A 120,025-nucleotide genomic window follows, 5' to 3' on the forward strand; every position below is an offset into this window, starting at 1 on the left:
GACTAAATGAATAAATAAATAAAAAAATAAATAATGCATGTATTTTCACAATTATTATTTTAATTAAACATTCAGTAGGTAATAAATGATCAGGTGGCTAAGACATCTTCAATTTCATTAAAGGAGACATAAGGAGTCTCCGGTCAGCTCTGTCATGTTTTCAGTTTCCAGCTAGCTTCGCCTCTACCGTGAACATAGGCATAAATCATGCAAATGTGTGACATGGTGATGTAGTGTGATGTAAAAAAACAGATTTAGAGGCAGAACTACTGCTGAGGTGTTTCAGGCACTTCAGGAGCAGTGTTTTCTGTGGGAGAGAGATCCGACTTTGACATTTGTAACTTTCAAGAACTCAACGGTCAGACCTTAAAGGTCTTTCTGTGTGCATGAAGACAGGAGACTGAAGTTCTTTGTTAAACATACCATACGTGTTCAAAGATACAGTAGGTAGCTCACCTGGCGAGGCAGATGTTTGTGATTATGCAATCTCAAGAATCCATCTTGCCAGGCTTCAAGCTACAGTATGCACTAGTGGCTGAGCCATAGTAGTTCAGACTGATCAGCGTACTGAGAAAGCTCTGGCGGTGGTTTAGATATAACGACAGCAAGGGAAGCAACTTTTCATTTGAAAACAACAATGGCAATCATCTGCCAAGGATCTTTTGAAAGTGCTTAGCATTTTCCAAACAGTTTCCAGATGGTTTAAACCCCCCAAAACATACCTGTATTCACAAATATCCCAGATATCCCTTTAACATTTTGGAGGGCCCCATGTTAAACAAATGAGGCACAACTTTACTTCAGGCAGAGCACGGAATTCATGCTTGTTGGATGGCCCGCTTAATTGTACATCTACCTCGACCACATGATATACAAACACAAACAAGTCAAGGGAGACTGATAGGACGGAGAACTGATGAATGTCATGGAGGCTTACATAAAATCATTGGAGCAAACAGTTCAGTGCAGACTGTGCGTTAATGAAAAATATAGGAGCATTAAAAACATCTATGAAAATTCAAACTGATGTTTACTTTCCTCAAGTGTTTCATCACGCTCAAACCACAATCACATCTCTTAATTACTGATGTGAATCTGAACCAGTAGGATGAAGCCAGTCTGTATTCTCTAACTGTTTCTCATTAACACTGAGCTGGTGTAACAGTCTCATCTGCCTAATTGGCACCAGGCAGGTAGAAGCATAATGTGAGCTGCTGATGTTGCAACGTGTTGTTTGGGGACTAACTACATAACAACAGCGAGTACAGTGGTTATGTGTCTGTATGGGCCTGCAGAGATGTTATTTATACTAATGAGCAAGGGCTGTGCAGAGGTGTTAGGGTGTCAGAACAAAGAAGAGAAAGGTGGAGAGAGTCATACTGAGAGAGTGAGGGAGAAAGTTAATACTGCTGTGTACTAAGATGATATATACCGTTTGAGTTAAAGAATTATGGTTAAATATTTATTTTTTTTTATTTCACTTGTGTTTCTTAGCTACTTATCACATTCAGCCATGTCTATACGCTAAACACTTTTCAAATGCCATCTGGTAGGGATCAAAGAAAATCTTCATCAGATCAACCAGTCGTGAGCGAATCAGGGGTGGTCGATTTCTGTACAACCCCAACAATGGTGGAAACAATAATTTGAAAATGTATGCAAAAAACACACATAAGAAAGTGGTACACGATCTCATGCAGTGTATCATTTGCAGGGCCGGCCCAAGCCTTTTGGGGGCCCTAAGCAGAATTTGATTTGGGGCCCCCTTCCCACCACCGCAGAGTCACCTGTGCTTGACAATTATTGACACAAATGTCACACTATAATGTAACATTCTTAATTGTACTAATACAGTGACGGATTATTAACTACTGTCCTCCTGGGCACAGAAAATTCTGAAATTGGTAGATGTGATTTCCTGTATTCTGATGCATTTTTGGGATGCATCTTGATGCAGTATCTATGCGCGAATTGTCTATGCACACGAGGTGTCTAGTTTATGTGCATGACTCAAATGCTGGCAGACACAGCAGTTGTAGGCAGGTATATTGATCATGAAATCAGAATCATGTTGTCTTGAATTATTCATTCATTCATTTATGTCACTCGTTTAATTTATTGAAAATATTAAAACTAAAAATTTTGCAGCCGCTTATGCTTCGGGCTGAACTTGCTGAACTTGATGGAGATGAAAAAGGTTAATTTTGTCCTCCTCAACTGATCATTAATTGCTTGATTAACATTCTTGCTGTGTGAATTTGTTTTGTTAGCTAGACTGAATGTTGTTAGTGGGGCAGCCATGTTGTTTAGATGTGAATCACAGAATGTGATTTTGAATGTAAACATTTAGAAACAAAGGAAAAGAAGAAATGGAACTGTACAAATGAAAGCAAACAATCAAAGCCAAATGGAATGGAGCCTTCAATCATCAAGATTCCATAATGCAGGTGTATAAATAGGACAGCTGTTCTCCGGTCACATCGTTGCAATCGTTCAACCGTCTCAACAAGTTACACCACTGAGAAAAAGGTTCAACAGGCAGACCACTGATCCAGAAGACATCTGTTCATCAGACAACATCTATCGATCTGAAGACAACTGTCCATCAGAAGACATCTTTCCTTCCGAGTCAAACATTAAATCTACCAGCCAGCAAAAATGCGGTCTGTGAAGAACTCGAGAGTAATCAAGCGGACCTCTAGACAGCGGTTCAGAGACAGTTCTCGGGAGAGGCTGTCCAACAAGTGCCAAGCACTTAGTCAAGAAAATGCAGAGCTGACAAGCAAGTTGGATGAAGAGAAGAAAAACTTTTTCAGTCAGAAGAAACTGACAGTCCAACTTCGCCAAGAGTTGGCTGAGACAAGAGACCAGTTGGAAAGACAAAAAGCCCTGAAAGAAATGTTCATCAACAGGGGAAAAGAAACAAAGAGAGATCTGGAGAGGCTGCAAAAGTACAGTGATCCAGTTACTCTCAACAACACAAAGACTGCCACGCAGGTGAGAAATAATGCAAAGAGAAAGAAGAAGAAAGACCTTCAAGCAGATTATGAGGAACTCCAAGTGTCCCATATAATCAACGGAGGCAAGTTCACAGCTGAGCTCCAAGTGGACAAGTGTAGCAAGCTTCTCCAAGACGAACTGGAGAGGACCAGAGCTTCACACAACCAAATCATCCTAAGGTACGAAACCGATGTCATCAATGCCAGACAGCAGGTTGACAACCTTCTGCGTGAGCTTGAAAATGGAGTCCAGCAGCACAAACGCCTTCAAAAAGATTACGAGGAGCAGCGTGTTGCACACATGTTCAGCCAGGAGAATTTCACAGCTCAGCTTCATGCAGAGAGAGAAAAGAGCAGGCTTCTCCAAGAAGAACTTGAGAAGATCAGCTTTTCACGCCATGAGATCAGCCAAAGATATGAAACTGATGTCATCGCTGTCAGACAGCAGGTAGACACCCTTCAGCGTGAGCTTGAACAGGAAGTCAAGTCTCACGCAGACACAGTGTCGGAAGACTGCCGTCGGATCAGCAACTTGAGGGCTGAGCAAAACGCCCTTCGTGAAAAGATGGCAGAGGAGATCAATGTCTTGCAGCAAAACAACTCAGAGAGGGAGAGATCTTACGTGAGAGAGCTGGAGGAGCAGAAAATGCAGCTCAACGTTCAGTTGTCACTCAATCTTGAGCTCTCCACTAAGCTCGAGGCTGAGAGAGAGGACTATCGCCTTCCTCGCAAAAGAGCCAGGCGTGAGGAGAAGTGTGTGGATGAGCCGTGCCAGCAGCAAGAAATGCTCCCTGACATCGGACGCCTGACATTGGTTGAAGTCCCTGAGGAGACGCCATGCAAGTCCACCGATAATGTACTGGCCCCCAAACTCCTGGAGGAGGCTCAAGTCCTTGAGGAGAATCTCCCAGAAACAGCAGTAGTGACCCCTTCCATCTGGAAAAGAACCCGTCACTTTCTGGGATTGCGAAAACCAAAGAAGTAGAAGGAGTAGGCTTCAAACAGCTCCACCTCCAACAACGCATAGTGACAATCACAATACAATTGTTAATATGCATTGTTGGAAGGCATGGTGGTACAGGACACACTGTCACCTCACAAGAGGAACCTGCTAACTAGTTGGTATCTTTCTGTGTGGTGTGTGTGTGTGTGTACCTCCATGCCTGTGTGGGTTTTCCCCGGGTGCTCCGGTTTGCCCCACAATCTTAATAAGAAAAAAATTCAAAATAAAAAATCAACAGGTACAGGACACACTGTCACCTCACAAGAGGAACCTTCTAACTAGTTGGTATCCTTCTGTGTGGTGTGTGTGTGTACCTCCATGCCTGTGTGGGTTTTTCCCCGGGTGCTCCGGTTTGTCCCACAATTTTAATGAGAAAAAAGATAAAATATAAAACATTAAAAATCAATAAAAATTGAAAATAAAATTGAAAATAAAATGTCTGCATTAATAGCTGTATTTTGTAGAATGTAGTATTTTTACAGTCACATTTTTAAAAGGGTTGTCTTTCTTGAGATGGGGACACATTTTGTCCCTCAAGTGGCATTTCATTTTTTGCACATGGTCAACAGGTCTGTAGAATATCCTGACCAGCAGGGACATTAAATTCATTCACTAATGAAAACATATAGGTGACAAGTTCTGAGAGCCACGCCAGTGGCTCAGTGAAGCTGTACTCAACAGCTGTATATTAAAGTACATAGCCTTGTCAGCGCGCTAAGACGCTCTTAATAAGAAGGTGAATATGCTGAAGGTTTTCATCAGCAATCATTACTGACAAGCTAACATTACCTGAGCTGTAGAGACAAGACTGTAACACTGTCCCTTTTGAGAGGAATAGGGAGTGGATTTTGGTGTAATTGGACACGATACACTGATGGACTGGATGGATTTTACAGCTTGACTAAATATTAGTTCATAATTTTTGCTCAAAATAGATATACCATACCTTATATATCTATAAGGTAAGGTAAATATATATATCTATAACCATCATTCTTTAGCACAAACAGTATATGTGTCTTATGTTGGACAAAACAAAGAAACCCTAAAATCCTCCCATAAAAATCAATCAAAAGTATATAGTCAGTCTTTGCATAGGGAACATTGAGTGTCTGCAGAAGTGGTAAAACTACTCATGCTTAGGGGCCAGATAGCTGTGAAAGTGTTGTAAACACTTGCAAACAGGGATTTTGGGGAGATGATTCAGGATAACAATGATGTGTAAAACACTATGGCTTGCTGGCTCACGACACTGGCCATAGGTTGGATACAATGACAATGCTGGAGACGCATAGAGAAACACAAGTGAAAAAAAAAAACTGAATCTAACCAACACTCTTTAACTCAACGGTAAATTTAAAATGAGAAAATTACCAAGAGTATAAATCAAATCAAATTTTATTTGTATAGCCCAAATTCACAAATCAGTTTGCCTCAGAGGGCTTTACAATCTGTACAGAGACGACACCCTCTGTCCTTCGACCCTCGATTCGAGTGAGGAAAAACTTGCCCCAAAAAAAAGCCCTTTTAACAGGGAAAAAAAAATGCGGAAGAAACCTCAGGGAGAGCCACAGAGGAGGGATCCCTCTCCCAGGACGGACAGACGTGCAATAGATGTCGCATGTACAGAGCAGATCAACGAGATCACAATGTATACAATTATAATGGATGGTTGACAGGAATGAAAGCACATAAAGAGGCATCACAGCAACAACAATGAAATGCACATGGAAATGTGATTACTAGTGATAACAGTAGTAGTGGTTAACGGTACGGATAGTATGTAGTAATGCATTACAATAATAGTAGTGGAACGTATGTAACAGAGATATGACTAATATTAGCGACAGTAGTGGTGGGATTTTTTCAAATTTCATTCTGCTACTGCTTCAGCATACGTTCAGCTATAGAAACCGTTCAACTATCAAAATGTTCAGCTTTTTAAGCTCTTTCAGCCTTGTACTTTTCAGCTTTTTAGCTTTTCAAATATTCAGCTTTTTCAAAAACATTTAATATGGAAGCAAATGGGAAAATCTTCAAATCCTCTTCAAAACTCATCCACTTTCAACCTCTTCTGCTCCCTCATACCTTGAGCTAGAGACACCATTCCAACTTTAAACTATTCACAAGACCTTGAACTATTGAACTTGTCTTTCAACATTTTTAAATCTTTTACGGTTTTGAAATTATCACAGTTTTAGTTTGAAGGATTTTTAGCTCGTCTTCTGGTTTTATAATGGGTGTGTATTGCGTGAGCTAGAGTGGGTGACATCATCGCTAGAGTGGAGAGCAGCTGCTAAAACTTTAGAAAAACTTATTTTCAGCTTGATTTGGGTCCCACATCTTTTACGTCACATAAACAAAATATACATAGAAATGTAGGAAATCTTGTTGGCTTTCAGATGATGGTCTTATTTCAGATGTAGGACTTCAACTTTTGGCTGTAGAAGCCCTCGAGCGACAAGCACTCCAGCAACTTCCCCATAAGCCGCAGTGTTAACTTCGAGCCTAAATCTCTGGAGTGGAGCAGACGGTACCGTAGGGTTGGGCGGTAATACGGTAATAAGGTATAACGCGGGGTCTTAAAAATAGCAACGGTATCAGTTTCAATACCGTCATTAAAAAAAAATACAATGCACTTACATAGGAGATAAGGATTAAACATTAAATATAATTTATTTAGTGGCAGTATTTAGGTTCCGAGCTAACGAGACAATTAGTAAATTGTGCAATAAGGACATTTCCGAAACAACAACGCACACCCTTTTCACACAGAGACGCCGCATTATCGCTGCAGCGGCGGTTCTCCAATTCTCCACCGTTGGTTGTTCACACAGAGCCGAGCAGCTCCGGAGTAAAAGATGAACCAGAGTGTAATTCACACAGCAAGCCGGCGCTGCGACTCCAACAGTGGCGTGACGATACGCGTCATGGTGATGACGTGTGTTTTTTTCAACGTGTTTCCCCGGTGTCCACCTGTTAACCTAAACATGTACCGCTGACTGTTTATAATCATGTGATGCTGGTATAATGTGTTGTGATTGAGATCCTGACCCACCAAACATCCTGGAAAGTGACAAAGTTACGTTTTTCTCTAAATTACATAATTACATAATCACCATCAGTCAACTGGACGCTGTCTGACTCTGTCACTTGGGGAGGGAGGCTGTTTTCTGGGGGAAAGATCACTGAAAAATCACCGCGACAAACAGTTGGTGAGTTAAAGTTTTTTGCCGGGGACAGATGCTGTTTTTCGGGCAGAAATGTGACAAAGAGTCGGTAGGACCGACAGGCTGACAGACACTCCACGTATAACTGCGGAGTTTTTTTCCTGCTTTGTGGGACATTTCTCTTTATTTTGCTGAGTGATGGACATGTTTAGTTATCGGACAGTGAACACCATCAGACCGACACACCCCCGCTCCGTGCCGCCGGCTTATCCGTTCACACTGGTTCGGTTCGCCAATACTGCGCACCATCGGAGTGGGTTTTCAGCACCGCAGGTAAAGTGCCCTGTTAAAGCCGGAAAAAGTGCTGCTCTTTGTTATTAGAAGTTGTTCGGGCTGTGATTTAATTTAATTGATTTGTGTGCGTGAAAACTGTTCTGGATGTTTATGTTAATTTACTTCAATTTGACTGTTGTATTAGCACTTTTTTATAAGCTGCTATTTGTTGCTAATAAAAGTTGTTAATATTGTGCATGTTATGTTGTTATTGTTTCAGTAGGCTATTAGTGTTTGGTGACGCAGTCTGAGCCTTACGTCGTAATTTTTAATTAGTCACGTTAATACCGTATACCCTGGTAAAATAGGGAGGAGGTTTGACGGTATCAAAATTTGGATACCGCCCAACTCTACGGTACCGGTTTTGCCTCTCGTTCTGGCTCCCTCATTTTTCACTCTACAGAAATAAAAAACACATCACATGGTTCAGCAATGTCTCCTGTTACTGACTGTATACATATTTTGGCCATAACCATTACACTTTTTTCTAAACCTGCAGGTGTTTGGGAGGTGTTTTCCCATTCATTCTTATGGGGACATTTTCAGCTTTGGTTCTGCTACTGTTTGGCTGTCAAACTGTTCAGCTTTTTAAGCTATTTCAGCCTATTACTTTCAGCTTTTCAGCTTTTTCAGCTTTTTCAAATATTCAGCTTTATATTCAGCTATAGAAACCATTCAACTATCAAAATCTTCAGCTTTTTAAGCTCTTTCAACCTTGTACTTTTCAGCTTTTTAACCTTTCCATCCTTTTCAAATATTCAGCTTTCTGACTTTTCAGCTTTTTCAAGTATTCAGCTTTATGTTCAGCCATAGAAACTGTTCAGCTATCAAAATGTTCAGCTTTTTAAGCTCTTTCAGTTTATTACTTTTCAGCTTTTCTGCCTTTTCAGCCTTTTCAAATATTCATCTTTATGTTCAGCCATAGAAACTGTTCAGCTATCAAAATGTTCAGCTTTTTAAGCTCTTTCAGCCTATTACTTTTCAGCCTTTCTGCCTTTTCAGCTTTTGAAAAAATCAGCATTGCCTGCAAATTCTTGACCATTCATTCTCATAGTTTTATGCATTTTCTATGCATTAGGCAAGTGTTTTCCTGCACATTCAGCAGATTTCCGAAATCACTTCAGCCGTCAGCATTCACACTGTATTTTCGCAGGAAATGCAATTTTTCTAGTTTCTTTTTCTTCTCCTTCTCCTTCTTCTTCTTCTACTTCTCCTCAAGCCCGGATCCCGAACCGGGCCGTCTGGGCCGCGGCCCGGGGACCTCGAGCTTCGGGGGGCCTCCGTCACTTAGTGTTTTTTTTTTTTTTTTTTTCTTGTGAGTAGACCTCATTAAGTGTGTGATGAATTACAAAGTTATAGCCTACCCAATTTATTTGCAAATAAAAATATGACTGATTGTTTGTTTTGCTGTCTGTGTCCGGGTGATAACAGGGCGATAATGACGGGGACGTAGGCACCTCTTTTATACAGTCTGTGGGACGCTACGTACACACATATGTAGGCACGTATGCACGTACACTAGAGCATGACACGGGAGTGGATTTTCACTCCCGTCCCATCCCACTCCCAGAGAAAAAATCCCATCCCATCCCAATCCCGGGCCCAATTCCCAATTCCCGAAAAATGTCATGCTCTAACGTACACACATATGACAGATGACAGATAAAAAGAAAAAGGAAAAAAAGAGACAGATGACAGATGACAGATGACCGCGAAATTTGAATCTAGACACTTATTGCTGTTGAGATGATTGTTAGCTAGCTAGTCTAAAAGGAAAAACATGGGAAAAAAATTAAAACGGTGGGAGAGTGGGGCCTCTAAATTAAAAGCAAACAGGAGAGGGATAAAAGACAGTCTCAACTCCGGCAGAGCATTACGAACATCTCAAGTTTTTTCACCGCATCTAACTTTAAGTCTTGTGGGAGCTTAACCGTTAGTGGAGAGCCAGCAGTAGAGGATGAGAATGTTGACGGCATCAGCGACAGTGAAGAGCAGGACGGTCAGGACCGTTATCCGGCAGATGCCTCCACTTTACCAGCTCATCCACAGCGGGGTGCCTTGACTGAGACGGTGACAGTCACCTGTTCATCGGCGGCCCCACTCGCATCTTCGACCAGCCAGAAGGGCCCGCCTGACAGCCGTGGTGAGGCCAGTGATGCGGCGGATGATCCGGTGAGTGATCCCGCGGACAATGTTGCGGATGATGCCATGGGTGACAGCAGGGACCTGCCAGTGACAACGCCGCTGGGACCGGCGGCCCCCGAAGCTGAACCAGAAATGCAGGAGTGGTACGAGAAGACTACGGATCCGGCATTGTGGAAAGACACAAGCAGCGAGAGGATAAAGACCGTTCTTATTCAGAGAGGCGCAGCAGGATTTCATAATTGCAGGTCGACCTACCCAGCTTCTGCCAGGGACAGAAATATTGGAGGTAAAAATTGCCACTTTAACAATGATTTACGGTATTGCTGTTTGCCAAATGGACAGAAAGTAATGAGAGACTGGATGATGTACTCCCCCTCAAATGGAAATATTTACTGTTTTGCTTGTAAACTTTTCTTGAAGTGTCATCATCAGTTTGTGGAGGGATTTCGTGACTGGAAACATTCAGAACATATCGGGGACCATGAGAGGAGTGAGGAGCATAAGGCTTTCATGTTATCCTTACTCCACAGGGGCAAGGGCATCGGGACTGTTGATGTTTCTATGGCAACAGAAATGGAAGCAGCTAGGCAATACTGGAGAGAAGTCCTCCAAAGAGTTGTTGCTGTCATAAAGTTCCTCGGGGAGAGAGGGCTTCCATTTAGAGGAGATAGTGAATTACTGGGGTCATCTCATAATGGGAATTTCCTTGGTGTATTGGAACTGATAGCTCAGTTTGATCCATTTTTGTCTGGTCATATAAATTAGTATGGGCAGAAAGGCCGGGGAAGTGTGTCTTACTTGTCATCAACGATTTGTGAGGAATTTATTGATGTCATGGGAGACAAAACTAGACAGATTATTGCAGAGGAAATTAAGTACTTCTCTGTTGTTGTCGACTCCACCCCAGACCTTTCACATGTTGACCAACTTACTTTCATTTTCAGGTTTGTAAACACAGAAGGCAAAATTGTTGAACGTTTTCTAACTTTTGAGCCAATCGAAAGCCATACTGGTGAAAGTTTGGCTGAATGTGTTGTTGCTATGGTTGCCAGTTTAGGCTTAGAGCTGTCAAATTGCAGGGGACAGTCATACGACAACGCAAGTAACATGTCTGGGAAGTACAATGGACTCCAATCACATCTGAAGAAGAGAAATCCTTTAATCCATAATGTTCCATGCGCTGCTCACTCCCTAAATTTAGTTGGAGTCAACACCATTGAGGCCAGCAGCCCCGAGGCTGGACACTACTTTGACACTTTACAGTCTTTTTATAACTTTTGTTCCTCCTCTACAAGTAGATGGGGGAAAGTTTTTCGCAAAACAGGAATAAGTTTGACGTTGAAATCTCTCTCAACCACCAGATGGAGCAGTCAAGCAGAATCCAGCAAAGCTCAGTGGAAAAACTATTCACACATAAAAGATGCACTTGAAAAAATAGCAGGCTCAGATGATGAAAAAAGGATACTAGAAATGAAGCAGGGGCTCTCTGTGGTAAACTGGAGCAATTAGAAACAGCATTTATGGCTAATTTCTGGGATGCAATCCTTGACAGATTTCAAGCCACGAGCATAATGTTACAAAAAAGTGACATAAACATTTTGACAGCTGTAAATCTTCTTAAGTCCTTGCGTGCCTTTGTTTCCTCACAGCGTGACCAATTTGACATTTATAAAAAAGCAGCATTGAATGTAACAGGTGTTAGCAAAACCTACAAACGTGACCTACAACGAAGTAGAAAGCATAAAACCTTTGCAGACGAAGAGGGTGCAAATGATGTAAGTAACCTACACAGTGGAAGGGACAAATTCAAAACTGAGACTTTTTATGTCATCATAGACAAACTGGTGAGCTGCCTTGATCATCGCCTCTCTGCTTACAAACACTTAACAGAAATATTTGGGGTGTTATTTCTGGTTGAAAGCGCAAGCAGCTGTGAGATCACAGAACATGCTAAAACATAGTTCAGTGCTTATCCATCAGACTTAGACAGTGGCTTAGCCAACAAGCTCCTGCAGTTCCGCTCCTTCATGTTGGCTGAAACAGACAAGTCACCCTCAAACATGCTCAAAGCCATATTGAAATTTGGCCTGCAGTCAGTCTTCCCTAATGTTTATGTGGCTTTGAGGATGTTCCTCACGTTGCCAGTGACAAACTGTGAGGGGGAGCGCTCATTTTCTCATCTGGGAAGAATCAAAAATGAGCTCAGAACAAGCATGAAACAAAAATGCCTGAAGTCCTTATCATTACTGGCAATAGAGTCTGAACTTGTCAGAGACCTGGACTTTGGTGATGTTGTGGAGGAGTTTGCTAGGAGAAAGGCCAGGAAAAAGGTCATTGCATAAGGAGCTATATATGTGTGTGTGTATTCTTGCCTCCCAAGTGTTGTTAATGTGCATTGTTTTTTTATGACTTGGAAAACATTTGTTGTTGGGATGTTTGATATTGTGGAGATTCTAAAAAAGGTTGTTTATTCTTTGTGTTTCTGCATATCTGAGTGTAGACTGTTTTGATAATGCACACATATACTGTATGTGCTGAGAGTCTTGTGTTGAATTTATATACAGTTGTAGATTTTTGCTAGGAGTTTGCTAGGAGAAAGGCCAGGAAAAAGGTCATTGCATAAGGGAGCTACTCTAATGTGTGTGTGTATTCTTGCCTCCCAAGTGCTGTTAATGTGCATTGTTTTTTTATGACTCAGAAAACATTTGTTGTTGGGATGTTTGATATTGTGGAGATTCTAAAAACAGGTTGTTTGCTATTCCTTGAAGTGTTTCTGCATATCTGAGTGTAGACTGTTTTGATAATACACACGTACTGTACACTGCATGTGCTGAGAGTCTTGTGTTGAATTTATCAGTCAGTGTGAATCCTGTGCAAGTACAGGAGTTTCCAACAACTACTACATCCACACTTGTGCACTAGTAAACTAGTTGTCTGTTGTGTGTGTGTGTGTGTGTGTGTGTGTGTGTGTGCGCGCGCGCGCGCGCGCGCGTGAGGGCCTCTAAGAGTCTGGCCCAAGGGCGTCTGAATTCTTAATCCAGGCTTGCTTCTCCTTCGTCTCCTTCTTCTTCTCTAGTTTACTATTTTATAGACCTTTTCACACTAACGTGCTAAGATTTTTGGAAAAACTCTTCATACTTGAAATCTTCTAAGTCATCAGACATTTTTTAGGTTTTAAACTGAACCTATCAATATTTAATATACTCACACTGGGTAAAAATGAAAGGTGTCCCTCATACAGACAGACCAACACAGAGTAATCACCCGACTCGGCAGTTCCCATAAAAAATTTTTTTTAGTTTTTGCCCATTTTGGTTTGGATATCCAGCAGTAACAGAAAACTTGCACAAAAGAAAAGTCCCTATTGTGACCTTTCAGCAACAAGGGAGGTTTTTTTAAAAAACTTCTTGACTATACATCGCTTAGGTGGATACCTGCTGCTTTTGACAACCTACATTTTAGCAAATATCTGACTTGTTTCATGTTATAACATATACAAGGACATGGAGGTCTGATGAAGCAGGTGGAATGTGTATATATAACGTCAGTTGCTAGGGAACCAGGGCAAACTGATGTGAAATGGGCTACTGGAACGAAACACAGATGGATGAGGGCAGAAAATACCGAGTTGCTGGAATGCTACTATACAAGCAATCCCAGAGAGAGGGGATACATGCAGCGAATGTGGGACCATTGGATGCTTCGAAACCCACAATCAAGGCTAACAAAGAAACAGTTGTTAGCCCAGTGGTCCAACATCCGTAATCGAAATCTACTATCACAACTAGAGATTAATGAAATACAACAACGATGCTACGGCAAGGGGAAGCCAGGAGGACAGGTCAGTGGGGAGATGTCATCATCATCCCGACAACCAGAGATTGGGTACCAAGCCCAACAGATACCAACAGCCTCAACACAAGAGCTGAGTTGCCAAGTACCTTCAGAAGATCTACTAGTGGATGTGAACGCTGCTCTGAAGAGAATCCCCACAGGAACCATCACTGAGCCCAACAAGCTGATACACAGCACAGCAACAGTAATCATGGAGATGCTTGGGTATAAGGTGGGCTCGGGACATAACAAACAGTGCCCACCATGGAAGAGACGGTTAGAGGCCAAGATAAAGGCAACACGGAGAGAAGTTAGCCAGCTAGCAGAACTGCAGAAAGGGAACATGGTGAATAAAGGGGCACCCAGGAAGTACAACTCACTCTCCATACCAGAGGCACTCGAAACTGCCAAACAACGACTAACAGCTCTGGCCACCCGGTTGAAGAGATACACCAAGGAGGGAGAGGCCAGGAGAATAAACAAGCTGTTCTCCACTGAACCAGCCAAGGTGTACTCTCAGTGGCAGGGAAACAACAACCGGTCAGACCCACCAAGAGCTGAGGTGGAAAAATACTGGAAAGACATATGGGAAAGAGAGGCATCACACAACACCGATGCCCAATGGTTAGTGGACCTAAGAGCTGACCACAGCAACCTCCCAAAACAGGAACCAGTAACCATCTCAATGGCAGACATATCCAAGAAAGAGTGTCAAAGATGAAGAGCTGGACAGCACCAGGCCCCGATATGATCCATTGTACTGGCTGAAGAAGCTAACTGCACTCCATGAACGCCTAGCAGCACAGATGAACCAGCTGCTGAGGGATGGGACCCACCCAGAGTGGCTAACCCAGGGCAGGACAGTCCTAATCCTTAAGGACCCCCAGAGGGGACCCATCCCATCCAACTACCGGCCAATTACCTGTCTCTGCACAACATGGATGGCCCTGTCAGGCATCATTGCGGCAAAAATGAGTAAGCACGTGGCTCAATACATGAGTGAGGCACAGAAAGGAATTGGCAGTAACACCAGAGGAGCCAAGCACCAGCTACTGGTTGATAGAACAGTTGCCCGAGACTGTAAGAAGAGACAGACCAACCTGTGCACTGCCTGGATTGACTACAAGAAAGCCTACAATTCAATGCCGCACACATGGATACTGGAATGTCTGGAACTGTATAAGATCAACAGGAACCTAAGGGCCTTCATCCAGAACTCGATGGAAATGTGGAAGACAACCCTAGAGGCCAATACAAAGCCGGTTGCACAAGTCAACATCAAGTGCAGCATATACCAGGGAGATGCGCTATCACCACTGCTGTTCTGCATAGGCCTGAACCCCGTCAGTCAGATCATCACGAAGAGTGGCTACGGGTACCGATTCCGTAGTGGGGCAACAATCAGCCACCTGCTCTACATGGATGACATCAAGCTGTATGCCAGGAGCGAGCGAGAAATAGACTCACTGATCCACACCACCAGGATCTACAGCGATGACATAGGGATGTCATTTGGATTGGACAAGTGTGGCTGGATGGTCTCAAAGAGAGGCAAAATGATCAGGACTGAGGGGATTGACCTACCAGAGGGCAACATAGGTGATATCCAAGACAGCTACAAGTACCTTGGCATCCCACAGGCTAATGGAAACCATGAAGAGGCCACAAGGAAGTCAACCACAGCCAAATACCTCCAGGGAGTAAGGCAGGTCCTGAAAAGTCAGCTGAATGGTAAGAACAAGATCCGAGCCATCAACATGTACGCACTACCAGTCATCAGATACCCCGCTGGTATCATAAGCTGGCCAAAGGAGGAGATAGAAGCCACAGATTTCAAGACTAGAAAGCTCCTCACCATGCACGGAGGGTTCCACCCCAAGTCCAGCACCCTGAGGCTATACACTACACTCAGCTTTTTCAGCTTTAAAATCTCTTGAGTTGTTGCAGTCAGCCTTTGACACTGTTCAGTCCCGTTTGACTCAGCTCAAGTTAGTGCTGAATGCAGATAAATCAAAGACCATGCTATTTTCACCTTCCTAGCTTGTCAACTGTTCATGGGGTTGAAATTGAAATGGTCACATCTTATAAATACCTAGGCATTTTAATTGATGAGAACCTGTCCTTTAAACTGCACATTGATAAACTCGTTTCTAAACTGAAATTGAAATTACGTTTCTTTTTTAGGAATAAATCATGTTTTTCATTGTAAGTCAGAAAACGCTTGATCAGCACAACTTTTTTACCCTTGTTGGACTATGGAGACCTGCTTTTTATGAACGCTCCTAGTCAATTTTTAAAGAAATTGGATACTGTATACCACTGTGCGTTGCGTTTTATTACTGGTTGCCACTACCGTGTACATCACTGTTCCATATATGCCGTCGCACATTGTCCATCTTTGTATGTCCGTAGACTCTCTCATTGGCTGACTTTCATTTATAAATCTGTTCTTGGACTTTTGCCTACATATTTGTGTTTACACGTGTAGACACTACAGCCGATATGGCCTGCGTTCTCATGACATTATACAGATGCAGGTCCCGAAAGTGAGAACTGAACTGGGCAAAAAGACTTTTAAATTTTCTGCCCCGTCTACCTGGAACGATGTGCAGAAGGATATGAAACTGACACATCTTGTAACTCTGGGGGAATTCAAGTCAATTATAATAGACAGAGAATTGAGCTCAATCGGATCGTGTGATTGCATTGTTTAATCATGTTTTCCTGAAATGTGTGATTGTATTTTATTTATGTCTTGTGTGTTGTGCAACTGATCCACTTGTGTGCTGCCGTCTTGGCCAGGTCACTCTTGGAAAAGAGGTTTTAAATCTCAATGAGTTTTTTACCTGGTTAAATAAAGGATATTGATTGATTGATATTGAAGCAGAAAGAGGGAGGCCGAGGGCTAGTGAGTGTCAAGGCCACGGTCCAGGGTGAAACATTGAAAATTCGAGAATACATCGAAAAAATGGCCCCAAAGGATGAACTGCTAAGTGAATGTCTCAGGCAGCAGAACCCTGATGAGAGTGCAGAGGAGGAGGAGCAGACAACCTGGAGGGACAAGCCCCTACATTGCATGTACCACCATCAGATAGAGGAAGTGGCTGATATCAAGAAATCCTACCAGTGGCTGGAAAATGCAGGACTGACAGACAGCACAGAGGCACTAATCATGGCAGCACAAAAACAGGCCATAAGCACAAGAGCCATAGAGGCCAGGATCTACCAGAGTAGATCAGACCCAAGATGCAGACTGTGCAAAGAAGCCCCTGAGACAGTCCAGCACATAGTAGCAGGGTGTAAGATGCTAGCTGGATCAGCGTACATGGAGAGGCACAACCAAGTGGCTGGGATAGTACACAGGAACATCTGCAACCAGTATGGAATAGAAGTACCCAAATCCCAATGGGCCATACCACAGAAGGTGGCTGAGAACAACAGGGCCAAGGTTCTGTGGGACTTCAACTTCCAGACCGACAAACAGCTCCTGGCTAACCAACCGGACATAGTGGTGGTGGACAAAGAGCAGAAGATGGTGGTGATGATAGATGTGGCAATCCCAGCTGACACCAACATCAGGAAGAAGGAACACAAGAAACTTGAGAAGTACCAAGGGTTGAAAGAGCAGCTGGAACAGATGTGGAAGGTCAAGGCTAGCGTGGTCCCCATGGTAGTGGGGGCACTCGGGGCAGTAACCCCCAAACTGGGAGAGTGGCTCCAACAGATCCCAGGAACAACATCTGAATCCTCAGTCCAGAAGAGCGCAGTCCTAGGAACAGCCAAGATACTGCGCAGAACCCTCAAACTCCCAGGCCTCTGGTAGAGGACCCTAGCTTGAGGATGACACAGATACCACCCCACCAGGGTGAGGAGATTTTTTTTATAAATATACATACATATATATATATATGTATATGGACTGATCTCCAGCAGATTATCTAAATGGCTGCTTTTGTCTGTCTGGGCAGGAAATTGATCAGCCCCAGCACTGTTATTCTCTGTGCTGCCTGTGCTTTGGAGGCAAACACAAATTATCTGAATGACAACTCTCTCTGTGAGGGGAGATGGGAGGTCGGAGAGATTAGAGAAGGAGGCCGAATGAGTGATATAGATATCAAATCTTCATAAAATGAGTTTGTGTTACCAAAGTTTTTGCTACTGGCCTTACTTTGATCTGTTGAGTGTGTTGCAAGGGAACGAGACAGTGATGCAGTATACGATGTAAGTAGTGAATTATGACTCACCCACACAGGGTAATTACAGACTAAGGGACAAAACAGAGCAATAATCATTTGCAGCTTATGTCACAAAATGATAACATGCATGTAAACACAGTTTTACTTCATCACTCTGCCTCCAGAGTGGAGATTAATTCAAGAGAAAAAGCAACAGAGAGGCAGAAAAAGAGCAAGAAGTCATTCACAAACATGTAATTGGCCAAATGTTAGGATGAATCTACTCACCCTGCAGAGGAATCTCTTTTCAGCCACTCGTGTCTGTGAAATCGTAACCTAACTTAATATTTATTTTGTAGCTAAGTTCTTTCCTCACCACAGTAATTCTGTAAACTCCCGCATTTCTGTAACCAGTGCAGTCAGCCAGCAGTCAGACCTCCTCCGCTTTGGAAATTTGCTCCCAAATTAAACAAACAAAAGAAAAAGTCTCTCCATGATCCCTAGAGCTACACATGGAAGCACTCTCCAATCCCACGCCACTATCAGCAACATCATTTGTCTGTGCCTTCCAAAACTGTTTCAAAGATCGGTTTTACATCAATTCTAAGACGTAACAAAGCTGTGATTAAAGTTTGGTTAGGTAGGCACAAAAATGACTTGGATGGTTTTAGAAAACTTACAGTAATGGAAAGTAATCAAGTTACATTACTTTAATATTGTGATACTTGGATTACGTTACTGACTACATTTTTTAACAAGTAATTAGTAACTGTATTGGAGTACATTTTTAAAGCAGCCCTCCCAACCCTCTCCATTTGTAGGATGCATATCTAAACGTCCTCCTCAGATCTGAGCTTCTGAGCATACACAGGCTCGGTCTCTGTCTGGATACTTTGGAAGCGCTTTATACAGATCAAATGTTGCCATTGAACATCCTGGATCTCACAAAGGTGTCGTGATTATCCAATTTAAACAGGGCCTTATTTTTCAAAAGAAATGTTGCTTTTGAGTTCCTCAAAGTTTATTTATGCTGAGCACCACAAATCAAATTCCATTCATGCACTTTGTATTGGGGTGGTGTAAGAAATCTGAGAAGAGGCACTATCAGCATGGTTAGATACCACCAGGGGTGTGGAAAAAATACTTCTATGCTTCTATACTTCTATGGATGAAATGATCCTTCAAGCCACCTTTGAAGTGTTTGGCACTTAAAGGGATTATGGCTCGGGAATCCCTTTAATACTGTGAGTGTACAGATAATGAATAGATTGCAGCGGTGACGGCACCCCATACAACTGCACCCTCCAAGAACTCCTCAGGAAACACACCTTCCAATAAATAAAACCCCTGAGAACCCGAAATCCCCAAAACACAAGATAGACGTGTTGACTGCAGCAGCCTGACAATTTTCAGTATTTGAGGACCAATCTAATCCACCTCCTCAATCATGCCCCCAAGGAGTTTACTGACTACAGTGAGCACAGCTGACAAAATGGGCTGACCCTCCAAATCGCTCAGTTTCATTTCCTGAACAGTTTAGGAGTAACTAAAGGTTCTTCAGCCAACTGTATCCCCAGCTGAATTCAGTATTTCTCCAGCCTTAATGAGAACAGGCCTACCTTCACCTCCTCGATCACTCAATAGTTTTCATAGTTTAATTCAATGCAAAGTTTTAAGAGTGTGTTACTGTATACTTTTACCATCATCTCACACATACCTGTCAAACACAGGCATAGAGTGGATCTCAAGGTCAATAGCAACCTTTGAAACGTCTTTTATCACATCTGCCCTCCACATTTCTTGCCTTTTAATGCTCTGTGACATTTACAGCAAAAAGCTTACTTTTGATAAATTCAAGTGTCAAGGCTGCAGCTTGTTACGTAACTAATGTACAATGCTTCAAGTGAAGTGTCAACATAATATGAAATGTGGAACCAGTAAAGCAGCCCTCTGAGGTTTCCTGTTGTCAGATGGTGTCTACAATTGACAGCCATCTTATGAGTCACATGGGCTGGACATGTACACAAAATATATATGAAATTCAGGTTTAATAAGTGCATGAAACAGTTGTTTGTCATATACAGTGTGAGCACTGAAAGGAGTTGAAATGTCAGTAGTCACACATCTCTGAAATTGGTGGGTGCTGTTGCTCGGTTTCTTACAGCTAATGCACAGTAAAGTAATCTGGCTGTTTGGGGCAAATCATTTTAGTAAGACATTTTAACGTAGAAATGTTACATATTCTAAAAAATAATAACCAACACCAGTTTGATTGATATTCCCTGGAGTGCAAAAAAAGGCATGATTTAGAAAAATAAATCAAAATGGAGGCATCTGTTTTTGTAAAGGAACCAGGCAGCATGGTGGCGCAGTGGGTAGCACTCTTGCCTCACAGCACGAAGGTCCCGGATTTGAATCCAGAGCAGAGATTGCATGTTCTCCCTGTGCTCACGTGGGTTTCCTGGGTACTCTGGATCCCCCCCACCATCAAAACCTGCACAAATACTATAGGTTGATTCTCCAGTCAGTACCCTTGACCAAAGGCACCAGCTAAGATCTGGAGTTGGTCCCCAGGCGTGAGGATTAACCCGTCCCCACTGCTCCCTTTGGATGGGTTAAATGCAGATTACCAATTTCAAATATGTGATCAAATAAAGATTCTTCTTCTATATGTTGATGGCACCTGAGACTGCTAGAACATGCAAGTGAATTGTCAGTTGTGTGTTTTCCCTTATGAAACGCTGCAATTACTTTAAGGAGTGTGAAGACACCTAGTCCTGGGTGTAAGCGGTTTGTGTGTGTGTGTGTGTGTGTGTGTGTGTGTGTGTGTGTGTGCGTCCCAAGAGTCCCATAGCCAATCCAATGACACTACATGTTAGACACTCTTCAGAAGGGCATTCATCCAAAGAAGCACCATCTTTGGTCTCCATGGATACCAGCTGTGCACCTGATCACAGTGGAATTCATTCTTGGTGGAGAGTGAAAGAGACCCTGAGATGATATATGAGCAGGTATGTCAGCAGGTGTGAGTGTGTGTGTGTGTGTGTGTGTGTGTTTTGGTAGCTTTTTAAGTGAGTTTTACACGACTGTGTAACATTTCAGACATACAGTAGCGATGTTCAATAGAACATACTCCTATAGAATATACACACACGCACTCACACGCACACACACACCCACTCCTCTTGCACTTTCCTCCTCACAGTCCCCCTGTCTCCAGTGACTCAGTATAATTGCAGTCATTTTTCTCCCTCAGTAATCGAACTCTTTGCGTGGGCATCAACATGACATGACAGGAAAAGTACAGGGTCTCAGTTCTCATTCTCCGGTGCCAAGGGAGCTAATTGAATTCACAATGAACCTCTGTCAACGCACCTCAGTGTGTAATTCAGTTGTTTTGACACTCTCCACAATGAATTCCTTCTAACAGAATGTATGTGTGTATGTGCATTTGAGCTCTGGCAGTAGCTCTGTTTGTGTTAAGGGAGACATAAAATGAAAACATTAAGCGGCTAATGAAGAGAGATATCAGCTGAGGATTTGAACTGTTCGGGCCCTGCGGCCATCTGATGTGTGACAAGGGAGAGGGAAAGGATGTGCGTACAGATTCTGACAGCCACCAAAGAAGTAATTTGTTGGTTTGCCAGAGGTGGTTTGTCAGAGTAAATGATTTTTTCCTGACTGGTCCAAAGATCCTGAGGAGAAAGATTGACAAAAACAGAAAGGGAGAAGACAGTAATCCACGGTAAGGTCATTAAACAGCATACAGACTAAGTTTGTTTTTGACTATCAATAATTTGTTAAGTGTGGCTAACTTTCATTAAGACTTAATTGATCTAAATGTATCGATCTCTCATATTGAAAGACAGTCTCAAATGGTTAATTACTTGCAACTTCTGTCTGTCAAGCTGCATAAACACCCAGCGAACTGACAAGGCAGTCAACCAATCGTGACGTACAACAGAGCTCAGACCTTCTGTGCGATTCTCATTTAGCCCTCTGGAACTGTCCCACAATGAATTCATACCACCACTTTTTAGCCACAAATCTCAACAACTACTGGATAGATTGCCATAAAATTTAGGGTTAGGGTTTGGGCTCACTGCAGAACTTGAAGCACCGGCAACAGTGATCCGTTTTAATCTTTGCTCCTGTTCTAAGCTTTACTATTTGATCCTCATAAAATACGGAGTGCTCACAGTCATTCAGGGTAATCAGGGCAGTAAGTAATAGCAGAGACTGTTTCATAAGGTCTCCTTTAAATAGCTACGTGTCCTGTTAAAACGTCCCCGAGCGTTACAGTGACGCCTGCTAACTCGCTCTGTGTAAATTGCTTGCAATGAGAGTGTGAATGAAGTGAACGTTGAGGGGCTCACACTGAAGGTACACGTGTTGGAAAAAGTAAATGTTCCATCAAGAGAAATATCACTTTGATGCATTTTAATATTCTGTGAATGATTCAGAGTGGAGGCTGGAGGGACCTGGATTCTTTCTGCTTTCCTTCAGAAACAAATTAACACAGAGGCACAACTTTGCATAATGTGCAAATGCAGAGATGTGATTTCACGTGCACACACAGGTACACACACACCCACACACACACACACACACACACACACATAGTACACATACACTTTCTCATTCACTCACGCAAATGTGACCTATGAGTCATCCTGGCTGTACTTCCAGACGCCCCTCTCTCCTCTCCCCCTCCCTCTCTAACCCACTCTCTAACCATCCATGTCACAGATGGATGCTGCAGACAGCCGCAGTCTTAATGCTGCTTCCTGTCTCTCTCTGGGCACTTAGCAACCACTAGGCTCAGGCCCAGTTTAACCGGCAATTAAAGGGGCAATACGTCATAATTCACCATTGCGGAGAGAGAGAGAGAGAGAGGACAGGATTGGATAAACTAAAACAATAGCTTTGGAAAATTATCCCCACAAAATGTGAAAGTTGATTTCAGTCAGTCATATCTCCAGTCCTAATGTGTGAAATCAGCTGCAAAAGTGTTTGGCCGGTAATAAAACAGGCAGACTCTTGTTCCAAATGACTCATGGCTTTATGGGAATTTGAATTGGTCAGTCCTCCGTTTCCTGAATTGATTTTCTGCGGTCAGCCATTACTTTCGACAAGTTGAAAACAAAAAAGGGCACCTTACTGCATGCCTCTGGACGACAGTCACGTACAATATATCAGCTTGGTGTGATATTGAATATTCAAAATGCCTAAATACTGATATACACATCGTTATATGTATTTTCTTTTTGATGTATTAAATGTGTCATAATGAATGAAATTAAAAAAACAATTGTTAAAAAGACAATCATTTCAAATGTATTGCCATTTTGGCAATATTAGCTACCTTGCAGACATTTATTAGCATTAGCTTGTCCTCCTACACTAAAGCAGTAAGCATTGACTGGAAACTAATGCTAACTATCTGTCAACACCTCCTAAGTGTCTGTATTGGTATCCCTTTGGCCACCTAGCCCACAGGAAACTGTTTTAATGGGAAAGTCTGTTGTGGCAGCCATGAGACCAAGATTTAATAATGGAAATCTGGATACAGCGTTGGAGGTGGAGCCCCGTTCATTCCTATCAAAGCTGCTCAGTTGCACATGAAGCCAAAAAAGTTCCTGGGTGTACAATAACCTGGATCTTCTGCATAGCTTTTACATTGTGTAGCCCATAGAACATGCGCACTAGAGATTTCCGCAGGCCGAGCCAGCTAACCCCCAGTTTGGCCCATGTCATCAGACCGATCAGCTCAAATTTTGATGTGAAATGAAGTAAAATGGGTCATTTGACACTGGTTGTGAAGCTAAAAAAAATATATAATGCATTTTACAGCCATTTCAGCCATTCAGTCTTTTTGAGCATGTCTGCTTTGCTTTACAGCTGCGACAGGGCTGCCAGCCAAAAATGATGGAAAAACAACAAAATAAACACAATGTGTACAAGTCAACAATATCAGGCAGGCATGACACTCCGCTCCTAAAATGCTCCTGGTGGGATATGAAGCCACGTAGAGGACAGAATAGCACGGACACACCAGGTCACAGAGACAAGCCCAGTGGAATCAAGGTTTGGCAGCATGGTATTTAATTGGCTTCATATCCCAACGCTGTTTAGGGCTTGGTCATATGACTGATGATAAGATACTCATGATTCCACTGAAAACTGTTGACAGTTGAATGCTCTTTATTTTTGAATGGATAATGCATATCCATTTCACAAAAAAATGCTGCCTAAATATTGTACAAAATGTACAGTGAAATACAACTCATTCAGCTATTGAAGAAAAAAGGTAAATAATCACTTGTTTAACATGTTTTTTTTAACTATGACACAGACAATAAACCCGTAAAAAGGAGACATATATATATAAGTGTATTGTTTAGTTTTTATTGAGGAATTTTAGGAATCTTTCACAGTCCCAGAACAAGTCAAAATATTTTGAAAGTGCCTGAATTTATGTCAAACTGTGATATAAGCCAGGTGGGCCTGGCCCAACCAGAATCAAACTGGGGCATTGTGTTGTTTTAATGTTTAAGTATGCTGTGTAAAAACATCCACATGCATGAACATGCTAAAGGCCTGCCTAGGTCCTTCGCGTCAACTGAGTCAGACTGTATCTTAACAGTCTCTAAATAGCCTGAACATGACAACACTTAAAAAGTGTTAACTGTCAAGTTGATGTTATTCCCATATGACAGCAGTGTGGCGTTTCACACACTGAGTTCTAAACAGGAAGTGTCACGGCTGTGAATGTAATATGTAATGGCAGGTTTTTTGTCTTAGCCAAGTCTAGAGGGAGGACTGTAACACTGTTCTGAGGATAGAAGCTGCTGCAGACAGACCCTGCAAACATTCAGACTTTTATTAATGATGGCATTCAGTACCCATCTGAGTCCACCCCAGGGAGGGGGACAAAATATCCAGGGACATTTTCCATTCATCCACTTATTTTTTTGTGCGAGGCTGAAGCTGACATTGGCTGAAAGGCAGCGTACATCACTGGCAGGTCCCCAGTCTACCACAGAGCTCCAGGGTTAATTTACTGATATAATTGAGTGCATTGTGCATGTGTTTATGTTATTGTGACCACCCAAAATATATCTTTCTGATATCAGACCTTTGTTGAAGGAGGGGGGATTTTACGCCTTCATAAGAGATTATAGAATGAAATATGAAAGAAAATGAGGACTGAGAGAGATCCGAAGGTCCCTGGCTACTCAAAGTGAAAAAGTTAGGATTCACGGCCATGAGGACACCGTCAAAACATCCTAAGATCACTGATGGTATTGTTCACTGTCATTCTCTGAGAAAGAATGAAGAATGCAGCAAGCTTCACAGCAGTTTGTTGACCACTTCATGTACCTGCAGGGTACACAGGGCAGAAGAAGAGAAATAAGCAAAAGGCACCAGAGGAGGTGAAAATATTGACAAAAGATATTTGGATCTTGCGCTTGGGAAAAACACACCTGCCTGCCTGAGGTCTAAGCAGCAGTAGCTGCTCTTACTGGAAGTGGCATTTGACCTTAATGAAGTGAGTGCTGTTGTTGTGTGGTCCCTGAAGAGTGGTGCGGGGTTGTGGTGGGAGCAGGCTAAGCAAGGAAGTCCATACATCCCTCTCTTGTGCAACTTTTTCTAGCTCCTCCTGGGGATCGTAAGATGTTCCCAAGCCAGATGAGCAATATAATCTTACTTGTTGCACCCTGATCAGATGCCTGAAGCACATCAGCTGGCTCCTCATGAGCAGCACCTCGACTTTGAGCCCCCTCCAGATGTATGAGCTACTTACCCTATCCCTAAGAGCGAGCCAAGCCGCCCTCAGGACGAAACTAATTTCATCTGCAATATAATTCTTTCGATCACTACCCAAAGCTCATGACATAGATGAGGTTTGGAACGTACAGTAGATTACTGGTAGATCAAACGCTTTACCTGGCCTCACCTTTACCTAGCTCGGCTTTCTCTTCATTACAACAGCACAGTACAGTGCCCATAATACTACTAATGCTGCACTTATCTGTCTGTTGATCACTACCAAGATACTTGATCTCTGACTCTCTTCCCCAGCCATTCAGATTCAACTCTACCCAGACTGGGAGCTCAGAGCAGCTGGGGATTGTCGGTGTTGTTCACTTCGGATCACCTCTTGAGGTAAAAGGTGGCTAGGGGTTAGCTGGTTAGCATGCTTACTTCAATAGATATCTCTGTAACACAATACATAGATGTCTGAAATAATTTCTAATAACTGTTGTTTCTTCACTCTCTGTTGATAATTTTAGTTAAATTTTGAATGTTTTAAACTAAAATTCTTACATATTGCACCTTTAAAGGGGCCATTTGTAAGATATGGCCAACATTTTAATTTAATACATTCAAAAAATGAACTGACAATTTAGACAGAGTGTGAAGAAACAACAGTCTTAGAAGATTACTGCCATTAAAAAGTTACTTGTTACGTTACTGTGTTATCTTCTGAGAAGAGAAACGCATTAAAGTAATTTAGAGTTACCAAAAATTACAGTCAAACTCTTTGCGACTCGTTGCGCATGTCGGTTATATTGTCCAGTACCTTTGAATGTAATGACTCCGTCATTTTGTAGCCTTCTTTACGGCCCAAAGTCGGTAACACGGCAGCCTAATAATAGGAATGACAGATGCAGCTCTTTATTTTGCAAACAATCTGACAGTTAACTGGGCAGAGGCATACAGTATTAGTCACAGCTGTTGCAATGAAAACAATACAACACAGGCACTTATAGCCTAGTACATGATGCAGCTGACAAACACTTGTCCTCCAGGCACAACTTGCATTTCACTGTGATGTTGTTCTTGTCCTTTTTGTCCAGAAATTCAAAATAATTAGAATATTTCCATGAAGTTAATGCTGTCTTCTCTGCCATCTCACTACGTTGAATTAGCTAGTTACACATGCGCGCTGACACAAACGTAGATTTACAGTACCTTCCACAGGCACGCAGCCACCTGCTAAGCAGCAGGAGAGAAATAGAAACAGTGCAAGTGCTTCAGGGATTTTATTTTATTTTTGTGGCTACAAAAGGGAAGGAAAAGACTAAATAATGGATTACTTGAATTGCAGAACTAACATGTTACATTACTCATTACAACAAAAGAAATACTCAGAGTACTCTAACAGATTACTTTTACCTCCTACACTGATTGACTTCATGTATCGTCAGCTAATACAGCTAATTAGCTCCATGGCTTACTGAACTAATTGCTAACACCAGCTAGTGCAAAGTGTATACTGAGCAGCAGTTAGTGGTTATGCTTTCCCCCTATAGTTTTCGAACTACCCTGAGTTCTGGCCAGTCCTTACAAATTAAACCATTTAAGTTTAATATTCTAGGTTAAACATATCATGCCAACAGATCTCCTCATTTATGCCTTTAGGAGATAGCATTTGGAAAGTAAAAATCCAATATAGGATAGATAAATAACGATGAGGCACAGGGCCAGTGGCATTGCATTTATTAGAATTCCACAATGTGTCCACATATTTATTGCTACAAGGTTATCTGCACAACAGACAGTTGAGGCCAGGGACGAGGACCTGAATGGCTGACCTGAGAGAGGAAATCACTGATAATAAATGATTCAAGAGATCTGTGCAGTGGGGGCTCTGGGATGGAGAGGAGAATCAATAACCATAAGCAACAGACACCTGTTCTGAGGCAAATTTATAACATGGAATGAAAAAGCAAGGTTGTTAAAGCCGCAGGTCAAAAAGTGCAACGGCACTGAAATGGTAAGATTTAACAACAGAATTCGGCAGAGGTATAGCTGAAATTCAAGTCACGATTGTGGCTTCATGCTTCAACAGTCTTGGACACTTTGGACACTTTGGAGTCTGTCGTAGGAAGTGCTGCTGTTAGCTTTTTGATGTTATGTTGGCCAGTATGCTCTGCAGCAACATTAACCACATGTTGCCCAGTCCTCCCCCCAACATCTACTCCCATAAGCTCAGATGTTCTACCATGCTCGATGCACATTTTAATTTGTCCCTGTGCTCAAAAACAGATGGATCATAGACAGTGTGGAAGCTGGATATGGATCAGTTCCTTCTTTAAGATGTTCTTTTCTTTTTTGTAATGGAGGTTTCGATGGTTTCCAACATGAACACTTTGAATAAAGGAAATTATAAATCACAATTCATTCATTAAATGATTCATGTTTATGCAAAATGACATGCAATTCAATTATTGTTGAAATATTCAAGTCTGGGCCAAAGATTTCCTTTCCTATATATGAGCTCTTGCAAGGCTTTAGGAGGTCCCAGTACTCAGACAGTGAAATGCTAGGTTTTACATTACATTATCCTTTTGACACCTTGGACTATGGTATGGTGTCTATCTTAAGTCTCCAACAAATTTTCCTTGTTTTGCGTTGGGATGTAAAGTTAATTAAGGAAACCTTTTTAAGAAATGCATGAACAGCGCCTACATCGTCATAATGCCGCAATTACAGTTAAAAACAAGAGAAATCCACAAAGTCTAACACACAGTATACTCTGACACCTGTCAGAGTTGTGCTGAGAGCTGGAGGCGGCTGCCTATCTATGCAGACATAGCCTGCGTTGGTGCAAGAGATGAGAAGCATCAATGAAGAGAATCATTTGGAGCGTGGACATGAGCAGATAACATCATTTACATTACGTGGACTAAAGCAGAATCTTGCGGACATGTGAAAGTATGAATAGGGGTTAAGTATGAATTTGGCATAACTTCTCTAGTGGCACAATGCTTTTTATAGGTTCCCTTGTGTGTACATTAAGCTTTCGCCATATATTCCATGTTCCATGTCTGTGGACAGCTGCAGACTTGCACCAATAACTCGTGACAACTACCCGGATGTAACTGGGTCAACTTTCCTGTTTAAAGTGCTTATGTGCACAGTTTGTCTATGTTGAAAAGGAAAGAGTTAACAAGATGGTTCATAGATGTTGCTGGGGGACCTCTAAAAGCGACACTCGACACCCTGACCGCGTGGAAGGCGTTGTGTTTATTCCGTTCCCAAAACCAAAGACAAATGTTGTCCAATGTAAAGAGTTGATCACGCTGTGCAGTAGCCCTCACCCTTTGCTGAACATCAACACCATCACCAAAGATCCCTTGTTGGTTCAAAGGTAACATTACAATGTTAAGTCACATTAGATTAATGCCAATATCTTCACCAGCACATCACATTGTGTACAGTCACATCTTAGGTTAGCCAATGTTAGCAAAACTCTATCTAATATATAACGGTCGGCACCATGGTCTGTAGTCAGAATAAATACATAGAGTACTTTATTAATCCTACAAAGGGGTAGAGAGGACATTCCAGCCAGTGCAGGAGTGATGATGACTGACAATCTTGTCATCCTCGGCCTCTATGAAATGTATGTGTGGCTAATCTTGTTTAGTTTTGACTTGGCTTCAATGCACGTCATTTTGCCCTGTTCATTAAACCTAACATCTTAAATACATTCTTCCATCGTGTACTGTAGCCCTTGCTGACAACTTCTTGAAGCTATATTGCCTGACTCCAAGAAACACTGCAGTTGTCAAGCTTGTCCGACATAGCAACAGTAACTATGTGGGGGGGGGGGGTTGAACTTAGGATCAGTCAACTGAGGATCTGTGCAATCTGGTGTTCGACGCATGCCCACTTTATGATCCACGCTCCATTTCAGTCGGTGGTAGAGTCCCCAGACCATTGCAGACACTGGGGGATGACCACATTTAGGTAATGCAGACAGACCCTGGCAGACACTAGAATGCAGAAAGTATGAATTTCGCATAATTGTTATCGGCCCTGGAACTGAGGTAGAGGGCGAATTCCCTGCCAGTAGACCAAAAAGCCAGGGCTTTGGCTTTATCCCTGCAGATACACTAAACAGTCAACCATCAAATCATCTAAGACACCTGGGCTCACCCTCACCTCTCTGTCTCCTCTTTTTCTTCTCTATAAACGTTAAATAGTAATGCTTAAGGGTTCATTTCAGAAAAGCCCCTTTTTGCCCCCTGCGCCTTTACATGTATGCTCGCTGTTTTCTGATGCGTTGCAGCAGAAAGAGCCTGTTTCTCAGAGATGCCAGTGGGGTAGCAGAGGAAGGAGGGGCAGGTTTATTTCTGTCTTTCAAAAGGAGGTAAACAACAAATATTCCCTTACGTGCCAACAACACAACATTCTGCTCTGCGACTTTAAGATGGAGGACAGAAGCAGAGGCTTTATTCACCAACGGCAACATCAAAGCTCAAGACCATGAAAAGGCAACGTGAGGCTGTACTGTATTTCATAAGAACCCAAGTCTATGTTTTCTTTTCATATTCCTCAAACAGAAATCAGTGAACATAATGGTGTAACTTGGCAGAAATAATATGAGAATAGATGCTGATACTTTAGGATCCAGAGGACAATAAACCCAGGAAAGAAAGAAAATGTGCTCCCTTCTTAATAATCCCTTCAGACAACTCCCTTGTATCTGTTTTTTAATCATCTCTCTTTTTCTGGGTTTCATCAGCTGCCTTAGGCAAGAAAGATGGAGACAAAAGAGAAATGAATACAGCGGGGAAGTAAGATCATGCACCATCGTACCATTACTGTGGTAAAGCCATGTTGCTGTATGATGTGTTGTGACAACTGAAAAAGAGTGGCTCAGAATAGACACAAGTGAGTAGGTGGTTAACGAAGGGAACATTGTCTTATAGAAATCATAAGGCACTTTGTTCAGTAAAGGTTTACAGAAGTTAACTACACAGAAAGTAATCTCTAGTTATGACAGAACAACACTGATGTAACGTGACAATAAACACATTTTTTATGAATTATTTCATTATTTGAATTTTTTTCTTATATAATCCGTTTTACTGGAGTCCATTTTAATGTATTTCATAATGATATCTCTCCCAATAACACTTTTATTTAATTTAATGTCACTTTTTTATTATATTATTTCACTCTCTATGACGATGGAGTTGCCCCCGAGCCTCTCTTTAACACGAAAGCTCAACAACTGCTATAAAATGGAGGCAGTTAGCTCTAGTAAGCTAAAGCAACAATGTCAAAGTAATCAACCGAGGATTAATCTAATCTATCTAATCAAAGCTCGCAACCTAGCCTGCAGATGGCCGAGCTAGTTATCTGGCAAGGTAGGTAGCATGTGCAGCCTTGTTAAGCTAAACATTGGTGTGTTCTGTGTTTATTTACAGCTGGTTGATTTAGAATAAGTTTTGCTGTTGGTCTATAGTTCAGTGCTTCCTAACCTCTGGGTCAGGTCCCCCGAAGAAGCCAGTAACACAACACAATTAGACATTGTTTTGCTTTAAAGGGTAACAATGTAAAATGCATTAAGGAGAACTGGATACCATGTGTCAAGATGGTGCCCCATTCATTCCTATGAAAGCTGCTATAGGCATATACCATATAGGTATAAAGGAGAACACAGGCGTGAGCCACTGCTCAAGCAACCAGGAGTAAACTGAGTTGGGGACATGTGATTGGCTGGAACATGAGGTCACTGTTGACAACACCACCGTCATGGAAAGTGACATTATGAACTAAAGTGATGCTATAAAATAAGATATGACATTATTAAAAGGGAATGTTATGAAATAAAATGTGGGATGAAATAAAGGTGTTATCAGGGGAAATGCCCTTATTAAATAAAAAAAGACTTTTGAAATAAAAATATAATGAAAAAAAAGATACAAGGAGAAAAAAAATGTGTTTTCATGATACTGAGTTTTAGTGATTTCTTAACATTTTTTATAATTATTTATTTCATGATGTTTTTATTGATATAATTTTAAACACTTTGGGGTTCTGCTGTGCTATTTGCTGATGTATTGGAGCATTAAACATTGCTATTATCTGTGTAATGATACAGATCGTAGTTAGACCCTCAGACTACCCAGACACTCCCCCTCATACATCATGTGGTTCTTGTTTTAATTTTCCATACGTGCTAAAGGTCCTGCCAATTTCATTCAGATTTTCCAAAGCAGCCAAAGTGGTCTGATTGTTTCTGCTGTATTCTCCTCACAAAGCGTCAGTAAACCTAGTGACTCATGCACCCCTGGATACACAAATCATTTTTACCTGCAGCGGGTCTCTTTTGTTCATCACAACAAGAAACACAACATGAAAATGGATTGGAGCACAGTTACATAAATGGTGTTTTTGGATAAAGTACTTCAAAATTAGTACCCTGGGGTCTTGTAATGGTTGTCTTACAAAAACATTTTCTAAATGTCAGGCTCTGTGTTCTTCCTTTGCCCCCCTTCTCTCTCTAAGTAGTACACTCTGGGTCTCCTGTAGTCATACATAATCCTCACAGACAGATGTGAGCGCTGTAAGCATGCAGTTTTGGGAACTGAATGATTTCAGTGTTTTTATATTTCAGGGAAAGGTGACAAATGTGGTGGGGAACATTGTGTATATCTGCCCTCCCCTGTGCTATAACTGCCTTGGAGAGACTCCGCCACAATCGGGTGACACATCTCACATTTCAACAAAAGAGCAGAAATTGATGCATCACACCTATTCCCAGACACACACACACACACATACACACACATAATCGACCAGAGAAAAGAGGATGACGTCAAACCCTGTAGACCCATTCACAACCTCTCCCTCCGTCGCTCTCTCTACATTGCGCCTGCCAAGCTTCTGACAACCTGAGTTAAGGAGCAGAATTATTGGTTGTCAGGATGGGTGGTAATGAATGGGGAGCAGCCAGGCAGTCGCCAGGGGAGAAACACACAGAAAGAAAGGGTAAAGAGGGGAGATGATATGATGCCCACGACCAGGAGAGGTGAGTGTTTGTGTGTAAAGAGCACTTAAAGTTACAGTTTTACATGTGCTTCAATGAGGCTGGCAGCCTGGCAATCTAAATTAATTAAGGTAGACATATTATGCTTATTTTCAAGTTCATACCTTTATTTTAGGTTGCTACTAGACATGGTTTACATGCTTTAATGCTAAAAAAGAAAATGCATCAGTTTTCTCAGCACTGTATTCCCCCTCCTGTCTCTTTAAGGCCACCCCCCCACGAATACCCAGTCTGTCTGCTCTGATTGGTCAGCTCACACACGCCTGACCCACCACCATTAACATCAACAGAGCAGCTGTGCTTTGTCAGTTCTTACATGCCAAACTAGCTGCTAGGCATGAATTATGCAAATGTGTGACATGGTGAGGTAGTGTGATGTCACAAAGTCACAGAATAAAAGGAGAGACTTCTGGCGAGGGGTTTTCAAGAGCTTCTTTTGGTGCGGATTTTGATTTTTCAAATCTTTAACATGTACAAGAACCTATATAAAACGCTGAATGAAAGGGTATTAAAGAAAAAGTATAATGGGTTTAGTAAACTCTCAGTTTGTCCTGTGTTGTTGGTTGCGTATCAAAAGAATACAAGAATAACTCAGGTTGCCAATAATAATACCACTAACTTTGACTTTGATTGTTGCTTATTTTGTTGTTAAAACTTTTGTTGGAAAGAATTACTGAACAAAGAGGCAGACAAATCAACCCTTTGGTGCCAATATCCAGAGAATCATGTCTCTTGTCCATGATGGCACTGTGCACTGATTTACCGATGTAATAGATTTGGGCTATTGGACCATGTCATTACAGACTTGCACAAGAGGACGCACCCATCATGCCAGAAAATAACTCTATGTACTGTCACAGCTCGCACAAAGTTTTGGGGGTTTTTGTCCAACTTTCTTTGGAAAAGTATAACAAAGAAACTTCATACAAGGGTACCCCAACTCATGGTCCACTTTGTTTGTCCATTTGTTTTTTCAAATGCTTTCAGCTGGATCAAAAGGTCTTCATCGGTAGATGGAGTTTATGATACTGATACATATGTATTTTTTTTATTTCTTATATTTTTGTATGTATTATTACCACTGAAGACCATATAATATGGTCCAATGCCAAAAAGACAATAAGTGGACCTTGAGTTTGTATTATTTTGTCAAACTGACATTTCCAAAGTCAAGAATTAACTTTGATACTTAAAAAACTCAATGAGATGATGGTGAGTAGTTTCCATCTTCCATCTTACAGTAACTTCTGAGGTTTCTTTATCAGACATTGGTTTTTATTTTTCCAGTGCAGGCCTGACTCAAACCAATCTTGAAAAGGACTAAGAGCCAAAGAAGTGAAAGTAAATGCTGGAAAGGTTTCAGATCCACCATCTTACAAAAAGGGTGACCCCAAACAGTCACACCACGCTGCTGTGTGAAAAGGGGAAAACTACTAATTGCCTCTGAGAAACTTCTCATTCGACCTGAGGAAAACCTTATGTTTTATTTCCGTGGACAGACAAGTGGAAATGGGGGTGGAACCGAGCTGTAATTGGCTTCTGTTTACCAGTAATCATGCCACAGATACAACCACAAGCAATTAGCCAGACAGCTTGGGCTTTATCAGTGCAAAAGTGGCACTGTGTGTGTGTGTGTGTGTGTGTGTGTGTGTGTGTGTGTGTGTGTGTGTGTTAGTCATGAGGGAAAATGTAATTAGGCTGAGAGAGACATGAGATTACAATCAGCTCCTTTGTCCTGGTTTCTTTTGCTGAAACGTTGCGTATGACAATATTAGAAAGGTAGACGTTATTCTGACAAATGACTCTCACAGAAAAGATCTATACAAATACTGAATGGGAATAATTTACATCCATATCTACGAAGAAGTGAATGTGACAGGTCCGAGCCTTTAAAGTTCTTGAATGAGTTTGAAAGGCTGCCTGTGTGTGACTCAGCGCTGCAGACACAGTGCTGTTTAAAGCACCAGAAAAATGATTCTTTTGGTTTGTAGTATTTTAACAATCCCCTCTTCATTCAGAGTCAGTTCTGTTCGCATTTCAACAGTGACACAGTTTCTGAACAATTGTGGGTGGAATCACATCATGAATATGTTGCAGAACCTTCATTTTCGTGAACATGGACCAGTCTTTGTACTGCAACTGTGACAAAGCTGAAAACAAGATAGCTCCACTGAATATCACACAATCAGGTCAGTGGAGGGTTGTCTGAGCCCACATCAAACACAACATAGAGAGGGATTTATGAATGAAACTGCGCACGTAAACACACACACACACACACACACACACACACACACGCTGATCCATGCCAGACACGATTTGACAGGCAGCCAAAAATAGAGACCACAGTGACGACGAAAGTGCACTCTCTCTCTCTTTCACACACACACACACGCACGCACGCACACGCACGCACGCACGCACGCACACACTCCCCTCTGCAGTCCCTCTGTCACCCCGCCCGTCTCGGGCTCTGGCGGAGTCCGTGTGTGAGTCATCGGTGGTCTTTAACCGTCTCCGTCCCTCAGTGCCGCAGCAGAGACACAACAGCAGTCAGTGACGACAGCCGTTCAACAGTCAACACTATCACTGTATAACCTTCAGAGAAGAAACAAAAGGAAAAAATGAAAACATTCATTTATTAAGCGTTTATCAGCAGTTTAACAGCATTTACTTATCAATTAAGAGAAGAGAAAGGACATTGAAAGGCCAGTAAATGAGTTTAAGCAGCTCTGCCTCCACTTCTCTCACATGCTCACATTCTTCATAAACACGCTTATACATTCTGTCACGGTTCATGTCGCTGCACACAGCCGAGACAGGAAGAGTCCGTCTTTAGTCTTTAGTCAGTCAATGGTCCTAAATATAGACCCATTATGAATTTATTCATTTCAACAGAAGCTGCGACAAAAGCCGTTATGCAGCCAATGAGACGTGCTGGGTCACAACCAGCGTCAGTTCATATTCGGAGAGGGAAGCAGTTTTGTTTGGCTGACTCAAATTAACTGTGTGTGTGTGTGTGTGTGTGTGTGTGTGCGTGTGCGTCTGTGTGCATGCGTGCGTGTGCGCGTCGCATATCTCCTCGCTCTGTGACGCACGAGTCAGGTGGTCCCTCTAATAGCAGGAGGAGCTGTCCGCGGTGCTGAAACCAGACTCACACCAAGAGACGCGCAGAGAGATGCTCAGTTCACCCGCGAGCCTCCGGAGAAACTAACTACATACAGGTAAGACTGGGCTGTCACTGACTGCATGACCCTCATTACACTACCGAGATGTGTTTTCTGTCTGTCACGCGTTACGTGACGATAGAGTTTGTTTCGCAGTGAACTTAAGCCGGCTTCTGTTAACAGTAGCTCTTTTCCAACCTGATGCACCGCCACAGATGTTGAAGCGAGGAGGTTGCGTTGCGTTGCCCGCAGTTTCTTTGTTCTCACTTCGGCTCGGATTATTCAGAATTGCTTGTGCTCTGTTGCGCTTAAGTGCGTCTTTCTGTCACGGGTTAAAAAAAAAAAAGAACAAAAAAAAAACAGAAAAAAGTTCAGCGGATCAGATTGAGGCTGGAAAAATGAAGGAAAAGTAAAGGTCCAATCCAAAAGACGAAAGCATGCCGTTGCATCGTCGCTCGTGCTCTGTTGCGTGTTTTTCTTTTCTTCCTCGTGTTTTAGAAAAAGTTCCCGCCTCAAAAAAGGGGGATTAGGGGTTTAACATTAATTTAGCACGCATTTGCGTCAAAATGTCTCATTAAATAAATAAACACGTTTCGTGTGAATGTTTCAGAATTCAGACACCTGAGGGCAACTGGTTCCAACAGAACATCGTTCAATTAAACTTACAGCTTGAAAAACAGTGATAATTAGGTTTAGAGGTTCTCCGCGGTTAAAGGAGAGGTTCTGTGGGAACATCAGCCTTACCGGGTTACCTTGACAACGGGGCCGTGACTCACCGAGAGCAGCAATTTGACGATTAATGAGATTTGCACGAGAGCTGCATGCCGCTGCTATTACTGCCGCTGGCTGATCCTAAAATACCAGCAACAGGCAGGGGAAGATACAAACACACTGTTGACCCAGTAATATATCACACAATATTATCTCCATCATCATCATCATCATTATCATCATCATCATCATCATCATCATCATCATTATTATTATTATTATTATTATTAAAATGAAGATTGGCCACTGCTTGCTTCTGCATTCGATTTAGTTTCCATGAAAACTGTAAGAACGACGTATATGTGATATGTTTATTTTAAAAATGCAGTTAAAAATAACGTAAAAACATTTAAAATAGGTCTAAATAAAGTTACTATACTGCCTAACAAAATCAAAAATTATATATACATATATATATATATATATATATATATATATATATATATACCATTTGTTGACTGGATTTTGTTAGGCAGTACAGTATTGTCAAGATAAACTGAGGTGTTTGACCTGGTATACACCAAAGCAAAAGCCATAGCTCCAAACATAAATCTGATCTCCTGCCTTTACATCAATACAAATGTCGCATTGGTCTGTGATCTTATCATCAGACCAGACATTTAAAGTGATGATAAGAGCAAAAGACATTTAAGAAATGCCAGAGCGGCAACCGTTGCGAACCTGTTAGCTTAATGTGTAAAGGTCAGTGCTGACATGTGCCTCTTTATCTTTCCTCTGCAGGCGTCACCATGCCGTCGCTCCCCAAGACCTTCACAGCAGGCGAACCTTTCTTCGTCTGTTGTGCCAACCTCTTAATCCTCCTCCTCCTCAGTTCCCCCGGCGTGCACGGGGCTTCTCTTAGAGAGCACAGACTGCGAGGAAGCGAATCAGACTCCCAGAGAGGAAATGTCCACCAGGCTCCTAATGCTGACATGCTCAAAGCTTTGGAGTACATAGAGAGCCTCCGTCAAAGAACTGGCACGGACTCCCAGCAGCATGCTCCTCTCACTACAGGATACGATGCCAGCCACATGGATGATGCAGAGAAGCTGCGTGCCATGCTGAGACTGGCTTCTAACCCTATACAGAGCAAAGATGAGGATGAGGAAGAGGAGGAAACAGAGGAGGGAAGGGAGGATAAGAGTGAAGAGCTGCTCCAGGCTGTGCTCAGCACCCTCCAGCAGACGGAAAAGGCCTCCAAGCCAGCTTCACTTCACCCCAGTGTCGAAGGGGCGGGCCTAAAGGACGGCATGTTCCCCAGGGTGCAGCAGAAGCAACATGGCATCAGGCCTCACAAGAAGCTGCCACTAATGTTTGAGGATGAGGAAGAGGGTGAGGGGGATGAGGAAGAGGAAGAGGAGGGCCCAGATCTGGAGCATGAGAGCCCCTTCAAACGCACCAACGAGAACGTGGAAGAGAAGTACACGCCTCAGAACCTGGCAACTCTGCAGTCTGTGTTCGACGAACTGGACAAGCTGACGAGTGCGAAGATCATGCCCAAGCGCCAAGATGAGGAGGATGACATGGAGGAGGACGGTGAGGAAGAAGATGATGATGTGTTTAATGCAAGGAATGTGGCATACGATGGCGTAGGCGGGGATCTCGCAGACTGGGGCCCACTACAAGAACAGGAAGAGGAAGAGGAGGAGGAGGAGAGGGAGAACAAACATGAGGCTAATCGAGGGCTTGATTACCTCGATGACGACGATGAAGAAGCTGATGAGGATGATGAAGAGGAAGATGATGAAGGCTACCCAGTCAAGAGGTCAAATGATCAAGATGATGTTGCCAAGCTGGTGGACTATTACCTTCTGAAAGTGCTGGAGAAAACAGAAGAGGAAGAGCAGAAGCGGGAGATAGAGGAAGAGGAGAAGGAGAGGGCTGAGAGGAGAGTGGCTCAGTCACAGTATAGAGATAACGTAGATCCCCGTGCCATCTACCAGCTCATTCAGATATCACAGAAGTATCAGATCCCGCCTGAAGACCTGGTGGACATGCTAAAAAGTGGAGAAATGGCGAATCAAGACAAGTCACGAAAGAGCAACCAATTAGCCAGAGCAGAGAACAGGCTCTCTCAGATAGCCTCAAAGAAAACACACAAGTTCCCTCAAGTTCTATTCTACAACAGACGCTTTCCTGACAGACAAAAGACCGCAGAAGAGCTGAGGACAGAAGAGATACTAAACATCCTGGGGTTAGGGGGCGGGGAGGATCGTGCTCCTGTCAGGAAGCAGTACAAAAGCTCGCTGTCACGACTTCACACTCAGCCTCCGAGGCGTTCGGGGGAATCCGCACCCACGCAACGGCGCCTTCCCAGCACATTAAAGACCGACTACGATGACACCGTGGACGAGGATGAACTGGCAGCGTATTTAGCAGCTCAGATGCTGGCACGGTATCCAAAACCCGCGTACAGCAGGAACAACAAGGCAAGCCAAAAGCGGGACGAAGATGGACAGAGCGTGACGGGCTCTTTTGAACAGGCGATACAGGATTATTTTGATCAAATGGACTCAGATAAAAGCCTGAATGAAAAGAGACAGTCCGAGGATGACGAGAGGGGCAGCGACACACAGGTGCAAGGCTTTGATAATGTGGCGGTGATGAAATTGCTGAGTTACCTGAACCCAGAAACTGAAGAAAGTGATTCTGATGCCAAAACTGCCCATGGAATATAAATAAAGCTGTAGATACATATACATATAAATATATATATATATATTGTTTGGGTGGAGGGAGAGGGTGAAAATAAAGTATTTTGAAGAATAAAACATGCAGTCAACTTTAGTTATTCTGTAGGTATACACAAGTTCTTCTTTATTAGCAGGAAATAGTGTTCAGACATTCATTTGATGTTTTCTTTTTAAAAATATGAGTTAACACTTAACAACCAGAACACGTGACTCACCAGCCTTGCACACACAAACACACACATAACCAAAATCAGTGTTGGATTCCCTCGATTCACTTGTGTTTTTTGGTAACTCTTTCTTAAGTGTGGTCTTATGTGACATACCTGAGGTTAATAAAGCATTGACTATATTTTTTCCTTACCGTGTCGTGTTTCTTCATTTACTCACGTCACACAGTGCATCAGTATCAACATAAACTTTCCCTTGCTCTACATGAATCACTATAAAGTATACAAAAACATATTCAAACATGAAAAAAGTATTTAGATAAGCTGGGGACAACATACTTTTAAAAAACCCTGAGATTTAACAATACGAGGCACTGACAGATTAAAAAAACAATTACAATTCTTAAAACGTATGAAGAGATGAGAACGAATCCCCAGGTTTGTGCTTCTGTATCACCGCAGCATTAAGCCAAGTGAGTCATTATTAGTCACTAAATAGAAATGTTGCGGACTGATAAACCTTTTGCTTCAAGTCTTGAAATGTGAAACACCCTCGTCTTCTCTTGGCTCAGTAGGCGGGTTTACTCATGTATTCCTCCATCGTCTGTGATCAGAGCAGAGATTTTAAAAAACACATTTCATATGAGTCATAAGGAAAGCCCACGTCCACTAAACAGTGCCCTGAACTACCTCTTGGAGTGTGTCAGCCTCCTCAATAGATACTCCCACAGCTACTTTGGATGTTTCTTGAACTTCTCCTCCCATCAGAAATTCGTCCAGGATGAAGTAAGCCTTCTCAAAGTTGAAAATGATGTCAAGCTCACACACCTGAAACAGAATAACAGACCAGCCATTAGACCAGAGGTAAATTACACTTCATTGATGAATATCAACCATACCATGAGAGAAGATGACAAAGACTACCAGGCCCTTACTGAATATAATAAAGGATACAGAAACAGCAAGTTGATTAAAGAAAATAAAACAGGCAAGGTGTTTAAGATACTAATAAACAGCCTCTTTTTCCATGTCTCCCCCTTTTGTATCTATAATCACAATTTTCAGTTTCATTCTCTGAGTTTTAGTAAATTTGAAGGCGTGGCCTTGTTTTTAAATCAAACCAAGCTGGCTGGACCTCAAGTGATTCTGGAGCAGATGCACATTATGGACACCAGGGGGAGTCAGACTGGTAAAAAAAAAAAAAAAGTCAAGAGGAATAGGGTAGTTGTTGAACTCTTGCTAGTTTTACGAACACAGAAGTAATGTAAAGCCTTTGTGTACATTATTGTAATATATATTGATAATACTGAACCTCACGGTTTTCTGTCCCGTTCCTTTTTTACAGTGCCTTGTCTGGGGAAATCTTAAAGTCACACCAGCCATCAATTATATTTAAACACAATGTGCTTCTGTCTTTGAGGCAATAGTTTGGGTTAGGCTCTCCTCTGTTTCAACATCACATTGCCCCAGTGCACAAAACCAGCTCCATCAAGAAGTCATTGTCCTGGTTCGTGTGGATGAACTGCTGATGAACTATTTGCCTTTTTCCATCGCCATTTGCAATGATCTGGAACTCTGACTCTGACTCACACTTGATCACCGAGCACCTACATCAGACCTCACCGATGCTCTAAAGTCTGAATGTGAACAAATCCCTGCAGCCAAAATCCTGTGGAAAAGCTTTCACAGAGGTGGAGGCTGTTATAGCAGCATTTTAAAGGGTAACCAATTTTATACATTAAAGTGTGTTTACAGTTCCTCTTGGGGAGAACTACTACAATGTAAAATAATAATTATTAACTAATTATAATAATATAAAGCCTTTTGTGGCTTTGATAAATTTCCTCCAGTGATGTCACTCAGTGGCTAAATTACATTGTAATGTAGGCACCAGGTTTTGAAAAGGAAGAAGAATGTGTGAGGTATAGATTTTTAGTGTTAATGAATTTGTCAAGATATATAACATCCTCCTGTCCCCTCTAGAATAATTGAAAGCACCCAGTGTGGGGGCGCAGGGTTAACTCACAACACAGAGGACATTTAAACAGAGTCTCGGAACAACAAGTAAATTCTGCCTGAGCCATGACTTCAGGCTCTACTTACGTTTCCAAAGTATTTATCCAACAACTCGACATATCTGTGCAGCACTTCAAGGGCCAGCAGCTCATTATCCCGGTCATCCAGACCAGTACAAAAATACAAACTGGCATACCTGCATTAGAAGAGGACAAAGCTCGAGTGTTACAGCCATAGTTGCCACACTGTTAAGAAGAAACTAGGAAAAATTAAAGACTGCCTGTACAGCGGATTTTGGATTAAACTTGTGTTGGAAGTGTAAGAAAGAGGCTTTAAAAAGGACAAGCATATACTGTGAAAGTTTCAATGTAATTGTGCATGTTTTAAAGGTCCCATATTGGAGAAAGTGAGATTTCCATGTCCCTTTTGATTATAAAGCATTTGTAGGTGCTATATAAAACTGTAAGTATCAAAACTCTCAATCCATGGAGAAATGCAAACAAGGAAAATATTCCTTGAAACAAGCCTTCAGGACTTCCTGTGAGTTTGTGATGTCACAACTATACAGTCACCACCCTCAGCCACGCCCCAAGCATGGCCATGGTTGCATAACATCGGCAGAGCTGATGCAGAGACACAGTGGGCGGTGTCTGCTCCGGCCCGTCAGAGCTGACCAATCAGAGCTGACTGGGCTTTTTGGGATGGGAGTGAATAGAGGTGCTACAGCAATGGACTGTATGAGAAAAATAATGTGTTTTTTGAATATTAAAACATGTAAACAAAGACATAAAAACAAGTAAATGACAAACAAAAGCACAAATCATACAATAATAAAAAAAAGCAAAGAAAGACATTCAAAAATACTGGAAATTATATTAAAAACAAAATAAAAAAGGTAGAGAGCAATTCAGGAGAAAGCCACTCTAAGACAACGTGTCTTTAAAAGAGATTTAGAAGAAGAAACAGTTCTATCCTGCCTGATCTCCTCCGGCAGCACGTTGCTAAGTCAAGAAGCCCTGACTTTACACTTAATTTGGATCACATTATCCTGTGAGCTGTTCCTCTTAATTTGTCCACTCCCGGTAACTCTACTTTAATTACAAGACTGTGAAGGAGATGAGATGAGGAATAGCACTGTGTTGCACCATCACTGTAATGGTCCAATCGGCAATCTAGGTCAGGCTCTGTGAGTTTAACTGCCCCTTGACTCTGTCCAGGTCTTGTTAACTCATTGTTGATAATGGGTGTGTCTGTTATCAGCGGGTGTTTTGAAAGAGGTCACAAGTTAAGCATTAATCGTGAGCAGAGTCAAAGGTGGTTTCTGCTCAACAGACAAGCCTGTATCTGCCATGAAATTAAAATATCTTGTAATTATAACACAAATCAAAAGCACCTCTTGTAAACAATCTTGAGGTCCCTCCATTGGATGAAGTTGCAGGAACGTGGTTGACGGGCCAACACCAGCATCATCATGTCCCGGATCACCTTCTTCTTCTCCCGCTCTGTTATTGGTACGAACCATTTCTGCAGCCGCAGCTTCCCCTGCCGGCTGAACAGCAACAGAAAGTGCATCTGGAGAGGGCAGAAAGTGGGGAAACAAGAGAGGAAAACATTGACTTCTGAAAATTCAAGGGATTTTTGTCTTGCAGTGTTTATGGAGAACTGCAAAACAGGGTGTACCATGGCAAAACAGGAGGGTCGTGACGGTAAAAGACGTAACTGAAAGGTGATCAATGTGCAGCCTTTCAGCAAAGCAAACCAAACACACACACACTCATGAACACATGCATGTGCAAACACACATACGCTCACACACGCCCAAACCTCCACCTTCAACTGCAGTGAGTCAGAGCTGCCCACAACCACAAACAACCACCACACAGCAATTAGGTTTCGCAACTAGAAATGTGAATGAAGATCACCTGGGAAATATAACACGTCTACATCACCGTGAGTGCAATAACACAGTAAAAACAATCTGTGTGTTGTGCAAGGGCAATTAATAAGAGCTCTTTGCCCTGAGGTACAGCTGTACGCAGCACTGCTTCTGATAAAGCAGGACATGTGGAGTAAGGAAGGAGCAGGTGCAACTTGAACACGCCTGTGTGGTGGCTGGACAAATATGAAGAAGGATTTCAAATACATGAATGCTATATGATTATTTTGTGTGATATCGCCTTCATTCATATTGTTTAATACTTGTCTTCAAATTAAAAAAAGCACATTTAAACATATGCAAATGAAAGCAGCGTTTGGAGATTTGCATTAATTATCAGACATGGAATGGTTGTTACCTTGCAAAAACTTAATAAAAACTTAATAAAAACTTAAATAAACTTAATAAAATGGTGATGAACGCAAACTATCAGGGTGTTGAATAGAATAACGCCACCTGCAGTATCAAATAAACGACCTTTGATCAAGGAAGTACTAATGTGCAGAAACAAAGAAGTAGTGTAAAGAGACAGTAACTGACTTTGGCGTTTATTGCAGCGTGGCACCATTTATTGCCAACAGGTGCATGGATTTAAAAAAAAAAAATGGTGACACTCACCATTTTGAGGCAGCAGTCCAGAAGAGGTCACCCAAGTTCAAATCCTTCAGGCTTAAACCCGAACCCACAGTGCTACAGTCAGAGCCTACTGCATCTCGTGTGTTTTGAGATGCGGCGACATTGTAGATCTTCCCAGAAATCCGTGCGCTCACACCTTCTCCGGTCAGAGCCGCGCCCCGCTGCGCTCCAGCGGCGGATTGGCTGTGGGCTGGCCGCCGGGCAGAGCTGCGCACAGGCTGCAGCCAGCACGGACAGGTGAGGCGGCACAGTGCGGGGCAGGCAGTGAGGAGGACACATGTTTATGGACCACTGAGTTGTGTCCTACAATAAACAGAAAGAAATAGAAAGAGTTAGTTAAAAAAAAAAAAAAAAAAAAAAAAAAAAGTCGTCATACTGTGTCATAATCATGAGAATGTTGTGTTGCTAAATTAACTCCCCCCCCACCCCCACCCCTATTTTTTAATCTCCCTTCAGGCTAACAGTCTCCTATAGGAGCATTTTATTTTATTTTATTATATTTTACCATCCTTCAAGTGTGTCACTGTTTTTGAATACATTCTCGTCCTCTTCCATAATATTAACTCTGTCTTGACATATATTTCCACTTATGGAGTTATTATAAACCAAACACTACCAGCTGAGTTCCTATTCACAAAGCTACCCAGATCAGATGAGCGTAAAAGCTTGAGCTAACTGTCAGCTAGTTTATTTAGGTTATGTAGATTCGTTATCTGTATCTGTTAAGTGTGTTTTGCTGTTTATGGGTTTATAGTTTATATCGCATCTTACTGTAAAGACCTTTGTTTTATTGACTTGCGGGAGAGGAGCCATTTTATTGTCACGGGAGATGTCTCCTTACACAGCAGAATAAACTCCTAAGACAGCGCACATGCAGGAGGAACAGCGCATCCATCCTCGCCCCGTGCCGCTGGGTGGCCGCTGGAGCTGTCGCCCCGCTGATGTTAATTCGGTGGAGCCACACGTGGTTTGGGTTCCAGGGTAAAAGAGGAGGAGAGAGCTGAGAGCAGCGAGAGGCTTCCAGAGCGCCACCATGTCTCTGTACCGCAACTCCGCCTGGTTCCTGAAGGGAGTGACCGAGTTCACCAGGTAAGATGTCTTTATCTCTCCATATACAGCTGATGATACACAGCACTGCAGTGCCTGAGCAGCTGGAGTCAGTCTGTGACCTCCTGCTGTGTCCTGTGTGCAAACCCACATCAGGACACAGTTAGAACTCTGCTCGAAGGGAAACACATTATTAAGGTGTCGTTTTGTGGACTGTTTAATGCCTAAACTATTAAACTGAATGTCATTTTCTGCCTGATGATTTTATTGTATTTGTGATTCTTAAAATATCACAGGGCACTTTGACATTAAAATGTCACTATAGGCTCTTTCCATGCCAACTCAGCAAGAATTCAGCTTCATTTTCATGTTAAAGTGTCTATTAAATTCACATGGCCTTGCGAAATCCTATAGCTGTACTCCAAATACTTTTTAAGTGATGAGTTTTTTTTAAGTTTGACCCTAAAACTTAATTTCATCATTTTTGTTATTCCATGTATGTGTATGCTCTCTCTGTAGCCTCTCCAACTGCTTATTTTTCTCTGTTTGGGGTTGAAATTGTGTCCTGAACGTCCAAGAAACCCTGAGCATACTTGGCAACATGTATTCATTAAAGTAATTGTTGCAGAATTGCAAATTAATCACAATGCTTTAGTTTTAAAAAATGCATATCTCCACTAGTTTTCACTTTCTTGCAACCACATTTGTTGGGTCCTGTGTAGTATTAATATAGTTCATTATTTGCTCCTCCTCCCCCGAGTACCGCAGATCTTGCTAAATATAGTTTTGGAGCTGAAAACCCAACTTTTTAGATATTTTGACTTTTTTTTCCCAAGAGGGATTATTTTATTGTCCTAAAACTTGTATTAAATGTAAATATTTATTACACACACATCTATGACAAAATCCAGATGTTATATTAATTCTTCATCATTGAAAATAGCTAATTCTTTCTACCTTTCACTGGCTGTAATAATACATTTAGGGGTTTTATTTCATAGGTGCATATTAGCACTGTGTTGAATTCAAGCCTTCCTATCTGTGTGTTACCTAAACACACTGTTTTTCATTGGATTCAGGAAATGTGTAAGTTAAAGCTAGTAAAGGTTTGGTCTGTAGCATACTAGATGTCATCTTGCTCTCAGTGGACAAAATAATAATCTTATTAATTATATTAATATTATATGAATTTAATCTCACTCCATTAGCCTCGTTCACAGAGTAGGACAGAATGAATAGAAACAGGGAAACCAGAGCTCTCAGGCCTTTTCATTGAGATTGTCCTGGGAAATTGTGTTAAACATTATTTTCTATTATCTGATATATAACAGACCAAATTACCAATGCTTTCATCACTAAATGTTTCAACAGATCAATGTATAATGAAAATAATTGTTACTTGCAAATGTATAGTTTCCATAGGGTTGGGTTAGGTGAAAGGTTATTTAAGGGCTTGTAACTTCATACAGCTAATCTCCGCTTCTGCTGGTGGTTGGTGATCACTGACTTGAGGTTTTAGTTAACAGACCTTTTGATTTCCACTGCATCATTGAACAGAATGGAGCTGAGGCACATCTATGAATATCATTGATTTATGAATTGATCAGAGTTTTCAGTGACTCAGCAGGAGCCACGTAAGACCATAAGTCAGTTGTTCAACCACAACGAGGTTCTAGATGTATTATCGGTCCTATCTGATCCATCGCAGCCCTAAGGCGCCTTTCCTCATCAGTATACAGCTCACCGAGCTGTCTGAAGAGGTGTTTTGTGATTGTTTCCCATCTCCCCTTTGTTCTGTGTTATCTTTTCTCCCAGAGAGCAGCCCGGCAACCCGCTCTGACCCTGCACTAATAGCTCCCTGCATGACACCATCGAACAGAGCAGGCATTTAGCCTCAGTATTACCCCCTCCTTGTCCCCTTTATCCCCCCCTTCAGCCGCCCTCAACAATGGCATCCAGGACAATGGAGGGAATTGAAGTCCTCGGTGCCATACAAGCTCTAACACACACACACACACACACACACACACTCACACACACCAATCCTGTTGTCATCGCCGGTAGTCTGACCCTAAACCCCTTCTCATCAGAGATGATGCCAGGCACACTCTCGTCTTCATTGTATCTGTACAGTAAAGCTGTGAAGAGATGTACAGTAACCAGGCTGACCTCAAACACTGACCCTCTCTGACCTGAACACACACTCACACACACACACACACACTCACACACACACACACACACACACACACACACACACACACACACACACACACACACACACACAAACACACACAAACACACACATGCTGTACACATTAACAGACATTCACACACTCTGATCTCTCAAGGATCTGTATTTATTTCTTTACTATTGCTTTACTATTACACTGATTCTAATTTTGACCCCTTCAGTCTCATGGTATAAAGTCTTATCCTGACATCGATGAGCTGAGGCACAGTTATACAGCAGACTCATGGATACATTATATATAAACAGGTTGCTGACATGAGTATAATTCAGTAAATGTTGATGTCCTGCAGGAATGCCTACCTGTCAGCCTCCAAGAGGTTTGTGGAGAAGGACCTGGAGGTGTCCATGGCTGGACGTGCCTTCATGATAACAGGAGCCAACAGTGGCATCGGGAAAGCCACTGCCATGGCCATCGCTAAGAGAGGTACCAATCCTACTGCCTGTTTTTCAGCTCATACATGTGGAAGAGTAATTGCAGCACTTTCCTATTTTGGATCATACAAACCATCAGCTAGGACTATATTGCCCAGCCCTACAATCAGCTGGAACTGGAGTACTTACTTTAATCCAAGACCATGAATGAAACCCTAAAGAATGACACAATTAAAACATTTTTAATGTTTAGTTGGTACTTTCCTGGAAATGAAAGGAAAAGACTGACTTAATTGGTGCACAGCCTAAATATAAATGATTTTTGATTTCCCTGAATTCCAGAAATGTCTTCACAGCCCAGGCAGCTGTAGGTCTGTGTGTTCTCCGTTACTGTATCCTCTGCTCCCTTTCAAATACCATCACAAAGGACAGAAGGATTTCTCAGTGATGTGTGAATAGGTCTAACTCACTGTGACAAACATGTCCTGATTCATTTGGATATTCTGTGCGCTGTAATAAAAACATGTTTGAGTGTATAAACTTGAAAATAAATCGAATACTCTACTTACTTCTTTACTTACTTCTTTTCATCTTGAATATGTGTGTATTCATCAGCTGCTAAAGAATAATGTTTATTCCATGTCATGCTCGTCACAGGTGGAACGATCCACATGGTGTGCAGGAACAAAGACAAGGCCGAGGAGGCGAGGGCTGATATCATTAAGGAGACGGGAAATAAAGTACAGTATGACTCACTTCTTCAAAAAAAATACGGGGCCGACTGTTTCCCCAGACGTGAGATCATTCATTACTCTAAATGTCATTACAGGAGGTCTATGTCCACATCCTGGACCTGTCTGAGACCAAGAAGGTCTGGGAGTTTGCTGAGGCTTTCAAGAGAAAGTACAAGGCTCTCAATGTGCTGGTGAGTTACTGATTTTCATATTTTGAAATACATGCCAATCTATCAGTGTTGTCTTTAGGTTTTGTAGCACTTCACTTCTCTTCTCTTCTCTTATATATTTTTTATATGTTTTGGATCAATATAAGTGGGAAAATGATTGTCTCATGTGTTGTGCAGATCAATAATGCAGGCTCCATAATGAGTCAGAGGGATGTGAATGCTGAGGGGCTCGAGAAAAGCTTTGCTACCAACGTCCTTGGTGAGTCAAATGTCAGGATTGAGGTTAGAAGAAAACGTTAATGGGAAGGAAACATGGGGTTGGTTATGAAAAGTGTTTTTATCGTCCACTAGGGGTTTACATCCTCACTAAGAGTCTGATTCCCTTGCTGGAGAAGAGTGCAGATCCCAGAGTGGTGAGACACACAAGCTATGTTTATTTCACACTGTCACGATCTCCTGCTATCTGTCTGTCTTATCTCACAGTAGTTATAGACTCCAGGTGTTTTAAAAACTTTTATGAACACCTCATAGACTTTAGATTTTGCTGCACTGGTCAATGTAATCCATCATTTTAATGAGCATTTAATGGGTTTGGGCCATGGCTATTTGCTGGTTCATTGCTGGTCACACCAATGAGACATTTTCTCAGAAAGCATCCTGAAAAAAGGAGTAACAAAGAATAGGGGATTATTGCCTAATGACACAGGGCCACAGGCTGCAGAACAAACCCAATGGATTTATTTAAAATGATAAATGTATTATTGTGTATCATATTTTATCCTAGTTTTTCCATGGGATCATCGTTTTTTAAAATATTACTTAAAGGTATCTGTGTTTTATCTGCAATCAGGAGTCTTAGTGACTCTAGCTAATGGTAGGGCTCAATAACACCTTTGAATATAATACTTCAATAAATATACCACTATATACTGTGCACAGTAAAATGCAGTGTGCTGACCTGATTTTAAATATAATTTAATATCATGCCCATATTAAACCTAGCTCGCTCTTTTGCCCCTCACCCATGTTTCCATTGGTCCATGTTCAGATCACAGTGTCATCAGGGGGGATGTTGGTGCAGAAGCTCAGGACAGGAAACCTGCAGTCTGAGAGGGGCCGCTATGACGGCACCATGGTCTACGCCCAGCACAAAGTAAGAAGTCAGCTCGAAGCCTGCTAATGAATGTGATGGACTGTCTCGCTATTCTGTCCTTAAGTGCTCTGAGGTTATTAAGAAACAAGACATAGATGATCTATTTTCATGTCAAATGTATTATTGAAAGAAAAACCTAGAAGAGTGTGATTAGTCTATTGCAGTTTGCATATTGCAGCTGATATTGGCCTTTTGTTATTCATTGAGATAATTCATTGATCAGGTCCTGAAATATTTTGTTTACCTTTGACATGAATGATAGGGTGTAGGCTTTTTGATTATCTGGTGACTGTAGAGTTCACTAGCACTACAATGAACCTCAATTAAATTGTGTAATTGATGGTATGAAGACAAATATTGGCAAAGGCATTGTTTTGGTCCAGAAACAGTAACATCCTTTAACAGCCGATGTAAAATAAATCCTGTTTCGTGTGATGTCGTAGGTCACTGTGATTCATTATGACACCGAGCCTGGATATCTCAAATCTGAGCCCCTTGTCTTTTTCATGTGTTTTACCTCCTTGCAGTCCAACCCTTTAGATATCATCACTGCATAGACACACTTATTCGTGTGTGTGTGTGTGTGTGTGTGTGTGTGTGTGTGTGTGTGTGTGTGTGTGTGTGTGTGTGTGTGTGTTTCAGAGGCAGCAGGTGGTGATGACAGAGCAGCTGGCCAAGACTCACACTAACATCAACTTCTCCGTCATGCATCCTGGCTGGGTCGACACTCCAGGTATGGCCAGCTCACACAAACAGGCACAACAATGAGAATTAACAGCCAGGACAAAGTTCATTCTCTATAAAAAAAAGATGATCTCTACCTAAAACTTATTGTAGTTTGTTTCTCTCTCTGTCTCTCTCTCTCTCTCTTTTCCTGTGCATCCCAGCGGTGGCTAATGCCATGCCCGACTTCCACAGCTCTATGAAGGAGAGTCTGAGGACCCCGGAGCAGGGGGCCGACACTGTAGTCTGGCTGGCTATCTCTGAGGCTGCAATCACAAACCCCAGCGGACGTTTCTACCAGGGTATGCTGCAAAATGCATGCAATCTTTGTCATTTTCATTTACCTGCTTATCTATTAGGGATTAGTGTATTAAAAAGTGTGTCAAACCAGACAAAAATGTAATTTTGGTGACCCAAGATTACAAAAAGAAGAAGACCGTTGGCTGAATTATGCGTTTGTCAGTTGTGGGTCGGCATGGTGCGTGTGTGTGTGTGTGTGTGTGTGTCTGTGTGTGTTTGTGTGACGGTTTGGCCTGTGTCCATTGCAGCTGGAGTGGGTTGCTTTTGGTGCCAGATACTGCCAAGGAGTACAGTGCCTCTATGCGCAAACGCACACTCACAAATGCACTTTAGTAGGACGTACACACACACACGCACACACACAAAGACCCCAGTGGCCTTGTAGAGGGAGGCTATAGTCTCACAGACACAAACATGCTGCATTCATCTTGTTGTGTGATGTGATCCATATGATCCAGTTTTAATTGTAGGTAGGTTGGTCCACCTCGTTCTGTCAGTGAATTTATGTAATACCAATATGAAGTGACAGTGACAGGGAGAGGACATGTTTGAGTGACAGAAGACACTGGAACATGTTGCTTTATACCTGAGGTGTCAGGCAAGCTGTCTGCTTGGCTTTTTCTTCACTTACTCAGCCAAACGGCTGTAGGTGCCAAAATTGTAGCAGCTGTCAAGCTGTCAATATTTATTACTATCGTGGCAACACTTTTTTTTTTTTTGTCATTTGCATGAGCGTACAAGTCCTGGGATCCAATCTTGTACAAATCCAGATTCCAATTGGATCTTGATATGCACAAGCAACCAAGAAGCTCATTGTTTCATAAGTGTTGATCTTAGTAAAAACTTAAATAAGCAAATCATTTTTAATTGGTTAAAGCTGCTGTAAGCATTATTTTCTTGTATTCCAACAGTAATCACTGTCATAGAGTGTTTGGTCAGTAACCAACGTCTCCTCCTCCTTTCCTTGCTGTAAAAGAGAAAAGAACATTTCTGGTATCCCAGCCCACTTTACCCAATCAGGACAGAGAATTTCATAAAGAGGCGGTGCTGTCTGCAGGATTCTCCTGTTTTACCGGCAATGGCGGAACAGGGAAAGCAACCAATTAGACTCATTAGACTCATACTACCAAACAGGCCAAGCGATGAAAAACACTTGAAGAAAAGAAAGAGGCAAAGAGTATAGTAATAAATAGTTTGAGGCCACATCTTCCCTATTGGTTTTCCGTTATACTTTGGCCAGTGTGACTGTGAGAAAATTGCATTAAATTGCATTCAGTGTGGTAATAAAAAGGTCTAAAAAGTCTCAGATTGAACTTGGTGTATTTGCTGAAACCTTGGCATTTGAATCATGTGTCAGTGTCGGGAGAGAAGCCTGGATCTATGGAAATGTTGTGTCTGGTCTCTATTGCCTTTTAAACACAGGCCATATAAAAGCTGACCTTCTAACAACTTGTTGAAATCAATATTACATAAACATGGGGTTAGGTTCTACACAAAAGTCAATAGATAAACCTGGATGTTAACCTGTGTGTTTTTGCCCAGACCGGAAGATGGTGTCCACCCACCTGCCGCTGGCCTGGACCCACAGCTCTCCCCTGGAGGAGCAGAAGTTATTGTCTCTGCTGGAGGACTTGGCCAAGACGTTTCAGCCACATTGAGACAGCAGGAACTGGTCGCCGATACACCGCCAACACTAACACCTTCTGTTCATACTGACCGAGGCTGGACTCAGCGTTTCATCCCCATGATGATGTAACACACTCCAGCAGAGGGAGCAGATCTGGGTCCATTTTTTTTTCAAAGCATTTGCAGTTTTTAACACTACCTATGGTCTTAAAATTGAACTGAATGAAGAAATACTATGAAACCCAAGCCTTACAGTACCACATTATGCTCACCTATAACTGGGGATCTGTAATGCTCGCTAACTATTTATATGATGACACCTTTTCCTATTTGTGAGCTTTAAAAGGACTAAAATGTAACTTTAGCGGATTTGATAGTGATGCTGCTTTCAAAGGTTGTATCTTGCTGATGGAGAGAGCACCTTCATAAATCACACACACACACACACACACACACACAATCCAGTCTGTTACTTTGACTTTATGAAAGTTGTCAATCAGATGGGAATCTGATATGACCAAAGTCACACACACACACACTGCATTATTACTTCACAACACCAGCCATGGGTTCAATCTCATACTTGTTGTCTTGATGACTTACAAACGTTCCAAGTGATGTGTGTTTAACAGCCATGTCAACATGTCAATAACTTGTGTATTTGCTGTATTGTAGTGCAGCTTGTGCTCAGGCTGGAGATGAGGTGCTCTCTCCATTGGTCGAGTGCCTTGAATACACCACACGGCAGCATCATGTGAGATGTGCAATAAAACATGTATTTAAGACTCAGTAATATCTAACCAGCACTTTTAAAAAATACCATATACCGACTGTGACTTTGGCTTGAGTTTATCTTGTAAATGCTTGCTTGAATAAAGAAAATGGCTCAATGTTTTGTGTCTCATTGTACTGCTGAGTTATATTGAGATTGAGTTGATACAAAAACAAACGAAAACAGTCGAATAAACATATCAGAATATCTTTATTAAGCATCAGTTCTTTAGTCTCTCTGTGCCGTCAAACCAAGACAGAGAGACTTAAGTCAACAATTGTATTGTCAACAAAAGTATTTAAAAATACAATTATTTTGAGATATACATTAACAACATCATGTTGGAACAGCGAGTGTATTTTACAAGCATCTGAAGAGAAAAAGTCAACCAACAGAAATCAATTTACAGAGTTTGAGATTATTGGCCATGGTGTTTTGGAAAATGAATCATCTTTAACATGTTGATGTGGCCTCTTATCAACATGTAGGCCACCCATTCTGGTGTTTGATGAACTAAAGATGACACAATGACTCCTACAACTGCTCCATCTCAACCATTTATTACATGATGAAATCTATTCCTTCCTTCCTGCAACTGGCTAGCAATCTGAAGATAACAGCAAGGCCTGCCATCCGTCATACCTTTGACATCTTGTCCATCTGCTGGGCAGTTAAGGCTCCACATCCAGGGAGACTTTCATCCCCAAATTAAATCTGTTACAAGGACATGATGAGAGGTAATTCCTGGAAGAAGCTTCTATGTCTAATGAACAGAAAAAGTAAGGCGAGCTTTGACTCCTGATTGTACGGTAGCATCGTCAATAACCCTGTAGATCCAAGATGACGCTTTGTGACATGAGCTTTTTAATGATACTTAGGGTTGGACTGATGGATGTATGCCAATATCGGCAATTTAACTGAAAACTACTCTATTTCTAATATGACAGAAGATTAACTTTATAAAGTCTTGAAAGCATGTAAACAGCTGCGCTAACCAATATTTTAAATTAATGATGGAAAAAATTACAAAATCTAATGTGAAAGATGTCACTTTTAAACCAAAATTAGTGTGTATGTGCAGGTTTTTTAAACTTTTTCTTGTGTGTCACATTCTTCATCACGAACATGCTGGAGAAACAGGGAACAGTTGCTGGAGCTGATGTTGGGAAGTTGCTAAGGAGGAGTGTACACACTGACATTGAAGACAAAAGCCAGATGTTAGTGGCTGTTCATGAGCTTTTTTGTCCAGTGTGAAAGCATAGAGCTCCAAACTCTGGAGCTCTATGCAGGTCTAAACAGCTTTTTTGGGTTCTTTTAGCACATTGTTTTGATTTTGCAGCTCATAAATTCTGCTCTCATTCACGTATTTTCCAGCAGGCAGCTAGTTTGAGTAAAAAAAAGGTCTGATATAGCCATGGTAGGCTACCTGCCCAGCACCAAACAGCAGAGTTACTGTCTTAGTTAACATAGTGGAACATTTAACAGCTACAGAACCAGAATTCTTTGTCTGGAGGTGGTGGAGACCAAAACAGAGTTTAAAGGAGAGTGACTATTGGACATTCATCAAGTGACTAGAAACTCAACTCCAAATGAATGCTCATATTGCTCCTTGTCTGCTGGATGCGTAAATAGGGAGCTATTTGCTAGCATGTTTGCTACAACATATTTATGGGTCTTTGTGAATGCTGTGTTTACAGAATTGTTCCGCTGTTCAGCTACTTAGACCTGCACTAATCAATGTTTTTTTAATTAACTAGAGACCATCGAGCTGTGGAATCATGACAACAATGTGTACTCTGCAGTCTTCACTAGTGTGCTTGTGTATGTGTGTGTGTGTGTGTGTGTGGGGGGGGGGGGGGGGGGGGGGGGGCATCATGGCAAAATGTGGTCCTGGAGACACCTGTTGCAGCAAGAACTAACATAGGAGCAGTTTTGAAACGTGAAACATGCAGTCATGAAACTTTAAAGGTGTGCAGTTGAGATCAAAATGAAGGCCAAGTTCAAAGGTGGGTGTTGCCCCAGCAGGGGCGCTGGAAGTAGGAGGGTAGGGCAGAAAGGGGCTACTGGCCCCCCCACTTCACATCCCTGACCCACGTTTGTTTTGACGCAGTCACATGACGTTTCAGTTGTGTAGGTGGGATCAAAATGAAGGCTGAGTTCAAAGATGTCTGTGGTCCCACCCATGTGTACTGACTACTCATGTACGTAACTGACTACTTCTTTATAAGGGATATATCAGTGTTGTGTTTCAGGTTGTTTGGCTGAAAAATAAAAAAAATCAAGTAATGCAGCTTCAATTTAATAATATTTTTTGTAAATTCTTTCTTATAATTTTGCAGTTTTGTCCCAGAGCATCCACTTTGACCGAAGTGATGGAAGGACAGAAATGCTCAAATTTTGATATAATGAACATTTGAACTAAATATTGGCAACTGACTAACAGGATCAGTATCAGCTTTCAGTCTAACCCCAAGTATAACTGTAAAACATCTAAATATAATGGAGTAAAGTCTTGATGATGGGGAACAACAACAGTCATATGACAACCACTGCTGTCACTTGATTAACAAGTCAACCTTTGTCCACATTAGGATATTAAATAATGGAGTCATTCTCAACATTACCTAGTTTGCACGTGCTTCATTACAGAGTCCCGAACATGTTCTAGTTTGTTATTACGAGGAAATAAAGACTACTACATGGGCACAAAGAAAAGTAAACCACCATGTACAATGATAACAGATAAATACTTTACTACAAATATAAATATACACTACATGATCAAAAAACTGGAATGTGACTACATTTTGAGATCAGGAATTCCACATTATAATGCTCATTTTTTCACTTACAGTAAGGCAAGCGTTAGTCTAACATTAGAAGATTACGAGCCGCTATTTACAAGGACGCTACATCGAATCCAGCTCCCAGATCTGAACTTACAAAAATGTTCTGTTTAATTCAAAGACAAAAGACCACGAGTTGTGCAATACAGTGCAGTGGTATGCGTTAGCGTTATGAGACATCCTTGATGCACACGTGTGGGGAAAGTAGGAGAGCTCAGAACAGGATTTGTTAAAAACAGGATGAAAAGGAAGAGCAAACATCCAGAGCTTTCTAAAGAGGTGAGTGCATGAGTGAACGATGGTGAGTGAACAGTCGTAAGCACTGATAAACCACTAAAAAGGCTTTGTGAGCGTGTCCTTCTCTCTTTAAGGCTTTTGAAGGAACACATGCAGCCCTGATCTGACCTGTGATTCAGCTGGGGAAGATTCAACATGCCAGCACTGAGTGCTACAATAAGTTTGGAGTACCTGTCCAGTTCATAAGTGCCTCTCTGGTGGGAGGGAAATCCAATTTTGCATCATAAAGAATTTACAAATATTTATATTTTTGGAATTAAGAGATGAAAAGTAATTCTCATGAGGTATTAGAATATTGGGCTTCCACCATTAGTGCCATGTGGTATCTACCTACACAATTAAAAGTTCACAAGACAAAGAAAATTCAGTCATTATTTACTCCCACCCATGTCCATGCAAAGTGTTCTCTGCGGTGTTCTCCTGAATGACTGCAGTAGATGGAGACTTGTTTTAAAATGTAAAAAATAATCTAAAAAAGACATGAAATGGCTAAATACAGCTCGCCCAGCTCGCCCCAAGTCTCCAGAAGCCCTGAGATCTCAAACCGATTTGAAAAGACATCATTTACGCCCTCTCGTGCACCAGCTTCAGACAGGCTGCACGCTAATGCTTGTAGCTTAGCAGCTACAGTGAAGATTCTGGCTTTAAAAAGGGGTGAAAATAATGTCTATTCAAATCAATTTCAGATCTTGTGGCTTCTGGGGACTGGGACTACATCAGATGAGCTATAAGGAGCCTTTTAAACATGTCCCCATCTACTTCAGTTGTTTAGGATAATGCTGCAATGCTGTTTTGCTGTGAAGCTCCAGAAATGTTTTGTCACTACAAAACCTCACCCGATTTTCCCTCGGCACGGGGGTGAGTAGATAACGACAGAACTTTCATTTTTGGGCGCAGTTTTCCTTGAATATGTAGGAGGTGGTGATGCTGTGCTATTTTCTGAAAGTCACACCAATTAAATCTGGAGTTGTTTTAGGGCTGGTACACCTCAGGATGGCTGTGACAGGATGGTTGATGCTGCCTCTGTCAGTGCATGTCACAATGGCAACATATTAAATTTTCCCATGGGTCACCTGGCTGGGTGGGCGCTGTCATGCAGACATCTGACGAGTACATTAAATTTCTATGGCAGCATCTTTGTGTGTATCAAGAGATCTATTGAGGGAAGAGACCATTCATTTTTTTACCACCCTTCAGTGATAACACATCAATAATGGTTACGACTGACATGAAGAGCCCCCGCCCAGTGACAACCGACTGATGTAAAACCTCCTGAGAGTGATTTAAGGCCAACTAGTGAAAGAAAAAAATAGCGCAAACGAGGAAAAAAGCTGATCGCTTCGATCAGTGAGAGTTAATTCAAGCAACTATCTACTATACACATGATGCAGGGGTATATACAGATGTTCAGGGTTGTTTGTACATGTTTCAGTGACTGAGTAATATGCAGTTAGTGGGCCACAGTAATAATCAAGCTAGTGTATGTTTGTACAGGGATGGCAGGTCAGCGATATAGTGAAACCTATCTTTTCAGTGCGAGGCTAATTCAAAAATGACCTTTGTCAAAAGAAGCATTGGAAGTATTTATATCATGTAAACACTAATATCAATACCATTCCTCCCATAGGAGGAATCATTACGATACATGCACACATGTACACACACACCATTGTGCTTAGGGTTCTGTTTCGGATCAGAGCAAAAAGTCAAAAAGCAGTCACACACACCTTGATGGAGGACTGACAGTTGGTAAAATTAAAGATGAATTTGTTATGAGAGGCAAAGGAAATGTGGAGGTCTGCAATAACAACACACTCACACTCTCTCACACACACACACACACACACACATTCGGACACATTCACCAGGGGGCAGGCCTGGTTCTAGCTGAAGATCCCAGGCATGATGAAGAGATATACTGTACAGAGGGGTTTCCATGACACTGGAAGAGTGGGCGGAGCATGTAGTGGCCTAGGCCAATCAGCGGGAAGAGAAGCCTGTTGCTAAGCTACAGCCAACCACCTGCGTCATATCCCAGATCTGTGGAGACAAACAGCCAATAAGAATGACAGAAAGTGCAAAGCTGCATCATTACTGAAACAGTTTCTGTTACTGCCTCAATACTTACAGGATGCTGTCAAGACATCAATGTGCTCGATTCAAAGTATTTACTCTTAATTAACACCAGACTACACAATGGAATAGAATAAAAATGGAATAGAGATGTGAAATAAAGGCAGCAACGAAAATGTGATTTGAACACAAAAGTCTCTACTTCTGAAATTAAGAGTAAGATATCCCCAAAATCTCGTGTTTGAATCTATTAACCTAATAAATTAAAAAAGTTGCCATTTTTTGTTTGTAGTTTGCTTCTTTATGGAGAACACACTCTGTGGTCTACTTGAATTAACTGTAACAAATCCCAACGACGACACGTTTTCAAAAATGGCAGAAAAATTAAAAATGTCCTCTCAAACCATTTTGGCAGCATTATCCATCTTTCTGCATCGATCAGCCACAACATTAAAACCACTGATGTGACCACACGTGAAGTTCATAACTGTGATCATCTTGTTACAATGCATTGTTCAGTTGGGAAAACCTTGGGTCGTGGCATTCATGCCGATGCCACCTGACACGCACAACCCACCTAAACTTTGTCGCAAACCAAGTAGGCCCCCTCATGGTAACAGTACTCTCTGATGGCAGGGACCCTCCCCAGCAGGACAATGAGCCCTACCACTGCAAAAACTGCTCATGAATGACCCAAGGAATGTGACAAAAAGCTCAAGATGTCAACCCAGCCTCCAAATTCCCCAGATCTCAGCCGGATCAGGCATCTGTGGGACATCCTGGAACAAGTCCAACCGATGGAGGCCTCATGTTGCAACCCCCCAGGACTCAAAGGATCTGTCAGGAGTGCAAGTGGTTCCTGGCACCACAGGACACCCCCAGAAGTCCTGTGTCCATGACCCGATGGGTCAGAGCCAAGTCCTATGCACACCTTGTGCTCTTTGTCAAGTTCATCGAGCCATTCCTGAGCAGCTGTTGCAGTGTGGCAGAATTGTCCTGCTGTGAGGGTCACTGCCGTCGGGGGCGAGAACCGTTGCTAATGGGGGGCCTGTGCTTGGTCTGCAGCAGTGTTTGTGTGGGTGATGTTTGTCAGGTGGCGTTGACATGAATGCCAGGACCCAAGGTTTCCCATCCAAACAATGCGAGATGATCAAAGTTATTACCTTCACGTGTCAGTGGTTTTAATGTTGTGGCTGATTGGTGTATGTGCCAGGAACTTACACTTCCCTGCAGCTTTATAGACTTCTGGTGCCTGAGTAACATTAGTGTCACCTCACAGACGGACAGAGGAGGAGTAGATGATGCTGCAGCAGTGGTTTGAGTCTACAGGAAAGTTTTGCTACTTTGTTCACTCTTTGAACATTTGTCACGACTTGAGCACGATGTAACAAAATGAATTCAAGTTTTTTATCACAAATGACAAGAGGAGAACTGACAGTCCACCCAATCAGGTTCCTGCCAAGTGAAGCAAATCTACCAGCCCTGTGGTGGCTGGTTCTAATATTGTGCCTTGGGTTAAATACCATATATTACTTTTAAATCAACAGAATTAGTCATCATAAGACTTTGAGTTAAGATCATTTTTTAGGTTTTAGGACTGCCTGCATTCACGCTAATTTTAACCAGGAATCTGAGATAACAGAAGCAAAAAAATGATAGTGATTTAATTAGTTTTGTATTTGACAAAGCCTGAATACACGCATGAATTAGCTGGTTTCAAAGAACTGTTGTTTACCTTAACAATGCGGTCGCTTCCACAAGTGACCATCAGGCCTCTGGATGGGTCCATGTCCATGTGGGCAATGTTGTGTTTCCCCTCGTGGAACGTGGCCAGTGCTGTTCGACTGCAACACACACACACACACACACACACAAACAGCTTTTAATCAGATTTGCCCTCAGTACACTGAAAATCTGGGTAAAATGTGACCAATTGCATCAACATTTAGAGAAGCCTTTGACTCACTCTTCTTCTTTGATGGTATCAAAGCAGGCATCACAAACCCGCACAGGGAACTCAAAGCCCATGATCGGGTATGTGGAGCGTTTAGAACTACATTTTCCACAAACAGCCTGGCCACACTTCCTGCAGTGGTGCTGCACAAAGAAAAAACAAACAGTATATTAGCATGACTGATGGGCTGAGGGACTCGAACTGGGGAGGACACTATCCAGACTCTCCTACCTGTCTGAGGCCCAGGGTCTTCGTGTCCCACATCTGCTTGATGTTCCAAAAGAAAGGCTGCTCACACTTCTGACAGGAGTCGCTGTCTAACCACTGGGGCGCCTGCAGAGACACATGCAATTGGAGGCTACTGTTAAACACACAAAACACTTAATCAATTACAACTAGCTCCCTACACTAATATACTACACCTTCTACACCGTGCTGCTTCGACCATTATACTGAATGAGCAGTGAGCGCTCTGACTTATTGTCAATTAGCAATGAAGAATGACAAAAGCTGCATCATCACTAGAGTACAGAGATCAGTCCATTTAAATCTAATGAGACACCATTATTTGTTTTTCACACCCTCTGCTATGAGAAAAACGGGAACTCAAAACTAGATAACCATAAAATAGTCCAACCCCAAGTCTGCTTTTTACCAAAGTCTGAGATTAATGTTTGGTTATAACCTTTAGCAGGCAGTTATAAACATGATGCAAACCTCTTCTCTCTGTGCGTCCATGTTCCACACTGCAATGCCTCCGTCGGCTGAGCACGACAACAACTGCCTGGTCAGCTGGAGGTACCGCAAGGCCTGGACACGCTCGCTGAGGGAGACATCGGACACAATGAAAGGGAAGAATGATTTAAATCTTAGATTTGAGTGAAACCTAAGTAAAATCCTAATGCTAGGAGAAATGCTACATGCAATGATCAATTTTGAGATTTTGTCTTCGTTCAGATAAGAGGCAACAGTGTCCAAGATACTCACTGAGGTGCTCTTTAATTAGATGGACTCATTTGCACATTCAAACATAAAATAGCAGCAAACTTGTAGTACCAAAAATTATTGTCCTAATGCAAGTAATCACCACACCATTTTTTTGTCTAAAACTGCATGAAATGTATACATCTTTATAGGCCATTTTCTCGAAACAAGTTTTTTCTCATACTGGAGGGGGAGAGTAGTGATAAGGACACCAAAAATGCTTGAAAAGAGATGAAAACTTGTTCAGCATAGGATTAAGGACCTGTCCAAAATACAACAGCATTATAACTCTCACATAATGGGTGTCTGAGAGACAAACCTCTGTAAATCCTGCTAGGGTGTGACAGGATCCACAGAGGCTTGCTCCTGCACACATCAGTGGACCGAGGTTTTGTTGATGACTCCTGTCACGGGGGGAGGTGGACCAGGAGGTGGTGAAATATGTATGATAATCAAGAAGTGGAGATAAACACAGTGCCTGGGGACATCTGTTGCTGACCCCACCTCTTCATTGATTCCATTTTAAGCCCCCCAAACCCTGACAAACACAGAGGAGGTAATGCGAACACTGGCGGACTTACTGGTGTCCCTGCAACAGTAACGTTCGTCCTTTGCGGCCCCCGATGTCCCACATGATGACGCTGTGGTCAGAGGCCCCGGAGAAAAGCAGCCTCTGGACAGGATCCCACCACAGGGTCCCTATACTGCCTGGAGGGGACAGAGGGACGAGAGAAAAACAAGTTTAGGGACAGTGTTGTGGTCTGACCTGTTGGCACCATCTGCTGCCTGCTGGGAGAACTACAGGAAGTTGCGACCAAACACCTTAAACCTGGAAGCTGACTGCAGCTGGAGAATCACCTCTTTAAGGCATAAATCTACCCATTTTTGAAAGAGTCCTTTTTTTTTTCCATTGCTGTCCTCCATACTGATCGAGATCTCATCATTTGCTTCAGTATAGGGCTTCCCTAAGCCTTGCTTAGAGAGTTTGGCTTTCCTCTCTGCTACAACACTAGGACCTTAACATAGTTATTACATCCTAAAGGGGACCCATCATGCTCATTTTCAGGTTCATAATTTTGTTTTGGGTTACTACTAGAATGGGTTTGAATGATTTAATGCTTCATTAGAAAAGAGATTTCAGCGCCGTGCAATTGTTGTTGTTACCAACTTCTAATAATAGAAACTTTTATCATTAAACTAAATCCACAAAATAATCATAATTCTGTGTATTAGAATGAGCTGCTAGAAACTAGCCTGTAAAGCTAGCTAGAATAATTTTGACTTATCTGTGTATCTTATTTCTTATTTCTATTCTACATCTGTTGGTTTTTATTTCCCACTCGCTTTAGCAGTGTAAACATGTTTTCCATGCCAGTACAGTCAATTTGAATTGAATCGACGCAAACAAATAACTGAGAAATCTGTTGGTTATCTCCTTGCTCGTAAGCTTAGTTGCTGAATTGACGCAGCCATGCTCATTGTTACTGACACTCCTAACCAAGTGAACCAAACTGGCTATCTGTGACCGTCACTGGTAGAAAGTAACAAACTGGAGGTATTTGTACATTACCTATAATTATTTCTATTTCAGTGTGTGAAACATAGTACTTCCTCTTTCACTACGATCTTATCACTCTTTCACTACAAAAAACAGACAATTTTCTTCGTAGATAAAGATCATAATAAAGTGATGATCAACAGTGCGAGGGAAGTGAAAAATCAAACATTTGCATTCAGGAAAGAAGAAAAAACATAAATGTGTACTGGACTTGCATTTTAATGACAATCCGTTATATTCATATTTAAGCTCAATCCTGACACAAGTTGCAAGTTTAAGAAATAAGATACACAGATCAAAAGCTGCCGCCACTGGTCTGATATAGGGTGGCCACGGACAGATTCGACTAATAACCACACCAAACAGACCATCTGCTCGTTCTTGTCAGAGGGTAGAGCATGTTGCTCGGGAAACACCCACGGTTCTTCTGTGTGTGGCCACAAAAACAACACACAGCTGTTGTTACATTACAGTGCACACAGTGCCCATGACTTAAAATGCTTTAAGTGTACTTCTGATGTTCTTGGTGAATCACAGATTCTCCAGACAAGCCAACTTGCAAATACTTAAAGTTTTCCATGTTTACAGCGAAACCTTCGGCATTCTAAGCAAAATCAACTCTGGGAGAGACAATGAAGCTCTTGAAGTTGGACCAGTACATGATGATTAATGGCCTGTGGCAGGTGGTGGTGGTGGACTGACTAGGCTAACAGTAACTGTAGCTACATGACACACAGGGCACCCACACATAAACACACACACACACTCAGAATCGTGTCATCTGACCCACTTTTAAAGCTATCTTAAGAACTTCATTTTATACACGTAGTATTGTTATAAATTATATTCAACAGTAGGAAGAAGACCACACACTGGGTTCTGCATTCATGGCCACATTATTGACAATATTTAGAGCCAATGTGGGAAAAAAAAACAGTTAGTTTCCATCAGCTGACATGTGAGGAAAACACAAGACTCATATCTGAATGCAAAACAGTGTCATAAAAACCATTAATTTCTATGTTTAATGTTGTCATAAGATGAAAACTAAGGTGTAAATTTGGCAATACGTCACTGCACCAACCATACAACCACAATAGATACATTTTAGATACAGGAGGAGGTTATTTCCTGGAGCCAGTGAAGGACAATTTAACAAAGAATTTAGGCAATTTAGGAAAAATGCATTTTTCTAACAAGGGCAAGTATAAAAACCTTGATGTGAGACTAGTGAGGTCAGGTCTGACCTTTCCATTCTGTTTTGATCAAGCTTAATTTTCTATTAAATATTTGGGTGGAACTCCGGCACAGCTTGAGCCAACACCACACCCATTAACATGTATCAACATGTATTATCAGTCTAATCAATATTAATTATCATGGGCGGATGAAAGAGAGGTTTTCTGCAGGATGTAGGGATTTGTATTTTCTACATTTTAAAAGGTAAGGCACACTGACACGCCTCTCCTAACTGGCTTACCTGTAAATGACAGGTCTGTGGTAAAAATAGGATTTTTGAGTAGTAGAGAGCATCATCTGGTCAGAAGAGTCATCCATCACACTGTTCTCAACCAGCTCATGAGCACATGTGTGATAAGTGCCCGAATGAGAACACAGGGAAGTGTTTGCTTCACACAATGACGTGTCCTAGCAGCTCATTTTTGTCGTGGGATCCATTTTACACCAAAGTACACGAACCCTTGAATGCAACACCAATATGAGTAATCAATTCACCAGTCGATGATGCATCTGTATTCAGATGGGAGTTTCCGGAAAATCCCATCTAAAAGACTTCAACAATTGTGGGGCAGCTTAATGAGCATGGAAACAACACAGTAATCACATCTCAACTCAAACAAACAGACCTGGGAATTTCAAGAGAAGTACGAGAAACGGCAAAATCCATCATCTGTAAACCCACAGGATGGGTTTTCTTATGTAAACGTGGTCACACATCCACCAATAAGAGCAGAGTAAATGTCAGTCCCAGTAAAGACTGTGGCAGTGTGAGATGTTCTATCTGACAGAGTGTATATACTCTTCCTACTCAATCCATAAGCTGTCATAGGTAACGCTTTATATTAAGGCCCTTGTAGTCAGTGCTAGTTAATAGGTAAGAAGGCCCTTATAAGAATTAGTAAAGTATTTAGATTAGTATTAGAATTTAGCGCTTGCTGGTTTCTACAGTCTTACCAACCTCAGCTTTAAGCAGTCTATTAACTGTTAGCAAGTCTCTTGTAAGTGCTTATTAATCTCTTACAATCTAATAATAAACATTTATTATGCCATTATTAACACTAATATAGTCTTCTAAATGTCAATAAAGATATATAATATCTTTTATAATACCTTATAAAAGGACTTATTACCTATTAACTAACACTTATTACAAGGAACTTAATATAAACTGTAACCCTTTATAATGCAAAAATGCACTAAACTTTTTAAGGAAACACAATCATCATGTTGGATTCAATATTGGATTCAATTAGGGCGCACTCACACTTGGCCCAGTTGCTCCATACCGAGCTAAAGCATGATTGTCCCTCCTCCCCAGTCACCCCAACCGGGCCTGAGCACGGTTACCTCTTGTACATACGTGTTCACGCTGCGTACCTGTGCTTGTGCTCGTGCATTAGCAACCGTACCGTGCCGAAGCACACCTCTTCCAACCGTGCCAGGGTCAAGAAAGTGTGCTTGAGCATGGTACAGAGCGCTCACGCTGGTGTAACAAACTGGACTTTGGGGGTCAAACGTGCTTGGGCACCATACGGATTGCCGGGTGTGAGTGCACCCTTAGTCTCTTATTTTCTTGCATCATGATGACAGTTAGAGAAATCTGGGTCATCTATTTTTCTATGAACACATATGCATATCTGGCTTCAGCATCAGAAGACAAACTATTTGTGCAGAGACCTTGTGTGATCCACCTACATTGGGAGATAGCAATAGTGCTGTGTGGACGATTCTTTATGTGTATTTAGGTGTGTGTCTTTACCTTCATGACCCTTCAGAGTAGTGATGGTGGAATACGTCTGCCTCTCCAGTTTCAGCAGCGTGATCTGCCCTGAGTAATCGCCGATAAAGGCATGCTGCGTCTCGTGATCGTATCTGAGCAGGGAGTCAGGGCTTTAACACACTCTCTGCATGTTACTACTTAGCTGATGATTGTTCCTATACACTGTACACATAGTGAGTCAATGAAGGATACTGTAGGCAGGAGGCCCAGGCGGTGAAGTAGTGTCTCCCCAGCATGCTGCCACTCTGGGTGCACATCCAGCTCACACTCTTGTCGTGGCCGGTGCTCACCACCCACTCGCTCTCCAGGGAGAACACCATATCCGACACGCGGTTTTGGTGGGCTGCAAAACACAAACGCATCAAGTGTCATGTTAGATGAACGTCAAGCAAGATCTTATCTATTCCATTGGAGTTAATATCCGAGCCGTCATGGATGAGCACCATCTAAGACTAATTTGCCCTTTCCACGTGCTGATCCCATCTGCTTAGTGTCGCTGTAATCCGGACTAAGACAGGCGAATCCCTTCAAATAATTTGTATACCCATCAGTCTTAATGGTCCATCTGGGGGGGATCACTTTAACGGTGCACACTTTTGTTGTATACTTTATGTATTCAATGTCTCTTGTTTTACAGACAGCAGGGTGTTAACCCCTTTTGAAACTCCATATTGTGTAGACATCTGGCCAACAGCTTTATTGATGTAACATAAAATGTATTGCCGAAATCTGGCTGATAGTAACAGTATGTGCTGATCTGCTATTAATGTATACAATATATCTAAAACTGCAATCATAGATTTGAATGCCCTTGTTTTGGCATTAGTAAGAAATATTCAGCCACACTTCAGTTTAAAGCTCCATTAATTGATTTTCTGGGCACAACAAGCTGTGAACACAACACAGACTTACAGAATTATCATCTGATGAAGTTGATGCGGCTAAAAGTCTTGCATATACACAGCAACATTCACAAATTTGAGAGTTGTGCGTTCTGGCTACCCCATGAATAGAAATCCAACACTAAAGCTCTGTTTTGGTCTCCACAAACTTTGTTTTCACCAGCTAGATACTTGCTTTGTCTACATGTCGATCAGTGTCAGGCAAGTAGAATGAGATAATGAAAGTAGTGAGACTGAACCAGAACAGTTTAGTTGCGAGTAATAAAGAAACAAATCAATGAGCTTAAAGATGCTAAAATGTGCTGTAAAGTGGAGGAAAGTGCAGCTGTGGTTATTTCATCACAAAAGCATGCTGTTCAGTCAGTACAGCATTGTCAAATATCAAATGGGTTTCATGGATAAGCGGGGAAAACATTGTTCTCAAAAACCTTTTTTTATGACTTCAAAGCTGCTTAAAGGAAATAATTTACAGGGAAATAGACTAAACTCATTGCTGCACAGTGTAACAAATGCTACATGCTATCTGGACAGGCCTTTTGACTGTGTAGCACTTCACTGATAAGTGCGCGATTGGATAAATAAAGTTATGAGGGCTCATTGTACAACAAAGCATCTCTGATAAATGAAGCACAGAGGAATCATTTCTTTCTTCTTCAAGTGTACAAGACTGTTAGTGGCAAACTACACATACTTTCCATTTAACCCTGCACTATTTTTGATCAATGAGAAATTCTTCTCATATTTGTATTGCCTCATGACCAAACCATGACTGTCCATGGCTCTGAGCGGGGGCTGAAACTTTGATCTTCCCTGTCCTCTTTCCAATTAGTGATCTTTCTCCTCAAAGATTCTTTCTTCCCGGGATTCAATGAACAGGCATTTATGAGGCATTTCGACTATATTTATCTTACTGCTGTGTTTTCTGTAACTTGCAGCAGTTCTAGGCGTCTGATGGAGCAATAGCTTTTGTCCCTTGTGCAGTGTGTGCAACAAGCCACCATGGACATGTTCTTATAATAATGCGGTACAGATTTTGCGAAGTAATTAATCTGAACAACAGAGAGGAACACGTTTTCCAAATTTGTTCTTTCATATCATTTTCTGACCAGACTAAACATGTGTAAGCTGTCTTTCATCATCAGCAATGGGCTGCCGAAAATTAAAGTCAGTCTTGCCTTGTCTGCAGCTCTGAGGAAAGCAACACTGACTGCCAAAAGGCAAATGGTAATGTTAAGCCCCACCTGTCTTTGAAGTGTATATAGACATCCTAATGCCTGTTTGTTCTGACTGTGAGTCATGTTTGAGCTGTTCTGCCTCTGCTGCTCGATTTTGCTACAAGTGGTAGAAACCAGATGGAGCATTCCAGTGCTGACGTGGTGTTCAGCCATCTAAACAGACTGGAAGTTTTTCCCCCGAACTCGATTTTCCACTGATGAGGCTAAATATCTGCGGATACGGTCACAGAAACTGTGTTCTGTACATAACCTACCAATTATGAGCGTATGACAGGAGATGAACTCAAGATGTTGGGCTGCAACTAGCAATTATTTTTATTATCGCTTGTGAGAAATTTCTCCCACAGTCCAAAGTGGTGGGATCAAGATGTCATAGTTTGTTCCACTAACGGGACAAAGTATCTTTACATTACAATGATTATATATATTAGAAATATTTTAACAACTATTAGTAATTGGGGCTGCACCAAATAGCTCAAAGCTTCATTCATAACATAAAACCCAGTATTTCTGCACAGCTGCACCGGAATATTAGGCTACATTAATATTATTATTATTATTATTATACTATTTGTAAAATTAGATTCCAGTTGTGGCTACCTAGGTTTGTTTCTGACTTTTGTGATCCGAACATTTCCAAATACTTCAGAGCACTGTAAAGTCCAAAAGCCAAACTGTATTGAAAAAAGATCAATGTAATCATTACTAAAAATTCACAACATATGTTTTCTCACATAATATTCTGCTTTATCCATATTTTTTGGCGTTCAGCCTTTCAAAAACAACATTTTCACTGCGGTCAAAAAACTATGGCGCACTGTTGCTGCACACAAACAGAGGCACCCACCTGAATTAATTTGGCGGTCTAGCAGCACTCTAAAACTGACGTGTATATAACCACAACACCAAAAAAATATATTTTAGCTCTAAAACTATTATTCAGATGTTTTTCAATGCCATTTCTATGGTACTATAATTTTGTTATAAGCCTCAGTGCTTTGTTTGGTTACATTTTTATTACATTTTCCAAATGTTCTGTTGTGATGTTATTTGAGTCCACAAAACATCACAAATGAAAAGAGGCTCAATTGTGATGTTGCAGTTTGCAATCATATGAGAAACATTTTAGCCCGTCAGTCAAACATAAACAACACAACTCTGCCTAGTCTCTCAGCTTGTTGCTAAATTGGATTTGACAGTTTGTGTGTGCGTGTGTGTGTCCTCATCATGTTCTCACCTGGATACGTTTTGACGTGGTTCATCTTGTTGAAGTCTTCAGAGATGAGAAACTCCTGAAGGCAAGCAAACATACACACAAACACATTGAAAACAAGTTTCAAATCAAATAACTGTCCTGAGCCTACAGGCACTCAGAGGAGTCCAAATATTGAAATTGTGGCCTAGTCAAACCAGATATGCAGATTTTAAAGAAACTACACTGTTTGAACAACCAAACGAGTGAACCTGGAGCAAGAATATGAAGACGAGTTAGCTTCACTCACCACAACAGCTCCATTGTCCTGGCCTATGAAGATGCGTCTGCTGTCATGGTGGTACGACATGCAAGAGCATGGAGCTAAGAAGGAGGAAGAGGCAAACGGTAGCAATGAGCCGGGAAAATGAAACAAACAAGCATATAGGGACAGACACAGTCATGACTAATTTTCCAATTGAAGCAATGCATTCTTACTTACAGGACACTGTGTGGTAGATGCTTGGCCAGTACTGACCGCTGTCTCTTTTCAGCCAAACTCGGATGGTTCTGAAGGAAAATGTCAAAATATGCAATTCAAAGCACTCTCCTATGTCTCATTCTGTAGTCTAGTACATGTGAAAAAGGTGAATTTTTGATCTAATCTTTTACTTTCGGTTTGTCTTGACCTAACACACAGTTAGACAAGTACATACTTGATGTAAAAACGGAAATACTCAATGGAAATATCCACTGAAGGGAGCCCTCATTTAGGACTGGGCTTAATCCTCGTCTGGGAAACCAGCCACAATTCTCTTTAAACACAATGCTCGATTCTGTTCATGAAACAGCAGTGAAGGCGGCAGGATGACACATTTGTCAATGGCATATTGAAATTATTTCTGTTGGTGATAAATTATTCTTGGCAGGTCACCGTTTTAGTATTATCTAACTGACAGAGCAGTCGTTCACACAGGCTTGGTAAATGTTACTGTTGAGACCACAATACAGAAGTGATGATTCAAAACCGAACCACTTTCGATACTTATCTGATCATTTTTGTTTCACTTTAAGGCATGCATTTCCCTGTCATGTTGTGTTTTTGAAAACCACGTTCAACTTCAGTAAGCCTCGGTCGACCTTTTAAGGATTCAGGTTTAAGGGTTTTACTTTTATTCCAGTAAAATGTCTGCAAATAAGTAATAATATCAAACGCAGCACCTGTCCACTTCCCTTTTGAATATAAAGTAGGTTAGATGTGTGATGGACACTGCAACACACTTCTTCAAAGCAACCAAGTTCCTTTATTTAAAGAAGGATGTTGCTTCTTCGCACTTGTTCTCAGGCAGGACAGCTTTAATGTCACTCACAGCAGAGCAGTGAATGTGATGGGCTGGTATGAGCCCGCTTACATCTTCTCTACCGCGATTATCTGGTTACTGGGCTGCTGCCTTCACGTGTTGCTGAAAATATGTTACTGGCTTGATGTTGTTAATCACCAGTGGACGCTGCAACAAAAAGGATTTTCAGCTCTACTCAAGTTATCAAGATGTGACGTTCAGGGAGCAGAAAAACGCAAAGTATAAAATCCTGCGTAGCTTAGACGTCACATATAATAAAGCAATTTGTAACTAGATAAGATGAACAAACAACCTGTGAAACCCTGAGCAGCGTTCAGTAAATAACAGAACTTTTATTACAAGGTAGAGTTAAAAGCATTTCACTAACAGCACCTGCGATCAATAAAATCTTTACAGCATACGAGCAGCACTTAAAGGCAACAGCCGCTGGTTTGAGAAAGTAATGTTTACTATGAGCAATAGCTCGGTAGCTAACTAGCTAGTTAAGTCAATATAACCTAGAGTTAATACAATGTGACACTTGCGTATAGCAAGTCGTGGGTCGTAACACTCAATGTTGCAGAATAAAAACCAAATATTATATTCCCGTTTACTAATACAGTTGGTTGTTTGTTCGCGGATACTTTATGGATATGACTCATTCTTTCTGGATTTCTAGCTAACCCCGTACCCTCCCACGCGAGCCCAAACAAATCCCTCTCAGAGTGAAAAAAACATCTTTTGTGTTGTCCTTCTTGATCCAGTGCTCCAGGAATTATGAGCGCAATGACCAGCAAATAGACCGAGCCCGCTAGCTAGTGTTACTGCTGTTAGGCTAACCGTTAGCCTGCTCGGCAGAGCTCACCTGTCCTCGCTGACCGTGATCACTCCATCTTCTTTTGGTATTAAGACGGCTTTGTTGACAGCGTCTGAGTGGCCCTCGATCTTGTTCAAAAGAATCGGTCGAGCCGTCTGGGGCCTCGAATGAATCTCCGCAGCCATGGTTTTGACTAGCCAGCAGTGTTTTCCTTCAGCTGATTTTCCTCCTCACTCGCCAGTAGAGGAGGATCAGCTGACACCATGGACGTACCCGGAGCCGCTGTCAGGATTACCGTAATGACCGTAAATTCAGACGGGGCAAGACCGAAATGGGATATGAGCGAGAATTCAGATTCATCGGATGCCATATTACCGTACCAACAAGGCGAGTGGCTCAAACGTCCCAGGGGCCACAGCAGGGCCACAAAACCCTGCACAGCACCACAGCCTGAAACTAGCAATAAGTTAAAGTAGGCTCAATGCTAATAGTAAGACATTATTATAAACAGCTGCAGGTATGATGAATACAGCAGTGTGAGATAGCCACAACTTATTATCGTGTGCAATGACATTACAAAAAAATCTGCCAGCAGTCTTCACCTCTCCTCTTAGTTTTGTTGCTAGGCTATTTACAACTTGATTGTTCTTGAGCCTAACAAGACACATAACATCACTGAAAACACCTGTGGCTGTGAGGGTATGTGGGGCTTTTAATCAGTAATAATAGCACATCATATTTATTAAGTTGATGACCTGATTCATATTTAAAATCAAAGTAGGACCTACTGAGTGTTAGTGTTTTATTGTAATGTCCTTGATGTTAGCTAATAGCTGTTGAATAAATAATGTATGAAGTGAAAGGTACAATATTTTCCACTGAATTGTAGTGGAGTAGAAGTATAAAGTATCATAAATTGGGCCTTTCACACTGCATATCCTTCGCCCTGGGCTAAGAGTTGACCCTGGGATAATTCAACCCCTTTTCAAACAAAAGATTATTAACCTAGGGTTAACTTAAGCCCAGGGCTGTATGATTCTGCTGCATTTGTACCAGCCCTAGGCAGGCTTGGGAAGTAGAGGAATACATGTAATGAGATTATGTAATCAGGATACAAGGATTACTAACAGGATTATAATTTTTTTTAAACTAAAGAATGATATACTAGTATGTAACCATGCACACAGTTTCACACACAATCACTCTGGTCTTAAGAGAAACCAAATATACAAGATCAAATATTAAATATTAAATATTATATTATATTAAATCAAAGTAATCTTATTATATTTACTTTCTTTAGTCATTATTTGCATATGTTTGGTCTAGAGCTAATCTAAAAGTAACAGAAAGTAGTAGTAAGTTACTTTAATTTTAAATTGTGATACTTGGAGTAACTGTATCGAAATATATTTAAGTAAGCCTACCAACCCTGGTCCTAGCTTAAATGTACGTTGAATGCTGTGTTATACAGGGCCGGCTCAAGCCTTCTGGGGGCCCTAAGCAGAATTTGATTTGGGGCCCCCTTCCCACCACCGCAGAGTCACCTGTGCTTGACAATTATTGACACAAATGTCACACTATAATGTAACATTCTAAATTGTACTAATACAGTGACGGATTATGAACTACTGTCCGTAAAGACCCCGCCTACCTTATTTGTGTGAAAGTGGGTGCAAATGGGGGAAGGGGGTGTGCAAGCCCTCCCCCAGATAATTCTGAAATTGGTAGATGTGATTTCCTGTATTCTGATGCATTTTTGGGATGCAACCTGATGCAGTTCCCTATGCGCGCGAATTGTCTATGCACGCGAGGTGTCTAGTTTATGTGCATGACTCAAATGCTGGCAGACACAGCAGTTGTAGGCAGGTATATTGATCATGAAATCAGAATCATGTTGTCTTGAATTATTCATTCATTCATTCATTCATTTATGTCACTCATTTAATTATTTAAAATATTAAAATTTAAAATTCAAATTTTTTTTGCAGCCGCTTAGTTCGCTTATGCTTAGGGCCGGCCCTGATCATTTGATAATGTCACAAAATTTGAGGGAGAGATCGAAGCAAAAATTATAATTTTCCACCACGCAGCTGACCGCCATCGCCCGCTGTGTTACAAAACTCATGAGGCCCCCAACAAAGAAACTGTCTGGTTATACCTACACGATAACCATTATTATTTGATAGAAAACCAGACAGGGTTCTGGGGTGTTTCATACTTATGTCATTATTGTTATGAAACATATGAAACACCCCTGTACCATAATTGCAAACTCAGATGCAACATCATGAGAGAGAACATAAGGGAGCGGTTCAAACATTTGAGGAATAATATCAAACACAAGCGCAGACAGACATTAACATTTGAGGTATTAAACTTAATGTTTTTAATCCAGTCTTTGAACTGAGGATTTGAACTTGATGGAGATGAAAAAGGTTCATTTTGTCATCCTCAACTGATCATTAATTGCTTGATTAACATTCTTGCTGTGTGAATTTGTTTTGTTAGCTAGATTGAATGTTGTTAGTGGGGCAGCCATGTTGTTTAGATGTGAATCACAGAATGTGATTTTGAATGTAAACATTTAGAAACAAAGGAAAAGAAGAAATGGAACTGTACAAATGAAAGCAAACAATCAAAGCCAAATGGAATGGAGCCTTCAATCATCAAGATTCCATGATGCAGGTGTATAAATAGGACAGCTGTTCTCCGGTCACATCGTTGCAATCGTTCAACCGTCTCAACAAGTTACACCACTGAGAAAAAGGTTCAACAGGCAGACCACTGATCCAGAAGACATCTGTTCATCAGACAACATCTATCCATCAGAAGACAACTGTCCATCAGAAGACATCTTTCCTTCCGAGTCAAACATTAGCATTACTCTGAGACCAAATCTACCAGCCAGCGAAAATGCGGTCTGTGAAGAACTCGAGAGTAATCAAGCGGACCTCTAGACGGCGGTTCAGAGACAGTTCTCGGGAGAGGCTGTCCAACAAGTGCCAAGCACTTTGTCAAGAAAATGCAGAGCTGACAAGCAAGTTGGATGAAGAGAAGAAAAACTTTTTCAGTCAGAAGAATCTGACAGTCCAACTTCGCCAAGAGTTGGCTGAGACAAGAGACCAGTTGGAAAGACAAAAAACCCTGAAAGAAATGTTCATCAACAGGGGAAAAGAAACAAAGAGAGATCTGGAGAGGCTGCAAAAGTACAGTGATCCAGTTACTCTCAACAACACAAAGACTGCCACGCAGGTGAGAAACAATGCAAAGAGAAAGAAGAAGAAAGACCTTCAAGCAGATTATGAGGAACTCCAAGTGTCCCATATAATCAACGGAGGCAAGTTCACAGCTGAAATCCAAGTGGACAAGGACAGTAGCAAGCTTCTCCAAGACGAACTGGAGAGGACCAGAGCTTCACACAACCAGATCATCCTAAGGTACGAAACCGATGTCATCAATGCCAGACAGCAGGTTGACAACCTTCTGCGTGAGCTTGAAAATGGAGTCCAGCAGCACAAACGCCTTCAAAAAGATTACGAGGAGCAGCGTGTTGCACACATGTTCAGCCAGGAGAATTTCACAGCTCAGCTCCATGCAGAGAGAGAAAAGAGCAGGCTTCTCCAAGAAGAACTCGAGAAGATCAGCTTTTCACGCCATGAGATCAGCCAAAGATATGAAACTGATGTCATCGCTGTCAGACAGCAGGTAGACACCCTTCAGCGTGAGCTTGAACAGGAAGTCAAGTCTCACGCAGACACAGTGTCGGAAGACTGCCGTCTGATCAGCAACTTGAGGGCTGAGCAAAACGCCCTTCGTGAAAAGATGGCAGAGGAGATCAATGTCTTGCAGCAAAACACCTCAGAGAGGGAGAGATCTTACGTGAGAGAGCTGGAGGAGCAGAAAATGCAGCTCAACGTTCAGTTGTCACTCAATCTTGAGCTCTCCACTAAGCTCGAGGCTGAGAGAGAGGACTATCGCCTTCCTCGCAAAAGAGCCAGGCGTGAGGAGAAGTGTGTGGATGAGCCGTGCCAGCAGCAAGAAATGCTCCCTGACATCGGACGCCTGACATTGGTTGAAGTCCCTGAGGAGACGCCGTCCAAGTCCACCGATAATGTACTGGCCCCCAAACTCCTGGAGGAGGCTCAAGTCCTTGAGGAGAATCTCCCAGAAACAGCAGTAGTGACCCCTTCCATCTGGAAAAGAACCCGTCACTTTCTGGGATTGCGAAAACCAAAGAAGTAGAAGGAGTAGGCTTCAAACAGCTCCACCTCCAACAACGCATAGTGACAATCACAATACAATTGTTAATATGCATTGTTGAAAGGCATGGTGGTACAGGACACACTGTCACCTCACAAGAGGAACCTGCTAACTAGTTGGTATCCTTCTGTGTGGTGTGTGTGTGTACCTCCATGCCTGTGTGGGTTTTCCCCGGGTGCTCCGGTTTGCCCCACAATTTTAATGAGAAAAAAGATAAAATACAAAAAATTAAAAATCAATAAAAATTGAAAATAAAATTGAAAATAAAATGTCTGCATTAATAGCTGTATTTTGTAGGATGTAGTATTTTTACAGTCACATTTTTAAAAGGGTTGTCTTTCTTGAGATGGGGACACATTTTGTCCCTCAAGTGGCATTTCATTTTTTGCACATGGTCAACAGGTCTGTAGAATATCCTGACCAACAGGGACATTAAATTCATTCACTAATGAAAACATATAGGTGACAAGTTCTGAGAGCCACGCCTGAAGCTGTACTTAACAGCTGTATAGTATATACTGTATGTATTGGTATGTGACAGAATAATTAGTGCAGGTAAATGTATGTGCAGCAGTGTGGCAGGTTGAGGCAGAGACAGTTATATATGACCAATCCCATTGTCTTCACTGAGGACGGATTCCTGGAGCTCTGAGGCCTCTAGAAAAACAAAAACATTTAGTTTTTCTTTCTTTCTTTTTTTTTGTATATGAACGCAGAGGGCCTCGTGTGTGTATACTGTGTCAGGCCTGTAATTCACTGATAACTTCAGTTTGTGTAACTCAACCAGATCTTTCAACATCAACACTGTGATTATGTGTTTGTCTGTATGTGGTTCAGCCTTGTAAACAACTGGTGACCTCTCCAGAATATGGCCTCCCTCTTTCCTAATATGCTTAAAAAAACTCCTGCAACCCACAACCCTCAACGATTGAAGTGGTTTGGAAAGTACATTGATGTTTTAATAGTTGCTGAATAAATAAGCCATACATGTGAACAAACTGTTAAGAAGCAGTATCACTTAATTCTGTAGCTGAATAAGTTATACTCAAAAGACAAAAACAAAGCAATAGAACGTCACATGGAGACAAACATTGCCTTGTAAAAACACTTTTAAATACTGCTATGAAAATAAGGTAGACAAAATCCTTGATGTTATAAATATGTGTATTTATTTGCTCAAATATGAAGCAAGTATAATAACAGAAGACTTCCTCAGCGAGGGAAACAAGAAGCTGAATACATTGCGTTCAGGATGTGATTTACATCGCCATAACTTAGGAGTGAAACTTAGAACAGACTGGAGTGACATGACTTGAAATGGAGAATTTTCAAACTGAAACAGTAACACGATAAACAACTGATTATTATCCTAGTCCAGAGTTGAGAACATACACAACTGACATTCAAAGTCTTTTAAAAATGTAATAAATTCAAAAAAGTGTACAAAAAAATTAAAACAGCTGGAAAATTTAGTCTGTTATGCATTTCAGAAACAGGGTAACATAAAAAGCAATATTTAAAACAAATAACATATGTCCACACTGTACATAAGTCTACAGCAAAGTTTGTGTGAGTGAGTGTGTAGGTGTGTGTTCATGTGTGTGTGTTCATGCATGGCAGTGTAGAAGCATTTCCTGTGCTGGCCTGTGATGCTACCAGGGGCTGAGCAGTGATGGCTAGGCTCTAGGCTGGTTGATCTGGCCCATGAAGAGAATCGTACCTAGAGGCAGAGACAGAGACAGAGACAACTCATTATGCACAAGCACCACTTTCTTTGGGTCACCTGGTTTCACTAAGGCTGGGCTCAGACTACAGGGCTTTTAAAATCCTAACTGACTGTTGTATCCCTCTTATAAGAGGAATCCTCACAGATGTTCTTCTCTCCAATCTCAAACCTGCACACACTACAAGAAAAGAAAATAACGGTGCATCACACACTATAGGATGTCAATATGATTGAAGAATAATGCAGCAGGATCTGTAAAACCCCTCACATAACAGATAATCTGGGCCCACCCTCGGGATGACCAAGCTCTGTGCCCAGATTTCTCCTCTGACTGTTGGATGGGGCAAAACGGGGTTAAATCAGACAGATTCTCCTGTTGTCTGAGCCCGGCTCAAGCCTAATCGGTGATTAAAAGGTCCCACATGCCCAAAGTGAGCACCACTAGCGGTCACAGTTCAGCACCAGCAAGAGGGAGGGTGACGTCACTCTATGCTCTGGATGTCTTTACCCCGTTATGTCTTCACATGGCAAGTAGTTGTTCCCTGACATCTAGTGCAGCTGAATGTTGTTTATTGGACCTTTGACCATATTACCATTTATAAATGGTGCTATGTCTAGTTTATTTCTCATGTGGTTGTACAGATGTTAGATCTTCTATATACATTTATATTATATATACACCTTTAAATGTGATGGACATATTTGACTGTACCTGTTGGGTTATGTCTGATGAGGAAGAGGAAAGGTCTGTCCACTGTAACCCAGGGTGGAGAGGACCGAGCCAGCAAAATGGCAGCTAAACACAAAAGCAAGAACATTGTAAAGCCATGTCAGAAACTATAAGAGCAGAGATTACTGAATGTTATGAATGTACTAAAAAGTAAATGATTACTCCTTATATAGAACATTTTCATCAACTAAACATACAGCTTTGTGTTTGGCACAGTAAGTCCAAGATAAGGCTCACTGTACAAATACTTACTAGTGGCAGCTGCTGCTTTTGTTCCATCTTCGTTCACTATAATTTTGGCTTTCTGGAGTGCCTTGGATACATGCAGAGGCTCAGCACCTGAGAAAACAAGAACTGTTTATTCTCGCTTTAGAAACACATATACTTCATCTTTTTTATGAACAATTTTGATACTGACCAGCCAATGCTGTCCACATTCAACACAATGGGTGTGATAAAAACTACACCAACTCTTGATGGGAAATCCTTAAAGGATAAGTTCACCCAAAAATGAAAATTCAGTCATTATCTACATATTCCCAGATGGATGAAAAGTCAGGTCATGTTTCATAATCCACAAAACATTTCTGGAACTTTACAGCAAAACAGTGTTGCAGCATTTTCTTAAAAACAGGGACTTAATTGAAAACAAAAAAAAAAAACGCCGGACCAGCTGTATGGAGCCAATTATGTTTTCTTTTTTTTAAGGTTGTTTTTCAATGTTTTAAAACAAGACCCCAATCTACTTCAGTTGTTGAGGAGAATGCTACAATGCTGTTTGGGACTTTCCATTGGCATAGGGAAAAAGTAAATTATCACTGAATTCTTGTTTGGGGATGAACTTTTCCTTTAAGGGCCCTGTGTGACCATAGTTCACCCAAAGAGCATTTTTTACTCATCTAGACTCTGTGGAGAGTGTTTAATTGACATCACAGGGCGAGACTCATTTGCTTCCAGTTGCAAATGGGCCTGCCTGCTTCACTGTGCAGAGATCAATCTGATTCAACTTCGACACGTGAAGCCACATGGTTCTCCAGTGTCCAGCCAGCTGCTTTGAGAAAGGGGGTGGGACTGACCTCATATTTCAGGAAATATTGGTTGTTTTATAACTGCCAGTTAAATACAAGCAGCAGAGAAGAAGGGATGCTGTTGTCAACATTCTAGCAATGCTAGCTCCTCCAGCTTATATGTTACACCCTACCCACGGCATTTCAGTCCCCCCTGCTTTTGGTCACACCAGGCTTGTTAACTTTGCCAGACAGATTTTGGTCTGACAGTGCCACCACAGTGCTGTCACATCTGTTAAAGCAAGACAACTTAGATTTAGAGCTGCAATTTCAGGGATTTCCAAGGAAACAAATAAAATTCCCAGACTTCAGTTTCTTGAATATGAATATTTTCTGGTTTCTTCACTCCTCTAATTAAATTAACTGTCTTTGGGCTGTGGACAAAAGACATTTGAGGACATCATCTTGGGCTTTAAGAAACACAGATGGTCAATTTTCACCATTTTCTGACATTAATCAAGAAAATGGTTGACAGATTAATCAGCAATGAAATTAACCATTAGGTGAGTTTGGTGTGTCGTCCTCCACCACATGGGCTCTGCTTCTAGAACATCTCTGTTCAAGATTCTTGGTGCCTTAATGCCAACTAACAAACCAGCCCACATTTCCACCAGTTTTGAGCGGAACCGCTTTAATCAAAGATGTGTCATCAACAGAGGCTGTTGCACAATGCCCAACTTGGACCCACATGAGGAAATCAAATTATAGGGACTGACCGCAGGTCATGTAGCACTTCTTATGTGTTTGTTTATCTTCTGTGGCGTCACATAGAGCTCACAAAGACATAAGAGAGTGCAAGCATTATTAGGCGAGACTGCAACTAGGCCTCATATATCATAAATAATGACCAAAAAGGGAAAAAAGGAGGTGTATGGTACCATAATAATAGTACCAGGGAATGTTGCAGAGTGAACTAAATTTTTCAAAGATACAGACTAATGCAGCTTCTGATGAGCTCTACTTTTTAGTATTAGCCTGGTTGATTAATCATTTAGTCAAAGTATAAAAGCATTAACTGTCACATTGCACCACATGACGGCCATAGAGGAAAAATTCACACCTGTCAGACAGAACTTAGTTGATTTTTGTGCTCGAGTGATCCTATGAACTCCTTTGTTTATGCCACAAAGCCGCCACATGATGGCAGTAGAGTACTTCACTTAGAGCTCCTTTGATTCAGAGGGAAGATGAGGGAAGGAAAGAGAACAGGAGAGGTCCTGTTTTTCACACTGGACAGCTAGACACAGTTCATGCTACTTATTGGCTCTGGCAATAAAAAGCCAACAATGCTCGTATCCAAATAAACCTGTTGTACATACTCGTATGCACTGCGTCACATTTGGATTTGGACTGACTGTGCTTTCACTCACTGAGGTGTCTGAAGTCTGCCTTGTCCTCTCTGAACATGTCTGTTATTCCCAGTGCTGAAAGAGGGGCTTCCAAATCTACTTCGGCATCAGCAGTAAACCTACAGACATAAACACACACATGCACCCAGTGTTACTGTAACATTCGATCACAGAAGTCTTAAGAACTGACACATTGTATCGTGTGTTGGTCTTACCTGGGGATGAGCAGGCGGACTTTTCTCATGTGCATCAGTGTAGTCCAACTCTGGACCGTGGCTGTGCTGATGTGCGGGACAACACGGGACAGAGGCGTGTCCTCTTCAGAGGGCAGAACTATCAGCATGCTGATGGTGTTGCCGTGATAGGGCAGCTCAATCACCTTATACTTCAGTCCCTGTGGGGTGGTGGCCACACCTGGCAGAGAGGTGGAGGTTAAGGGTGAATAGTTTAAAAAGGTGGGGTCATGAATTATCTCTTTTCTTGTATCTGTTAAAAATGTTGAGTAGACAGATGACTGACTGGGAACCAAGATACTTCCTTTTCCTTTTTTGTACATCTGACTAAAGAATACAATTCTGCAGAAAAGTCTTCCTTTAATTTAAAGGTCTTTCTGTTCACACATGTGCAAAACCTAAACCACTTCTGTCACTGAAAGACTGCACAACATTATTTCCACTTCCTTGTGATGCAAGAATAATGGAATGAAATTAGAGGAGCACGATATATATCAGACTGATAAATTTAGCCCGACATTGAAAAATGCTGATAAATAGAGCTGATAATATGAAGCCTAATTCCCTTCATTAACTTCACAATTGCAGCATTTACAATCTCTGATGCAGTAGGTAGCGGTTTGCACCTTGAAAGTTGGTTTGTAATCCACCAGTACACAAAGATGGAGAAGAAGAAGAAAACAAGTGCAGTCTGTTTAGCTCATTATGTCAAACTGCTGTAGCCTGGTAGAGCCACACAGTGTAGACTAGAGAGCCAACCATGTCGTCCACAGTGTGGCCGTTTTTGTACAGTTTCAGAGGAAGACAACACGATTGTAACTTTAATGATCTGATAGGGTTGAGGAGGGAGAAAATTCATAACATAACAAATCTTATTAGAGCTGTGGAATATTAAAAAATCCATGTTTGCTCACTACATTTCCATAACTATAGGTTAGGAATAAATGTGAAATTATTGGTTATCTTGGTATTGGCTAAAAAAAAAAAAAAAAAACATATTGTGAAACCCCTAAATAAATTAACATTATTCCCTGTTAAACATCTGTAAAAGCTTTGTAATTTCATTCCTCTTTTTCCTTGCATGAGCTGATTTACTTAATATTAGTGCAATTCCACATTATTTGTGTTTTCATAAAGAAGTAAAAAGGTTTTTAATGCTATGCAACTATCCATTTTGCCAGGATTTTCTGTTAAAGAACTCTGTGTGAGTGAAACTGTTTTCTTTATGACTCTGATCTTGATTACTTCTTGATATTCTGAAATCTCCTTAAAAGCACTTCATAAATGCTTGGACTGGGTGACAAAATCAAATATCCGGATATTTTTGAAAATAATCACCAGTAATGTGGATACAGTGACTAAGTGGGTGAAGGCAAGTATAAGAACAAGTAGAACAGTCTGGTAAATTTAGAAAATGACATCACTTCACTGATGATATATATATATGACATATGCTTATCACAGCAACTGCGAAACTCACAACAAACAAATAATATTGTGTGATATAATTTAGCATGGGGGAGTAGCAAAATAGTGATGTTAAAATAACGATTATGACTTTTTATTCACACAGGGATACTGTGTTCGAGTATGCTGGACTGTATGGTTCCTATGACTTTTCAATTAACAAATTTTCATCTTCCACAGCAGGCACTTAATTGAAAAAAAAAAAAATAAAATTATGGTTTAACAACAGTACCAGAGTTATGTCACAAACATCCATTTCCATGCTTTATATGGCCATTTAACTAATCACAGTGAACTGTGTTGTGAAGTCATTCAGCCAAGTACGTGTAAGTCCCATTATATTCCTAAAACTAACTGTAGCAACCCATAGCCAAGAGTTTTCCAGCTGTTACAAACATGTGCTCTCTTTATGACCTCAGAGTGGTAATTTGTCTTGTTTGTCTGATTTGTCTGAATGAATCCAATTAACCAGGGAACACAGACTTTGTACACTAAAGTCAACACACTGCAGAATACTGAAGAAAAACACAGACATCTGTGCCTCACCGCTGAACATGGCCTTAGCTTGACTCTAGCACTGTATGAGAATCTATCCACAGCACTCACCATGCTAACTCAACTCTGACACTCGTCTAAAAATAGACAACTGACTGGTATATCATTTCATTTCACACAGGACTAAATAATGTCCTACGGATGTGGCAGGTCTCAGCCTGCATTTCCTCGGTACAAGCCCATGAATCATACAGTGGCATTGGCTGGAATTGCGGCCCCATTTGGCCCATTTGTTGCCATTTGTGCAAACTTGATTTGGTGACAGTTAAACCATATAGTGGTAACTCAAAGAAATGTATTCCAACTGAATGTTGAGTTAAAGGAAAAGTTCACCCAAAAATGAATATTCAGTTATTATCTATCCCGTTATCTAGGTTTCGCAGTTCACAAAACATTTCTGGAGCTTCACAGCAAAACAGTGCTGCAGCATTCTCCTAAACAACGGAAGTAGGTGGGTACTTGTTTTAAAATGTTTTAAAATGTTTATTATTTTTTTTTTTTTTTAAATGGCTCCATACAGCTCGTCCGGCATAATCCAATTCTCCAGATGCATTAACACCATCAACACACAGTCACGGTCAAGCTTGTGCACCCACTTTAGACGGGGTGCATGCTAACGCTTTTATCTTAACAGCTACAGTGAAGATTTTGACATAAAAAAGGCTGTAAATAACATGTTTTTACATCAATTTTGGATCTCGGGCCTTCTAGAGACTTGGATTACACTGGATGGAACCAATTTGTGGGTTTTTTAAATTTTATTTTCACATTCGGCACCCATCTACTTCAGAAATGTTTTCTTTTTTGCCTAACCAAACTCCAACTTAAAACTAAAACTTTTTTATAAAAAAAAAACAAAACAAACCTAAAAAGTAAGTAAACCTGTAAAATAAAGGGTCAATGTTGACTTTTGGTTTCACATAGGACACAATCCCCAGTCTCCTGAGTCCAAGTTCTGTGTTTGACCCATTCATCCACCACAACCTCCTCCCTGTGCTGACTTTGTAGCTTGTTATAGTGCCTAACCTGAGTTCCTAAAACCTTTGCTGAATCAAGTGCACATGCACAAGAGTTTCGCAAATCTAGGATTACAATCTAGCATAAACTTGAACGACTGACTGTACTTCATGAGCACCTAATAAACAAGCTGACAACAGATTCTTGCAAAAGTAGTAAAGAAACATAGCACGTAGCATTCAGAGCAATCTGAAACCTTTTTGGATTACTTTTACTTACCTTATTATTTGAAACTTTGACCTTGTTCAATATGAGCATCCAACATTGTAACATAATATTTAACATGACAGAAAAAAACACAATATGTCCCCTTTAAAAGGTACTGCCTTCCACTCATTCTATATTATTACATGGATAATGCACTAATCCGGTATCTAGCAAATCTGTATGACTAAACATACCTCAACAACCTACCCACAAAACCAGCATGTCTCCACTGACTCCCATCGCTGATAAAAATAATCACCTTCTTATCTGGCAAATTCACTTTAACCAGCCTGAATCCAATACTGCAACCATCTACAGCAGAGCCCTCTAGTTATGGCTTTAAACCTCTTTAAATCTCATTTGGTTGTAAAATGTAACAAAGAAAACTTTGTAAGCAAGTCTGTGATATCAAAGCAAAAGCATTAACACTGTTAAGCTGTTATAAATCATAAAAAATCAAACAGTTAGTCTCACACAGCAGGCCATCAGTGGAAACGTGCCACACATCACTGCTCACCGATGTTGAAGACAGATAGTTGGGACATCATTGGAACTTTGTATACATTTCCATTGCCTGCATTGAAAGGCCTCATCTTGGTGTTCTCGGGCTGGAAGCGAGACTTCCATAAGCCTTTGAAGTAGATCGCGTTGACTGCAACCAGACGGGTCAGAGCCGGGTCCAGCATGTCTGCTTTGATCAAGCTGGGGATATGACCTGGATTAATATGCAACACAGGAGCATTATTCAGTCAGAAAGGTTCGATAAAAACCATCATCTCTTTTCATATTCACTTCAGCATTGATGAGGAAGTAATAATGCAGCATGATATAAGGACACGCCAACCTACGTGGTAGAAATTTGGCCACAATACAAAGTCGAGGCTTTTTAATTGAGCTGCAACCATTAGTCAATCAATCGATTAGTCGATGGAAAAACTCAACAACTCAACTTTTTTGATACATACTGTATGATGATTTTGGTGGAGTGAGGTGAGAGAGTGCCATGGGTTATATGATTGTTCTAAGCCTGCCTGAGGGGAGGGTGGTGAACAGTGATTGTCCAGGGTGTGTGGGGTCTGTCATGATTTTTTGGGAGTGGGGAGTCGACAATCCCCTGAGCTGTTTTGGTGAGCTGGAGCAACCAGGACTGGGCTTTCTATAGTGCAGCAGTGGAAGTTAGCCAACAGTTCTGGGGGGAGTGTTGTGCCTCAGGGTCCTCAGAAAAAAGAGGTGCTGTTGACCAGGTGAGGGTTGTTCTGGCTGCAGGTTAGGTCCTCAGATACATGGACACCTAGGAACTTGAAGCCAGAAACCCCCTCCGTCTCCTCCCATACACAGACATGTCAATAAGTATTTATTTTGAGTTTTTGTTTTGTGTTTAGGGTCAGCTCGTTTCCCTTACACCATACAGCCAGTGTCTGGACCTTCTCTCTGTAGGCTGTTTCACTGTTGTTGGATATCAGGCACGGTACGGTTTTGTCATCAGCAAATATGATTATAGTGTTGGAGTTTTGGGTGGTACTAAAGTCATAGATGTAAAGGTAAACTTCTCTCCATTTTTCATGCACTCAGAGCCCACCACTCTTTCGCCGGCAAATATCTGCCATGTCAAAACGACTCATGTAAGCACTCATCCATGGACACAAAGAGTATAGTCGGAATGAGAGAGAGAGCCCCCGCTCTGTATTATGTTATTGTTTGTTACCAGCTGGCCGCCTCACTGTTTTCCGTTTCAAATTGAACGAGTCAAAACAAGCACATACATGCCCACAGCTGTTGCTCACACCTGCCTTTGCAAGGGCTCTTGGAGATTTTTTTAATGTTGTGTATACAGCTGCTACAGTACGACACCTACCTTTGGTCTTATTGCTGACCCATTCATTGATTTCATCTGCTGCCACATTTGGGTGGCTGAAGTCCATGCTCCTGCTCTCAGATTGGAAGTTGGCCTTGTTGGTGGCTACAAAAGCCTCCTCCATGGGGAAGTCCTTCTGGCTGAACATGGCATTGGCAATTAGCACAAGGTCCTGGTTGGACTTAGCCGTCAAGGTCTTGTGCAGCTTCCTCAACATCTTGTATGGGCCTGTGTAGATCAAGTAAACTTTGAATTATTTTTTTTCAATTATTGCTTATGGTTTAAATGTGAAACAACATGCAGTGAGTTTGGTTCATGAGGAGAACTAATTTACCAAATTCGAACAAACACTGAGACTTCGGTCCTCTACAGGCAGAGGGGTTCCTTACCATTTTTCTTGTAACGGAGACCACTGAGGATCTGCTTCCGAGTCTCTCCATGGGCTCCTGGTAGCAACATCCCAAGGATGGAAGCTACCCCATGGGGTGACAGCACCACATTTTCAAGAGGCTTGGCACGGACTACTTGCTGAAATACCTGTATGCCGAGATCAGAACCCCGTTCACCGTAGGAGGGAGCCTGGGACAGCACACCCTCAACGCCATACAAGGTCACCAGCGCCAACAGGCACAATAATGACAGGTGCCTCATTTTATGCTCACACCTTGTAAGAAGCAAAGAACAAAACATTAGAGGCATTTTGTGAGAACCATGGCAGTCCATCTGTTGAATTGTTCTCCAACAGACAGTGATTATTGGTATCACCTACTGTGTACCTCAACTATATTTCATCTTTATAAGAGCTACCATCTGACTAGCAACAGATTTATGAAAACATCAATCTACAACCATAGGCATTCCTTAAAAACTCTCGTCCATATGACTCATCACAGCTAACCACAATCATCACATGCACCTTAGGCAACAGTTTATAGTTTACCCATGCTGCATGGTTTGACTAACTCTTGCTGCTTAAATACTACAGTCCAACCCTGGTCAGCCTACTGAAACTGGGCTGTTTCTTTCATTTCAATTTTAGATCGAATGAAATCTTTTGGACCACTTTAGGAAAATGATTCAGCCTGCACCCCACTCACTGAAGCAGTATAAACGTAGCCAGCCAGGATTCCTGCTGGCTTGCTTACTTCTTAGAGGGGCATATTACATCAGTGTTATCATCTGTGTAGTCATCCAGCTTCAGGCTATTTCCACAGTTTCAGAGTGAAATGTGGATTTCGGTAAGAGCCTTGGGTTTATTTGCTGATTGGATTTGCAGTTAAATGTCTGACATTGTTCTCACGAACTTCAAAACGCAGTGAAACCGCCTTACACGCAGTTGGTCAACCGAAATCCACACACACAATTTATCTTTATGAGCTTTTATAACCTTCTTTTGTTGGCAAAGTTCCAGGAAATCCGTCAAAATGTCTAAAAATACTGGTTAAGTATGAGTTTAGTGGATGCTAATGTGATTTTGGGGGCTCTTTATCAAACTGAGCAGTCACACGGATGACAAGAAGCCATCTCTGACCACCATGATTCACATTAAAACTGCACCCGGAGGAAAAACAGCTCAACACTGAATGTGAAGCGCACTTTTCTCTGGGACTATTGTAATGTCAGTCACGTTAACCTACATTTCACTTTTCCGTGGCACGTTGACGCTAATTATTTGTAGCTAACGTAAGGTGTCAATCAAAACCCACCTGGGTAAAAGTCTCTGAAGTCTTTTATATCAACTACACACATTGGTATTTAAAAAAGGAAGCAGCAGGACGTTTGGCTGGAGTGCTTAATACAAGCTACACGTTGTTAAGCTAGGTATAACTTTTAGACTTATTTGAAACAGTTGTTTAATCTTCTGTAAAAGTAAAAAAAAACGCCAGTCCTTACCTATCACGAGGTGACGAGAGTCTGATGTGTCCCGCAGGTGAAACTGTGACCTTGTTAGTCCGCTTTGCACTGTGGTCCCGACAAAAAGCGAAGGTTCGTCCACAGTGTAAATGAAAAAGTAAACTTCTATATTCCAGTGAAAGTGCGAACTAATACTGACTCCCGTGTTGTTTCACAGAGGACTTTATTGGACTGAACTCCGCCTTCTAACAGACAGTCGAGCATGAAGAGAAGCTCCGTTAGTCTCAGCTTCAGAGAGACAAGGTATGAGCTTCCGGTTGACTTTCAAAATAAAACCACATTACGACGTCCGTTTACACCGAAAAATAGTTTTACACCCTCTAAAACTAAAACGACTTTATTTTAACATTGTTAAACAGTGTTGTTGTGGTATTTAACGAAGTTACCTCTCATAGTTTCCTGGGAGGCAAATAAAAAAAAAGTTTCGTGTTTTCGTCTATGTAGTTACTTCCGGCACTGTTTGGCCCACTTCGGCTAACTTGACGCAGCTAAAAACTAATAAGGTGTTTACAACAGGAAGTGACTGATGGGAATGTTTGGAAACATTCAGGAGCAGTCATCTCTGTAATGTTTTGTAATCTCTGGAAAATTACTGCGAGGCTCCACTTGTCCTTGATGCATTCATGAACCAGCGCGAAGTACCAGTACAAAGCATTAACACCAGCAACATGCTCAGATGAGAAAGTAAGATAGTCTTGTTTTCTTTTAATATTACAGTTTGCTGCACAGAGCATTGATTAACAAAAAAAAAAGTAAATGTTTGTAAATAAACAGGTCTCTTGTACCATTTTATTGGGAAGTTTGGTCTTATCCAACTTTGATGTGATTTTATATTTACATCACCTCCAAGTGATCAAAAAGTAGATTAAGTAGGCAAATTTTGGCATAACTTGCCCACAACTGAGGCACATTCACGAAGGAGAACCTGATGCTTTTCCATCTGATCAGGTGATACGGTTGGGTGGAGACGCACAAACACACCTGGAAAAAAAAAAAAAGGCTGAGGCTCAATTACATCCCTGCTGCAGCCAAAGAGAGGATTATGAGTAGGTGCATGGGGGGTTCAATTACAGGGGATTAAATGAGAGTGTATGGGCAATTATGACTAAATACATCTTAAATGTTTACCTTAACAAAGAAAGGATTGTGGGTAGTGATGATAATATATTTTCCACGTTTATTTTGGGGACTCAACCTCAGCTTTAATAGATTGGTTTCACACAGCCTCTGACTGAATATCCGGGTGGAGGCTTTAAGCACTCACTGCCACAGCATGGGACAGCTGTAGTGGGGCTGGATTCAGAGCAGGAACTTGGTCTGCAGTCTTTGTGGGTGTGTGGTTTGTGCTGGGAGTGGGGGTCTTATATGTCCAGCTGAGATGGGACTGTTGTGAAAACAAACACTGTTAGGCAAAGTGGGGTCATTGTGTCTGTGTTTTGAGGAGGTAGTCAATGTACACACAGCTGCGTACTTTATTCATGCCTTCAGGACCACTTCAATTTTCCTAAACTAAATCCATTGAGTGGGAACATTGCGATGTGTTGCACAAATTACACAATTTCCAGAAGTTTTTGGTGTGCCCAAGACACCATCTCTGGATCCTGCTCGAGATATCATTACGCTCCTATTGAGGAGCCAAGACAACATTTAGTTCTTATCACCAAACAAGACTAAGCTTGTGCTGAGCAACACCAGATGTGTGCATGTTTGTGCAACATGTATCCAATGCAATTACATGAACTGGGGCCATTTCTTGGCATTTCTCTGGTTAAAAGTTGTATATCTTTGTTTTACTGATGCCTGTTTAAACACGATTTTCAGTGTGTTATCAAACCATGAAATGCAACAGTGAAATGAAAAGCGCACAGTCATTGCTGATATACTGACTGATAACTTTTGTTTTGAAAGCACTGGAACTTTCCAAAGGTTGCTGGGGAAGACAAAGTTTCTCAATATGAAATGTATTTGTCAAGCACCGACCACACACAGATAAGATCGTTATATTTACCGGCAAATGTGATGAAATTCTCAATTCTTTTGTAAAACAAGAAGTTATGGAGGGTGTTGCTCTTGTTAACAAGTAGTTCTGGATGATGCTATGTATTTGTCTTCAATCAAATAGTTCAAATAATCAATAATGAGTGCATCCACAGACATAATTCTTTTACGGTTAAACCTGCCTCCTTGAAAATGTAATTTGACTATCTGGGACTATTCTAAAGCATGTCTGAGAAAGCAAACTCAACTACTGCTCCTAGTTTATTGTATACACTGCCCAGAAACCAGCCAAGTGGCTCTAATTCTTCATTATAGCCTATTCACCTTTGCAATATCAAGACAAGAAATAGTGTCTACAGTCATAAAAACATATTTATTCAGCATATTTAGCGCAAAATTGTCTCTCATTTAAAATACCTGAAAATTGTACCTTCTTATGCTTGTGTAAAGTGCAATTTCAAGCAGTCATACAAGTGGCAGTAAAATAAGCAGTCTCACTCCAGTGTCAGTGATCTGGACAAAACAGTAATCAGTTTGCTCTGCAAAGCTATTGATTGGCATATTCTGCGATCAGTCATTGCTTCAACCACTGCTGGAGCAGTAAGAAGACGTGGTCACGGGCCAGAGCGAGCTGGGGGAGATCCTCGGTCCTGGCAGGGTACATGTTGGCACAGTGGGCTGTTCCTGGATCAGAGAAAAAATAGAAATATAAAGGATGTGGCAGCGAAAAACAGTAAAACTGAGATTTTCTGAGTTACAAGAACAATTATCCACCTAATAAAGCTAGTGCTGAACAAGTAAGTCATTGTTCTACTCGGAAACTGTTGTTTGGCTTCTGTAGTGTAGAGCAACCACGAGTGAAAGTCAGTCTACAGTTAAAGCAGTTTAATGGAACTTTCAGTATTTGTTTATTATGGTGCCCCCTGTGGACAAAGGTGGTATGGAGTAAACATTTTGATGTAGCTGTCATGTGCATTTGTTTTTAATATCTTTCTTAAACACAGCTTTTTGCAGGATTTATAGCAATGAGGTTATTATCTATTTGTAGCTATGTAAGATTAATAACTGTAATATAACAATATGAACCAAAGTAACTTTCTTTTAGTGCTGATTATTCACCTAAGTTATGTGTAATCCTTCAGCTAATAGATTTGGTTGCTAATAGATTCAGCTGCTAATAAAATAGCATTTTTTTTTGGCTCAAGTTGTCAGAATTTACTCGTAATGTTATGTCTTCATAAAAATAAGCCACAGCAAGATATAGCTGGGGTGTGTTCTGACCCGGTGACGGGCATTAAGAATAACTATATCGAAAAATGTTCACTAAAACGGACTTGTTTTCCTATGGAGGTCTAATTGAGGCATCAGTATTAAATTGAGACCGATAAAAAGTTCCTTGTAGTACGTTTAACTTGTGTACTTCAACAGAGTTTGGATTTGGAAATACACTAGTTCAAAAAGTTCCTTAAAGGCTTAATGATGAACTCTGGTCAAAGGAGAGGTGGACCTTCAAAGCACCAGTTATAATTACTATACATATGCATTGGCTTATTTTAATCAGATATTTTGGCTTAAATTTTGTACTGCATGTTACTTTATATGTTTTAAAATCATACTGTACAGATACAACTAAGTAAATGGAAAAATGTAGGCGATCCTTCACGTTAGTGCCAACTAACAAGCCACCCATCAGCCTTGCTAGCTAGTTGTTGTGAGCTGGAATTGCTTTTTAAGCTAGCAAGCTGAATAGCAGGTAAAATGGTAAAATTACTGAATAAAATTGTTACTAAATGTTTTAAAATCTTGTATCGAGACAACAGTATAACATCAACTTTCTTTGGAGCTGTAAAAACAAAGTACACCTATTCTTTCTTACCTTTGATGAAAACAGCCGGGAGGTCAGCTACGATGTCCTGCGTGATCCCCAAAGCGTGCCAGGGGTCAATGGACCCATTGGGAAAAACTATTCTGGTGGAGCGGATGTCATAGCCACCATAATACTCATTTGTCTGGGCCACGGCCTCTGCCAGCTGCTCAGCACTGACATTGTAGTAGAGTGCACATTGTTTCACTTGATACCTAAATGAGAAAACACAGATTAACAATGCCACGCGTAATGAAGCTGGAAACAGAGGAAGAAAATATCCAGTGTAAGATGTGGAAATAGCAATAGGCGCAGGGATAAAAACATAATTATGAGTAGGCAGAGAGGCAATGTTTAGTGCACTCACTCAAGAGGGAAGCCGGTGAATGGTTGGTTGGGCGAATCAGTGCTCTGGTAGAAGCCGAATTCAGTGCAGGTCTGGTAGACCCACTGTCTCCCTGACACAGGGCAGGTAAAGCTAACAGTTAGTTTTTTAATGGCTTTTTCTCCTAAAAAGTACTTACTTTTAGTTATTCAGCCCCAATTAAGAGAGGAAAGAGTCCAGCTGAAACCCACATGACAAGCTGGTGGTTGGTTGGGTTAAACACATCCCTGTGGCTTTTTAAGAGACCACTTCCTGTTCCAGTGATCCCCCTCCAGCCCTCCCACTCATGAAACTGAAGCTGTGAACTGGAACCACATCCCAGGGCAAAGGTACAACATCGACCACAGAAAACCCATTTTTGGTTAAACATGCAAAGTTGTTACTCGATACTGAGAGCCTCAACAAGAGACAACGCAGTAAAAACAAAAAGTGGTCTTAAAATAGCATTTCTCACTAAAATCTGGATGTTTTAAAACCTGATACCCAAAGAAGATAAAAACTGTATTGTTTTCCATGACTTATTCAGTATTTAAGTGATGTAACTGTCTACTTTTTTTTTTTTTTAACTTTTCCTAAAAAAGCCCTTTGACAACACCCAAAATGGGTTTGCAACATTACGACTGTGACCACATCCCACATTCAACACATAACTGTCATGTGGCTGCGTTATATTCTGGCCTCCTAAGGCTGCTATAGTTGGAGTATGACAGTGGAAAATGTCAATGTGACGTTACAATGTCTATGCCTGTTAATACTTGACATAAGAACAAATACACACCATCGGACAACCAACCAATGAAATGGACCCAAAAATACATCAAAATAGATGTTTTTCAACAGTTATTATGGTGACATTTTAAAATAGAACGGACTAGAACAACCATGTTTACACATGCAAAAATACCACTTCCCAGTTCATTTTTATACCCACCTCCCCCTGCAGCTGACCCTTCCCAGGATGTATTAGTCATGTCTCTGAGGTTGGTACTGAAGCTGACATCCAGGCATCTCCTAAAGAAGGTGTCCATCATAAGGCGGGCCACAGCAGCATAGCGGGCATAAGGCTCCCCCAGTGAGGTGTCACCCATCATACTGCACAGCACCTTGATGGTGATGTTGGTGCCTACCATACCCTAAGTTGACAGAACACAGCCACACCAGAGAAGAAAAACAGCAGATTACTTAAAATCATTAAAATCCATTATCACCTTAATATATCATATTTTATGGTGACTAAGTACTCACAGTAAGATGAAGAATGGCAATTTATGAGTAGTTTTCTGTGGGTGAATGTATTACTAAAGGCTTTATTGTAACAGGAGGTGTAAATGTGTACAATTTATCAAATTAATAAATTAATTTTTGGTTTCATTGTTCTGCAGATCTCCCTAACATGTTGATTTGACAAAAATATCAAGGGGCAACATGTAAGAATTTTAGTTTAAGACATTTGAAAATTACCTAAAATGATTAACAGAATATGATGAAACCATTTTTTACATCATGCTAAAGAGTCATAGTCCTGGATGGAGCCGCTGTAAATCACCTCGGTACTGTTCAGTCCCTGTCCGGCTATGTTTAGTGAGAGGCAGTCGGGTCCGTCCAGCCTGAAAACCTCTTCCTCCAGACGGTCTAAAGCTCCTAACTGAGCTAACAGCAGCTATGGTTAGCAGCAAGTAACGTTATTCTGGTGATATGCTGCCCCCTATTTGTTTGGAGTATGAATTGAACAGGTGACAAATCCTTACATATTACACCTTTAAATAAGTTCAGAAATCACTATATACTGGAAGTAGAAAGCTGTTAAGACTCAGTTTCAGTGTCCTACTAACTAAATCTCAACCTCCCCTCTGCACTGCTCTGATCATCGGACAGAATATGACAATCAACTGCTCTTAAAAAAATGTTAAAAAGGGAAAATGTTTTGTCACCAATGGATATTGGAGACACCTAATGACAAGAGCAAAAGTTCCTCCTCATGTTTCCTGAAAATTTGGAAAATACTGGTGTTGCTGCAATTTGCCCTCCCCAAGTTCTGCCAATGATGTCATTTTTGTCTGTACTGGTTAGCCACACAAAAGCAGCAACCTCAGGGGCTAAAAGATGAAGCCAACGTAATGTGCCAAAGAAAACAGTTCCTCTAATGGCCACTTAAGCCCTGCTCCTGAAGCAAGGCAATCCCACTAAGACGAAAGTTAAGAACTGTAAATAAGATTGATGATGACTCTTTCTTTTATGAATTTTTGATCCATGGAGGTTTAATATTTGGTAAACTTTCCTCAAGCTGAGAAAAGCGATTTAAAATCGATGACGTCATCACAATGTATAGCCTATGGGCCGAGCAGGAACTCATGGGCGGGGCCAGCGGAGGAAACTCTACTGCGCATATTCAACGGGCTGCATAATGAGGAAGTAAACACAGAAGCCAGAAAACTTTTTGGGCGTATGCGCTACTCAAGCAATTCTTATCGGGCGCCATCTTTGCATCTGCAATCTAATTCTTATCTAAATCTATGAATTAAAGGCGTGCCACTTTGAGTGACAGCTAGCTGCTAGCTGTCTAGCTAGCTGTCAACAACCAGGCTTGCCTCAGCTCCACCCACGCTCCACCTCTTTGCCCATTTTTGGAATTAGCCAGGAGTAAGCTTTACAATGGCTCTTCAGAAACCTATAGGTGACGTCGAGGAGACTACGTCTATGTTTTATAGTCTATAGCCACACAGTAGCGACCACAACCATGCATTCTATGGTTGTGGTCTATACGTTTTTTTGTTCTCTGCCACCCAATGGACTGCTGTAGCCAAACAGTTGACGCATCGGTTCACCCAAATCAGGGGAGGTTCGAGAGGCCATTACATTAAAACATGAACTATCTGCATGGTGAGACACAAAAGGAGATAAGTGAGATTTTTTTGTCAGGGCTTGGAAACAGCAGCTGAATAAACAATCTCATCTCAAGGTTCATATAGTCAGGGTTGTTGATGTTTTCCACAGACTGTGGAATGGCATAACATTAAAATCTTTGTTTAGCAGGAAACCTCCACTGAAATTATAAAAAAATGTGTCCCCTGGCCATGGTATGCAGCAAAACAAACAAAACAAGCAAACAAACAACTGGTGATAGACTCCACTAAATGCATACCATATGATATATCCATATACAGATAATATACACTTGGGCACAGTGGAGCTTTGAGCTAAATGCTAAAATGCTCATAATGACAATCGTAGCATCGTGATGTTTACAGCATGTTCATCATTTTTATTTGCTAATATATGCTAGTCGGCATAAAACAAATACACAAATACATACAAATATCAACTCCATGGTGGTGCTAGAGGAAAAGTCACAGGATCACCAAAGTCAGAAGACAAACATGAATGTTTGTACAAAATGTCATGACAATTCATGCTGTAGTATAGACATTGCAGTCGGGATGCAAGTGGTGGACACACCAACTTAACAAACCTCGTTGGAAATAAAGAGATTTGTTTTATACCCCATCCAAGATTTGCAGCATCAGAACAACGATAAATGACCAACTGGTGACAAAATGCACAAAATGTATCCAATACCATGAAAATATTGTGTAGTAAAATTAAAAACCTATGGTCTGTGTGAGGAGATGGCAGCATCACAGGTTAGCGCTGGAGTGTATAAAGGCACATGTGAGGTGAGGAGCTCAGAGGGCTGTGCTACAGGGCTTTCCCTCCATAATCACAAGACAAGTGAATGCATCAAAGGTGCTTCACAGTGCATTTCAACCTTGGGGATCAGTTGTTTGAGTATACTGATGGCTCAAGGTCTGTATAGGTAAAAACTATCACCCATTGGTTTGAAGCCATAAGTTTGGCATAACAGTTGTCGCCATCTTGGCTTTTTGGAACCAGACGTGACCTTATTTGGATGAGAGTGTAGCTGGCAAGGATACGTAGTGCTGTGCCTCTGTCCTCTACCCCTGACAACCTGTCAAACACAAGGTAGCCACGCTCTACAGCATACCCTGTTTTATTCTCTATTTTACTGTAAATGGGACCATAATTTACAAACATCATGCTGTATTGAAGAAGACTTAAAACTAGTGATTGAGACCAGAAAGTTGTCAGGAAACTGTTTACTGAGGTATTAAATCAAGTGAGAAGTGGAGTAATTTTTTTCATAAGCTTACATACAATCTGACTACCTTTTCCAACCAGTGGAGTCGCCCCAGGACTGGCCTTAGAAAGAATATAGGTTTAAGGCATTTGCGCATAGGTTTCACTTTGAAATGCAGCCTTGGAATGAGGATTGAAGGAGTGAACAGTCTGTAGTAGTTACATTTGTTCTTAAGTGTGAAATGAAAGCCTTGTTAACTATAAATGACCCTATGATTCCTGTCCTATTTGCATCTCTCTGCATCTTCCGAGTAAAAAGAGGAACTGTTAGTTCTTGTTCTCCAGGCTGTGCTGTTACATAATGTCCTTCCGTATTTTATAAAGCACCCCTTTGATAACCCCTCAACTGTGAAGCCACTGCTCTGACTCTTCTGATAGAGTTACACCTCGGCCCTGGTTCTTACCAAAATTCCTCAGTGGTACCTAAAACCTGGTAGCTCGCCCTATACCCAGCCCTTTGTGTCAGAGAGGCAGCTGTTGCCTGAGTTTGTCCGCTGGTGCTGTGGACTCTCTGGCCCACCGCTCCTCTCGGTTCTTTTATAAGCGTCTCTTTAGCTTGGGGCGACAGGAAACCAGAGAGACCACAGAGTCTTTTGTTACTTTTTCACATCAGCTTATTGGTAACCGGACTCACGTCTCCTCAAGGCACCAGGGGGGACAGAGAGGGGATGGGATGAAGAAAGGGGAGGGGAAAAATGGGGTAACTTGTAAAAAAAAACAAAAGGGCACCAAGAGGGAAAAGGCAAGCAGACAGTAACAGTACAGTGACAGATAATAATAGAAAACATGTTGTGAGACGTAGTGTGGACTACATCCGGCCACAGGGGGAAAGCTGGAAGATTTTTTTCACAATTTCAGTACAAAGGCTGGGCAATTTAATTTCTATGTATATAACTGTAGTATGGAAATTTCTTTACAATGTGACATGTGATACAGAGTTTTCATTTTGTTGCCTTTATTGTCTTCTGAAAGATGGTCTTGGATTACAGCACAGAAAACAGGTATGTCATTAAAAGACACATAACCTACAACTGAACAGACAATAGATTGAACTGACTGGCCCCCTATCCTTTTTCTGTCCTCCACTAGTTGCCCATTAATAAGTTGAAAGGGAGTAGTTTTGAGGAGTACGACTGAAAATGTGTAAAAAGTTGTGTAAAGCCTTTTGTATCTCCAGAAATAGCTGTCTCATACATTGCCTCAAGTGACTGAGTCAGAGTCAGTTTGGCCCTGAGCACTACCAGTTTGAAAATGAATACAATCTGGGGGTGTGGACCTCTGTAGGCTACACCTCACCTCTGCTGGTGGCAAGCAGCTCGAGGCTACATTAGCTGCTATTTGCAAAACACACTCGCATCTCCAACCCTTGGGGGTCAAGTTGCATTGTGAGTAATGTTAGGGTGCCAGGTATTTGGCAAGAAAGCCAGGTTTTTGGCAAGGAAGGATAAATGCGTTGAAAAAGAAATATGATATCTCTTGGTCTGCTGCAACAGTTTTGTACTCCAAAAGTTTTCTTCTGCTGCCCAAGACGGGTTCCCTTGATGCTGAATGCAGAAGCCCTGCAGGGGTACTTACAAACAGCCAGTGTGCAGTTGGTATGAGACTGATGCCACAGTGTTCACTTAATAAGGAGACCTAAATAAACTGCAGAAGTAGGCACAGTGACATCAGGTCACAGACAGACCTGCTTCAGCTGAACTTTACTCTTCTAGTATTTGGTTTGACTTGACAGGTCATGATGGATTTATCAGAGAGGAGATCATTTTGCCAGAGTTTGGGGCGATGATGCAAATTTAAGGGTTTTTAAAGACTTGACCAAACATTGACCTAACTGAAGTACTGTTTGGTGTTCAGGCCCGTTGTTTGCTAAGCTAACAGCATGGCTCTAGTAATGTATATGTTAGCTTTGGTCCAGACTGAAATATCTCAACAAATTTTGAATGGATTGCTATGAAATCCCAGACATTCATGGTCCACAGAGGATAACTTACTTTGATGGTGTCGTGACCTATCCCTTTCGTGCATCCATCTCGTCAAAGTTTCAATTGGTTCAGTACAGTGCTATCAGCCTTACACTTTGTTTTGTGGTATTTTTCCATATATTAGCTAACACGATAAACTGAAATGGTGAACATACTGTAATACCTGTTTAACCAGCATCTTAGCATTTTCACTATGAGTCTGTTAGCATGACCACATTAGCATTTAGGTAAAAGCACTGCTGTGTCTAAGTAGAGCTTCAGAGGTCCTGTCGTGGCTGAAGACTTGTGTTTGTGTATATATGTTGCTAAAAGGAAGCCACCTCTCATACAGCTATACTAACAAAGTGAGCAAGCAAGCGGCCCCGGGAGCAATCTTGGAGACTTCTTACAAGGCAGCATCTTTGGGCCCCTCACTCGTACACCTCATAACTGCCTTCCACTCAACCAAGACCGAATAATGGGTCGACCCTTGACCTACAAAGGCTCCACACAAACTCTCCCTTTCTTCTGTCTCAGTTCTACATGCATAAGTGATGTGTCATATGTGATAAATTGTTTCTATATCAGATATCAGGAGATTTCGTAAGCTATACTGGAATACTGTCTGAGGTCAGTCTTTAAAGATTGCAAACGGCCTTGAAGCTCAGCTCCAGTTATTCAGTTATTTTCAACGTGGAATTTGTCAGTTTATTTATTTATATTCATTTAGAGCCTTTGAAGTGCTTGTAGTGGATTTTTGAATAGAATAGGAAAGGACACACAGTAAAATAATTATAATATTAGCTAGGAAGTGGTTGAATGCTAACATAAGCTAATGGGTTCAAATAAAACACGGTGCTAGACTTTGAAATACGGCCTCATGTTCACTCTACTTTTCACTATCCATTGTCTTTTCAGTTGCTGATCAATCAGGAAGCGGTGATATGATAATTTGTCAGATGACCTACGTTTATATGACTTGCGTGGCAGAACAACATTTAACCTTCCCACCATGAGCGTGACGTCAGAGGAAAATGGTCGCAGTGTGAATATGGTCTATAATTAGTGTGATACGCAATAAAGAGCTTCAGTACCTCACGATGGTCTACACACTCTTTGTGAGCAATGGATACTGATCTTGGTATGAAACAACTAAATTCAAAAATAGTAACTGTTCAGTATCTGCCTCCAAAATCCATGTTTTAAGATGTTTTAGTGATGTTGTTTGGCATGTGTCTACTATCTCTCACCTCAAACGCCCTGTTGTCTTCATTGTACTGGACCACATCCATAAAGTTGCCAGCAAGCATTTCTAGGAAGTAGGCCGAGTCCATCTCTGACTGGATCTGCAGTTTGGAACACAAGCTGGAGGTGGAGAGGAGGAAGAGAGGAAGCAAAGGAATAGGGAGGAAGATGATGAAGAAGTGGAGAAGGAGGGGGAATTGGGAGGTGGAGGAAGTGAGGCAAGGTGGGGGAGATGAAGAATAAAATAAGACGAAAGTTAGACCAGAGTGTGTTGTGACATTTATACACTGCATCTTACAATATTTTGTCTTTGAACCAGGTTCTTCTGTATGATAACTAGCGACAGAGCATGGATGTGTTGAACCATGATTGTGGATGGATTGTGTTGACCACTATTCAGAAAGTTTCAACTAATCTCTCCAACTTCAGAATAAAATCTGTATTAGCCACACTGGCTGGCGTGGCTGGGATAGCTCCAGGGACAGACAACAAATACTAGCATTCATTTTCGTACAGACATTCCTTAGTTCCCAAAACATGCATCCTACTGTCATTGGTGGCCCCCTAACTTGTCCTGTAGCACCAGCACAAGGTTGATATTCTAGATTTTTTTGTGAAATGTCTCTACAACTACAAATAGGATTGCCATGAATATGTGTCGGATATTCAAAATGTACAGAAGATAAGAGGGAAATGTGCTCAGTGTTGTAGAAAGTACCCAAAAGTCATACTTGAGTAAAAGTAAAGATATTGTGTTAAAATATTACTTTGGTAAAAATTAAAGTTACCCATACAAATAGTACTTGAGTAATAGTCTAAAAGTATCTGATATCAAATGTACTTAAGTATCAAAAGTACAGGTAAAAGTAAATTACACATATATTTACATGTATGTAAATATTGTTTACTATGGGTTGACCAATCAGATCAGACACTCAGCATTTTTCTGATTATCTGAATCTGTGTATTTTATTGATTTTTAAAAATCTGATTGTTGATAAAATAAGTTAATTTAAAAATGCACTCATGGCCCTGATGCAGCATGCAATCAGAAAAGTCACAGGTAACTGAAGTTATCAAATTAATATAATAAGTATAAAGTACGATATTTGCCTCCAGTATGTAGTGGAGTGGAAGTATAAAGTAGTAAAGTACCTCAAAATTGTACTTAAGTACAGTCCTTGCGTAAATGTACTTAGTTAGACTACATCACTGCAAATGTTATCATGCAGGCAGACACAATACACATTACACATGCTAATGATAAACATAAGCATTAGCACTGGCATTTTAAGCTTGTTGCCATGCTGATTTTAACATTGAGCTTTCCCTGCGTACAGCCTCACACAGAGCTGGTGACATGGCTGCAGAGTCTGAGTCTTGTTTAGTCTGAACAGTTGATTTCACGTCTTAGTAGAACAGTGATTCATTCAGTTAATACACATATGGTGATAAGGTTCATTTGTCAAATGGACAGTAATTAAGGTGCGGTGTCAAACAAAAATGAAAGTGTTTGTTATACTTTCTCGGCTATCAGTCAGACCTTTTCTTTGGTAAAGTGATGTTGTGACATGTTGATTTTAGCAACAATTCATCTGTGAGTGTGTGTATGAGTCGGTGTGCAGTGAACCATATTTCCTTCATGATGAAATCATGACGCATGTACTGTATTCTCTGAGGCGTTGTGGTTTGGCAGCTGGACAAGCCTCCAAACCACCTTACTGGCCTTTGTGTGTTTGTGCCTGCATGAGGACATGTCTGAATCTACAGTCTGCATGATGTGCAAGAAGCTAAAATAAAAGATGTCCACTGTGGTCAGGGCAGCACAGACACACTGCTTCAGTGTGTCTCCATGGCATTATTACTTCTGTGGGACTAACCACACAATTATAAAAGCCTTTTAAGCCTGTTTATTCATCATGGTGACTGACCTTACAGTCACTCTAATGACCTAAAATACAGAAACATAAAATATCACCACAGACAGCCCTAATGACTGCTGACTGTGTGTGCCACATGATTGAAATGTTTACTTTGGTTTACAAGCTTTTTCATAGACAACCAGTGCAGTGCTGATGGGTCTACAATAAACAGATGTAGATAAACTGGATCACATTCATCCGAGGGGGGTGACACTGGCTGGTCTGACATTCCTGAGTCCCAGGCTCAGTCCAAAAAGGCTTGAGGGACACTCATGAAGCTATAACAGGACCTGACTCGAACCAGGAACCAAGACAACCCTCACTGCTCTTTGAACTCCTAACAGAGCAGAGGTATCACATTAGTCCACTTATTCCTACACTGACGCTAACAGTTTAGATCTAACAGTGCTGTTTCCCATGCTGCCCTGCTCACTGTCTGAAAATTAGCTGATTTAAAGCATCATTATGTAGAAACTGGCATTTTGTGCGATTTGGCACCCCCCAGAGGGTTAGGTTTAGTGTGAGAGTGCAACACCACTGTCAATTTCCAGGACTTTGTCATCATTTGTCAGATGTAATGTAGTTTACTAACTACAAACAAAACTCATTACATGTATGTAACACTGTGATCCTCCCCTTTCACTGAAGCTACATAGTGCAGAAACAAGTGATAGTGAGGCAGAGTGGCTGAGACAGAGACACCATTCACCCTATTACAAGACGCTGTACCATCAACATGATTCTGAAGCTTATTTCTAAGGTCAAAAGTTACATAATGTTGCTTAATAACCATTTTCTTTCTAGCTGAGAGTTAGATAAAACTACTGATATCATTTTCATGTCTGTTCGATGAACGCCGGTTAGCTCAGCTTGGCATAAAGACTGGAAACCGCTAACCTGGCTCCGAGGATTTGTACAAAAATGTATGGAATTCAACCCGTTGTAAATAAAACACAAGGAAATGCAAGAAAATGTATGAAGTAGAAGGCATGCTAAAACAATAATAGAGAATGAAGTGTACCAGAGTCTGGGATTAATTAACTAAAAATGTATCATACACTGAAAGCAAAAAATAATAACTTTGCATTAAGGATGTGTTTCCTCATCAGTTACACAGGTATCATGATGTATCCCAGAAGACTGTCTTATCATATCGTAAAATAATTTGTTCCAGATAGTCATCAAAAATCATTTTACATGGCTAGTTAGTTGCTTGACAGTACATTTATGGAGTTACTTGAAAGAAAGTTTGAATACCATTCCAACTCCCAGAACTGTAGGATGACGTACATCATCCAGGGCCTGGCTCAGTTGAAATGTAGCCATCTGTTTGTAAATTACAGGAAAGAGACAGTATGGTCTACAGAGAGTTTAGACACCGTACTTGAAGTCTTTGGTGATGTTGTCATAGGTCTTGGGGTCCTTCAGGCGCTCCACAAGGGTATCTGAAGCCTTTTTTACCAGTAGGGGGCACTCTGCATTCTCTGAGGCCAGCGAACGCTGCACAACCTCCAAGTACTCTGGCAAAACATGAAAACACAGGGAGGGGTGGACACTTAAACCTGGGCTGCTATAAAAAGACCGCAATAATACACGAGAGCCTCAGTTAAACATACAGGACTATTTTAAGGTGCTGCAAAAGCACCAATTCATCTTCAAAATGATGACCCAGTTCTAGTCGAGTGCTGGAGAAAGTATTTGTTTCAAAGGGTTTCGGTGAGGTTAGAAGTGAAATGATGAGTCAAAACCAAAGTAAATTTCACAGTTTATGAAACTCTAATAGCAGGCTCTCAAGGGAAAAACTCCACATTACAAAATCCTGGAATATTTCCACCTGGAGTGAAAGCCAGCCTCTTACTGCTGACTAACTGCAGTGCTGTCTGGGGAAATAATAACTTTGTGGTGCCATGGACTGGGGAGCAAAAAGACATCTGACGTCAGTGCACCATGTACACTCTTCTCTGTGTGTTTTGTCTTGGATATATTCCTTTTGTCAAAGAGAATGTGTGTGATTATGTCTTCCAGATAGCATGAGTGTGTGGGTGGAACAGTACAGATCCATGTTCAAAGCTAATCTGACCTTGATTCCAGCCTGCAGCCTTCCGGAGAAAAACAACGGGCTCAGCCAAACACAACACAGACGCAGAAAGAAAGTGAACCCTTGCTCATCTTTGATCTGTCTGGGACTCTTATTTCCAAGACACTGAACAAAACTGGAAAATTGCAGTGAATTACAATTAAATGCTTGATGTAGTCGACAAAGATCCTCATATGGGAGCCCTCTGCAGGGATTACAGACCAAATTAAATTTCGATGAAGATCTTTTCTTTAATTAAGGGTTGTTTGGTGCACCATGTAAAGCTGAATTTGACATACAATTAAACAGTCTCAGGTCATTCTTTATGTAGCATCTATAATTCATTTCCCCATAGCAGATCTAACATACATTTCCTGTTTCTTTAAAATAGAGTTTAAAACTGTAAATATCCAAAAAGGAATGCCATTATTTTCATAAGATGAAATTGAAGACCAATATTAGTGTGTGTGACTGTGACGTGTGTGTGTGGTCATGTCATACAGTCTCTCTTCATACCTGGGAAGTTAACAGTGGCATGAACAGGTGCACTTGTGGCCACAGAGGCATGGACCAGGTGTGGATACTTGAGCCTGAACCAAGCAGCGAGAGAACCTGGGTATGACCCACCAAACGCCACCCACTTCCTGTTGGCCAGCCCTCGGGTCTCTCCCACAACGGTGCGGAAGTGTGCCAGGTCAGCCAATGCCTGGCGACTGCTGAGGTAACGCAGGTTGTCTGTGCTGAGGTCACTAAATGAAGAGGAGAGGGAATTTAAATAGTAGTTTGAGTGAGCAGTACATCCATCATTCAGGACTGTCCTTGAAATGCACCGCTGCCATCTAGTGGTAAACAGCTGCACCAGCATCGTTTCCTGTTCACACTGAACACATGAAGCTTGTTGCCCAGCAGATTTTGTCCTTTTGTTGATCCCACAGTATTGTGCAACCAGAGTTGCAGGAAGAGCTCAAACCGCAGAGAACTCTTGGTCAGAATGATGGTAATGGCTGTCCTTTGGCACAGCTCATACTGTAAAGTGATACTTTCGCAATCCCAACTGGGAAACTATTTGTTTATTTTACAGTGGGTGACGACACTACTCTGTGACAAAGAGAAGAAAGACCTGAACCAATCTGTTGTCTGAAAAGCAACATTTCTGAAAGTACTGAATGAGAATTCACAACCAAGATTCATCAAGTTCCATAAATGACATACATACATACATACACATACAAATAACAATTAACTTCATTATCAATTAATCTTCCAGTTATTTTCTTGATTAATCGATTAATCGTTTGGTTTATAAAATGCCAAAATATTGTGAAAAATACTCATCACAATTTCCCAGAGCCCAAAGTGACGCCTTCAAATTGCTTCTTTTGTCCAACAAACAATCCAAAGCCCAAAGACTTTTCATTTACTGTCATGAATGACAAAGACAGCAAATCCTCACATTTAAGAAGCTGGATCCAGAAAACATTTTACCATTCTGCTTTGAAAGTGACTGAGACAATTAATTGATTATCAAAATAGTTGCTGATTAATTTTCAACCAATTGAGTCGTCGACAGACTAGACTAATTGTTGCACCACTTTTATGTGTCTGAATTTTCTTAATGCTCCATCAAGATGTCTTCAAGGTCAGGGATTAAATCATAAAGATCAAACGTACACAGTTGGGCGACTCTTTCCATAGAAGCGATGTTCCAGCATCAAGCAAAGTGCTCCCATTTTCTCTGCGTAGGTGAGCCAGGTGCCCTCCAGCATCCAAGCTGAATTGGCCGGGCCCTCTCCACCTATCATCAGAAACACTGGACCACCCGGCCTGTAGAAGTCTTCATTCACAAAGAACCTCTGATGGGAAAGAAAGGGAGAGTCAGTCAGAGTGGAAAAAACCTACAGACAGAGGGGACGTCAGTGGTCAGGTTTACATCAGTATGCATGTAGTTTTTAGAATAAGCCAAGAAGGTTAAGTTTTTGACAGATGCACTGGATGCACTAAATGTACTGGATGGGATCATTTTCAACACAAATGCAATATGCTTAACTTACTGAAGGTCATGACGAGCTAAATCTGATCCCTTTGGTAATCTCAAAATATGTTTCAACCATTATAAGGATGCACATAACACATCAACAGACTTACCTGCTTCCACTCTCTGGTATCTGCACCATTGAAGTGATCCAGCTTCTGGGGGAACCACTGCTCCTCAAACACAGCTCCACGGCTGCTATCCTGCACCTGAATAAACTTCCTGAAGCCCTTAAACTGTCCCTCTGCCACAACAAAGAGAGAAACCACGAAAAGTAGGGTTACTTTACACAGAAACAACCGACACGTTTGAAAAGCCATGTTGATATAAACAGGGAAGCAGTCAGGGGCATGTGATTTATTTCCATACGGTCACATGACACGCTCCTCTGCTACTTAAAATTACTTCCAAAAACATGGGAGATTTGAACTCGTACGCATCTTCTCATACCAATGTAACACTTGTGACATGCTCACCATCTACATATGAATAATTCAAGTGAAAATGGTCTATAAGTTATATTATTAATATGTATTTGTCGAAAATGCTTAAAAACGATCGAAATAACTTGTATTGAATGAGTGTAAGTCACAATACAGCGTGTTACATGGCTTCAAATATGTCACTCAAAATGCGGATGCTTGTAAATACTACTAAATAGCAATAAAAATCATAGTTTTTCAACGGGGCGTTTGGCTGCTTTTGTTTCCTGTTCACCGTAAAGTTGTCACTCGAAGTTCCCCTGTATTTCCGGGACCTGAAGTACCCCTAAACAAGCATATGACCTGTCCACCAGCAGGGGCGGTAAAGAGAAATCACAACACACCGTCTGTGCCGAAGAAGAAGCACTCCCTCTCAGTTCCGTTTGCTAGCCGACAGTTCACAGAGCCGCAGCTATGGAGGAGGCAAAAAACAAAGAGAAAAAGCAGCCCGAAAAGACCGATGAGAAGGACAAGGACAAGGAAAAGGGGCAGCAGCCCTCGGGGAAGGATAAGGATAAGAAAGAGGAGCAAGAATTGGTACGTTTTGGTATTTTCCTCATTCAAATGTGTGGCAACCAGCGTTACAGGAGCCAGACGTGTTATTTTGCCTTAGTCACTGCCGCTTTGACAACATGGTTGAGCAGGCCGAAGTCGATGCCACTCAAGTTAGATGACTGACAGGCTCCCCGTTACCATAAACCCATTTCTCAAATAAAGCACACTCGCTTTAAGTTGTTGGAATTTCGTGATTCTTAGAAATTGTACAGCTGAAGTGACCCAGTTAGCTTTTAACTTTAGCCTAGCCTAGCGCAGCCGGTAGGCTAATGTTAGCTTCCCAGTCGTTGTGTTGCTTCCCTGTCTGTAGTGTCATCGCTGTTAGCTTCTCTCACTGAAGTGCTAGCACATTCAGCTAGCCGGTTTACCCTGTGGCAACGTACCGTATGACACAGCAGCTAACTTGAAGACAAATGAAGTCTCACACCACATAATAATACTTATTCTGCATCTCACTTACTGTTACAACAGACTGGCGTTGTAGTTTAGCTTGTAGTAGTCTGTAGCCAACGCTGGCCAGATTGTTTTGTTCCATTTAGTTAGTGGCTAGCCATGTGAAATTCAGTGCAAACAAGGAAATGTATAGCTATCTTGTTTATGCCTCGTGTAACACATCAACATTCATTGTCGTTTAACATGTCATTATCACAATGCATCCTAATGGAGGTAAACATAGCCGTGTAAACTCGTATCAAATGTTGAAATTCAATTAAAGTGCTTTTAGGGCATGACTTATATAAACAATATACCATAGGTATGGTCTAAATGCACCAAACAGATATGCACTGTTAAAAATGTATATAACAGGACTTTTTCATGGTTTCGCGTCAAAGTTGCTAGTAAACTTGAAAGATGCATCACTGTCAAAGTTTAGTGTCATGTAAGTGGTGGCTAGTGCTAACCCTTCATCCTTAGTGTGTATGCCAATTCACAAACGGCACTTATGTCAGGCATCTACAAGATCATTAATCAATATTCTGTATCTGTCACTATGGGTACCTGATTTACAGCAAGTATACAAAGCAACATTATAATGTACTATACTGTTAGGCAGCAGCTGCAGCATTAATCAGGTTGTTGGCAGTTTAAGGTTTTGGTTAGTTTTGAGATGAAAGCATTAGTAAACAAATGTTACAGCCATCATCACATATCGACATAAAACTGCAATCTTCTCTCTCCTCTTTAAGACCATATGCAGTAGTGACAAATAAACCCCTGTTTTTTTTTTTGTTTGTTTGTTTTTTAACATTTGCAAGATTTTGTTGTCAATAACAGATTATTTTATTCTCTTCTTTCACTACGTCTCAGTCAGAGGAAGACAAGCAGTTACAGGAGGACCTGGAGATGATGGTGGAGAGATTGGGTGTAAGTATAAGAGCTATTTTTTTTTTTAAACAACAGGTCCTGTGTGTCGGGGAGTAAAAGTCCCCACCAAGCTAAAAACCTCACGTGTTTCTACACCTCTGCAGGAGAAGAACACAGAGTTGTACCGTCCTGCGTTGGAAGAGCTACGCAGACTAATCCGCTCCTCAACCACCTCCATGACCTCCGTACCCAAACCCCTCAAATTCCTGCGTCCACACTATGGCAAGCTCAAAGAGATCTATGACGGCATGGCTCCTGGGGAAAACAAGGTGAGATTCTGCTGTGCTGCCACAAAATGAGGAAATTTATATACAGGCACATTTTTTGCCCAACTTTCAGTAGAATCACCAGATGAAATATGGTGCATATTTCCTTGAAACACAAAGAAATGCACACTGATGTGTATGGCAATCCTGACTCCCAATTATTAAAGAAAAAAAATAAAGGGTTTTAAAGGCGGATGCAGATAAGTAGAGTAGAAGCTTTACATTGCAGCCATTTTTTCTTCCAATCCATACCCGGAATATTTTCTGCGTCTAACAGTCACCTGTACTGTGTTTTCCTCGGGATTAAACAAACTGATTTTCATGCATGCTGTTAGAATGGTGTTTGTAGTATTCACATCATATTGTCATAAATTTACTGACTAATATCTGACTTTTTAAACATTTTATTTTATTCATTTTTATTTAAAACTGTTACTTTTTTTCTCCAAAACACTGATGTAAAAACCAATGCAGATATTTATGAACTACAGCTGCAGCTATCAATTATTTTCAGTATCAATTAGTCCACCACTTATTTTCTTGACTTTCTAAACAATTAATTGTTTGTTCTGTAAAAACGACAATGTCAGAATTTAACATCGTCATTTGTGAGAGGCCAAAGTGAGGTCTTTTTTTGTCCACCAGTTCAAAACAATAAGATATTTAGTATATTTTAATGTAAGTCTGGGAAAAGCTGTAAATCCTCATATTTAGGCTCCAGTACCAACAAATGTTCAGCATTCTTGTTTGAAAAGAGCCAAAGTTCAAACATGTATGGTGTTTTTAATTGCAGCATTTCTGTGCTGACGTGGTGTCAGTCCTGGCCATGACCATGAGCGGTGAGAGAGAGTGTCTGAAGTACCGTCTGCTGGGCTCTCAGGAAGAGCTGGCCTCCTGGGGACATGAATATGTCAGGTAAGACACGACTCTGCATCATCAGCTGATACATTCAATTTGTCACTGTTGGAGAAGCGGCATTGTAAACAGACAAAATGCAGAGATTATTTGCTGGTATTTTTGTATGTGGTGTGTGTCACATTAGCATTAAAAACGTCCTACTCAAGGATTAGCTGTCAATTGCTATCACATTTTGTCCTCGAGTTTTATTAAAAATTAAGCTGTTCCAATATTATGAGCCCTTACAGTAGTTGATGTCCATTAAGCATGGACCATTATGTTTCAGCTTTTCATAAAGACAAGTGGAAGAAGCCTCTGAGAAATGTCACTGAGAAATGAAAACTATCCAGACAGAAGCGGAGGTTGTCATGGCAAATTAATTGTATTGGAAATGGAGACTGATGCCGTTCCCTCCACTGACTATTGGTGTACAATGTCACCATAAGGCCTATTGTTAGTGTAAAGTATGGGCTCACTCAAAGGTTACCCCATGAATAAGAAAAATGATGAAGTACATGACTGAATTGGCAGAGAAAGCGTTTATACAGACACTGGGCAGATGATGGGATTAAAAACAGGAAATCTGAATATCCAGTACCTTTCTTTCTGACGTCTTCCAGGCACCTGGCCGGTGAGGTGGCCAAAGAGTGGCAGGAGGTGGAGGAGAATGACAAGACACAGCAGGAGACTCTGCTAAAACTAGTGAAAGAGATTGTGCCCTACAACATGGCCCACAATGCCGAGCATGAGGCCTGCGACCTGCTGATGGAGATCGAGAGACTGGAAATGCTGGAGGACTACATTGATGAAAACGCCTACGGCAAAGTCTGCCTGTACCTCACTAGGTATGTTCAGGATGAATATTTTGCAAATAAGACACCAACACTATTATTTAGAATGTTGTACACATGTAGATACTTGAAATATGTCCTTTTCATTTCTTAACCTTCTGCTTCTGTCCTCCAGCTGCGTGAGTTACGTTCCTGAGCCAGAAAACTCTGCACTGCTGAGATGTGCCCTGAAAATCTTCAGAAAGTTCAACCGTTACCCAGAGGCCCTGCGCCTGGCCCTGATGCTCAACGATGTGGAGCTAGTGGAAAACATCTTCACATCCTGTAAAGACATGTAAGGACTAAATAAACAGTACTTCTAGAACAGACAAGAAGGCCAAGGTAATGGTGGCCAGATCCCTTTGTAATGTACTTCTGATACAATTAAAGGGGACAAAATTTGCAGTGATTTTGGTGCAAAAAATCATTTCAAACTTAAACTGAAGAGCGTTAGAAGCTTCAGCAGTCAGTTAGTCAAATCAAGTGAGTAGCTTTCAAGATAACAGTCTTCAAAGTATGAACATGTATCTCTCCTCCACAGCTCAGCAAAGAAACATTGTCCAAGGAAATAAAAAGAAGGAATTTTGTTTCAAAGCAACTGCAACTTTGGAACGGGATTTAAATAATCCTGAAGGCTCAAATTGGCTTCAGCTAAAGTTTGGAATGTATTTTAGCACAGAGCGAGTACTGTAGATTTTATCCCCATCTCTTCCATCGAAAGTGATGTTGGGTAATGGAGGGCCTGCTGTCTCATCGTGGTTGATGTATGAAGAAACAAACTCTTGTTGCTTTGCAGAGTTATCCAGAAGCAGATGGCCTTCATGCTGGGTCGTCATGGCATGTTCCTGGAGCTCAATGAGGACGTAGAGGACTACGAGGACTTGACAGAGATCATGTCCAACGTGCAGCTCAACAGCAACTTCTTGGCCCTGGCCAGAGAGGTAAGAGACATGTAGGACATCTGAGACAAAAAAACTTTTTACTTTTAAGGCATGTTGGGAATTTTCTGCATTTAAAAGTTATTTACCACCCTATAAAGTGGTACATTTCTATGTTTTTGAAATGTCATGGATATTTATTCAGACACACTCAAAGCTGGATTCATGTTTGTCAAGCTTGGCTGCTGATAAGAAACTTCTCGGGCTGTGTATCACAAAGGTCTCAGATAATGGATCGCGACAGCATCAAAAAGCAGAATTAAAAGAAAAAATTAATTTTGGACTTCTGTCAAGCAATCCAGTGGGTAACTTAACAATCAACAGCTTGAAGGCTTGGACTGTGAAGCAGCTGCAGACACGTGATACGTACAGTTTATCAGAGTTTTTTTGTGCCATAGAATATAGATATGCAAATTATTTTTGTTACTATCTAGGCCCTACTCTGTGTATTCTGAATGGTCAATTAAATGTGTAACCCATTGTTAACCATAACAATGTGTGTTGTATGATTTGTGAACGCAAAATAGTTTGACCAGTGCGCAGAGCTTCAGATCAAATGTAAGCCTAGAAATCCACTGGTTGCATGTGCGTTGTGGAACGGCTCCACTACAGTTTTGCTCTGTGCTCCCTCATCTATCAACACCGTTTTGAGCGAGCACTGCCAGACAGCTGGAGTGGTGAGACGAGGAGTTCCCACAATAATAACAGAATCACGCGCAATTATACATATATGTGGTATAAAGACAACAACAAACAGACAAAAGGTTAGTGTTTCCAACCAAAGGAGTAGAGGAAGGTTGGACTTGCTTGGATTTGTCGCTTTTTTTTATAGATTTGATAGACGTGAGTCTATGAGTGTTTTATTCTGAAAAATTACCGGATGTTGTGATGTTGTTCCGGTGTCTGACTTCCTGTCTGCTTTGGGCTGAATTCGGCTGAATTCATGTGCCGTGCGCCGGCATTCAGCATAACTAGAAGCCTTGCGTATCTGCTAGGGAAGGGTCCGGACTGCCGGAGCTGCAGAGGAAGTACACACATGGACTAGAGTGAAACCCATCAGCTCCGCTGCTGTGGCAGATCGGAGGCGGACTGAACACGCTTCTGCTGGAATTTAGGGATAAGACTGAAAAGATTTCCAGTGGAGGAGGTGGCACGTGAATGGAGGCGGCATGAATTAAAGCTGATGGCACAGCATGATTTTTATCACTAGGAACTGAGAGGGAGAGGTGGCACTGCAAAAAAAATAATGGTGTAATGTTCATGGAAAGAGATTTAATTTCACCTTTTGTTAATAACACACACGTCTTGTCCTCCTCAGTTGGACATCATGGAACCCAAAGTGCCTGATGACATCTACAAAACACACCTGGAAAACAACAGTGAGTCCATATCCACAGTTAGTGTATGTCCAGACAGGTATTGGTCTGTGACAGACATAACTCTGTTTAAATCAGTCTACATAAAGACAATATGTACTGTAAATTAAGGAGGGCTGTTGTGTTTTGTGATTTAAAAGCGGAAGTGACTGAAAATACATTTTGTGTATTGATTGTTCATTGGTTTTGCATGACCTCTGTGCTGTATGTGATAGGGTTTGGAGGCAGTGGCTCCCAGGTGGACTCAGCTCGCATGAACTTGGCCTCTTCCTTCGTGAATGGCTTTGTCAACGCAGCTTTTGGACAGGACAAGCTGCTCACAGACGACGGCAACAAATGGTTGTACAAGAACAAGGACCATGGTAAAATAAAACACGCATACACACACACTCACGTACAGTAGTAGCTGTAGTATTCAACTTTTCTTTACATTAGTCTTGTCTAATCTGATATATCGACACCCTCGTACTCACAATGATTTCTGATTGTGATTGTTCAGTGACTAAAGATGATGTTTATGTCCTCAGGTATGTTGAGTGCAGCAGCCTCCCTGGGTATGATCCTGCTGTGGGATGTCGATGGTGGTCTGACCCAGATCGACAAATATCTATATTCCTCCGAGGACTACATCAAGGTAAACATCAGGCTAGGAAGTAGAGGAAACTTTCCCATAATATAGCTCATATATTACCATCACATAATATCACAAGCTTTTTAAGGTGAGCCATCAAAATTAAAATCTTCAGTTCAAGAAGGTCAGAACACATTTGCTTAAAGTTAGCGTAATTATTTGTATTGACTTGAGTGCAACTCTGTTAGGATTGCTTCTTTATGGGGTGTTGAGTTTGGCTAAACAGCCATTATCTATTTTATGGTCATTCCTATGGTTATTACCCAGTAGGGAAAACTGTTTCTTTGTTTATCTTCTTGTTTTTCTTACACCTGCGTCATGTCTCTCTGTCTCTGTGCAGTCTGGTGCCCTCCTGGCCTGTGGCATTGTCAACTCAGGTGTGAGGAACGAGTGTGACCCAGCCCTCGCCTTGCTGTCCGACTACGTCCTTCACAACAGCAACATCATGAGGATAGGAGCTATCTTTGGGTAAGGAGAATGTTCACATGAATAAAGTTAAACATTTGAGCATATGTACAGGGACATTTTTTAAATTGCACAAAGACGGGCTATTTAATACTTGAATATCTCATATCTCACCTGGTTATCAATAAAGTGTTCATAATCCTTGTGGTCCTGATTTCAGATTGGGCCTGGCCTACGCTGGCTCCAACAGAGAAGATGTCCTTTCTCTGCTTCTCCCTGTCATGGGAGACTCCAAATCCAGCATGGAGGTATGGATGAGTGTTTTGTTTTGAGCGTAGTCTCACTCTACATATGTCTGGTTTAGCAACCTTTGAGTGTTTGTTTTCAATCTCCAGGTGGTTGGAGTGACAGCATTGGCATGCGGTATGATCGCAGTAGGATCTTGTAACGGAGACGTGACCTCCACCATCGTCCAGACCATCATGGAGAAGAACGAACAGGAGCTGAAGGACTCGTATGCCCGCTGGTTGCCTTTAGGCTTGGGACTCAACCATCTGGGTAAACATGGGCATTCACAGGCCTCAGTGACTAACTATGATAATAACTAGATATTCTTTAAAATGGTGAAAAACAAAGTAGCATGTGGTGTCTGACAGCTTTTTCTAAACCTCAAGATGTATTTTAGAGGTCAGATCCATTACCACTGCATAATTTCTGTCCTTCTCTTGTGATGTAGCTGCTGTAACCGTTCTGTTGGTTATTCTCTGTCTATAGGGAAAGGAGAGGCGATTGAGACGACCCTGGCAGCTCTACAGGTCGTACCTGAACCTTTCCGCAGCTTTGCCAACACACTAGTGGATATCTGTGCATACGCAGGTCAGTCTCATAATAACACCTTCCAGCCATTGCAAAATTATTTTGTTTTCTACTTGTGCAGAGAGCCGTTACATGATCTCTGCATGGACTCTGGGGTGTCTACATATCCTTTTAAAAAGTCTTAAATTCAGTTTTATAAATATTGGGCCCTTAAAGGCCACCTCTTGAATTCATACTTAAAAAAAATACGTAGCAGTATGTCACCAAGGTAACTGCCAATATATATAAACCTAATATTGTCTTCTCACTATACTTGCACTTACCTGTTTGTAAAATGTAGATTAACCTAACTCACTCAAATAACCATATTCCTACATAAAACCTCCGTCTGCACAGGATTAATAACACCTACCTTTATACTTACCTTTATGGTTAAATAAGAAATAGAAGAGTCTTAAATTTGGTTAGAAAATCATTTTGAAAAGATCTTAAAAAATCAATGTAAGTGCCTGTAGACACCCTGGTATCAATATAACTCAACCAAACACCAATCTGCCTTTAGTGCAACGTTGGCTGATTTAAATCTTCACATCTCCAAAACGGTCTTAACTCACTGGAACAATTCGCCTCATCTCCATTTCAGGTTCTGGAAATGTGCTGAAGGTGCAGCAGCTTCTCCATATCTGCAGTGAGCACTACGAAGCCAAGGAGAAGGAAAAGGAGGAGGACAAGGACAAGAAGGATAAGAAGGACAAGGATAAGAAGGAGACTGCTGCTGACATGGGCTCCCACCAGGTAAGGACTAAATAATTACCACTAATAACTTTTCCTTTTTCAGCTATTTTATAGATGCTTGTGTAGTTTTTGTGTTGTGGAGAAAAAAGAAGAAATGGTTGTCTGTTATGTTTTCCTCTCAGGGTGTAGCTGTTCTTGGTATTGCCCTTATTGCCATGGGGGAGGAGATTGGTTCTGAAATGGCACTGCGAACATTTGGACACCTGGTTAGTAGCACTGCTTACTGTCAGCTTTCTCTTCTTGTTTGATCTTTGTTTACTTTCACTGAATATGTTATTGTTGTCCACCTCTCATTTCTGATTCTTTTGATCTACATCACATTTTTTTATTCCAATGTCTGTTCAAAAAGACTCTGAAAGTGAGAGCAACAGTGCTTTCATATTTTCAGACCTCAGCTTCGGTCCATTGTTTGTGTCTGTTTCTTCTGATGCACATTACTTCATCTCCGCTTTTGATCCTACTCCATATATTGCTCTTCTGTCTTTACTTTTATAATCTGGCATTAGTTGCTCTGTTCGTACTTAAACTAAGATCATGGCACAACAAGTTACTTCTTGTCAGTTATATACTGGGATGTGACAGCTATATAGGCGATTAGAATAATGGGAGCCAGATTGTTATTCCTCTCTTGGTCTTTGTGTGTATTTACATGTCTTAACCTCCCTTATTTTCTCTGTAATTTCATCATCAGCTGCGTTATGGCGAGCCCACCCTGAGGCGAGCGGTGCCACTTGCCCTGGCTCTCATTTCTGTGTCCAACCCTCGTTTGAACATCTTGGACACCCTCAGCAAGTTTTCTCACGATGCTGACCCCGAGGTGTCCCACAACTCCATCTTTGCCATGGGCATGGTGGGCAGTGGTAAGTCTGGTTATAAGCATCACATTTAACAATGTTAACTGTGGATTAATGGCCGCAACATTAAAATCATGTGGTTGTTTCAGAGTTCTTGACTTGGGTGCTTTAATGCACAGTAGCCTGTTTTAAACTGTAAATAAATCGCTAATTAGATGTAATAGTTACCAATAATGACTTATCTTGGCTTTATGTATTTTTTCCCTGGTTTTTATATAAATTTGCAAAATACATTAATTTTGATGCAACATTGGAAAATAAAAACATTTAAACAAATAAAGCCTTATCTGTTTCATGTTAAGTTAATACCTACTAGTTTTTCGTATTTTGAGTACAAACAGATACGTTGCTCAGAGCGTCTCAGAGTTATGCCATTATAACCATAAACCAATATAATACATTATCTGCTATAACTTCTGGCCGTGTTAGAAATACTGTGAATATTACCGTTTCATAATGGTTATTGATTTTACGTAGAGGTTCGGTGTGCTGAAAGTTTGAAACTCATGTCAAATGTGTCAGTCCTCATCAAAATGCATCCGTGTCTTTATAAATAAAAGCTGACCCCACTAAAATAGCATTGAGCTACTTGAAGGTGTAAGTTGTGTATCATTTTCAATGATGCACAAGGCCGCCGCCTTGTCTGGGAGTGCGTCCAATGTTAACTTCCTCAACATATTTAACATCCTCTTCGTTTTTTCCATTTCCTCAGGCACAAATAACGCCCGCCTGGCTGCAATGCTACGGCAGCTGGCCCAGTATCACGCCAAAGACCCTAACAATCTCTTCATGGTCCGACTGGCTCAGGTAGGTGGCCACACAAAAGGCACTGTGTACCAGACACCAGTGGACTTTTGGGTAAGTGTATGAGCTACTATTGACTCTGTGCTGTTTGTGCTTCCACAGGGTCTGACTCACCTGGGCAAAGGCACACTGACACTCTGTCCCTACCATAGCGACAGGCAGCTGATGAGTCAGGTCGCCGTGGCTGGACTGCTCACAGTGCTTGTTTCCTTCCTTGACGTCAAGAACAGTAAGTTAATTGTTAATTTTAGCCTCAGCTCTCAGCTTCCACAAACGCTTCAACTTGTCAGTTTCTGCTTTGATATTTGAAGGTTTTATTCTGTCAGTGATTTCTCTGTGTTCATATTCTCCCTGTGCTCACTGTGTGCGTTACAGTAATCCTGGGGAAATCTCACTACATTCTCTACGGCCTGGTAGCAGCCATGCAGCCACGTATGCTGGTCACCTTCGATGAGGAGCTACGGCCACTGCCTGTGTCTGTCAGAGTTGGACAGGTGAAGCCTAGAATCATTATTAGCAGAATTAGTCCAGCAGGCACATCTGTAGAAATTCTGCTTTGTCCAATTATTATATATTGCCAGGTATTTGAGTCAAAGGAAATAGCTCTACTAGACTTACAAATGTTAAGGGAATATTTTAGTTAAATTTTACAGATTAAAAAGTTTTAAGCTTTAAACAGAACGTTAGATATTTAAACTTAGAGTTGTCAAAGTGGGTACTTTAAGTAAGTTTTTTTTGGTTTCCCAAACTATTTTTTAAGTTTTTATTCTTTCTTCAATTTAGACGACTGCAATCATGTGAAATCTTGTAACTTAAATGTAATCATGAGTTTGCTTGTTAATGCAACAATATTTCTAATCCAGGCACTCCAAATCTAAGAAAATATGTCAAACAAGGAGGGAAATATAAAAAAGTCTTTATTATAGTTGGTTGTCTGGAGCCCTGATGATGACGTGTTGGCTTTTTTAATGATTTGCCTTTTTTATGACCGTCGCTATAATAAAGGCTTTTTAAAATATTTTAATGTTTACATGTGCTCATTAGGAGTGCCTCGATTGCCTTCTAGTTTTTAAAGAACTCATTTTCCAATTTTTTTCAAGTGCACCAGACACAGTGTGTAATCTACATTTTACTACATAGAGCAACCAGTCATCTAATTTTCTTGAACTTGCTTAACTCTAAAGGAATAGTTTAACATTTTGGGACCTTTGCTTTCTGACTGAGAATAAGATGAGAAAATTGATACCACCTTCATGTCTGAAATGTGTTGCAAGTTAGCTTAGCAAAGACTGGGAAACACTTAGCCTTGATCTTTCTGAAGGTAACAACGCCTACCTAAAAGGACCTCTAATGCTCACTGATCCATGCTCAGTAATTCCCCTCAGAATAAATAAAGTGCTATCTCATCTCATCCTGACACGTTATATCTTGTCGTCACTATTATGTTGCTAGGCAACTAACAGACTACAGGAAGACACAGGTTACCAGCTCAAGAAACAGTTGGGCACATAACCCTGTAAAGCCACAACTTGTAGTTATTTTTTCATAGTTTTTGTTTGGCTTAAACAAACATTTTGACTGGACAGAGCCCGACTAGCTGTTTCCCCCTGCCTCCAGTCCCCAAGCTAATTGTCTCCTAGCTGTAGCTTCACATTTAACAGGAAATAATTAAGTGTTATCAGTTCTCCAAATGAGCGGATTTCCCTAAATGTATTTTTAATTGTTTGAGGACGTTGATGTGTAGACAAACATCCAACACGTGTTTTCATGCAAAAATAAATACGTTGTTGAGAAATTAGAGAATTTGATGAGCAACCAAAATCCAAGAATTTTGCCCTGACTGTTTTCTTCATCTGTCTACAGGCTGTGGATGTCGTGGGCCAGGCGGGTAAACCAAAGGCCATCACAGGTTTCCAGACCCACACCACACCGGTTTTGCTGGCTCATGGAGAGAGGGCCGAGCTGGCCACAGAGGAGTACCTCCCCGTCACCCCCATCCTGGAAGGCTTTGTTATCCTCCGCAAGAATCCCAACTATGAAACCTAGACTGCCCCCCTGCAAAAAATAACCCATTCTCATCGGCATTTGCCTCTTGCTCTGTGTAAAAGGATAGCCCTCCATGGCTCTTGGCAGTTGTTATATTAAGTAGTTTATTGTGTGGCTGAAAAGAGCAAGGCAGGCCTATCCTTCCTCTCTGAGTCTTCTCACCGTCACCATTTGTGGCCCAGCTCCAGCAGTCATTAAAAATGGATGGTTTGGGTCTGGTTAATTGGATTGAGATGACACAGGGAGGGTCAAACTGGGACCTCATTCTCTCTACATACATGGTTTCCTCATGTGATAATTTTAATCCATCAATCCCACATGCGCTGAACAAGCTGTTAAACTGACCCGGGGCCCGTTCAAAAGTGGGAACTGTTCACTTCTGTATATTTCATCAGTAAATGAATAACAACTGTTCAGTCCACATCAGTTTTCAAATGTGTTTTTCCCCACAACTTACATTCTGGGTCCTCTTTTGTAATTAGAGCATTTAAAAGTATGTACTCTTCATCACGTTTTTTTTCTTCTGTTTTGTTTTCTTTGGTTTTGTTACAGTAATGTAAAAGGTTGATCCAAAATAAAAACTCAGATCCACATGGTGGAAATGCGAGTGCTGTGTGTTGTGTTGTCCATTTAGATTCAAAGCACTGTATGTCGTGGCTGGCTTATAATATACAGGTGCATCTAAAAAAATTAGAATATCATGGAAAAGTTTTTTTTTTTCCATAATTCATTTCAAAAAGTGAAACCTTCATATATTCTAGATTCATTACACATAAAGTGGAAAAACTTCAAGCCTTTTTTCTCTTTTAATTTAGATACTTACAGTTTACAGCTCATGAAAATCAAAAATCCAGTATCTCAAAATATTAGAATACTACATGTAAGACCAATAATAAAAAAGGATTTATAATACAGAAATGTCAACCTTCTGAAAAGTGTGTGGCTTTCAGCTCGTCCACAGTAATAACATGGTCAGCAAACCAGTTACTAGTCCATGTTATTACTGTGCTTGATTGGCCAGCCAACTCGCCTGACCTGAACCTGTCAAGAGGAAGATGACAGACACCGCACCCAGCTACAGACGAGCTGAAGGCTGCTATCGAAGCCGCCTGGGCCACCATAACACCTGAGCAGTGCCACAGGCTGATGGCCTCCGTGCGACGCCGCACTGATGCAGTAATTTGTGCAAAAGATGCCCCAACCAAGTACTGAGTGCATACATGAACATACTTTTCAGAAGGTCAACATTCTGTATTATAAATCTCTTTTTTGATTTATGTAATAATGTAATATTTTGAGATACTGGATTTGTGATTTTCACGAGCTGTAAGCTGTAATCATCAAAATGAAAACATAAAGTCTTGAAATACTTCACTTTATGTGTAATGAATATAGAATATATGAAGGTTTCACTTTTTAGATTATTTTACGGGGTAAAATGAACTTTTCCATGATTGCCTATATTTTATAAACGCACCTGTCACAATCCTGACAAGCACATTCATCACAAGTGAGCAGGCTGCAGGTTCTCCACCAGGAGGAGCTGTTCAGTCAACACCAGACACTTCTACAGAAGCTTGGGGGAAAGAAAAGTGTTAGTACCACACACTCTTATGTGTATTCTATACAAACACACTGCATGTATACACGTGTGTGTGTATTTATGGAGACATCTG

At 41.3% G+C, this 120,025-nt stretch overlaps 7 protein-coding genes and 1 long non-coding RNA gene across 8 annotated transcripts; 3 read left to right on the plus strand and 5 right to left on the minus strand.

Moving 5' to 3' along the window:
* Positions 1-35,629: 35,629 nt before the first annotated feature.
* Positions 35,630-39,493, plus strand: scg2a (secretogranin II a). The gene is made up of 2 exons (XM_084351285.1): positions 35,630-35,737; positions 37,193-39,493. Exon 2 carries the CDS (start codon positions 37,201-37,203, stop codon positions 39,127-39,129), a length of 1,929 nt encoding a protein of 642 aa, XP_084207411.1. The 5' UTR covers positions 35,630-35,737; positions 37,193-37,200; the 3' UTR covers positions 39,130-39,493.
* Positions 39,494-39,565: 72 nt separating this feature from the next.
* On the minus strand, positions 39,566-44,104 carry ap1s3a (adaptor related protein complex 1 subunit sigma 3a). Its single transcript, XM_084351288.1, has 5 exons — positions 43,882-44,104; positions 42,721-42,899; positions 41,415-41,523; positions 40,002-40,139; positions 39,566-39,915 (listed from the first exon to the last, which is right to left on the minus strand). Exons 1-5 carry the CDS (start codon positions 43,882-43,884, stop codon positions 39,880-39,882), a joined length of 465 nt encoding a protein of 154 aa, XP_084207414.1. The 5' UTR covers positions 43,885-44,104; the 3' UTR covers positions 39,566-39,879.
* Positions 44,105-44,879: 775 nt separating this feature from the next.
* Positions 44,880-53,168, plus strand: dhrs12la (dehydrogenase/reductase 12-like a). The gene is made up of 10 exons (XM_084351287.1): positions 44,880-44,988; positions 47,491-47,624; positions 48,230-48,312; positions 48,402-48,497; positions 48,654-48,735; positions 48,828-48,889; positions 49,525-49,629; positions 50,272-50,362; positions 50,517-50,654; positions 52,195-53,168. Exons 1-10 carry the CDS (start codon positions 44,933-44,935, stop codon positions 52,308-52,310), a joined length of 963 nt encoding a protein of 320 aa, XP_084207413.1. The 5' UTR covers positions 44,880-44,932; the 3' UTR covers positions 52,311-53,168.
* Positions 53,169-55,778: 2,610 nt separating this feature from the next.
* wdfy1 (WD repeat and FYVE domain containing 1) lies at positions 55,779-71,541 on the minus strand. The gene is made up of 12 exons (XM_084351286.1): positions 71,316-71,541; positions 69,613-69,680; positions 69,421-69,494; positions 69,156-69,210; positions 65,974-66,124; positions 65,761-65,873; positions 61,786-61,912; positions 60,938-61,043; positions 60,452-60,553; positions 60,233-60,363; positions 60,002-60,110; positions 55,779-58,233 (listed from the first exon to the last, which is right to left on the minus strand). The coding sequence occupies exons 1-12, from the start codon at positions 71,450-71,452 to the stop codon at positions 58,174-58,176; spliced, it is 1,233 nt and encodes a 410-aa protein (XP_084207412.1). The 5' UTR covers positions 71,453-71,541; the 3' UTR covers positions 55,779-58,173.
* Positions 71,542-76,676: 5,135 nt separating this feature from the next.
* On the minus strand, positions 76,677-87,818 carry serpine2 (serpin peptidase inhibitor, clade E (nexin, plasminogen activator inhibitor type 1), member 2). Its single transcript, XM_084351422.1, has 9 exons — positions 87,630-87,818; positions 86,126-86,400; positions 85,737-85,964; positions 84,399-84,596; positions 80,618-80,816; positions 80,424-80,521; positions 78,239-78,325; positions 77,969-78,052; positions 76,677-77,250 (listed from the first exon to the last, which is right to left on the minus strand). The coding sequence occupies exons 2-9, from the start codon at positions 86,385-86,387 to the stop codon at positions 77,207-77,209; spliced, it is 1,200 nt and encodes a 399-aa protein (XP_084207548.1). The 5' UTR covers positions 86,388-86,400; positions 87,630-87,818; the 3' UTR covers positions 76,677-77,206.
* A 2,184-nt stretch (positions 87,819-90,002) lies between these two features.
* On the minus strand, positions 90,003-105,652 carry prss59 (serine protease 59, putative). The gene is made up of 9 exons (XM_084351421.1): positions 105,403-105,652; positions 104,929-105,110; positions 103,774-104,006; positions 102,565-102,700; positions 99,264-99,378; positions 92,829-93,030; positions 91,880-91,970; positions 91,525-91,727; positions 90,003-90,332 (listed from the first exon to the last, which is right to left on the minus strand). Exons 1-9 carry the CDS (start codon positions 105,607-105,609, stop codon positions 90,223-90,225), a joined length of 1,479 nt encoding a protein of 492 aa, XP_084207547.1. The 5' UTR covers positions 105,610-105,652; the 3' UTR covers positions 90,003-90,222.
* Positions 101,263-102,554, minus strand: LOC311256393. Its single transcript, XR_014622496.1, has 2 exons — positions 102,438-102,554; positions 101,263-101,517 (listed from the first exon to the last, which is right to left on the minus strand). It is a non-coding gene; the product is annotated as an uncharacterized lncRNA (long non-coding RNA).
* A 457-nt stretch (positions 105,653-106,109) lies between the features above and the next one.
* psmd2 (proteasome 26S subunit ubiquitin receptor, non-ATPase 2) lies at positions 106,110-118,956 on the plus strand. Its single transcript, XM_084351420.1, has 21 exons — positions 106,110-106,308; positions 107,635-107,691; positions 107,796-107,960; positions 108,751-108,872; positions 109,475-109,699; positions 109,821-109,979; positions 110,481-110,625; positions 111,941-112,001; positions 112,214-112,360; positions 112,526-112,632; positions 112,970-113,097; positions 113,255-113,342; positions 113,430-113,592; positions 113,809-113,910; positions 114,494-114,645; positions 114,768-114,851; positions 115,337-115,505; positions 116,212-116,306; positions 116,406-116,532; positions 116,679-116,797; positions 118,167-118,956. Exons 1-21 carry the CDS (start codon positions 106,186-106,188, stop codon positions 118,347-118,349), a joined length of 2,721 nt encoding a protein of 906 aa, XP_084207546.1. The 5' UTR covers positions 106,110-106,185; the 3' UTR covers positions 118,350-118,956.
* Positions 118,957-120,025: the final 1,069 nt, after the last annotated feature.

The sequence above is a fragment of the Pagrus pagrus genome (assembly GCF_965226575.1).
Source record: "Pagrus pagrus genome assembly, chromosome: 4".
Lineage (NCBI taxonomy): Eukaryota > Metazoa > Chordata > Actinopteri > Spariformes > Sparidae > Pagrus > Pagrus pagrus.

Coding starts and splice junctions, on each gene's coding strand:
- scg2a (XM_084351285.1), top strand. CDS start 37,201: ATGCCGTCGCTCCCCAAGACCTTCACAGCAGGCGAACCTTTCTTCGTC.
- ap1s3a (XM_084351288.1), bottom strand. Junction 41,524..42,720: donor CTCAAGATTGTTTACAAGAG/GTGCTTTTGATT, acceptor CTTCTAATGCAG/GTATGCCAGTTTGTATTTTT. Junction 40,140..41,414: donor TGGATAAATACTTTGGAAAC/GTAAGTAGAGCC, acceptor ATTCTGTTTCAG/GTGTGTGAGCTTGACATCAT.
- dhrs12la (XM_084351287.1), top strand. CDS start 44,933: ATGTCTCTGTACCGCAACTCCGCCTGGTTCCTGAAGGGAGTGACCGAG. Junction 47,625..48,229: donor CATGGCCATCGCTAAGAGAG/GTACCAATCCTA, acceptor TGCTCGTCACAG/GTGGAACGATCCACATGGTG. Junction 50,655..52,194: donor CAGCGGACGTTTCTACCAGG/GTATGCTGCAAA, acceptor GTTTTTGCCCAG/ACCGGAAGATGGTGTCCACC.
- wdfy1 (XM_084351286.1), bottom strand. CDS start 71,452: ATGGCTGCGGAGATTCATTCGAGGCCCCAGACGGCTCGACCGATTCTT. Junction 65,874..65,973: donor GCCTGGGCCTCCTGCCTACA/GTATCCTTCATT, acceptor CTCCCTGCTCAG/ATACGATCACGAGACGCAGC. Junction 60,364..60,451: donor AGACCCTGGGCCTCAGACAG/GTAGGAGAGTCT, acceptor TTCTTTGTGCAG/CACCACTGCAGGAAGTGTGG.
- serpine2 (XM_084351422.1), bottom strand. CDS start 86,387: ATGAGGCACCTGTCATTATTGTGCCTGTTGGCGCTGGTGACCTTGTAT. Junction 84,597..85,736: donor GGTCAGCAATAAGACCAAAG/GTAGGTGTCGTA, acceptor ATATTAATCCAG/GTCATATCCCCAGCTTGATC. Junction 80,522..80,617: donor GTCCGCCTGCTCATCCCCAG/GTAAGACCAACA, acceptor TTATGTCTGTAG/GTTTACTGCTGATGCCGAAG.
- prss59 (XM_084351421.1), bottom strand. CDS start 105,609: ATGGCTTTTCAAACGTGTCGGTTGTTTCTGTGTAAAGTAACCCTACTT. Junction 102,701..103,773: donor TGCCACTGTTAACTTCCCAG/GTATGAAGAGAG, acceptor ATGTTTTGCCAG/AGTACTTGGAGGTTGTGCAG. Junction 91,728..91,879: donor TTCACCGGCTTCCCTCTTGA/GTGAGTGCACTA, acceptor TTTCTCATTTAG/GTATCAAGTGAAACAATGTG.
- psmd2 (XM_084351420.1), top strand. CDS start 106,186: ATGGAGGAGGCAAAAAACAAAGAGAAAAAGCAGCCCGAAAAGACCGAT. Junction 109,980..110,480: donor TTCACATCCTGTAAAGACAT/GTAAGGACTAAA, acceptor GTTGCTTTGCAG/AGTTATCCAGAAGCAGATGG. Junction 113,098..113,254: donor AGGATAGGAGCTATCTTTGG/GTAAGGAGAATG, acceptor TCCTGATTTCAG/ATTGGGCCTGGCCTACGCTG.